At 63.5% G+C, this 133,397-nt stretch overlaps 7 protein-coding genes and 1 long non-coding RNA gene across 19 annotated transcripts; 2 read left to right on the top strand and 6 right to left on the bottom strand.

The window, feature by feature from the left end:
• Positions 1–13,745: 13,745 nt before the first annotated feature.
• CDKN1C (cyclin dependent kinase inhibitor 1C) lies at positions 13,746–16,030 on the bottom strand. The gene is made up of 4 exons (XM_036295872.1): positions 15,812–16,030; positions 15,002–15,681; positions 14,525–14,659; positions 13,746–14,437 (listed from the first exon to the last, which is right to left on the bottom strand). The coding sequence occupies exons 2-3, from the start codon at positions 15,669–15,671 to the stop codon at positions 14,526–14,528; spliced, it is 804 nt and encodes a 267-aa protein (XP_036151765.1). The 5' UTR covers positions 15,672–15,681; positions 15,812–16,030; the 3' UTR covers positions 13,746–14,437; position 14,525.
• A 5,010-nt stretch (positions 16,031–21,040) lies between these two features.
• Positions 21,041–25,557, bottom strand: LOC118648952 (collagen alpha-1(I) chain-like). Its single transcript, XM_036295555.1, has 3 exons — positions 25,543–25,557; positions 24,053–25,156; positions 21,041–23,275 (listed from the first exon to the last, which is right to left on the bottom strand). The coding sequence occupies exons 1-3, from the start codon at positions 25,555–25,557 to the stop codon at positions 23,072–23,074; spliced, it is 1,323 nt and encodes a 440-aa protein (XP_036151448.1). The 3' UTR covers positions 21,041–23,071.
• Positions 24,333–40,065, top strand: SLC22A18 (solute carrier family 22 member 18). 2 transcript variants are annotated; one of them, XM_036295931.1, is made up of 11 exons: positions 24,333–24,471; positions 26,308–26,557; positions 28,217–28,314; positions 28,901–29,061; positions 29,207–29,339; positions 34,321–34,439; positions 35,362–35,469; positions 35,970–36,070; positions 37,882–37,983; positions 38,151–38,271; positions 39,833–40,065. In XM_036295931.1, the coding sequence occupies exons 2-11, from the start codon at positions 26,414–26,416 to the stop codon at positions 40,018–40,020; spliced, it is 1,275 nt and encodes a 424-aa protein (XP_036151824.1). In that variant the 5' UTR covers positions 24,333–24,471; positions 26,308–26,413; the 3' UTR covers positions 40,021–40,065. The 2 variants fall into 2 exon arrangements, with proteins under 2 accessions (XP_036151824.1, XP_036151825.1); XM_036295932.1 differs by lacking the exon at positions 24,333–24,471 and adding an exon at positions 24,657–24,784.
• Positions 40,066–41,436: 1,371 nt separating this feature from the next.
• PHLDA2 (pleckstrin homology like domain family A member 2) lies at positions 41,437–42,456 on the bottom strand. Its single transcript, XM_036295933.1, has 2 exons — positions 41,962–42,456; positions 41,437–41,730 (listed from the first exon to the last, which is right to left on the bottom strand). The coding sequence occupies exon 1, from the start codon at positions 42,373–42,375 to the stop codon at positions 41,971–41,973; it is 405 nt and encodes a 134-aa protein (XP_036151826.1). The 5' UTR covers positions 42,376–42,456; the 3' UTR covers positions 41,437–41,730; positions 41,962–41,970.
• Positions 42,457–48,836: 6,380 nt separating this feature from the next.
• NAP1L4 (nucleosome assembly protein 1 like 4) lies at positions 48,837–83,781 on the bottom strand. Of its 4 annotated transcripts, none has more exons than XM_036295928.1 (15): positions 83,680–83,781; positions 75,989–76,019; positions 75,434–75,492; positions 73,163–73,262; positions 71,259–71,400; positions 70,946–71,032; positions 69,546–69,677; positions 65,916–65,987; positions 61,084–61,223; positions 59,721–59,866; positions 56,721–56,743; positions 56,274–56,393; positions 54,778–54,807; positions 54,330–54,386; positions 48,837–49,880 (listed from the first exon to the last, which is right to left on the bottom strand). In XM_036295928.1, the coding sequence occupies exons 2-15, from the start codon at positions 76,000–76,002 to the stop codon at positions 49,842–49,844; spliced, it is 1,161 nt and encodes a 386-aa protein (XP_036151821.1). In that variant the 5' UTR covers positions 76,003–76,019; positions 83,680–83,781; the 3' UTR covers positions 48,837–49,841. The 4 variants fall into 4 exon arrangements, with proteins under 4 accessions (XP_036151821.1, XP_036151822.1, XP_036151823.1 ...); XM_036295929.1 differs by having other exon boundaries at positions 83,656–83,700; XM_036295930.1 differs by lacking the exon at positions 83,680–83,781 and adding an exon at positions 75,109–75,317.
• Positions 83,782–86,565: 2,784 nt separating this feature from the next.
• Positions 86,566–112,295, bottom strand: CARS1 (cysteinyl-tRNA synthetase 1). 3 transcript variants are annotated; one of them, XM_036295626.1, is made up of 23 exons: positions 112,175–112,295; positions 106,490–106,581; positions 105,276–105,364; positions 104,672–104,768; positions 103,639–103,737; positions 101,589–101,738; positions 100,801–100,884; positions 99,761–99,901; positions 99,573–99,661; positions 98,532–98,653; positions 94,618–94,730; positions 94,041–94,169; positions 93,595–93,724; positions 92,979–93,082; positions 92,634–92,731; positions 92,340–92,529; positions 91,869–91,937; positions 89,709–89,790; positions 89,062–89,142; positions 88,524–88,591; positions 87,548–87,607; positions 87,219–87,302; positions 86,566–86,907 (listed from the first exon to the last, which is right to left on the bottom strand). In XM_036295626.1, exons 1-23 carry the CDS (start codon positions 112,197–112,199, stop codon positions 86,773–86,775), a joined length of 2,331 nt encoding a protein of 776 aa, XP_036151519.1. In that variant the 5' UTR covers positions 112,200–112,295; the 3' UTR covers positions 86,566–86,772. The 3 variants fall into 3 exon arrangements, with proteins under 3 accessions (XP_036151519.1, XP_036151520.1, XP_036151521.1); XM_036295627.1 differs by lacking the exon at positions 100,801–100,884; XM_036295628.1 differs by lacking the exons at positions 86,566–86,907; positions 87,219–87,302; positions 87,548–87,607; ... (1 more) ...; positions 89,062–89,142; positions 89,709–89,790 and adding an exon at positions 91,332–91,774.
• Positions 102,237–125,668, bottom strand: LOC118648977 (tumor necrosis factor receptor superfamily member 1A-like). 6 transcript variants are annotated; one of them, XM_036295630.1, is made up of 11 exons: positions 125,165–125,662; positions 122,480–122,614; positions 121,828–121,956; positions 120,289–120,403; positions 118,969–119,045; positions 117,486–117,602; positions 116,926–116,964; positions 116,468–116,493; positions 114,812–115,184; positions 114,091–114,134; positions 102,237–102,264 (listed from the first exon to the last, which is right to left on the bottom strand). In XM_036295630.1, the coding sequence occupies exons 1-10, from the start codon at positions 125,241–125,243 to the stop codon at positions 114,127–114,129; spliced, it is 1,098 nt and encodes a 365-aa protein (XP_036151523.1). In that variant the 5' UTR covers positions 125,244–125,662; the 3' UTR covers positions 102,237–102,264; positions 114,091–114,126. The 6 variants fall into 6 exon arrangements, with proteins under 6 accessions (XP_036151523.1, XP_036151525.1, XP_036151524.1 ...); XM_036295632.1 differs by lacking the exon at positions 102,237–102,264 and adding an exon at positions 113,145–113,475; XM_036295631.1 differs by lacking the exon at positions 102,237–102,264 and adding an exon at positions 113,676–113,692.
• LOC118648980 lies at positions 112,453–116,469 on the top strand. The gene is made up of 4 exons (XR_004965528.1): positions 112,453–112,825; positions 112,953–113,091; positions 115,891–116,068; positions 116,316–116,469. It is a non-coding gene; the product is annotated as an uncharacterized LOC118648980 (long non-coding RNA).
• Positions 125,669–133,397: the final 7,729 nt, after the last annotated feature.

Here is a 133,397-nt window from a genome sequence, read left to right as displayed (position 1 = left end):
GGGGGGGGAGGGCCAGGGGAGGGGCGCCGGCACCCCCAGCGCCGAGGGCACGAGCGGGCACCCAGCGGCCGGCTCCGAAGCGCTTTTCTCTTTTCATTTCTCCAAAGGGACCTTAAGTGATTCTGAATGACAGCAAATTGGCCGCTTTCTTTTGCAAACAGAGTGCTCAGTGCGCGGGGCGCGGGCGGGGGAGGGGCGGCCGAGGCCCCTGCCCAGGCCAGGACCCGCCCCCGCGGCTCTGAGGGCGGCCTGGCAAGTCCTGGCGGGCAGGGGCCTCCTTTCCCGGAGCCCCAGGGCATCCAGAATGCAGGCGGCCTGCCCTCCCCCAGTTCCAAGCCGGAAACAGAAGCCCCGGGCAGACTGGGCGCGGAGACTGGGCACAGAGCGGCCATGGTGTTCAGCCAGGCCTCCGGCACCATCACCTAAACCCAGCCTCTGGCTCCGGTGGGGGGAGGGGGGTGCTCTCCGCATGCCTGGATCCCCACACCTGCAGCTCTGCCAAAGGGGGCGCAGGGGTAGGCAGGGTGAGCTGCAGAACTGAACTGGGGAGAATGTTTGGACAGAATGAATAAAAGAACGAATAATGAATGAGAGAATGAATAGGAGAAAGAAAGAAAGAAAGAAAGAAAGAAAGAAAGAAAGAAAGAAAGAAAGAAAGAAAGAAAGAAAGAAAGAAAGAAAGAAAGAAAGGAAGAAAGAAAGAGAGAGAATGAATAGGAGAATGGATGGATGAATGAGAGGAAGAATGAAGGAGAGAATGAATGAATGAATGAATGAATGAATGAGAGAATGAATAGGAGAAAGAATGAATGAATGAATGAGAGCATGAATAGGAGAAAGGATGAAGGAGAGAATGAATGAATGAGTGAGTGAGAGAATGAATAGGAGAAAGAATGAATGAATGAATAGGAGAAAGAATGAATGAATGAATAGGAGAAAGAATGAATGAATGAATAGGAGAAAGATGAATGAATGAATGAGAGAATGAATAGGAGAAAGGATGAAGGAGAGACTGAATGAATGAATGAGAGAATGAATGAATGAGAGAATGAATAGGAGAATGAATGAATGGATGGATGGATGGATGAGAGGAAGAATGAAGGAGAGAATGAATGAATGAATGGATGAGAGAATGAATAGGAGAAAGAATGACTGAATGAATGAATGAGAGAATGAATAGGAGAAAGGATGGAGAGAATGAATGAATGAGAGAATGAATGAGAGAATGAATAGGAGAAAGAATGAATGAATGAATGGATGAATGAGAGGAAGAATGAAGGAGAGAATGGGGAAGGTTCCCCTGTGACCTCTAGTATTTTAACTGCAAACTTACAAGCCCTGTGCTTGTTGGCTCTCGCTCTCTCTTCCACTCTCTCTAAAAATCAATGGGAAAATATCCCGGGAGAGGCTGGCTCCCCACCAGCTGTGATTCCTGGGCCAGCACATCCTCTGGCCGAGTGACCGCGTCACCAGTCGTGTGGTGTCTGTGTGATCTGCTCAGACAGAGGGAGGACGGCCACCTAGGGTGACCTTTGGGCCGGGTCTGAGGTCCGTCTGCCCAGTGAGCCGGTCCCGCTGCCAACAGCCCAGCCCTGGTGCCCGGCGTGGCCCTCCACCCTGAGACCTCCCCCGCCACCTCCTGTGGCCCCTCCTAGCTGCCCGGCTGCTCGGGGCTCCGCCGACCCTCACACTCCCCTGGCTCCTCAGGCTGGCCCACACCCCAGCCAGGGCTCCGTGTCTGCCCGGGGGTCACAGGGCCGACACTCCAGCTGACGCCCAGGCCAGGATCAGAAGGCCCAGCCGACCCCCGATGCCCGTCCTGCTGGGCTTGGGCCTGGGCCAGCGAGGGACCAGCTGTGGGCAGGGGGCCGCACAGCCCAGTGCGCTGGAAGTTTCCATGGTCATGGGGTGGACATCGTTTCCTATCGCTGTGGAAAGAGCAGGTGACCTTGGGGCCGCCCCTTTCACTTCTTTCCAGGAAGCAGTTCAGTGGGATTTGTACACCATGTGACACAGACGCGGGCTGGCCATCACCCTGCCCTCCATCATTTGAGCCAGAGACGTCCACCTCCCCCAGCGAGCTGTCCTGGCCCCAAAGCCCAGCTCTGCCTCGCCCGGCTGCCACTCTGGGCTCCTCGGCCATCTTTGTTGTTGTCCATCCTCACCCGAGGGTTTTTTCCATTGATTTTTAGAGAGAGTGGAAGAGAGAGGGAAAGACAGAGAGAAACATCGACGTGAGAGAAACACATCGATGGCTTCCTGCATGACCCGGACCAGGGCCTGGGCCGGGGAGGAGCCTGCAACTGAGGTACGTGCCCTTGACCGGAATCAAACCCGGGACCCTGCGGTTCGCAGGCCGACACTCTATCCACTGAGCCACACCAGCCAGGGCCTGGGCGATTTCTTCCAGACCCTGTGTCTCCCTCTTCTTCTCGCTGCCACTTTTTTTAAATATTTGTATTGATTTCAGAGAGGAAGGGAGAGGGAGAGAGAGGGAGAGACACATCAATGATGAGAGAGAATCATGGACCGGCTGCCTCCTGCACGCCCCACGCGGGGGATCGAGCCCGCCACCCGGGCATGGGCCCTGACCGGGAATCGAACCGTGACCTGGTTCATAGGTCGACCCTCAACCACTGAGCCGCGCCAGCCGGGCTCGCTGCCAGTGGCCCCTGAGCCCGAGCCCGGAGCGGCCGGCCTTTCCTCGCAATCCCTGAGCCGCAGGACGGCTCTGCAAAGCCCTCCGCGCGGTTAAACATTTTGAAATTCAAGCGGCACATCCGTGCCTGTGTGTGTCCATATATTTACTCTAATGCTCTGAGCTACGCACTAAGTATGTGCTTTAGACCGAAAATGTAAACGTGGGCCCCCAGACTGCGTAGAACCCCGAGCTGCCACCCATGGCTACCTCCGGGCGGAGAAGGCAGCTGGGGCGCGTTACGTCCCTCGTCCTCCCTCGTCCTCCCTCGTCCTCCGCGGCTGCCTTGTCTGAACGCTTTCCACGGCGAGTACATGCTGGCTCTGAGTCACGAGGAAACAGAAGGCTCTTTTCTTTGGGGAATTAAAAACCGTAAGAAGCCCATAGATCCTCGGCCATGGGCCCGAGGGCGTGGCTCTGCTGCAGCCCCAGGGACAGAGGCGGCGGGCCCACTCGGTGCCGCATCCCCCTGGGGCCTATCTCCATCCCGCAAGGTTCCAAAGTGTATGTTGTTCTTGCTGTTATTTGCAGTGACCTGCGTTTCTCAGTGCCCGGCGTGTTCTTCCCGCCATTTGTGTTAGCGCCTTCTCACTCTCCCGGGTCCGCTGGGCATTGTCCCCCCCGAGAGGCTGCCACCGAGGCTCTGAGAGGCCCCGACACCCCTCGGAGCCACACAGCGCCTGGCCTGGCGGCCTCCTTGCTGCAGCCTCCGCTGCCTTCACTGGCCTCTAGGAATTCGTTGGGGGAAGAGAAGAAAAGTCAGGAATGTGCCAAGAAAGGGAAGGAGAGGGGAGGGGGAGGGGAGGGGGAGGGGAGGGGAGGGGAGGGGAGGAGAGGGGAGAGGAGAGAGGAGGGGAGGGGAGGGGAGGGGAGGGGAGGAGAGAGGAGGGGAGGGGAGGGGAGGGGAGGAGAGAGGAGGGGAGGGGAGGGGGCTCAGGCACCAGAGAGGGATGAGGGGAAGCGATTCTGAGGGGCCCTGGGGCCTGGGGCCGGGCAGAGGGACTGCTCAGACCGGCAGGGGCCTGGCCCTCAGGTGGCCTGCAGTCCTTCCTCCCTGCAGCCCGGGGCCAGGGCCGGTTCCCAAAGAGCCTCGGGCTCCAATTCTCAGGGTGTGGGGGCGCAGGGGGCTGGGGTGAGCGCCTCCTTCCGGACCCCCATTCTCCCCAGAGACTGTCTCCCTGGAGGGGAGGGGAGGGGGGGCCGCAGGGCCGCTGGAGGCCCCTCTGAACCTCGCCCACCAAGCCCACCAAGCCCACACGGCCCACACGGCCCAGGCCTGGGGGGCTGCACAGAGCACTGACCACGGGGCACCCGGCTCGCACAGCAGGAGCCCCCCTCCCCCCGGAGCCCAGTGTGATGGTTGAACTGTGTCCCCCTAGAACCCTCGTGTTGGAGCCGCGACGCCCAGCCCGGCACAAGGCCCGTCCTCGGAGCGAGGTCTTCACAGATGATTCCGCGGAAGTGGAGCCCCTTGGTGGGATGTCCCCTAAGAAGAGGGATCGGGACGCGCGTGCACAGGGACCCCGTGGGGACCCGGGGAGGAGGCGCGCCCACAGCCCAGGAGAGAGGCCTCGGGCTCCAGCCTCCAGGACGGGCAGGGAATTGTTTAGGCTCCGTCTGCGGACTCGGTTAGAGCAGCTCCGCAAACTAACACCCCAGCGTCCTCCCCACCACCCCGGGGAGCACGCCCGCCCGCCCAGACCCGGCCGCGGGGTGGACAGAGCCCAGGCCCAGACCCGAAGCCCAGCACAAGCCCTGCCCACGCGTGTGGACACCCCCTCGCGCCTGGAGCCGCCTCCCAGCTGCCCCATCCCAACACCCAGGAAACGGGAGCCCCCCAACTGCCAGTGCCCAGGCCGAGCGAGCCGTGTGCCCAGCAGATGGCTGTGGGCCCTGCTCGGGGGACAGAGGCACTGGGGGTGCTGGGGGTGCTGGGAGGATGGGTGTCCTGGAGGGCGGCCCGTGGGGCTCAGGGACCCTGAGCCTGGGGGACCCTGGGCCTCGCCCGGGGCAGTGGGAGTCAGCTGACTAGCCCCTCCGAGGGGCCCCGGGAGCCCCTGTATCTGTTCCTCCCACACACGAGCAGGTACATGTGGCTTCTGTGCTGGACGGGCCTGTGATGCGAGCAATGCGGGCGCTTTTCCGTCTTTCTTTCCATCCTCAGGACCGCAGTCGGTCACCACGTCTCAGAAAACACCTCCGGGTGTGGAGCGGGTTCGAGGCCAGAACACACGGCCCAGAACAAAAGCAGGAGACCCGAAGGGAGGGGCGGAGCCTTCGTCCAGGACCCTGCCTCCCCCGGGAGATCACTCACCCCGGGAAACGGGAAAGGCCCCTTTGTGCAGCGCAGGCCGAGCTCCCAGCGCGTGGGGCAGAAATGCAAATCCCCCCTCGCCCTTTGATTCAAATATTTAAATTTCCAAATACATATGCCGCCCTCGGCGGGCAGCTGACCTCACTTATGTTCGCAGAGGAGATGCGGAAGCCACGGCGGGGTCATCAGAGGCGTGCCCCCCCTCCCCCAGGGGCCGGGGGTCAGGAATAGCCCTTTCATTCAGACATTTGGAGAAAAGGCTGGGACATGATCGCACGGAGAACAGGGAGCCCGGCTCTGATGAGCTCTCCTCCCTCACAGAATGCAGGCCGCCTCCAGCCTGGCTCTGCCCCTTCCCCTCCTCTCCCTGCCCCACCCAGGCACCTGCCCCGGGTTGGCTGCACCAGCCCTTCCTTCCTCCCTCCCTCCCTTCCTTCCTTCCTTCATTCATTCATTCCTCCCTTCATTCCTCCCTTCATTCATTCATTCAGTAAACGGCCCTGGGAGACCCACTGCAGCCCAGCCCAGCCCAGCTCTGGCTGGGCCCGGGTCACGAGACACCCCCAGATGCAGCAACATCCTTCAGGGACGCCCCCCAAAGCCATTCCCTGGCCCTCGGAGCCACCAGAAAGCGCAGTGAGCCCTCCATGTGTGGGGGGCCCCCCTGCACCTCCCTCCAGGCCCCGGGGGACTGCGCAGGAGGGGAGGGAGGAGGCGGCCGGGCTGGCAGGGAGCGTCTGCGCCATGGCTGTCGCTAAGGCCGCTCGGCTCCCAGGGCCCGGCCCGGCCTCCGCGGGGCAGCCTTTAACATTTAACGAGCTCTCCGGCCGCTCCGCGAACTCCGACACCGTGTCCTGTGATGCGTGGCTGTCGGGACATCTGTCTTCCGCGCCTAATAAAGTCCCGGGTCGGGAATGAACTCCGGGCGGCGCGCGCATATGGCGGGTAATTAGCCGCCTGTCTCCGCAGCCGGGGGACTGCGCCCGCCGCTCGCATCCGTAATGGCCGCGAACAGAGTCGCGATTGTTCCCTGTTGCGGGACATTCTGCGCCTGAATGAGCGGGCCGCTCGGTCGACGCGGATTGGCCATATGGTTGCGCGGAGCCGGGGAGAATGGCCCCTGTGTGCGCCCGGGACGCAGCGGCGCGGAGCCGGGTGCCCGACGGCGCGGGAGGAGCCGGCGCCACGGCCGAGGGCGCACCGTCAGGGCGCGGGGAGCCGTTGGCCCGGCGCGCAGGTCGTGCGCAGGGACCCACGCGGGGCCCCGAGACCGACGGACGCGCGCAGGACGCGGGACCGGCGCCCCGAACGGGCGCGCGCGCGGTGGACGGATGGGGAGCCCCGGGCCGGGCGGCTGCAGCCCCTTTGTGAGGCGGTGAGACAATGGGCGGCCCGAGGAGGCACCTGCTCGCCTGAAAGGCCCACAAATCGCGCCGCGTCCAGCTGCCTTCCCGCCCCTCCCTGCGACCCGGAGCCCAGCGCGGCGGCGCCCGGAGGGGGACGCTCAGGCCCGGGGCCTCCGATGTCCTCAGCGCTCCATGTCCTCAGCGCTCCTTCCGCCCCGGCCCCGCCGCTGTCCCCTCGCCCGCATCCTGGGTGCTCTCACCGGCTCCCTGGGCCGAAGGCTTTCTCTTCCGCTGCGACTGGTGCTGCGTTTAGAATGTTGGGAGCCAGGAAGGCGACCTCCTGGGGCTACCGGGCTCCGCTGCCCCCCGGGGCCTGGGGTAAACACCGCCTCTGCGCCCCGCTCCCCGGACTGCCTGCGCCGCCCCCATTTGCTGACTTGGAGGCCTGGCCCCCGTGGGGCTGGCTCTCCCTGGAAGGTATGGCCAAGCCCTCGCCCTGTCCTGGTGCCAGGCCCAGGGGTCTGCCGGCTGCCCGCTGCCCCTCAGAGCGGGCGAGGCCTCCAGCTGGGACTCTGCGCCTCCCAGGCCCGGTGTTGACGGCTTTGGCCTGGACATCTCCCTCCTTGGAGATGAGGCCACAGCGAGGCCAGCAGGACCCGGTCAGGCGCTCCCTCCGGCCGGGATGCCACTGGACCGGCCCAGACGCAGGAAAGACGGGCCTGGGGCACAGCCCTCGGCGTCGGGGAGCAGCCCTGCTTCAGGCGGGCGCTGGAGAGGGGCCGCCCTCTGAGGAGAGGCCGGCGTGGGCCCTGGCGTGGACGGGGCTGCCGAGGCGGCCCTTCCCGGGGGCGGGGGCGTCCCCTCCACTGGCCTGATGCCTGGCACCCGCCCTCTGCGTGGAGGGAGCAGGACTCTGCTGCCCTAGGATTCAGCTGGGGGTTCCTGGGCGTCGGGCGCCCAGGGCTTGGCAAGGCCGGGCCTGCGCTGGCGGCCCACACGGTGCTCGGGCGTCGCCGATCCTGGGCTAGAGGTGCTGGCTGGGTCGCCGGGCCTGAGAGGTATTCCGGCAGGTGCACATCTGGAGGCTCCATGCCCACCCCACCCCACCCCCCATCTCCTGCCCCCACCCGGGTCTCCTGCCCCCCACCCCGGTCTCCTGCCCCCACTTGGCTCTCCTGCCCCCACCCCAGTCTCCTGCCCCCACCAGGGTCTCCGTCCCTCGATTGTAAGTGCCCGTAAGTATCTGGTGCCATCTCTCCTCACCCGCCCTCCCCTCACAGCGGCCAGCATTTCCGCCGCCTCGCCCTGACGCTCTGGAAGAATGTCCTGCTTCCTTTGATGCCTCGCAAGTTCATCTCATTTCCTGCCCGGGCACCTGTGCCCTCCACAACTTCCAGAGCCGGCCGCTCGCTGCCCTCCCCGCACCGGCCTCCTGTGCAGCGGCCCAGCAACGCCATTTCCTCCCCCACCTGCCAGGCCTCGGCCCGCAGGCCCAGTTCCCCGGAGGGTCCCAGCCCGGGCTGGGTGTCCACTCCTCCTCGGGCAGTGGCTGCTGTGCCCATGCCACCTCCTGGACGGGCGAGCTGGGCGGGAGGCGGGAGGGCAGCGTGGGGAGCGGGGCTCCAGCCGTGGGAGCCTCTCCGAGGGGGGCCGGGAGCCCCACAGTGGCAGGTGTCAACTGAGAGGAAACGGGGGCCCTGGGAGATACTGCAATACTATCAGCAACAAAAAATATAGTTACATTATCATAAATAAAGAATTAACCGAAAAAGAGAGAAAACCCCTGAAATGAGCCACCGAAAAGAAAAGAAAACAAGACTTTTGACAAAACCCAAATGCCCTGTCTTCTCTCTCCCTCTCTCTCCAGGCCTGAGGCCAGGAGGCCGGGCAGTGGGCCTGAGCGCGGGGCTGTGGGCAGAGCTTAAGGCCTGACAGCCCTCGGCGAGCCCCCCGTGCTCCGTGCTCAGAGGGGAAACCAAGGCTCAGAGAGCAGCGGGGCTCATGCTTGCTTCCCTCACCACACCTGGACCCTCTGGGAAGGGGGTGCCTGGCCCCAGAGAGGAGGGAGGACACCCCCTCTGTCCCCGCTGCCACCGCCCCCCAAGAGGCGGGGCTGGTACAGACTCCCTGTGCGTGGGCCACGTCAGCCACGAGCCCACCACCGGCTCAAGGCCCTGCCCACGGGCCCCCAGTAGCCCAGGACGGCCTCACATCCACCCAGGAGCCCTGAGACCCCAGGCCTTCCCTGGCAGCAGCTGCAGGCAGGAGGCAGGTGCCAGGAAAGGGGTGATGTGTGTTCACCCACAGACCACAGCGGTGGTGCCCGCGCTCCTGGCCGGTCGGTCCCGGCCACATGCCCCCTGCTCTCTGCCCAGGACGGGCTGCACGTGCAACGTGACCATTTTTATGACTTTTGCCGTCGCCAAAGGGGGCCGACGGCTCAAAAGCCGTTCAGAAGAGCATTGACCAGCCGAGGGCGCAGAGCTGCAGGGAGGGAGGGAGGCCCCCGGGGGGTGGGGCGGTGAGGCGAACAGGACCCCACTGGGCTGGCCCCGGGCAGGGTCCCAGTGGAACATGGCGTGGCAGTAGCCGGGGGCGGCAAACAAAGCCCAGGGCCTGGCCTGGAAGCGGCAGCTTCTAGAAGCAGGGAGCGCGCGGCTGTCCGACCGAGCTGGCCGCCGCCCTGAGGTGGGTCCCCCTGGCCCCTTCCACGCCGGTGCTGCTCGAGTTGCAGGAGTGGGTCTGCCCTGCGAGGACGAGGACGGGCCTGGGGTTGCTTTAAAAACTGATAAAGCCCTTGGGGGAGAGAAACGGACGAGCAGCGAGGGCCGCCTGTTTGCTCCTTCCCAGCGGAATGTTTCCAAGGAGATGCAAGCGATACTGTTGCTATTGCTGAGAAAACACGAAAACAGCTACAAAGGCAGGAAGACCGAAGTCACGTCTATGTGTATACACCTGTGTGTTGTGCATTGCGTGGCAATGTTGCAGGTGACAACACACACCGGCGACAGACGAGGCCGGGCGGCCGCGGGCGGCGCCGGGTCAGGGGTGGCCGTGGCGCTGTCCCCGTGGCCTGGGGAGGAGGCCCGAGCCGTCCGCACACAGGCCCGGGCCCTGCCCGTCGCCCGGACCCAGCTCTGCCGGCGGAGCACCGGCCACTCCGGGCGCCGGTCAGACACGAGGCGGACTGAGTGCCCTGTCTCTGCGTCTCGCGGGACATCCGGCCGCAGGAAACGATTTTGTTTTGCATTTCGGAGCCTTGGTTTCGTGGGCCCTGCCAGGGAGGGTGCGTGCCCAGGCGGACGGGCGGCCGCGGGCTCTCCGGAGAAGCAGGGCAGGGTCCCCTCCCTGGGATGCCGGCGGCCGCGGCCTCGATGAGGCACCTGCTCAGGTGGCGGAGGCAGAGCTGCTCCCCCGCCCCCGGCACTTAGAGACCTGCCCGCCGCCATGCTGGGAGGAGGCCCGAGCAGGCCCAGCTGGTGTGGGCGGCCCTGAGGCAAGGCCCCCCCCCCCCGAGGGCTGTCGGGCACCAGCAAAGGCCGGGCCACTTCTTCCTGACGCCACGAGGGCCACCAGAGGCCATTTCTATCCCCGTTTCAAGGAGCACATCTCAGGGACGCCATCCGTGTGTGGACGGCCCCTGGAGCCCCCACTCCAGGGCCCTCGTAGCAGCTTTAAAACGCCCGGAGCAGCGGTTGGGGCTGAAGCACGCCCCATCATGGACGGTGACACCCCCACACCCTAATGATGTTCCTCCCTCGTCAAAGGAAAACACGAGTCGAAGTACTGGACACGTGTGTGCGCGTGTGTGTGCGTAGGCGTGTTTGTGGTTCTGTGCCCGTGTGTGTGCATGAGTGTCTGCATGTCTGTGTAGCTATGTCTGCGTGTGCATGTCTCTGTGTGTGTCCATGCGTGTCTGTGTGTCCGTGTGTTGCGTGCATGTGTGGGATGTGGCCGGGGCCACACTTGGGGACCCCCGTGGACTGGAGGAGCAGGTGGGGGAGGGGGAGCTGAGCTGTGGTGCAGAGGAGGCCAAGGTCTCAGCCCGTCCCTGGGGGCCCCGGGACGGGGGTGGCCCCTCAGAGTCCTGTGCTCAAGGCCTGGGCTTTGTCCCTGAACCGCTGTCCCTGGAGGTGGGTCATCTATGGGGCCTTGTGGGTTCCACAGCCTCACCCTGGCCCGCCCGCCGCACGAGGTGGCAGATGAAGCAGAGGGGAGCCACTGCGGGCCCCTCCCCCTCCAGCCCCTGCCCACTGCGGGCCCCTCCCCCCTCTGGCCCCTGCCCACTGCATGCCCCCTCACCTCTTTGGCCCCTGCCCACTGAGGGCCCCTCCCCCCTCCGGCCCCTGCCCACTGTTCCATGAACCCTGCAGGCCTCAGGGCCTTGGCACTGGCTGTTCCCTCTGCTCGAAACTCTCTCCTCTCCTGTAACCCTCACATCTCCCACCTCACCTCAGCCACGCCCAGATGGCGCCTGCTGGGAGCTGGAGGGGCTTCCGGCCTGGCCTGGCCTGGGCCTCAGCTCTGCCCCCTCCCAGCTCACCCCTGCTCACTTGGCGGGTTTGGTCACGTCAGCTCCCACCGTGGAGCAGGGGGCTCGTCCCTCTCCTTCGATGCCGGGTCTCTGGGCCGGAGCGGCTGGCCGGCTGGAGGCAGCCGAGTGTCTGCCCTGTGTTTCCTGCCTGAATGGCCACGCACCCCTCACTGGCCCCGTGTCCCGGCCTCCCAGCAGCCCCCGGGGCTTTGTAAGGTGCCTCAGCTCCGTCACCCCGGCCTCCGTGCCTCCAGGGCTCCCCGCTGCCTGCAGATAAAACCCAACCTTCCACCGGCCGTCGGACCGGAAAGGTCCAGGGGACCAGTGGGAGGGACAGGAGCGGGAGGCCTGACAGGCACACCCCAAAAGGGCCTCGTTCATTGATAGCGTTTAAACCACATGCAGGCCCAACACCCACCCCGACCAGGCCAGATGGGTGCCCAGAGGACCTGGCGCCCACCTGGGGAGAGACCCCAGGCAGCCCGCCCACCCCAAAGCCTGGTCGGTCTCAGACCCCCTCCCCCCACTGCCTCCCCCTGGCCTTTGCCCTCCCTCAGCTCCAGGGCCCAGCCCACCTTTGCACAGGCTGTCGCCTCACCTGTGGCTGCCATGCCCGCCCACGGTTGCCGGCGGCCCTCCCCGGCCTCTGGCTGCGCCCGCTTTGTGGGTTTATAGGTCAAAGGCGCAGGCATCTGCTTTCCCGGCCCGGCCAGAGGAAGCCACCTTCACGTCGGAGCCCAGCACCGGCCTGGCACCCGGCGCAGGCTCAGTGGGAAGCGCAGCATCCTGGGGCCCGCTGTCCTGGGGGCCTGGCTCCCCTCCCCGCCCGGGCCCACCCTCCCAGGGGCAGGACAGTGCGGTCCGTTCGGCTGCGGAGCCGGCAGCCCCGGAACAGGGTCCCTCGGCCGTGCCCAGGTCAGCGGCTAGTCCTGGGGCAGGAAACGCCCGGCCTCACTTTCCCCCTCAGACAACGGAGGAGCATGCTGGGGTCGCGTGGACGTGCCCGGCACAGAGTGGGACACAGGGCCGAGGCCATGAGGGCCTGTTGTCACCATCACCATCATCATCAGGGGCCCAGTGGTGCGGGGTTGCCTGTGACAGGGAGACCCCCGTGTGGGCGCCGGCCGCCGGGTCCTCTGGGCTTGGGCCACCCTGACCACCGGGCTCGCCCAGGAGAGCAGAGAGCTTTGCAAGCAGTGCCTCCAGGTGACCCTCACCCAGGGCACCGAGGGGGAAACTGAGGCCCGCAAGGGGAAGAAGGGCTCCCCTGAGTCGCCTGTGTGACCCCAAACCCTGTGCTTTCTCCTTCCGGAGGGCGGGCTCCCGGCAGCCCCACCAGCCCTGCCCTGGCAGGAGTGAGTGTCACCTGTCCCCCGCCTGGAGCAGGAGGCAGGCGGCCGGGCGGGGGCTGGGAGAGCAGGGGCTGGGAGAGCCGTGCCGTGGGATCCAGTGGGACCCCCACACACACACACAGGGGGAGGCCCTGCGGCCGTGGTGCTTGGGGACCGGAGGTGCCCACCCCCCGGATTCCATCCTCAGTGGCAGGCCTTAGTTCAGGGGTGTCCCCAGGGCCCCGCTTCCCTCCAGCCTTCCTGCCCCTGCAGCCGCTGTGCTGAGCCTGTCACACAGGGTGCGGGCCTCCCCCCAGAGCTGGAGGCCTCAGGCCAGCCTTTGCAGGGCCGACTCCCTGCTTGTGACCAGGTGGATGCAGAGCTGAAGGGGGCAGGGGCCCCACTCATGGGGGTGGGGTGCAGCTCTGCTCAAGGGGGAAGGGATCCCATTCATGGGGTGGGGTGCAGCTCTGCTCAAGGGGGAAGGGATCCCATTCATGGGGTAGGGAGCAGCTCTGCTGAAGGGGGAAGGGGTCCCACTCATAGGGTGGGGTATGGCTTTGCTGAAGGGGGGAGGGGTCCCACTCATAGGGTGGGGTATGGCTTTGCTGAGGGGGAAGGGGTCCCACTCATAGGGTGGGGTATGGCTTTGCTGAGGGGGAAGGGGTCCCACTCATGGGGTGGGGTATGGCTCTGCTGAAGGGGGGAGGGGTCCCACTCATAGGGTGGGGTATGGCTTTGCTGAAGGGGGGAGGGGTCCCACTCATTGGGTGGGGTATGGCTCTGCTGAAGGGGGGAGGGGTCCCACTCATAGGGTGGGGTATGGCTCTGCTGAAGGGGGGAGGGGTCCCACTCATAGGGTGGGGTATGGCTTTGCTGAAGGGGGGAGGGGTCCCACTCATTGGGTGGGGTATGGCTCTGCTGGGCCTTGGGGCCAGGCCGCTGTAGGAATTGGGCGGGTTAACTATGAGCCCATGTTCATCTCCAGGATCCAGGGTGGACCCAGCCTTTGTCTCTGAGCTGGGGGAGGGGGTCATCGCCCCCAAACTGGAAACTGGTGACAGCGCACGAATCCTCGCCCCCCCCCACCCTCCCCCACCTCCCACTGTTCACCGTCGCTCTCGGGGTTTATGTGAGACTGGCAGGGAGCGCTTGGAAGCCAGGCTGGTGGGTGCCGCAGGGTGGCCCTGGCCTCAGGTCCCCCCACAGAGTCCAGGGAGCCCGCTGCTGGCCTGTCCTCCCCCGCCCGCCCTGAGGCTCCGGGCCCCTCCCAGGGAGCTAGCTGCAAACCTGCAGCCACGGGGGGCTCCACTTTGAGTGTGGGGGAAAGGGGGGGCCCCAGGCTGCTACCACAGCCAGGACCAGTCCCCTCAGAGGTGGTGGCTTCCTGGGGCACAGTCTGACCTGGGGTGTGGGGGGACAAGGGAAGCCTGGGGCAGGTGGCACTCGCCAGCTCTGCCAAGAGGAAGTGCCCCGTGGGCTGCCCAGGGAGGTGAGCGGACACACACACGCACACAACGAGTTGCAGCAATTTTTTTGGCCTCTTTATTTGGAACCCAGCGGACGGGCCGGGCAGCGGTGCGGCCGGCTCAGGACCTTCTCAACGGAGATGTCAGGTTTAGAGGAAGCGACTAGAGAGAGAGAGACAGAGAGAGAGAGACAGCGACAGCGCGGAGAGAGAGAGAGACTGCAAGCGAGGCGGGCTGGCGCGCAGGTGGCGGGCGCGCAGGTGGCTGGCACGCGGGCGGGCGCTAGGCTGGTGGGCGCCCCGGGGTCCGCTATGGAATCGATTGGCAGGGGACCCCCAGGTGCAGTGCGTGCCTTGCTTGGCAAAGCCAAGGGCCAAGCTGCCGCGGGCATAAATAGAAATATAAGTTAGTATAACTTTTTTTTTTAACTTTTTGTACAAATATACATGTTCCTTTTATCCTTTTTTTTTCTTTTTTTCATTTTTTTTTGCACTGAGTTTCAGCAGAGATTAAACATTTTATATAAATGACTCTTAAAGCTTTACACCTTGGGACCAGTGTACTCTTCGGTGCAGAATACATTTAGATATAAAAGAGTTATTAATACATTGCACAGTTTTCAAACTTTAAACACAAAACCGATCGCTGCTCGCCAGCAGCTGCTACATGGACGGTCCCAGCCGGGGCCCAGGCTTGTCTCCTGTCCGCTGCTCAGTGGGTTCCCTCGGGCTCTTTGGGCGAGAGGCTGCGGAGAGAGGCGCCGTGAGCACGGGGGCCACGCGACAAAGGGACCCGCGCCCGCCCCGCCCCCCCGCGCCCCGCCACCACGCACCTCATCTCATCCGCTTGCGCGGGGTCTGCTCGGCGGGGCCCACGCCTGGACCGCCGCCAGGCGCGGAGCAGCCGCCGGGCACCTCGTTGGCCGCCTTGGGCTCGGGCGCAGATCTCTTGCGCTTGGCGAAGAAGTCTGCGGGGACGCGGGCGGGTCAGGGCGGGGCCGGGGCGGGCGCGGCGAGGTCCGCGGCGGGTCAGCTTTGTTTACGTCGCCCCGCGAGGTGCTGTGTCAGCGTTTCCCTTGTCCCGCAGCCAAGCCCCCCGGGCGCCACGCACTTAACCCGCGCGCGGCCGGGACGCGCCGCAGGGCGGGGCCGGGGCGGGGAGCCGCGCCCTGGGCGCTGCGGGCCCTTTAACGGCGCGGGAGGAGGAGGCGGGGACCGGGGAGGCCCCCGGGGCCGGGGAGCCCGGCCAGCTGGACAAAGCCGAGCCGGGCCGGGCGGGCCGGGGCGGGGCGGGGCCGCGCGGGACTCACCGGAGATCAGAGGCCCGGCCAGCTTCTTCATCGCGGCGCCTCCCGCGGCCGCGGCGTTGGTGGCAGCGCCGGCGGCGACGGCGACGGCGGCGGCAGCGGCGGGGGCTGCGGCCGCAGCGGCAGCGGCGGCGGGGGCTGCGGCCGCAGCACCCGGCGCGGGGCGCCCCGCGAGGAGCGGCTCCGCCAGAGGCTCCTGATTGCGCGGCGGCGGGCCGGCCTCCGGCTCAGCGATCTCCTGCGGAGCCACGGCCGGGGCCGGGGCGGGGGACACCTCCGGGCCGCTGCTCGGCGGCGGCGACGCCGGGGCGTCCCCCAGCTCGTCGAGGGGCTCCTCGGCCGGCGGCGCGGGGGGCGGGTTAGCGCCCGCGCCTTCCGGGCGGGGCCGGGGCGCCAGCAGCAGGCGGCAGCGCCCCACCTGCACGGTCTCGCGGTAGAAGACGGGCACCGACTCGCTGTCCACCTCGGTCCACTGCAGACGCCCGGGGCCGCGCAGAGGCACGTCCTGCTGGAAGTTGTAGTCCCAGCGGCGCTGGTCCTCGGCGCTCAGCTCGGCCAGGCGCATCTGCAGCTCGCGGCTCAGCTCCTCGTGGTCCACGGGCCCGAAGAGGCTGCGGCAGGCGCTGGTGCGCGCCATCGGCGGGTAGGCGCGGCGGGAGACCAGGCGCTCCATGGCCAAGTCGCTGCGGGGACACACGACGGACAGGGCTCGGGGCGGCGCGGGAGAGGCGGGGAGCGGGGGGGGAGAGGGCGGCGGCCGCGCAAGGGAGACCCCGCGCTCGGAGTCTGCGCTTGCGGGGCAGCGGGCGCTACCTGACAGTCGGGCCGTGCACGGCTCCTGAGTCGCTGGCGGTGTGGTCGGCTGGCGGCCGCGCCCCCTCGATGCCCGTCCTCGCTCGCAGGGCTGGTCAGGCCTGGCTGGCACCCCCAGAGCGCAGAGCACTCGCCTGTGGAGCGCCCAGCCCGCGCGCGCCCCTTTATACGCGAGGGTCCCCCCGGCCCCCCCGGCGCGCGGGCCCCGCGATTAGCATAAAGTAGTATTTTCAGTTTCAACAACACGCCCGCGATTGGCCGCGCCGCTCCCCCCGCGCGCGCCGGCCCCGCCCCGCGCGCCGCCCATTGGCCGCGGGCGCCCCTCCTCCCCCCCCCCGCGGCGGGCGGGGCGGGCGGGCGGGCGGGCGGATTGGCGGGGCGCGAGCGAGGGGCGCGGGGCGGGGGCGGGGCCGGAGTTAAAGGGCGCTGCGGGCGGTAACGTGACACCCGCGCCCCGCCCCCTCGCCCCATGCCCCCCCACCCCCGCGCCCGCCCCCCGGGGCTCCTTTGTCTGCAGGCGGGGGCCGCTCCGCGGTGGCGGCTGCCCCCCCCAGCCGGCGCGCCCTCCCTGGCACCGCGAGCCCCGCGTCCGGCCTGGACCGAGTCGCCCCCCGAGGGCGCCCAGCCTCGGGGCTCCCCGCGCCCGCTGAGGGGGTTGTGCCCGCCGCCGTGCGCTGGTCCCGGGCAGGGGCGAGGCGGGGTCTGCAGCTGCCCCCCCCCCCCCCACGGCCCGCTGCGCCCGGGGCTGGGGTCCCTGGTAGGGCTCCGCGCACCTGGAGCCGGAACACACCTGCTGGCCCTCAGGCCCGCGAGCGGCAAGGGGGAGGCCGGAGGGAGGACGGTCTTTCACCGGAGCCGCGCTGCCGCCGCCCTGAGTTCTGGCCCTCTGAGCCCGGGGCTGAAGCCTCGAGGTCGTGGGGCCCCCCAGCCCTGCCCAGCGGGTGGGAAACAGGTTCTGGATCGTGTCCCTGATGGGGTCGGGTCGGCACCTCTTGGGCCTGGACCGGGCCACGCCAGGCTGCATTCAGCCCGGCGGGCATGGGTCTGGCTGGGGCCGCTGCTGGGTGGCTGTTGGACAGGGCACTGGGGGCTTCTCCGTTGGGGTTGGCCGGGCACCGCCCAGCTCAGGGCCTGGACGGCTTTGCTGCTCCTCTGTGCCAGCCTGGTCTCTTGTCACATGGGGAGCCCCCCCCCCCCCCGCCGGCCCTGCCACCTGCCCTGGCTGCATTGGAGCCGCACCTCTCCTCCATTGGACGGCGCGCACCCCTGGGTGCCCGATAAAGACTCTAAGAATGACAGTCGCGCCAGCCAACGGGCCTGCCACCGTGCGGGGCTGCGGAGCGGCCAGGAGGGAAGGACCGGGCAGGACTCGTGCCCTGGTGCCCACATTGGAAGAGGGCGGGGGGGGGGTGCAGGTTTGACGTGAGGGGCAGGTGTGTGGACGGACTGGGGCGCCCGCCCGTGCGTGAGTGCGGGTAGTTCAGTGACAGTGGCCGCCCGCAGCATGTGACACGGAGTCCTGCCCGGGGGCTGGGAGGAGCACGTCCTGCCCGCCTCACCTGTTCTGCAGGGAAGGGAACTGCAAGGCCACGCCACCGGGAAGGAGCCGGTGGGGGCCGACCCCCTCCAGCTGCCTGGCCTCCCAGCTCGTTTCTCTGGGGGCCGTGGGACCCCTCCTCTCTCAGCAGAGAGGTGACCCCATCTTTGGCGTGACCCTGAATTGAATCAGGAATGGTTTACGGGCTTCCGGAGCCTGGGCCCTCCCCGGGCAGCAGGGGCAGAGCCGGGGGCGGGAGGGCAGCCCCGGGGCTGGAGCTGGAGGCCGAGGCCCAGGCCACCCCAGGCGCCCGGTTCGGAAGTAAACGTCTCTCTGGATACAACCACCAAGTTCTGCTTTTGTAATTCAGAGTACACGGAAGGAAGCAAAGGGAGGCATGTGTGTTCCTGGTGCTGGAAACAGCACTGCAGTCCCACGGCCTGGGGTCCGGGAGCCCTGGTGGGGGGGTGGGGGCCCCGGCGCCCTGCTGGCACCTGGCACGTGCCCCTCATCACGCTGGCCACGCCCCCGGAGTGGATGGGTGCCGGTCCCCAAGCCGCCCTTCTCCTCCAAAGGCACGGACGCCACCAGCCTTTGTCCCAACCCTGCGCAGAGGGGCCCAGCATCACAGCCCTGCGCCTCCCGCCAGCAGGCCTCTCCCTCCTCTCCCCGCGGCCCAGGGAAGCGGGGACGGTGGGGTTCGGGGCGGGGGACCCGAAGCCGCAGAAACCCCGAGTGACCGCTGAGCAGAGCCACGGCCCAGGGGCGCCCGCTGCACACCCGCCTGCGCCGGGGGGAGAAGTACACTGTTATTGCGTCTGAACCGTAGAAGTGGGGTGTCGGTTGCAGACGCACTTACTCTCATGTGACACGGGCTCTTTCCGAATGGGCCCGGAGGATCGGGAAGGCTGTGGGGTGCCCTTCTCCCCGCGCCCCAGGCGGCGAGAAATCCCGGCTCCTTCCACAGCCTAAGACTCCGACCAACCCTCGCCCAAGTGCTGGCGGCGCGTGCCTGGCCGCATGCTGCCCCCTGGTGGCCGCTCCGCAGCAGCGCCTCTCGCCGCCCGAACCTCCCTTCTCCCGGGGAGCCCTGCCAGGCTGCTCTAGAAACCCACTGGGGCCGCGGCCGACCCCCTCCTGTGCCCCGGGGCCCTGCGGGGGTGTCTGTGTGTGCGCCCCAACCAGCAGCCTCTGACGCTGTCCAGGGCGCTGCCCTTCTGCAGAGGCCTCACCGATCACACAAACCAGGGCAGCCCGGCCCCGGCCTCCGGGATCCTCCCAAGAACCCACAGAGGGAGGCATTTGGATGCCCGTTTTGCAAGGGAGGAACCCGCGGCTCCCAGCGGCTCAGCGGCCTGTGCGCCCCGCAGCCGGCGGGAGCAGGCCTGAGCCGTTCCCCACCCCAGCCCCGACGACGCCCAACTTCGAGGCCTGGAGGGCAGGAAAGCAGGAAGAACGTCCAGGCCTCAGGTTAACCTCCCCTGACAACCCCCAAGCCCCAGACCCCGGGCTGGGCATCAGGGGGACACAGCCCTGCCCAGGATGGCTGGCCCCTGGCACCTCCCACCCCGACGGAGGTGACCAGGCTGCCGCAGGGCCAGCGGCCTTTCCCTGCAGACCTGGACTGGTCCCCCTCCCTCCACCCACCAGGGCCGAGCCCTCCCTGCCTCATCCACTCCCCCCGCAGTTGAGGGGCACCCACACGGCCCCCCAAGAGCCACCCCTTGACCTCAAGCCGCACCCCCAAAGGGGTCCTTCCATAAGGCCCTGGACAGCAGACCCTGAGAGCCCCCCTGAGAAGGCCCCGGCCCCTGAGCCCCCCTTCTCCTCCCCAAAATGGGGCCGGAGGCCCCGCGGGTGTGGGGAGTTACAGATTAACCAGCCGGCCCAGCGCCAGGCGGGGCCAGCTCTGCGCCCGCCCGCGGGGGAGGCTTTGCTTGGCGGGGGCCCAGCGCCGGGGCCAGAGCCTTCCTCCCGACCGAGTTCCCGCGCTAGGCTCGCCCCGCCCCAGCCCCCGGGACGGGCTGTTCTCCCCGCGGCTGCCAGGCACGTCCTCCCCAGGTGCCGGCCGCCCCGTGGTGATGGTCGGTCCTCGGGCTCTGGTTACAGGGAGTCCGGGGTCCCCGCCGGGTCCTCGCCCCGGACTCGATGGGCCGGGGGAGGGGCGGCGGACCCGGGAGCACCCTCCCCCACTCCCACCCTCCCAGGGCCTCTGGGCCTGAGGTCTCCAGCAGGGACCCCTCCCAACTGGTTGGGAACTTTCTGCTTTTAACACCGACCAACCCGGGAGGCCCCGGGGCAGGCGCGGGCAGGGAGGGGTCTCAGACACCGCGTGGCCAGCTCAGAACCACCAGCGCCCCCACCCCCGGGCCCCTCCTCAGGACCCGACAGGGTGGGCTGGCGGGGCTGGGGGGGCCTCACTTTGCCAGGGAAATGGCAAGACAAACAGATCTGGGAGGAGCCGGTGCCCCCTTCCTGGATCTCACCCCCCGCCGTGCCCCGACTCTCTCTCTGCTTTCCGTGGACTGTGGGGACCCCTCTGAGTCGGCCTCTTCAGCCCACGGGACACGCCACGTGGAGCTCAGAGAAGCCAGAAGTGCCATGTGAGGGTCCCCGTCAGCACCCCATCCCTCCCCACAGCAGGCAGACCCCCCCCCCCCCGTGTCCGGGACCCCAGAGCATCCTGAGCCTCGGTAGAGCCCACGGTGGGCGCGAGGTGGGCACCCGCCACTGGCCGCCCGGGGACAGTCTCCGGCGGGAGAGCAGGCTCAGGCCCACGTCCACGGTCGGGGTCGGGGGTCGGGGAGCCCTCCCCACGCCTTCGCCCCGCGTTCATCCTTCCTCCCGCGAGCCTGGAGGTGAGCAGCAGTTCACCAGGACAAGGCCAGGAGGTCCTCCCGGGGGCACAGAAATGGGGGCTCAGCAGAAGGGGCGCCGGCCCTCCCTCCCCCCAGAGCCTGGGCCGCCTGCCAGACCAGGCCCGCCACCTCCCGGCCAGCCAGCAGCCCAGGCCTGAGGCCCAAAGCTGGGCACCTCCTGCCCCCTGGTGGCCACGGACGGCACCGCAGCCAGCAGCCTGGGGGCCCCGCACCCGGGCCTGAAAGAGGACCCCCAACCCACTGGCCCCTCTACCTTCACTGGTTCCTCACCGGGTGGGCAAGGGCCCAGCTCTCTGTGACCCCAACTCTCCTCAAGTCTAAGGTGGGGGCGCCTGCCCAGTGTGCCCGGTCAGGACTGTGTAGGGGGAAGATTTATTTAATTAAATGAATACATAAATGAATGAATAAAATGAATGAATACATAAATGCATGACACCCCTGGGTGCGGGGGGGCTGTCCCTCACACCTTAGTGGGAATTGCACGCAGGGCGGGCAGGGGCGAGGGGGCCAAGGAGCAGGCGGGGAGGAGGGAGAGACGGAGGTTAGAGCCGCAAGGTGAAGGCCAGCCCCCTCCCCCCTTCTCCCCGCCCCCCTCCCCTCCCCTCCAGCTTTCCCCTCTCGCCGGCAGCCCTCCGCCCCTTCCTCTCTCCCCCCTCCTCCCCCAGCTCCTCCTCTTCCTTTTCCTGCCGGTCCCCCCACGGCCCTGCCTCCCAGCGCCCTCTGCCTTCCCTTTGCGTCAGTGCAGCCAGGCAGACCCTGGGCTGCAGAGCGAGGCTGCCTGCACCTGCCCCCTGCCCCCCTGCCCCCTGCCCCCTGCCCCCCCGCCTGCCCAGCCTGGGCCTGGGCCTGGGGGACCGCGAGGGGCACACACTCAGAACCTGGGCTCAGCGCCTCCCATGCCAACGTGGAAACCCTGGCTCCCACTCTGGGCAGGGAGCTGGGCCCCACACAGCCATTCCCGGCAGGAGCTTGGCCTGGGGAGCAGCACCCCTAGGTGCTGGGGGGGGCTGTCACCTAGGCAAGCAGGCCTGAGGGACATGTGTGCCCCACTCTCCCCATCGGCCGCTACCCTCCCCCAAATGAGCCTACAGCCGAAGGGAGCCCTGGGGTCCACCTCCCGCCGCCCACAGCAGGTGCAGACACGGGACCTGCACAGCTGTGGGCTGGTCGTGCCATGACGGTGGGCAGTGGGGTGCAGCTGGAACCCGGGCAGGGGCACCCCAGGTTTGGGGTGAGGAGGAGCCTGGGAAGGAGGGAGCCCAGGAGGGAGGGGCCTTGCACAGGCCCTGAGCCCCTCACACTGGGGCTGAGGGCTGGGTCCCGGCTCCGGCCCCGGGGGGAGGGGGGGGGGCGCAGGGGGGCGGCTGCACCTGGAAAGCCCCGATGCCCCGATGCCCGGAGGGTCCAGCTCAGGGCCCGGATCCTGTGCCCGAGGAGGGGATGCAGGTGCCACCACCCGCGGCTGGGAGGGGGGTGGTGAGGGCTGGTGGGCAGGCCCGGGCCGGGCAGGGGCCCAAGAGGGGGAGTCAGAGGCTCCCAGGCCCTGGGATGTGAGGGGGAGGTGGACGGGGAGGGGGAGTCTGGGAGGATGGGGCCAGGAGGGGCCTCCGTGGTGCTGGAGGGCAGCCAGAGGCCAGAGGCAGCAGCCCTTGCTGGGCTCCAGGGAGCGCGCCCAGGGTGCCGGTGGCCGGATCCCTTCTGCTGGCAGCGGCTTTCCCACCCCGGCCACTCCCTGCCAACGGCACCCACAGCTAGAGGGATGGGCGGGGCGGCAGCGGTGCCGGCCGAGGGCAGGCCTGTGGGCTTTGGAGCCAGGCTGCGCCCCGGCCTCTTCCTGGCCATGTATCCTCGGGCCACTGGCTTTCCCTCTCTGTGCCTTGGCCTTCTCTTCGGTGAGGCTTCTGATGAGGTTCAAAGGCCATGTCCACAGTGGCCGGCACAGGCCCGCTCCCCGGAGGCAGCCTCACCCACACCAGCCGCCGTCTCTCCCTCCAGCCCAGAGGGGTGGGCAGGGCCCGGCCCAGCACGCAGACCCGTCCAGCTGCCTGTGATGGAAACGGCGCATCCGTGGGGCCCAGGGATGCCGGGAGAGCTCGCCACCAGCCAGGCGCTGCCCAGCGACGCGCGGCCCCGGGGACCGTGGGAGCGGATGGAGCAGGGTTTGCATAATAAGCAGCTGGGACAATGCGGGTTCAGAGGAGCCTGGCACAGAGTCTGACGCTCAGCCCGCCCCCGGCCCGCTGCACATGGGCCCGGCTCCGGCCCAGGCGGGCGCTGGTTAGAACCAGCTGTGCCAGGCAGCCTTCTCTGTGCCCGGCAGCCCGTGCCGGGCCCCTGTGTGAATTCTCAGTCCATCCTCACAAGTATCCGATGAGCAAGCGTCCTATTTCACAGATGGGGACACTGAGGCTGACGAGGACAAGGCCCTTGTCAAGGGGAGTCATGGAGCGGCCGGCCCAGCGGGGCTGGCTGCACAGCTGGCCGAGTGCCCGCAGCCCCCTCGGCTGTCAAACTGGGGCCTGGACTGGGGGTGTCTGGCCTGTGTCCTCACCCGTGCCCACCCGTCCAGCCAGCCTATCTCCCGGGACCTCGGGAGCCCTCCCCTCAGGGGCTTCCGGCCAGTGGGTGGGGGCAGAAATAGGCGAGTAAGCCGGGGGGCAGGGTGCCTGGCAGGACTCAGGGGTGCAGGCGGCTCAGGGCCACGACTTGGGCAGAGCCCGAGGACGGTCCCTCATGCTGCTGCGGTTTGCAAACTGTGAGCGCGGCCCCGACGCCCTAGGGTAGGAGGTCCCCCGGCCCCCCAGGCCCCAGTGCCCCGAGCAGAGGTGGTGCCGCCGCTGAAACTCAGGGGATGTCGGGCGGCTGGCCCCGCGGAAACCATGGGGCCGGGCTCCTGAAGCCGCCGTCCAGCGAGGGAGGCGCCGGGCAGGCGAGGCGGAGCTCGGTGCAGAGGGTGCGCGGGTTCGAGGCCTCTCCCGGCTGCGACGTCCGTCCTGCTCCTTCCTGGACTCCCAGCTGCGGCCCAGCGGCCGGAGGTTCTAGAAAAGGCTGAGGGCGGGACGGAAGGTCAGAACCTGACCTCCAACTCGGACCACAGCCGACCACAGCCCCTGCAGGACCCGCTGGACCCTGAGCTCAGAGGACCCGCCTCGCCCAGCCCCCCGCCCCGCCCTTCTCAGCCGGTGGCGCCATTGTTCAGGCGCCTGCCCCCTGCCACCGCCCCCCCCCCGCCCCCGGCAGGACACCCGCAGCCCTTCCTTCCCGGGGGTGCAGGCCCCCCTCGCACCCTCTGCCACCACCACCCCCCCACCACGTCCACGTCCCCCGTTGCCGGCAGCAGCGGCCTGCACTGCCCCCTCCCTGTGAGCACGGCCAGAGGTGCCCCCGGAGCAGGAGGGAGCTCAGGGCCCGCCCACTCCAGTGCACAGAGCTTTGCGTGCGTGTGCGATCAGCGATCACCCAGGAGCCAGCCACACGCCTCGGGGACCGTCTGCCTCCCCCCACGCGCACACGAAAACACAGGCGTGCACACGCGCAGACATCTCGCGCAGCGTGACACGGATGCTCAGTAAGGCCTGTCCGCGTGGCCAGGCTGCCTGGTGTCCCCCCCTCGGCCCTCCGGCTCTGAGCCACCCACAGGGGTCTCCGCCCTCCCCGGGCACATCTCCCCCGTCCCTCTCCCTCCCCAGGGCCTCACCGCCTCTCCTCCCCCCACTGCACACCGGTCCCTGCCCCGTCGGGCAGGGGTTCTCGGTTTCTCAACCCCCCACTCTTGGCTCTTTCCCTGCTGTCCCCTCCACCCGGCACGTCCTTCCCGCACCTGACCTCTGTGCATCCATCCGGAAGGCTCCGGGGAGGCGGTGCCTCCTCCAGGGAGCCCTCCTCCCCAGCGCCCCCCAGAGCCCTCACGTCCTCCCGGATCAGCCTGGCCCCGCCAGGAGCTTCTCTGAGGGGCAGAGGCTGTGGATGCCGGGGGCTGGGTGTGGGGCCCGGGGGACTCAGGGGGCTGGTGCGGCTCAGTGGGCAGGTTGGCCACTCGGCCACAGCTGCGTGCCCTGGAGGAGGCGGGGCCGGGGCTGGTGCTGCTCTCCCCCAGCCGCCCGCAGTTGCCCGCGCTCCCAGGATCAGGAAGCTCCCGCCCTCCCCGGGCCGGTTCTGGGCAGGTCCCAGCCAGATCTGACTGCTCTGCCCCAGCTGCACCCGCCACGGGGCTGCGTGACGCAGGAGGCAGGAGGAGGGGAGAGGTGAGCAGCCAGCCCCTGCCGCCCACCCACCAGCTCCAGGGCCCTGGCCTCCCCGCCTGGCGCTGGGGTCTCCCACCCGCCAGCCCGGGCGCCCACCTCCAGGAGGCCCGGGGGAGGCAGCCAGGCCGGGAGCCGCGGCCCAGAGCTCAGGAGCCTCCAGGAGCCGGGAACCTGGGCTCCCACCCTCCCGGGAGTCCGTCCGGACACCTGATGCGGCCGCCACGCCCCTCCCATCGCCGGCCGGTGGGCAGGCCGGGCCGGGCCAGCTCACGCGCAGTCCCTGGAGGTTGGCAGGAACCGGCTCTGTCCTCCGGTACAGACGCAGGTCCCGTGGGCACCGTTCGGGCGGGAACCTCCCCTCGCTCAGGCCCAGGCCTGCTGCCCCCTGAGAGGAGCAGCATGGCGCCCAGGCTCCGGCTCGGCCCTCACCCCCCCGGGGCCTGGGCCTCGGCCTGCCCTCCGCCTCCTGGCACCGCAGGCCTGGCTCCCAGGCGTCGGCCTCCAGCCCCGCTCCGTCCCTCTTGGTTCTCTGCTCTGCTGAGCTGCAGGTCACAGGGCAGAGGGGACTTGGGTCCTGACACCTGGGCCTGCGGCCTGGCTCTGGGCTGCCGGCAGGGGTGGCAGCAGAAAGGGAAACTGTGCCTGCAGGAAGCTGGGCCTGTGCGCTCCCCCGGGCTCCCTGTGGCTGTAAGGCCCCCCAGCGTCTGCCAGCCCCCAGGCCCCCAGCCCCCCATTCCCCAGGCCCCCAGCCCCCAGCCCTGCCAGCCCCCAGACCCCCAGCCCTGCCAGCCCCCAGGCCCCCAGCCCCACAGCCCCACAGCCCCCAGCCCTGCCAGCGCCCAGGCCCCTAGCCCCCAGCCCTGCCACGCAGAGGGACCTCTTGAAGCAAAATGGCCCCAACTCTGGGGGCGTCACCACAGTGTGACTTGGGGAAACGCCATCCTGCTACTCCCAGCAGCCTCCTGGTGGGTGGGGGAGGTCCCCAGCAATGCTCCAGCCTCCCTGGCCCTCCTCTGTGTCCCGCTCCCCTCCATCCCTCTCTCATCCTTCCCAGCCTGCCCCTCTCCCTACCCCTCCGCACCCCATGTCCGGACTGGACGCCCAGTGCTGCTCAGAGGCCAGAGGCCTGCCTCCCACGGCCACAGGGAGAAATGGGTGTGCAGGCGAGTCCGGGCAAAGTCAGGCGGGGAGGGAGGAGGCTGGCAGAATGCCCGCTGTGGGGCAGGCCCTCAGGGGGGGTGGGGGTGTGTGTCAGGCTCGGCCAATGAGAGCCAGGAGGCCGGGACACTGGGGTGTCCCCGAGAGGGTGGGTGCCCTGGTCCCTCTGGGTGGGCTGGAGTCCCAGGTCACCCCGGGAGGGTGGGACCCGAACCCAGCCCCAGATGGGCCAGGTTCAAATTCGCCAGGAGGGCTCCCCCTGCACCCTCGCCCGGGACGGTGCCCAGGCTGAGCGCTGCCAAAGCAGGTGCCCCGGGTCACGGGGGCCAGGGCAGCCCCTGACCGGAGCCAGGAAAGTGGTCCTTCCCCCTCGAAGCGGCTTCATAGTGGGGGGTGCGCTGTGGGCCTAAGGAGCCCCCGGACCCCCGCACAGGGACCCCAACCCACCCCAGGCAGGAGGCACCTGCAGTGCAGCAGTCAGCAATCACGCCAGCTGCCTGCCCCGAAGGCGTGTGGGCGCTGAGCCCGGGGTAGGGCCCTTCTCCCGTCCCCCGGGGGCCGTGTCCGTGGTGGAGGGACAGGGCCGCCCGCCACGCTCCCCAAGGGCAAGGCTGGCCCCGGGTCGCACAGCGGGTGCCGGACCCAGGTGGGACCCACGGCGCCGGACGCTCCCCGCAGGCCCGGCGCCAGCCCTTCCGCCGCCCGGTGACTCAGCGCCCCCGCCCGGCACAGCAGGACTTTGGCCCCTGCCAGCCTCCCTCCCGGATCCCTGCAAGGTCCCAGGATGCAGGGTGCCGGGGCCCCCAGGGGCCGGGGCCAGGCCCCCTCGGGGGTGGGCGCCCTGGGCCGGCCCGGGGTCCTCCTGCTCATCTACGTGCTGACCACCCTGGACCTCACCTGCCTCTTCATGCAGTTCTCCGTCCTGCCGGTGAGCACCCTGCCTCCCGCCGGCTGGCCCCTCCTCGTCCCCCTGTGCACCCGCAGGGCGGGGGCCTGACGCCCCGGGACCCTCTCGCTGGGGGTTCTTGCCGCCCGGGAGCTGGGGGAGGGGCCCCGGGACGTGCCTCCTGGACCCCATCAGCACGTCCTGGGCTCTGGCGGCACAGCCTGCACAGCCCTCTGACCACAGCTCCTGGGGCGTCTGCCCTGCCGATCCCGCCCCTCCCTCCCCGCACTCACACCCACTCAGCTCGCTCACATCCTAGCCCCGTGGTCGGCAAACCGCGGCTCGCGAGCCACATGCGGCTCTTTGGCCCCTTGAGTGTGGCTCTTCCTAAGCCAGTGACGGCGAACCTTTTGAGCTCGGCGTGTCAGCATTTCGAAAAACCCTAACTTCACTCTGGTGCCGTGTCACATATAGAAATTTTTTGATCTTTGCAACCATAGTAAAACAAAGACTTATATTTTTGATATTTATTTTATATATTTAAATGCCATTTAACAAAGAAAAATCAACCAAAAAATGAGTTCGCGTGTCACCTCTGACACGCGTGTCATAGGCTCGCCATCGCTGCCCTAAGCCTTAGGAGTTCCCTAATTAAGTTAATAACAATGTGCCCACCTGTATAGTTTAAGTTTAAAAAATTTGGCTCAAAAGAAATTTCAGTCGTTGTCCTGTTGATATTTGGCTCTGTTGCCTAAAGAGTTTGCCGACCACCGGCCTAGCCTCCAGCCGCACTCGGCCTCTGCCCAGGCCCACCTGGGGGCCTGGCTCCTGCAGCCGCTTCCCCCATCCTGCTCCCAGGGGTCCGTCTCAGGCGGCTGTCCCACAGCCCAGGTCTGGGCCACGGTGTCGGACGACCTCTGTGTCCCCAGGACACCCGGAGGCGGGGGCAGATGGCCCATCCACCCCTCCCCTGCCGCCTCCCCTGGTCTGGAGCTGCCCGCCTGCCCACCCGAGTGGGCGGTGGGTTAACTGGCCACTGTGGCTTCCTGGTTACTGCCCACCCGGCCGCCCGTCACCCCCCTGTACCCCCGGGGAGCCCCCAACAGGCTCTCACCCCCACCCAGTGACAGCACCAGGGGCTTTGGGGGTGCCAGAGCCCCTGTCTGGTCTGTCCACAGCCCCTGCCTGGACCTAGGGTGGGAATGGGCATCGCCTTTGCCACATCCTGGCACTGGCAGGGGCTCCAGGGCAACGTGAGCCCAACACCCGCCCCTCAAGGCCCAGCTCCCTCCGACCACGGCCTGGTCAGAGCCACAGCACGGAGTGCCCTGGGCAGGCCCCAATGTCCCCACCGTACAATGGGTCCCAGCACCCCTGCCTCGGAGGCTGGTGGGGGGCGATGGGCGCAGTTAGAACCCCTAGGAGAGCTGGTGCCCAGCAGAGCAGCTCTGAGTGGCTGTGGGTGCCTCCCTCACCGCGGGAGGTGTGTGTGCCCCACGGGGGCAGGGAGGCCAGCTGCTGCCTCTACGCAGCCCTCCCTGGACCCAGAGGCCCCCACAGGCTCCCCCTTCCACAAGGAGCACCTGCGTCCCCTCCACACCCGGCCCCCTCCCCCAGCCTGCCCCTCCCACCGCCGGCCCACTGGGGACCCCGGATTCCAGACCCCGGCCTCCCGCCCTGACGGGCCCTCCTGTGTCTCAGTACCTGTCCCGCACGCTGGGCCTGGACTCCGTGGCCTTCGGCTGCCTGCAGACGGCCTTCGGGGCGCTCCAGCTGCTGGGCGGGCCCCTGTTCGGCAGGTACCGTGGGCCGCCCCTCCGCCGTCACGGCCGCCCCTGCCGGGTTCCCCACCTCACGCTGGGCCCCCCGGGGCGACGCCAGCTCCATCTCACAGAGGGACACACGGAGGCACCGAACAGCTTTGGTCCCTTTGGGGCTGGGGCGCCCCGACTCCCAGGGCGTCCCCCCACAACCTCCACCAGTTCTGGCTGCGAGAGAGGATTTCCCTGTGAGACGCTCGGGGCTGTCAGGCCCGGCTCCACTGGGAACTCGGACCTGGGACCCCCGGCCTCGCCCTCGGCACACTCCTCGGGGCCAGACCCACGTGGCTGGAGTCAGGTCTCGAGCGACTGCAGGGAAGGGAGTCCCCGAGGCAGTGACCCCGGAGACGGGGCGCAGAGCAGGGAGGAGACGGGGTCTGCAAAATGCACACACCCTGGGTCCCCTCGGACCCACACCTTCTTCTCGGAGGGGGGGGGGGGGTGCCGGGCAGGCCCCAGGGGTAGGTCAGACCCCAGGTCACCGCAGCGGCCCGTGGAAGGTGGGGACTGAGGCCCAGGGTGGGCGTGGGGCGGGGCGAGGAGGGACCGCGACCTCTGCCCGCAGGTTCGCAGACCAGCGCGGGGCGCGGGCCGCCTTCACCGTCTCCTTCCTGGCGGCCTCGGCGCTCTACCTGCTCCTGGCGGCCGCCTGCAGCCCGGCCCTGCCCGGCGTGGCCCTGCTCTTCGCCTCGCGCCTGCCCGCCCCGCTCATGCACACGCTGCCAGGTAGGCCGGCTGGGCCCGAACCCCTCGGCGCAGAGGTCGCCCCCAAGATGTTAGTCTGGACCCGAGAGCAACACAGGACGCGGGGTGGTGTGGGGGCAGGTGGGGTGCCGGGGTGGACGCCGCTCAGCCCCCGCTTCGCCCCCAGCCGCCCAGATGGTCATCGCTGACCTGTCGGCGCCTGAGGAGCGCCCCACGGCCCTGGGCCGCCTCGGCCTCTGCTTCGGCGTCGGCACCATCCTCGGCTCCCTGCTCGGGGGGACCCTGAGCTCCGCGTGCGGGTGAGTGGACGGGTGGGCGGGGCCGTGGAGGGTCCGGACGGCGGGGCTGGGTCGGCTCCGTCCCGCCAGCATGCTCGGCCCGGCCTCAGTTTCCCCTCCTGCACGCGGCCGGGTGGGGTCTGGGGGGTGCAGGCTGGGAGGCCCGCCCCGCCAGGCGGGTGTTAGGAACCCAATTTCCTACAGGAAACCGGGTTGTGGGCCCTGGGGCCCTGCGATGGGGGTGCTGGGCTGCAAGCCCCTGGACGGGGGAGGGCAGCTTGTGGGCGGTTTAATCACTGGGCGTGAAACACAGGCCTCTGTCCCCTCCGCGCGCACACATGCACACACACGCTCGCACACACATGTGCACACACATGCACACTCACACGTGCGCGCACATGCACACGCATGCACATGCACACATGCGCACACACATGCACACTCACACGCGCGCGCACATGCACACGCACACATGCACACGCACATGCACGCACATGCACACACGCTCGCGCACACACGCACGCACACGCACACATGCGCACACACATGCACACTCACACGCGCGCGCACATGCACACGCACACATGCACACGCACATGCACGCACATGCACACACGCTCGCACACACACGCACGCACATGCACACATGCGCACACACATGCACACTCACACGCGCGCGCACATGCACACGCACACATGCACGCACGCACACGCTCGCACACGCACACATGCACACGCTCGCACCCACCGGCTTTGCACCCAGAGAGCCCAGCCAGCAGCTCCCACACACGGGTCACAGGCACCATCCCAGGCCCACCCCACCCCACCCCACTCCTGTGGGGGGCTGCACGGCTGCCTGTCCCTGTGGCCTGGCCCGCCTCCCGGGAGAAGAGCTTCACCTTGGGCCCCGGATGCCTGGCCCTGGAGAGGCCGCCTGGCGAGGGGGCTGCCCCGAGACCAGTGCGCATGCGGCCCCCCCACCCCTCCCCAGAAGCCCCAACACCCACTCAAAACCAGCCTTCTTCTTAGGAGTGAGCCTGGCACTGCCCGCACCGCCATTCGGGCCCAGGCGTTCGGCTTTGTTCTGGGTGGTGGCTGCGGGCTGTGGGCTCCTTGGCCAGCGGCCCTGTGCCCTCTGGTTCCCCCCGCCCACCCCCCTCTGCACAGGCCCCAATGGGCTGCCCTGGGACTGCGTTCAGCGGGGAGATGTCCTGGTGTCGGAACTACACACGCTCACAAGCACACACACACACACACACATCCACTGTACACACTCACACACATGCACACATTCCCCCTACACACTCGTGCACACAGGACAGTGGCTTGCTGCTCGGCTCCTGGCCGCCGTGGCTCCGTGGTTGAGCGGCGACCTGTGGACCCGGAGGCCATGGTCCAATGCCCTGTCAGGGCGCCTGCCCGGGTGTGAGCTCCATCCCTTATCATGCGGGAGGCGGCCGATCAATGATTCTCTCTCATCGTGGGTGTTTCTCTCTCTCTCTCTCTCTCTCCCTTTCTCTCTGAAATCAATAAAAATATTTTTTTAAAAAAGAAGAAGAAGGTGAGGGCAGAGGCAGGAGGACCCGTGTGACTGGAGGGGAGGGGAGGGGGGACAGGGGGGCTCAGGCCGTGGAGCCGGGGCAGGCGTGAGCAGGCAGGTGTAGCCAAGCTGCTGTGCTGAGAACTGGGGGGGGCGGGGGGGCAGCAAGGAGACCAGCGAGGGGCTGCTGTGCCACCCCGCCCCAGGCAGGACAGGTTGGCACCGGCCCAGGAGCGGCTGCAGGGGTGGGTGGGGCGGGCAGAGGGCCGGTTCTGGCCTGGTTTTGCCTACGGGGGCGGGGGGGGATGCATGTGTGAACTCAAGGCTGTGCCCCCCGACTCGGGCTGGAGGGACGGTGGCCGGGGAGGGAGTCCAGGTGGGAAGAGCCGGCCCTGGGCGGTCCAAGCCCTGGGAGCTGGTTCGGGCCACAGGTGGGGAGGGGCAGGTGTCAAAGTGGAGGCCCAGGAGGACCGCAGGGCAGGTCCGTCCCGGGAGCCGCGAGGCGCGGGGTCACGGAGGGGGGACCCTCCATGCCCACGAGGCCGGAGTGACCACAGATTCCGCCTGCACAGGCTCCACCTCCTTCGTGCAGGCAGGCGGGAGCCTGACTCCGATGCCGGGTCCGGGTCCAGGGAAGGGGGGCCCCCGTCTGCCAGGGAGAGGAAAACGGGGGGCAGGGGCAGGGGCTGAGAGGCAGGGAGGACCCCACGCTGCCCCACCCTCCGGCCCTCTCAGCCTCTCAGCCCAGCACCTGCTCCCATTGGCTCCTTTCCTCGCCTCGCCGGGTGGTCTCCCCTGGGCAGCGCGCCCCCTCGCCAGCCCTGCCCCCACTCCCTCCCGTGGCCACCTGCCTTCCTGTCCAGCTGCTGACCCAGGGGAGGCCACTGGTCTCTCCCTGCCAGCAGTTTCCAGAACATTCCATTCGCTTCCCTCTTTCATACCAAGATCTAAGGCGCTTTATGTCCTTGGAGTTCCCTTTGATGGGCAGGGAGACTGAGGCTCCCCAAGGGCCAGGGGAATCGGCTCCAATGCCCGATGCCCCATGGCAAGGGCTGGCACCCCCTCTCCCTGCCCCCTCCCTGCTCACCTCCCCGTCCAGAAAGGCCCAGCCACCCCCACCTCCTCCCCGGGAGCAGGAGCGGAGAGGAAGTGGCCTGGCCGGGCTGGGCTGTGACGGGCGCTGGCACAGCTGGTTTGGGCTCAGCCTGGAGCTCGGGCCCCGAGGCCTGGCTCCCTCGGGGCAGGGGCAGCTCTGTGCCCCCCGGGCTCTGCCCCCAGAAGTGGCTCCGGCAGAGGCCCGCCAGGCGCCAGGCCCCGGGTCTAGGCCAGGAGGGTGTGGGCGCGGGGCGGGCGGCGGCAGCCATCGGCCACGGCGAGGGGAGCTGGGCCTCCGTGCCCGCTGCCGGCCCTCCCTCCCGGGCGCCCGCTGGCTGTGATGGCCCAGCGCTGACCCAGCTGCGCCCGTGGGCCTCGGGGACTCGCCGGCTTTATCAGGAGGTGGAGCCGGCCTCCCCGGAAGGCCGATCCCGCCCGCGGTCCGGGCGAAGGCGTGGGAAACCTTTATCTCCCTGACGGAAGGTTTCCGCCCGGCAACACCCCGGCTTCCCCTGCCGGCTGCCAAGCAGGCATCCGCTGTCCTGACTATCTCGGGGCAGGAGTGACTCACCGTCAGCCAGGCCGCCTCCCCGCCTGGTGCTGGGGTGGCTCACCGCGACCGTGCCAGCCCCGCCTCCAGCCCAGGTGCCAGGCCCGGGGTGTGCACACGAGGGCACGGAGGCCGAGGTGATGGGCTGGGAGTCAGGCGTCCCCGTGGGAGGGCCCAGGCCCCCCGCTCCGGGCCAAGGGGAAGCGTAGAAGCCCCACGGGAGGCCTGTGGGGTCCAGTGAGGGCCAGGGGCTGGGCGGCCGGGGCTGCGGGCTGTTTGCCCACCTGGAGCTGGAGGGAGGCTGTCAGGAGCCCCCTCCAGGGGCCGGTTCCTCCACGGTCCTAGCCCCGAGTTCCAGGGTGTGACTTCTCCACCCCCCTCATGTCCCAGCTGGCCCCAGCCTGCCCTCCCGCTGGGACAGGTGCGGGGCACACAGCCTGGGGGGCCCCAAGCCCCACCTGCAGCCAGGCCAGGGGAGCCGGCCACCTGCCAGCCCCTCAGAGCCTCGGCCCAGGGGGGACGCAGGCCAGCTTCATAGCGGATCGTGACCTGGGGCCGGCCGGGGCGGCGGGAGGACACAGCAGGGGCCACACGGGGGCAGGTGGCCAGGCCCCGCCCTCCAGACACGCCTTGCGGGCCACAGGAGCCTCGGACAGCAGGCAGCCCCCCGGCGACCAGTGCGGCCTTAGGGGTCCCGGGAGGGTGGCCCTCCTCTGTGTCTGAGGAAGCAGGTCCGCCCGTCACGGGAGCCACAGCGACGGACAGACGGAAGGACTCGATGCCCCTTCATGGCGTCCGTGAGGCTGTCTGTCCAGCCTCTTGTCTGGTTTTTGACACAAAATAAAAGGGCGGTGGGCAAAGCCGCACGGAAGGCGCTGCCCTCGTGGTCGGCACCATCGGTGAAAAGGGCCCGTGAGCCCGAGACCCCACCCAGCGGCCCTGCCCCCCAAGGTCCCCGCGGGATCAGACGGGAGGCCCCAGCCACACCGGCCCAGGGCGCACCAGTGGAGGCCCTCGCACCCAGGCCTGGCCGAAGCTGCCCCCGTCCCGCGTCCCTCCCTCCCGCCCCCGTGGCCTTCTGTTCTGGGGGAGCCGCGACCTCTGCGGTGGGGGCAGCCCTCCTCCCTCCCGGGCCCTCGGTCCCGGGCCCCTGTGTCGCCGCCTCCACGCAAGGCACCATCAGGGTCCCAGAAGCGGCCTGGCTCCCGCCGCCCCTCGCTTGTCCCCGGCCCCCGAAATAGCCGTCCGAGGGGCCGCTCTGCCCCCGCATTTCCGGGGCATCCGGCAGAGAAAGCAGGTCTGTCCCCCGGCCCCAGCGGTGACGTCTGCTCTCAGATCCTGAAGAAAGAGCCCTTCTCTCCGGGGCCAGCGCCCTCCCCGCTCGCGTCACAGGCCAGCTCCTGCGGCCGGGGGCGCGGGCTGTGGCCACGCTGGGGTCCGGCCCGGACCTGCAGCCTGCAGCCGTCCCGGCCACGGAAAGGCCGCTTGTGGGGGCCTCACGCGCCCCGGCCTGGGGTTGGGGGCCTTTCCTGAGAGCCCTCGGGCCCCCCATCCTGGCACCAGCCACCTCCGGCCCCTCCAGTCCCTCCAGTCCCGGAGGCCAAGGGGCCTCCCGCTGTGAACGCTGAGGGCCTCAGCCACGGCATGAAGGCCGTGAGGTCACGAAGGTCATGAAGGTCGTAGCGCCTGCGGGTCCCCGTCCCGCGCTCCGGGCACAGGCTGAGCGTGAGCTGCTCCAGCCGCCGGGGCCTCTGTGTGGTTGAAGGGGGGGGATGCTCAGGCGGCCTCGGCCCAGCGTGACCACCACTGTCCCCCAGGATTCAGTGTCCAGCCCTCGTGGCCCTGGTGGCCAACCTCCTGGGAGCCACCCTCAGCGCCACCTGCATCCCCACCAGCACCAAGGGGGCCGGCGCCCACGCCCAGGCCGCCCCGCCAGGTGAGTCCCCCAGCCACACGACCCTGAGGCTCCTGTCCCGCCGGCCAGCGCCCCGGCCCTGGGCTAGGCCCCTCCACGCCCCGCCCTGCAGCAGGAGCCGCTGAGCCCAGGGCCTCCGCCTGGGGGCACCTGGGGCTTGGGAGGGACTCGGCGCCCCTCAACTCCTCCCTTCCTGGAGCCTCTCAGGCGCTGACGCCATTGGAGCCACACGGGGGGGAGGGGGGTCACAGGGGGGTCCTGGTCTGAAGAGACCATGGATGGAGCCCGAGGCGGCGGGGGAAGGAGGTGCCAGGGGGCCGAGGTCATCCTCCTCCCTCTGGTGGGGCCGGAGGGGTCCCCTGGGGTGCGGAGTGGGAGCTGGGGCAGAGCCGGGGTGGGCACAGGATGGGGGGTGACCAGGACCCCGAGGCCTGCAGCCGCAGGCGGGTGCTGTGGGTGCAGCGGGTGCTGTGGGTACAGCGGGTGCAATGGGTGCTGTGGGTGCTGCGGGTGCAGCGGGTGCTGCGGGTGCTGTGGGTGCTATGGGTGCTGTGGGTGCTGTGGGTGCAGCGGGTGCAGCGGGTGCTGTGGGTGCTGTGGGTGCAGCGGGTGCAGCGGGTACTGTGGGTGCTGTGGGTGCTGTGGGTGCAGCGGGTGCAGCTTGCGGGTACTGTGGGTGCTGTGGGTGCTGTGGGTGCAGCGGGTGCAGCGGGTGCTGTGGGTGCTGTGGGTGCTGTGGGTGCAGCGGGTGCAGCGGGTGCTGTGGGTGCTGTGGGTGCTGCGGGTGCTGTGGGTGCTGTGGGTGCTGTGGGTGCTGTGGGTGCTGGCTTCAGGAGCACCTCGCGGGTGGGGGCCCGGGGTCAGACAGAGGCCCCCACATCCGGGCCGAGGTGGGGGAGGGCCTGGGTGCTGGCCTGACAGCTTCTCCTCTCCGGTGACCCAGGCGTCCCCAAGGCCAGCGTGTTTGACCTGAAGGCCATCACCCGCCTGCTGCTGCGGCCGGGCGTCCTGCCCGTGTTCCTGGTCAAGGTGGTCTCCGGCTTCCCCTCCGGTGAGTCCGGCTGCCCCCAGGCCAGCAGAGCGGACACAGCCAAGCCTGGGGGCCCTCGTTCTGACCCAGGCCACCCAGGCCCCAGCTCCCCCCCAGGCCCCGGCTCCCCCCCAGGCCGCCTCCCACCCAGGCCCCGGCTCCCACCCAGGCCGGCTCCCCCCCAGGCCCGCTCTTGGGGCACAGGGGCGGGACCATGCCATGGATTTCAGTGAAAGGGGCCTTCGAGGGCCCCTGATGGGTCTGGGGTCGGATCCTCCCACATCGTCAGCCCTGGGACCCCGTCTCCCATCCGCCCGCTTTGGGGTGCCCACCTGTCCGAGGGACAGCACCCAGCCTTTCCTGCTCACCCGCACGGCCCTGAGGGGGGTGTCCCGTGCTGGGACCTGACCCAACTGAGGGCAAGCGCCCGGTCCCGCCGGTATCACCGGCTCCCGACACAGTCACCGTGGTCGACCCGCTTGGCCCTCCCTGACCCCCCGCCCCGCCCCGCCCCCGCCCAGGGCTCTTCATGGTCATGTTCTCCATCATCTGCATGGACTTCTTCCGGCTGGAGGCCGCCCAGGCCGGCTACCTCATGTCCGCCTTCGGGGTCCTCCTGATGGTGAGTGAGGCCGGGCGCCAGGCGGGCGGGGGCTGGGGCAGGCCTCCTCACCTGCTGCTCCGAGCCCTCCCCCCACGGGCTCACCTCCCCCCTCGGCCCCCGCGCTGGCTGTACCCAGGCCCTGTCCACCAGAGTCCCTCTGAGTGCCCCGAGGCAGGCGGGACAGGGGGGCCGGCCCAGTGCTGGGCGTGGGGAGGAGCGGCCGGGCTCCATATAAGGCCCCGGAGGGGGTGGGTCTGCAGGGCCCAGTGGGGCCACAGGGAGGGGCCACCGGGAGGCGGACAGGTCTTACCGCCCCCCCCACCAGCCCCCCCGGGCCCGAGGAGCTGTGCGTGCGTTTAAGCCCAAGGTCAGGCTCCTGCAGTGCAGGCACCCGGGCCTGGCCTGTCTGTAAGGAGCGCGAGGCCGCTGCGCAGAGGGGGCGCGGGCGCGGGTTGGTTCAGAGGACGTTGACGATGTGAAAGAGGTTTTTTAAAAATATTTTTTTATTGACTTCAGAGAGGAAGGGAGAGAGGAAGGGAGAGGGAGAGAAACATCCATGAGGAGAGAGCATCACTGATCGGCTGCCTCCTGCAGGCCCCCCCCTGGGGATCGAACCCACAACCCAGGCCTGTGCCCTGACCAGGAATCGAACCGTGACCTCCCGGTTCCTAGGTGGACGCGCAGCCTCTGAGCCGCGCGAGTTGGGCTGAAACGGTTTTGTTGTGTCAAGCAGGCAGGGAGGAGGAGGTCGGTGCCATTCTGCAGGGCTGGGCTGCCCCTGACCCCAGCCCAGGCTGCCCCTGACCCCCAGCCCAGGCCGCCCCTGACCCCCAGCCCGCCCATCCCCCAGCCGACTGAGCTCCCAGCCCGAGGTGCCCAGGCACTTCCTGCCCGCCCGGGGCGAGGAGGGAGAGGACCAGATAGGGAGCCTCACCCGGCCTGGGAGTGGCCTGGGGGCTGGGCCTGCCTCTGAGTCAGGGCCCTGTGTCCCCGGTGTCCCCGCTGTGGACCTTCCCCCCTCCCAGAGCAGAGCCGAGGGCAGGAGGGGAGCAGCTCCTAGGACCCAGCTGGGCGTGGGGCACTGAGGGACCGTGTGGGACGGCAGTGGCCTCGGGGAGCCCCTCCCTGCCTCAGGGACCTCGCCGGCCCAGGGCCAGCCATGTCAGCCCTCAGGGCCTCGGTTTACCCAGTTGTACCTGGGGAGGTGGCTCCTGGCCCAGTCCCGGCACAGGGTGGCTCCCGTAGACAGGCCAGGCCGGGCGGAGGGCGCACACGGCACCGGGCCACTGGCTCAGGTCCCAGTGCAGCCACCTCCCCTCTGAGCCCGGTCTCCCCTATGAAATGGGGGGCCCTCCCTCCCAGCAAGGGGACAGAGAGGGGCTGAGGAAGCAGAGCTGGGGGCCAGGGGACACCGGAGGGGCCTTCACAGGACCACGGGGTCCCCACACTTGGACCCAGGGCCACACGGGGCCTTTTCAAATGATAAAAGACGTGTTTTAACGTCACGTAACCCATCGCCCCCCCCCGGCCCCCCCAATGAAACGGCGCCTTTTGGATTAGGACGCTCATCGCCCCTGACATTAAAGAGACGGGATTCGCAGTAAATGTGAACATGGACTTCTGAGTGGCTGGCCGCACACGTGTGTATGTGTGCGTGCATGTGTGCGTGCGCGCATATGTGAGGCCCCCACCCCCCTCCTCTGTCTCCCCAGGGTCCTTGGGGCCCACCCTTCTGCTCTAGAACTGGTCACTGCTCCGGGCTGGGCTGCCAAGGGTGTGGAGGTGCCCCTGGCCGCAGCCCCGACCCTCCCCCTGTGCCCCCCCCCCAGGTCATCCAGGGCCTGGTCATCGGCCGGCTGAGCAGCCGCTTCTCGGAGGCCGCGCTGCTCCGGGCCAGCGTGCTGGTCTTCAGCGTGGTGGGCCTGGCCATGGTGAGCACCCGGGCTGCACCCACAGAGGGCGGGGCACTGCGCCTGAGCTCCTGGGCCCCACCCCACCCCAACCCCTCCCAGGGCCCCTCTATGGGGCCTCAGGGATGGGCCTCCTGCCCTATCCCCTGGGCGCCCCAATCACCGTGGCCCTGCCCGCCCCGTGCCAGGCGCTGATGTCCAACGTGTTCCATTTCTGCCTCCTGATGCCCGGCCTGGTCTTCGGCCTGTGCACACTCAACGTGGTGACGGACAGCATGCTGACCAAGGCCGTCTCGGCCTCGGACACCGGTGAGCGCGGGCTGCCGGCGAGGAGGCCTGGGCCGGGCCGCCCTCGGGAGTGGGCTCGGGCTCGGGTGGAACAGCTGTCCTGCTTCGGGGCAGGTGGGGAGAGGCTGGCCACCACTCGGCCCAGCCGGGCCCAGCCGGCCCTGCACCTGACCCGTCCAGGGCCAGACCTGGGGTGGGAGGAGTGCTCCCTGGAGGTGGCATCGGCTTGGCTCTAATGTACGGGTAGGACTTCACTGGAAAGGAGGGGGAGACGGCCTCCAGGCTGGGCCCAGCTGAGCCAAGGTGTGGAGGTGGGGGCAGGGGAGGCTCCTGCGAGGCCAGTTAGGGAGCCAGCCCGGTGGGCGGGGAGTGGGCAGGCCGCAGCCGAGGCGGGCCTGTCCCCGCTCCCCTCCCCAGCTTGGGCGCAGGTGTTGGGGTGAATGGCACAGCTGGTTAAACCCAGGCAGCCTCGGGCCTCCCAGCGGGACACTGGCACGGTGTAGGCCGAGTTCAGGGCTCCGGTGTCTGTCTGCGGTGAGGGGGTCCCCAGCTGCAGGGGCGGAAACCTCGGGGGGCCTGGCTGACGCTCGGTCCCTGCGTCTGTCTGTCCGGGAGGCGCTGACTGAGGTCTGGTGGCCCGATGCCTCCAAAACCTCTGAGGCCCGTAGTCCTGGGGTCCCGGGAGGCCAGGTGGGGCCTGGAGGGCTTCCCGGAGGGGGTGGCCAGCTCGCTGGAGAGGCCAGGAGGAGCAGCCGGGGACAGGCCTGGAGAGGTGAGGGCAGGCCCTGGCCTCACTGCGCCTGAGGCCCCACCCTCGACTCGGAAGGAGCCAGGAGCTGGTTCCCAGCACCAGCCTGGGAACCCTAGGCCACAGAGGGGGCGGTAAATTGCTCCCCGGTGTCTGCCGGGTGGGGTGCGTGGGCGACGGGAGAGGCTGCATTGCAGTTTCCCTCCGGCCCTGAGCCCAGCGCGGCCTCGCCAGGCGGGTCCGCGGACCCAGCCAGGCTGCCAGCCCAGCGGGGGCTCTGACCTCCCGGGGCTCTGGCCGCCCGGGGCTGGGACAGTAGCCACAACATGCTTGCCCACGGCCAGGGGAACCTGGGAGGTGGGGTCAGAGGCGGTGGGGTGCCCTTCCTAAGCCCCCAAAGCCCTCTGAGCCCTGTGGGGCGCATTCCCTGCAGGTCCTCTGGGGGGCGCTGTGTGGGGACCCTGGGCTGTCGCGGCCACCTTGTTCCCCAGGCCCGGCCCTCACCTGGTGGCTCACCTTTTACCGCCAGGCCCCCCCCCACCCCGTTCCTGTTGGCTGCACACCATCGCCAGCTCCCTGGTGGCCGGGGCAGGGGGGCCCCCCACCCCCGTGACTGGACCCAGTCCGGGCCCCCCCTGTTCGTGGGAACTCTCCGGCCCAGGGCGGCCGGGGCCAGCGGGGCCCCTTCACGGCTGAGTGGTCCCCAGGGACCAGGCCCGCAGGCCCTGGGGGAGGGGCTGGGGCACAGCGGAGGGCGGGGGAGACAGGAAGTGAGCGGTGGGGTGGTGACCGGAGGGACCCCCCCAGGCCTGACCCACACCCCCCGCCCCACAGGGACCATGCTGGGCCTCTGTGCCTCCGTGCAGCCGCTGACCCGCACACTGGGGCCCACCCTGGGGGGCCTCCTGTACCGCGGCTTCGGAGTCCCCGTCTTCGGCCACGTGCAGTTCGCCGTCAACCTCCTGGTCTTCCTGGCCCTCTGGAGGCAGCCCACACCCCAGAAGACGGACAAAGTCCGGTGACCTTGGCCCCTGGGCACAGACTGGCAATAAATTCCCTGGGCACCACTTCCGGCCTGGTCTCTGCGGGCTCCCACGCAGGCCTGCGTCTGGTTGGGCAGGAGGCCTGGCGAGGAGAGATGGAGCTGGGAAAGCTGGAGGGCTTCTTGGAGGAGGGGGCTGCGGCCTCGGGCTCTGGGGGGCAGAATCACCCAAAGCTTGTCCCGGTTGAGAGGGGCCCTGCCCCCTGAAGTCCATCACCACCTCCCGTGAGAAGTGCCCCACTGTCCCTGTGCCCAGAGAGGGGAGCCCGCTGCCCCCACTTCCTTCCTCAGGCTCCAGCACGGACCTGACCCTGGGAGCACGCGGCGAGCACGCGGCCCGCACGCCCCCGCACCCCCCCGCACGACCCATGAATTCTCAAAGTTGTTCCTGTTCCTGTTCCTGAGAGAAAACATTTTTGTTTTTAAAGACCAGGAATTCCAGGCTTGGGAAGGGCGTGAGCATAGGGCCTCACTCTGTGTGGGGGGCCCAGGCAGCCAGGCCTGAGACCTGGGCGCACCATCACCCCCTGCACCCCCACCCCGGCTCCCGGAGAGGGGCGCCGGGCAGGAGAGACCAGGGGCTGCTGTGACCGATGGGGTGGAGACAACCTTCACAGGGTGCATGGCCCGAGACCAACCGTGAAGGCCACCCCTCCCCAGGCTGCCCTTCAGAGCCATTAAACCCTCCGATTCCAGCCCCATACCTCCTCCAGGACCCCTTTGGGGACCGGAATCTCGTTCCTGGCTGCTCATTGGTCCCCATGAGTGGGAGGGCTCCCTCCTGGGGCCTGTCCTACCCTCTGAGCCCCCCCCATTTGCCCGGGGACTTCATCCCTCGTGTTCCAGAGAACATGCCTGGCAGGAAATGGCTTCCTCTCTGGGCCCAGCACCCCGGGGCGGGGGAGGGGAGTGGGGGGGCGGACACAGCCAGTTTGTCAGATTCCTCAGGCCGCCCCGCCCCCATGTCACTGGTCCCGGCCCCTCCGAGGCCTCAGCTCCGGCCACATCATCCCAGCGCTGCCCACTCCTCTGGCCTCCATGGCAGACCACCCGGAGCGCGCGGCCAGACGGGGTGGGGTCAGCGGCCCGCGGGCCGCGGAGGGCCGGGCGGATGGCGTGTGGGCGTGAAGGGCAGCTGGCCTGGCCGGGGAGGCGCCTGACCTGGCGGCCGTGTGTAAATGACCTCCCTCCCCCGCCCCGCCCTGCCGGTCACACCGGAGCGGAAGTCGGCCCGGGCTGACCTCCGAGGCACTTCCTGCCTCTGGAGAGGCTGCGGGAAAGGAGGTGCCGCCCGCTCATTCATTCAAGCCCTGCCCTGCCCTGCCCTGCTGACCGCCGCACCCGGTGACCGGCCCGCCCGCCCCCGCTTCCCAGGAACTCACGCCGCACCCGCGGGTAGAAAATGGAACGGATCAGTGGTTTATTGGGAACGCCACTGGTGCAAAAACAGAATATTAAGACATAAGACGCGGTACCGACAAACAGCCATCAAAATAAATACATAGATAGTCCAATAATTTAACGCGCCCGCGGCGGGCGGGGCGGGGCGGGGCGACTCCGCGGGGAAGGTCCCCTTCGGTGGGGCAGGGACGCAGCCGGCCCCCGCCTTCAGTCCTCGTCCTGGTCAGAGGGTGGGCTTCAGCCATGTCCTGCCGGCGCGGCCCGGGCCGACTCGTCCAGTGTGTGGCTCCTGCGGGGAGAGGAGGTCAGGGGCTGGGCCGGAACCGGGCGGGCCGGCCGGGCCCCCCCTGGGCGTCCCCGGAGGTCCCGATGCCACAGGTGCGAGCGGCGCCCCCGACGCGCGCCCCGGAGACGCCGAGGGCGGTCCCCTCGCCAAAGCGAACCCTCGACGGGGCAGGGCCTCCCCCCAACCGTCGGCCGTCCGGGGCCGGTGGGGGCGCGGGCGGGCGGGCGCACTCACCGCGCGGGGTCAGGACGCGCGGGCCGAGCGGGGCTCGGGGGCCGCGGGGGCCGCGGGGGCCGCGGCGCGCTCCTGGCGGAGGCGGACGTCCTGCAGGGCGCGGCGGTTCTGGAAGTCGATGAGCGCCAGCGTGATGGCCGCGTTCCAGCAGCTCTCGCCGGCGCAGCGGAAGTCGATCTCCTTGCGGTCGGTGGTGACGATGGTGAAGTAGACGTACTTGCCGGTGCGCTCCACGCAGTCCACCTTGAGGATGGAGTGGAAGCGCAGCTCCTTGGGGCGCGCGCCCGGGCCGGCGGGGAACAGGCGCAGGCGGTCGGGGGTGAGCACGCCGCGCTTCTTCTTCCAGAGCTGGAACAGGCTGTCGCTGCGCTTCTCCAGCTCGCCCTCGCGCAGCACCTCGCCGGGGGTCTTCATGTCCGCGGGGCCGGGGGCGGGCGTCGTGCTCACGGGGTGGTGGCGAGAGCAGTGTGGTCGGGCCGCCCGGGCGCGCGGCCTTTATAGCGGCCCCGCCCCTCCCGGCCCCGCCCCCGGAGACACGCCCCCGCCCCGCTCAGTGTCCCGCCCACCTGCGCCCAACCGTCCCAGCCCCCACGCCCGGCCACCGGGACGCCCGCGCCTTCCCGGCCCGCGGTCACCCTTTCCTTTATGTCTGCAAACGCACCAGGCGCCCCTCCGACCCCCCAGACCCACGGGGTGACACGCGGTCCCCACCGCGCCCCGGGCGCCGGCCGCTCGAAGGAATGTCCGGCCCTGCCCGCGATGACTCAACACCGGGGGCCCCAGGGAGCACCCGCAGCCCGGGCCGACCCAGGGCGGGGGACGGGGGTGCCCCGACCCCCCTCTCTGCCGCGCTAGCGCCCTTGGGGCAAAGCAGGTCTCGGCCCCGGTTCCTGCCTCGCCACAGGGGCCCTTCCCGGGGAGCCCCTCGCCCACCCGGCACCGCGGGCCGGGCCCACCTGGCGAGCAGGTGCTCTGAGCGCCGTCTTCTCGTCTGCGAGAAGCGACAGTAACTCCTTTCAGTAACAAGTGAGAAGTGTTACAACAGCTCCGCGGGGCGCTCCGCCGATGTGGGGGTGAAGGCCGCGCAGCCTCCGTCCGGGGTGGGGCTGTCCTCCTCCCTGCACCCCGAGCTGGAGAACCGCCATGGGGGGGTGGGGGGGAACGGCTGCGCTGGGACCGCACGTGCGGCCGGGAGCAGAGGGGAGCGCCGTGCAGGAGGCCTGTCCGCCCCGGGCGAGGGCAGCGGGGGCGGCTGAGTCATCGCCGGCGCCCTGCGTTCTATTTACCGTCTTCCTTTCAAGGGTTGAACGGGAGCAGGAACTGGTGGCCGACTCCTCCCGGTTCCCAGGGGTGGGGGTGGAGCCCGCCAAGGGGATTTCTGGGGTGCGCAGCCGCCCGGGGCCCCCACCTTCCACACCCACGGAAGCTGTGACCCAGCAGGAGTGGCAGAGTGGGGCGGTGAGAACCAGCAGCCTCCGCCTGCGGGATGGGTCCACCTGAAACGCGGGTGTCCTGGTGCCACAGAATTCAACACTTCCGCCCCTGACAGCCCGGGGCAACCCAGTGCTGGGAGCAGGCGGCGGAGCTGGAGCCCACCCTGGACCAGCCTCTCCCCCAACCCCCTACACACACACACCCCTGGCCCTGGCTGTGTGCCTCAGCCAAGCCCCGACCTCTGAGGGTGGTCCAGACCCTGGAGGGACATCGCTGGCTCAGTCTGTGCAAATGGCAGCCAGGCGGTGCCCATCTGTGTGGCTAGAGGACTGGGTGGGGGTGGGGGTGAAGGTGGGGGTGCGGACACCCCAGCCCTCCAGCCCTGGCCAGCGCAGCCTGTGCTGAGCTGAGCTGAGCGGGTCTCTGGCCGCTGGGCAGACCTGGTCCTTGGGACGGTGGGACACCAGGCACAGACCAGGGGTGCAGCCATCACTGTCCCTAGGGAGCCTCCGTCCAGCCACCCCCGGGTGCCCACCGTTCTGCAGGGACCCTCTGAGGTCCACCAGCTGCGCCCTCCCCCCACCAGGGGCCAGTTGGTGGAACCTGAACTCTGGGCAGACAGGACCAGCACTGCTTAAGGTTCTACTGTGTGCTGCAGGCCTTGCTTGTGCTGGTCCTCGCAGGAGAGGAGCCGGGGCTCGTGGTGTGTGGGGTGGGGCGGGGCGGTGAGGCCTGGAGAGCTGGGAGGACTCCCGGGGAGGCCCAGTCCCCAGGAGACGGGAGCAGGGGCCGTGAAGGTCAATGGGGTCGGTGTGCAGGCACATGCCCAGCCTCTGTGCACCGACCCAGAGACCGCCCCATGGGGGGCATGTTCCCCCTACTTTGCAGGTGTGGAAAGAGAAGCCCCAGGGAGGGGGGAGAGGCGGGGCTTGGGGTGGAGGAAGGGAGGATGTGGGAGAGCAGGAGCAGGCCAGGCTGGGAGAGTGGGGTGAGGTGCCCTGCCCGACTCGCCCACCTGGTGCTCACTCTACCCGTGGGCCAGGCCGCTCTGGGAGGGGTTGGTGGTGACCTGGGGGTTGTGCTAAGTGGGCGTCAGCGGGAGCTGGGAGGACAGGTCATCGGGGGACCCCAGGCAGAGGACCCAGAGTGACTGGTGGGAATCGGCCAGGCCCACCCAGGCAGCCTCACTCCCAACAGCCCCGCCCAGGCCTGGGACCTGCGGGGGTGGGGGCAGAGGAAGCAGCTTTGACCACCCGTGTCCAAAGCTGCTCCATCCCTGTGCAGCTCGGGCCAAACCAGGCCAAACCAGCCTGAGCCTGGAGCAAGGGGAGGGCCTGTCTCCGCCCCAGCAGGTCCCTCTGGAAATCGGACTGCGGTGCCTACTTCCCAGAAGACAGAGGCGAAGTGCTGGTCGGACATCTTTTTTTTTGGGGGGGGGGGGGCAGGGGAGCTCCCTAGACCACTTGACAGCCAGGAGCCTAGAGGACCCACCAGGAGAGCTGCCCACCAGGGACCGCCCCCCGGGGAGCAGCAGCCCAGGGATGTAGGCCCAGACTGGGAGGGAGATGAGGGTCTGAGATGACTCATGCGGGGTCACATGGCTGGCCAGCACGAGGTCCAGTCCATCCCACCGAACCCCAAGGCCTGGGCAGGCACAGCCCCCACAGGGAGCTTCTGGGTTGGGGACATGTGGTCACTACTTCTGAGAACAAAGAGGGGCTGCGCTGGGCTTTGCCTGCTCAGTGGGTATGGCCCCTGGGATACTCAGGGTCCGCAGGGACCTTCCCCAGGCAGCGAAACTGGTCCTCGAACCCCTGGCCAGGGACAATGAAGGCGCCTCTTCGAAACTCCCCGTGTGAGGTCATTTCCACAGCAGTGACGAAGCCAAGCCCTGAGGCTGCTGCCCAGCCAGCCTGTGAGGAAGGAGTGCGTCAGCGGCTGGTGCCTGGGGTTGGGCACCACTGCCTTCCTGTGTGTGTGTGTGTGGGGGGGGGTTGGGGGGAGTCCAGTCAGTCACAGGGGTCCCCTGCCTGGAAGACCCTCTCCTCTGGCCGCCTCCATGGAGCCCTCCTAGATTGCCAGGGCAAACTCTAAGGCCTGCTCCCAACTGCCACAGGAGAGGAGGGGAGGCAGGGAGCAGGGAGAACAGGGGAGAAAGGCCCACATGGCCTGGGGCTGCAGCACCTGAGAAGCGGCTGGACACCACCTGACCTGAGCCCTACACGGTCCACTGGGCACAGCCTGTGGTCCAGGCCTGCCCCCTGCTGGGAGCTGCAGCCTGGGAAAAGGGAGGCCCAAGGGCAGAAGGGGGAGGCCTGCTCCCACCTGGGTTTCGGGCTCCGGCTCAGCCTGGCCTTGGCTCATTAAAGCTGTGCCCCTTGTTGCTGTCGCTGCCTGAGCCCCTCCGCTGGAGTCTGCCAGGCGGGCCCCACCTCACAAGGCCCTGGGGGTCCAATGAGAAAGTGACGCTACCCCGACCTCTCACCCTGGATCCCTGGGGAGCCCCTCGTCCCTCAGTGCCCTGCTTAGAAGGCTGTCAGCTCCCGGCACGCAGAGACAATGTCATTCTTTGGGGCCCCCAGGTGCTCAGAAAACATTTTTGGGGAAAAGGGGGAACTAGAAAGTGTCGACCTCACTGTCTAAAGACCTCACCCTGGTCAGAGCCAGGGAAGCTGGAGACTGCTTGTTGGTAAAACCAGAGGATGGGGGGGGGGGGGGGAGGCGCGGATGGAGTGGGGGCCAGGCCGCTGGAAGCCTGATGAGCAAGTGCATGAAGGAATGAGGCCGGAAGGGCAGGCAGTCAGCCCTCGGGCCGCTGCTGGAAGTGGGGGCAGCCTGCGGTCGGGGAAAGACCCCAGACCTCCTGTCCCCCAGCTTCCCTCCTGCTGTCCGAGAGGGTGCTCTGTGTGCGGAGGCAGAGGCCGGCGGCTAATCAGCAGGCACTGGGTCTGAGCACGAGAGGCCTCCTCTGCAGGCTCCCCAGCCACTGGGGGACGGGACGGCTCCACAGGCAGGCACCCAGATCCCGGAGGAGCTCTGGGAGTCGCGAGGGTGCCTGCCGGCTCCACCTGCCTCTCCGGGGCCTGGCACAGTCGGCTCAGGGCCAGGCCTGTTAGGTTGTCATGGAAAGTAACATCCGGCCGCCGCCCAAGCACAGTCAGCATGGCCAGGCGGGGCCAGTGACTGGCACAGTGGTGACACCTGGGGTGGGTGGAGCAGTGTCTGGGGCACCAAGGTGACTTGGCCTGGGGGGGAGGGGTGCCGGGGAGCTGCCATGGGACCTGCCACAGGCTGGAGGGGTCCCAGGCAAACAAGGTGCCTGGAGACCCTCACCAGCTTCTGGGGGGGGGGGGGGGTAACCCTGCTGGTCGGGACCACTGTCTGCGTCTCTTGGTGAGGGGCCGAATGCTGGCTCTGAGGCTCTGCCGCCTCCCCTGCCCCCCAGACATGCCCGAGGTTGAGCGGAGGGGGTGAGCCTGCCTCCCGAGGAAGGAGGTCGGGAAGTCATTCTGACCGGAAGGGACCAAAGTCCGGGTGCAGCCACACTGGGTGGCGGGCGGCCAGCTGGCGGGGAGCCGAGGGCAGCCCACACGGGGCGACAACGGCAGGACTCCACGCCCACAGCCCTTCTCCAACCAGGGGCTCTGAAGCAGGAGGGCCGGTGAGGGAGAACAGCCCCCCTGGAGCTCCCCGCCACGGGCACTGGGGGACAGGGCACACGCTCTGAGCAGAGAGAGGGGCCTCCTCAGGGCAGGACGGAGGTCAGCAACACCGAGACCAGCCTGGCTGAAGCCGAGGCCCCAGCCCCCCACCCTCCACCCCCTCACGGCTGGGGCAAGGCCTGGAGGAGCCTCCTAGCAAACCCCTCTGAGAACAGGAGCCCTGGGCTGAGGGGATGGCTGGGCCCCAGCGTGGCCCCTGCACCACGAGACAGGAGCCAACAGGAGCCATGAGCCGGCACCTGCTGAGCTGCGTGGCCACCGCAGGGATGGACAGAGGCTGCTGCCAGGCAGTGGGTGACCACAACTCCTGACCCCTCAAGAGGAAAACAAGCGTTTTAAGTGGAACCCCCCATTGTGGGGGCTTTTGAAAAAGGAGCTCCAATGAGGTGTAAATCACACCCGTAAACGACGCGTACCCACCTGAGGCCAGTCCAGCTGACAAATGAACACACCTGTGTGACCACTTCCTTCTCCGGACAGGGCCCCGCCGACCCCAGGGGATGCCGAGCAGGTCCGAGGTCAGACCCGGTCCCCACCGGCCCCCCCCCCCCCTCAGGTCATGCTTTCGAGATCCCTGTGTTGTGGGGGTCCTGATGCTGGGGACACTCTGTTGTGGGATACAGAGCATTGCCAGCACCCCACCTTTACTGCTGGCACCTGGCGGAAGCACTGAGCTGCCTGGGGAAGGGGAACCCCTCTCAGGCGAGGTGCCAGGAGAGCTCAGAGAAGGCAGCGGGACCCAGGGCAGTCTTGTGTGACAGGCGACACCCAGGTCGAGGGAGGCCACACAGCCTCGGACAGAACAAGGGCGGCCTGGGGAGTCGCCCTAAGGACCGAGGGTGGGAGAGGGCAGCAGGGGCCGCAGGGACGGAAGGTGGACTTGGACACCCTCCAGGTCACCAGAAAGCATTGTGACGTCTGGGCCCAGAGTGGCTGGGCTGGTGGCTGGGCGTATGGCAGTCCAGGGACCGTGGGGACAGAAGCAGCAGCCAGACGGGCAGTATGGGTCCTGGGTGGCTGCAGCTCCCAGGCGAGTGGGCCCTAGGCGAAGGGTATGGGGCCCAGAGCGGAGTGTATGGGAGCGGAGTGTATGGGAGCGGAGTGTATGGGAGTGGAGCGGAGTGTATGCCGCCCAGAGCACACTGCCCCACCCAGGGGCTCAGTCCCAGGGACACGCCCACTTTCCTGAAAGCCTGTGCTACGGGAGAGCTGGAACAGAGGGCAGCCTCCCGCTCTCAGCCTCTCGTTTTCGCTCCCTTGGGTGCAGCGCTCCGAAAGGGAATGGGAGCTGCCACTGTGATTGGGGCAGCGGGAGAGGGCTTTCCCTGGAAGACTGTTCCCCAAGAGGCCAGCGCTTCCCTGCCAATGACCCGGGACACACTCTGTGCAGCATCTCTGACCCTGCAATTAACCTGTGAACATGTGCTCACAACCGAGGCCCAGGGCGGCCAGCGCCAGGCTCGCCTCTGCAGCCCGCCCTCGGGGGCGGGGGGACAAGGCCCGAGCAGCATCCTCAGGCCGGGTTCCGGGAGGAGCCCGCCCTCTCGTGCAGAGTGAGGAGCCAGCAAAGGGCTCCCCGGGGCCTGGAGACCAACAGGCAACTACACGCGGCCGGAGGAACAAAAGGAAGACCAGACACGGGCCCGGCCTCTGCCCCACCTCAGAGCTGCGGGGAGTGCGACCACCCCCTCCCCACCCCACAGAGACACACAGGCGGGCTCAGGTTTCACCACTTTAATAGATACTCTAACTAGTCTGTACAAATCGAAAACAGCATCTTCAGTTACAAATGTGTCTAAGTAATAAGGCTGAGCACTCCCCAGGCCTGGTCCGTGCGCCCGCCGTGGGCCCGTCGCCAGCTGCCAGGGACCAGGGACCAGGGAACGCGGTCACACACTCGGAGCCCCACACGCCAGCCAAGAACAGGTCGCTCTGAACCCAGGGCTTTAAGACACGATGGACCTGGGGCTGAGAAATGGGAGCTAAGGAGACGCGACACTTACACACGAGCACACCTGTGCCCCGCCCAGCCCTCCCCACAGAAGATGGGCACAGGGCCCTGCCTGGCTAAGAGGGGTCCCCACAGCAAGGAGTCGATGGTGGCGCCACCAGCCGCAGTGGCAGGAGGGAGCGCATCCTCCCACACAGGCCTCGCTCCCAGAGGAGCCGCCACCACCTCCCCCATCCCCTCCCCAGGTCTCTAGTCACAAACATGGTTTCAGAAACCTGAGGACCAGCGCCAGCACGCACCCGAGGCTCACAGCGCAGAGGAACAAATAAATACGGGAACGCACCACCCACGCTGACCCTCAGCACGGTGGGCGCCACGACCCACCCCCACCCCGAGGAAAAGAAACCAAAGTAAGAGCCCCCGGCAGCACGGACGCTCCCTGGCTCCGCCCAGACAGACAGAGGGCCAGGGGGCTGGGCACGAAGCGGGTGTGTCTCCAAATGAGAGATGGGAGCAGATGCTCCCGACTTGTGTCCTGGGCTCGGGGACCTTCCCACCCCGCGTGGTCTACGGGCCCCCAAAGGTGGGCCTGGGGAAGTCTACTGAGCTGCACCCAAGGCCGCGGCGGGTGCGGGTTAGATCAAACCTCCTACTCCTGAAACGCATGTAAGTGGCCGCTGTACAGGTTAAGCAAAATAATAAGGAAAGAGGAAGTGAAGTGAAAACCATGCACTTGAACAAGGTCGGTGTGGGCGCTGCCGACAGGTCGCTGCTCACTGCTGCTTGCACTCCGAGGGCTGGCTGGGCTCCTTCTGCCAACAAGAGAGAGAGGCTTGTGAATCGCCCACGTCCCTCCACCATGTCCCACCACCAGGAAACCAACACTCAACTGTGCACTAACAGGCCTGTAAAACAGTAACAAGCCCAGCTGGTGTGGCTCAGTGGTTGAGCGTTGACCTATGAACCAGGAGGTCACCAGACTGAATCCAGGTCAGGGCCCAGGCCCGGGTTGCAGGCTCGATCCCCAGAGTGGGGCGTGCAGGAGGCAGCCGATCCATGATTCTCTCTCATCATTGATGTTTCTCTCTCTTCCTCTCCCTTCCTCTCTGAAGTCAGAACATATATATTTTAAAAAGTAATAAAAATATAAGCCAACCTCCCGGAGAAATGCCACAGCAGAGCTGCCTGTTTTGTTTAAAAGGCCCGTGAGACCCTCTCATTCTGGGCAAGGCAGCGGGAGGCCCGGGCAGAGCGGCCCACTTGTCAGCAAGTGACAGGAGACCCGCTCCCAGGCTGGAAGGCAGCCGGGGGCTCTGGGTGCCCAGGCACTGCCCGGTGAGTCAGCACAACACCCCCTCCCCCGACAGGGTCCACACTTGGATCTGGACGGGCTCCTGTCCCAGCCCCACGCCCGGGGGGGCTGCCTCTTCCTCGGGGCCCCTCTCCTTGATAATGAGGAATGCCCGGAAAGCCACGACTCCAAGATCCACAGACAAGCCGCCACCCTCCCAGGAGCCCCCAAGTGGGAAACCTATCCTTCCAGATAAGGTAGAGGGGAGTCCCCCCAGCCCTGAACCACTTCAGTGTGAGCTGTCGTGTGTAATCTGACCACTGGAACTACACCTGCGCCTCACAAATGCTGTGGGCAGCAGAGCGGGTGCACCCATCCGTCCGAGCTAAGATTACCAACCTCTCAGGAACCCATCCGGCATGCCTATGATGGCCTCAGCACCCAGGGCCGAGAAGAAACACCTGGGACGCTGCCGCCGACACCCTCAGGTGTGAGCTGGGCTCCAGCTGGTCTTTGGGAATCACGTTTAAGGGATGACGTGCACGTAAAGGAGGCATACAGACAAGCAGCAGCCTCGGACCCGGGTCCAAGCTCCCGATTAGCACACGAAATGGAAGGAGCACAGGACAAGCCGGGACCCACAGGCTGGCCCTGTGTCTGCCCAGCCCTGCCCAGGGCTGGTGGCAGGCCTCTCGGGGCTGGGGGCCCTGCCCTGTCACTGAAACACCAACACAACACACCGACCTGCAATCCGAGCCGACAGAGCTCAGCACCAAGCAGCGTCCTCTCGGGGGAAGAGCCGCGTGCTGGCCCCGAGCTGCGGCCGGAGCAGAGTGCTCAGGAGCCTGCAGAGGTGACAGGGGGCTTTCCCCGCCGCCTCGACATAAACGACACACCATGTCACGTGACGCAGGGACGCTGTCAGCTACACTGTGGCTTACGCAGGGGGCACGAGCTGCCTGCTGGTCTAAACGCCACCCCCGCGTGGCTGTGAAGACGCTAGAGGAAGAGTCCTCGCCCACACCAAGGCCAGGAGGGGCTGTGGACACAGGACAAAACAGAATGCAGGCCGAGCCTCCTGTTTCATGCCAGTGTGATGGCAGCGTGGTCACTCCATGCCGATGATCAAGGCAGAGGAGTTGGTGTTTCAAAGGCACAAACTTATAGCCCAAACCTTGCCAATCCGGGGACCACAGAAGGGTGGCTTGAGCGGCTAACAAGCGCCGCTGGGCATGGCGCTCCGGTCACCCAGGTCCTCCGCTCCAAGCCCAGGCTGCACAGCTCGTGACGCTCAGAGGAGCCGGCAGGTGGGGAGTGAGCTTCAGGTGCAACCTGGCAGCCAAGCTCCTCAGACACGTGGGCGCAGCAATGCCAACACGCAGGCAGGTGAGTGGCCCTGACCTAGCGCCCAGATCCTCTCTTCACTGTGGATGCACCTTCAGCCCGCTCTGCGCCCCCACGAATGTGACAGGACAGTGCGACAGACCCTCAAAGGCCCCACCTGAACTCGCACCAGCACCAGGCGCCTCTGACAGGAAGTCCCGGCTCTCACAGGCACAGCCCAGGAACCACTGCCTCTGGCCGTAGAACCCGACTTCCCGCTGCTTGCGTGTCTGCCTCCGGTTCCCCGCTTCCTCCCGCTGCTGCGCCCCAGCCTGGCAGTGCTGAGTGTCCACAGGTGAGCCCAGGATGACGCACGCCCCTGCAAGTGGCCTGGGCTTGCTGCTGCTGCTGCTGCTGCTAAGACCAACAGCTGGATCTGCCGCTGAGTTAGAACCGCAGAAACCTCAACACACGTGCTAATGCCCACACCACACGGCAGTCGCTTTTCAGGTAAGAAACTGGCACAAGCTTGGCCCCCCACTACCAACTGGCTGCACAAGGAACAGAGGCACGTCCAGAAACATCGCGGGGTCGACTCCGACTGCCTGTGAGCAGGCGTGGCACAGGCACAGGGACTGAGGGAGCAGCAGGGGCGGGGAAGCCGAGACTGCCTCCAGGAGGCCCCGGCAGACTGCCCACCTCCCAGAGCCTCCCCTCTGTCCTCTTCCTGGAAGGCAGTCCTGTCGTCGAGAAAAACACCACACCAGTGACCCCTTGGCTACGTGGGCAGCAAGAAACACTGGGCTTGGCAAGCAGGACCCAGAGTGGTGGCGGCTGGCCAGTTCCACGGGTGCACACGGCCCCACACACGAGGGCTGGTCAGGAGGCCCGTGGCCGCCTGGCCCGTGCACCCGCACAGCAGCCTGCTCTGCCCGTCACAACAGCATTGTCATAAGCACAGATCAACAATTTGGAAGTTAGGAATGAATGGAATTCCACCTTACCTAGAAACGCATGATTAACAGACAAAAATTACACCTAAACGGGGAAAGAAACGGAAAGGCAGGGTCAGTCAGCATGAGGAAAGGAAGCGCACACGCTCTCAGGAGGGAGCAGCCCCATCTCAAGTACGGAAGGAAGGGCTGCAGCTGCGGCTGAGCACAGCCTCCACGCACAGCTTGGCCTTCCCCGACTCTGCTACTCTCCACTGCCGCCCAGACTAACAAATGCCTCTGCACAGGTGCCATCTGACAGAGGGACGGGGGGACGGGGGACGGGGGACAAGGGGACAGAGGGAACAGGGAGACGGGTGGGACAGAGGACAGGGGGATGGGAGGACAAGGGGACAGAGGGAACAGGGAGACGGGTGGGACAGAGGACGGGGGGACAGGAGGACGGGGGTACGGGAGGACGAGGGAACGGGGACAGGGGGACGGGGGACAGGGGCTCACAAGGACAAGCCTGCGTCTGCCCACACGGCTGACAGTTCTAGCATTCACAGCACCACCCACTCCCAACAAACACCTCGAGACGTCATGGGGTGAGTGCCAACAATCCTCTCCCTTCTGCCAGGTCACGTGCCATGTGGTGACAGTGCCCAGAACACAGGACGTGAGGGGACAGGACGGACACCAGGAGGAACAACAGGAGCTGAGCGCCCGCTGACGTTGAGCCGCGCCCCAGGGCAAAGAACACACCTGGGGCTTGGCACGGCAGTGTCAGGGGTCACCACCACCCAGTTCTGTTAACTCACAGACACCCCCCAACTCCTGTCCCCCAAGCGTGAAGCACTCAAGGCCAGGCCCCCGGTCTGCGCCTCTCCAGCTGGCACTCAGGTGCGCACAGGTGTGTTGAATAGTTACCGTGACGGACAGGCCACTGTGAAACGATGAACGCTTCGGTGAGCGCATTTACAGTCTGCCCCCGCCCCTCGTTCCCCAGCAGGAACTCCCGCGGTGAGCATGCGTGCACAGGGACACGTGGTGGTACAGACGGTGACAAGACCAGGCTTTGCACGCACAGCGTCGGGCACAATGCACTTGGGGAAAGACGGGGACACGCACACACGGTGAGCGAGAGGCGCGCTACGAAGGCCGGTGACGTGAGGAGCGAGTCCTTGGGAGGCCGTGCTGCAGTTAGTGCGCATCAAGTGGCAAAGCACCTGGTTTCAGCCAATCAAGAGCAGGAGTACAACTCCGGACTCACAAGTACAATTAATGGGGCTGTTCACTCATTTTTGTCATTTTTTATAAAAAGCTTCCTAGTTTATTTTAAATTATGAGAAATCTAGACTTAATTTCTAAGCATTCTCAGCCCAAGTACAATTGTAAATTATACTTACATTTTCATGCCTCTATTTAAAAAATAAGGACGCCCCCCCCCCCCCAAAGTGCCATCTTTGCATCCTTTCCAAAAACAAGTACACCAGTGCACTGTGTGCCAGTGACATCATCACCAGCACGAGACCAGGCGAGGGACACAGCCCGAGCAGAGCTGGGGAAGGAGGCACTGGCCACTCGCACACCCGCCGTTCCAGGCACTGAGCAGTCCCGCTCGTGTTCCTGACACCCCGCCACCGTTCTAATTGGAGGAACGCGCCAGGTGCCTCGCCCGGTGCCTGGGAGTGGGCAGTTCCAGAGCAACTCACCTTGAGGCTCGCGTCGGCATCGTCCTCTTCCTCCCCCTCCTCGTCGCCTTCCAGCTCCTGTGTGGAGAGGAGTGAACAGGACTTCACACTAGAGTCATGCTTCAGTTCAGAAGGAAAGCAATCGCTACCCACAACTGACTACGTCCTTTGGACTCATAATTTTTCTGAGTATCTTTTGGTTCTTAGGCCTGAAATCAACATATCGCTGATTCTGTGGATTGAACCATTATTTCCTAAGAAGCTTTTTCATCAGCCAAATGCAGGGTCCAACGGGACCTGCCACGGCACCTGCCACCTATCTGCAGTTCTCAGCAGGGCCCACGCCTGCCGTGTCACACAAAGGGATGTAACAAGGCCCCGGGGCTCACACGCTGTCCCCTCCGCAGAGCAAGCCGAACCCCTCCCCGCCCACCGGGGCACTGAGCTGCCACATACAAGCTGGCCTTACCTCCTCTTCTCCTTCCTCACCTTCTTCAAACTGAAAAAGAAGGGAACACAGTTTAGGTTTTGAAAGTGTGGAGGCAATCCAACCGACACTGCCCTGTCCAGGGCCCACTGGTCAGGCCTAGGAAAGGCCGGCAATCCTGCTCGGACTGAGCAGAGGGCAGCGTGACTCCAGGCCAAGTGCTGCAAGCCATCTGCTGCTGGGCATGCCTGGGCACCATGCCACGGCTGGCCAGGGCCAGCACTGCAGGAATGCTTGCTCACAAGCCCTGCCCCTTTAATAGGATGCCAGTCAAAAGGACTAATAATGGGGGTGAAGAAAGGAGACTGCCAGCTTGGGTGTGCTGGGCCAACCAGGAAACTGGCTGATGCTGAGCTCAGCACACAGCAGCACAGGAATCTACGGATCATTTTATGTCTCCAACAGGCTCAGGAATGGGTTTGCGGAGCTTCTACGGGCACCCTTTCATGGGGGCCTCCTTTAGAGAGATCTCAGAGGCCTGTCTCCACCCATCTCACACTTGGTAGAGCTGGTTATATGTGGGGGCGCACAGCCCCTGGGACGAGCAAGACGACCCAGAAGATGGAAGACACACCAGAACTCCCGCCTTCACTTTGTCGTGTGACCAGCATTTCCTAAACCCTAAGTCTTCGCAAGCACGTGACGTGGCCGAGCACGGGCCGAGCTGTGTGGACACGTACCCGAGCCCACAACGCCCTCCCGCCCGAACCACACAGCCCAGCAGGGCCTTCAGCACAGAAGACTGAAGGGAGCAGGCCTGCATGGCGACAGGTGCAAGGGAGCAGACCTCACAAGCAAGGAAACCTGGAGGCACCAGGAGCCGCCAGAGCTCTAAAAGCAAGGCATGAACATCACCTGAAGCGCCCCTCCAGCAACAAGCTACACAGCAGAACTTGGGGCCCGGCCAGCGTGGCTCAGTGGGTTGAGTGTCAACCTATGAACCAGGGGGTCAGGGTTCGATTCCTGGTCAGGGCACAGGCCCAGTTGCAGCTCGATCCCAGTGTGGGTGTGCAGGAGGCAGCCCGTTACTGGTTCTCATCACTGGTATTTCTCTCTCCCCCTCTCCCTTCCTCTCTGAAGTCAGTAATATATACACACACATACTGAACACAACAGAACTTTGTGACCAGTAATCAGGAGGTGATGGACACAGGACTGGTAGGTCCTGGGAGGTGTGCTCGGGGCCACCCCCACTCTGGCTGGGGACGGCTCGTCTCCGCGCAGCGATCTTTCTGCAGAGCGCGGCCCGCACCCCTTTGAGGTCACGGAGCCACAGGCCAGCACGAACTGGCTCTGCTGCTGATGACCGCGTGGTGCGGTCAGACCTCTGTGAATGAGGGTCCCTCCTGTTTGGCAGTGACCCAAAGCTGACAGGGACCACCTGCCTCCCCCACTGCGGTGACCTCTCCGTTCCCTCCACGTCCCCCTGAACACCAACAGCAGCCATGTGTCCTGGGCCGGGCTCCGCAGACACATACATTGTCGTCGTCCTCTATGGCCTCCCCCGTGAAGTACAGCACGGCCCTCGGGACGATCCGCTCACGGAAGAAGTGTCCGATCTCAAAGTCGGAGGCCAGCGTGAACTCGGAATCTTCATCCTGCGAGGGAAGCCGACGTGGTCACTCCTTTCAGCGGGACTGACACTGTTCTCACATTCCCGCCCCGGTAACGGGATTACAGCCCCAGGGCCAGCCCTGCCCGGTGACAGGCCACGAGGTTCAGCTGCTTTAAAGGCACAGCAGTGCAATGGCAGGGAGGCAGCAAAGTGCAGCCCAACGGGGAACAGAGGGCAGTGAACACAAACCCGCCCCCCCCCCCCCCCCCCGGGTTCCGGGAAGAGGAACAGGTTACAGAGAAGGTAGGTAACTACTGAGGAAATGCACTCTACAGCCAGTAAGAGGCTTTCAGTAACGACACAATCTTACCAGCGATTCTCCATCCCCGGACGCTGGAAAAAACAAAACACACCCGGTTACAGTGAGAAGCAAACGCCGGCCCCACAGGAAGCACAGCTGCAGAGAAAGCGAGCACCTCCCAGCTCAGCCTTCCCCGCACCTGCTGGTGGGCGCCCACAGCACCTGTGCCCGCTCCCCGCATGCCTGGGCCCTGGGCGGGCCCCCAGATGCAGGATGCCAACCTTCTGAGGCCCTGACAGCAGTTCAGGATTAACGGGTGGAAAGGTGGCTACGTGGCGGCTGTGGCCACGAGTGCGCCTGCGCTGTGAGTAGAGCTTCAACTCGTGTCCTGCAAAGCCTCACGTGACCGTGCAGTAGACAAGGGGACTGGCCCTGAGCTCCCCACCCCAGAGAGGTCAGCACTGCACTCCTGTCTGTGTGGAGGAGGAAGGAGCGAACACGCCGACACCTTCCTGCACGTGAGGAACTGCCCTGTGGGCCGGGAGTCACTGTCACTGCCCACCCCAGAGAGGACGCTGAGATTAGGTTCCACACACGACAGACTGGGCTCAACTGAGTATGACAGGCAAACCAGTCATTAAATCCGCCCTTAGTGAAGCCCAGTGACATTCAAATGATCAAGGGATTCGAATCCCTAATCTTAGCGGTGCTGGTCCGAGGCCCTCACTGAACTGCAGGCCTCAGCCCTGCCTGTCCATCCTCTGGAGTCTCCGCCTCTCCCCTGGCTGTCAGCGAGGCCGTGCAGCGAGGCCATCACAGCGAGGCCGTCACAGCGAGGCCGTCACAGCGAGGCCGCTGCAGAGATTGTGCAGTGCCAGCCACTGTGGAGACGGCGGAGGCCCAAGTGCCAGGGTCGAAACACCACCCACGAGGCAGCGGTCCCCAAGCCTTGGCACACGAGCACCCCACGGCTGTTTAAGGTTCAGATTTGAGGGCCCGGCCTGAGGGTTAGGGATCAGCACAAGGACCTCCACCAACGTGACCTCTGGACCCGTTTTGTGGGTTTAAGGACACAGAGGCCACTGGACTGGCCATTTTATGTTTCCTTCATTTCAAAAATCATGTCATCAATGTTGATGTTTTTCTTGGCTACCCCATCCCTGCCTCCCACTCTCACCTTGTTTTCACAGAGCTCATCCCGTGTAGTGATGTGCATGTGATTGCTTTGAAAATAGCAACTGAAGCTATCATGTACGTCCATAAAGGTCTCCCCCATTAGGTGTGCAGTTGAATGTTGCCTGGTACACTTGGTGTTGTGCAGCCACCACCACAATTCCAGAAACCACCCCCACAAAGGATCAATCCCCAAGCCCGCGAGTCTACTTCTTTCCATTTTGATTTTATCAAGTATTTTAAATCCAGTTTTAAGGAAACTCCCCCAAAGCGCCTCTGTGTCATGACTCCAGCAGGCTCCCGAGGGATCTCCCAAACAGGGACACTAAGGGAGCACAGTCATGGCTGTTCTTACCCCCAAACCAACACACACCGACACCTTCTGGGCTCAAAGACAAATCGCAGAAAACAGCCACAACGATGAGACAGGGCTGCGAGCTGAGCGGGAGCTGGACGAAGGGGCACGAGCTCAGAGACAAGGTCAAAGCCAACGGCTCAGGCCTGAGGAGCTGCGTGAGGCGCCGGAATGACAGCCCGGAGGCGCCCGGTCCGCGGCAGGGCCGCAGCTCGTCATCTCAGCCTGGCTTTAAGCGTGGAAGGTAAAGAGCCAATGGGTCTTCTCGTTTCCTCGTACCCGTGCCGACACAGCCAACTGCCCCGCCTCACGTTCTCTCGGGGTTAGAAAGTTACACTGAGGTGTCCCAATAGTTTACTCTCACAGCCAGCAGCTCGCCTTTCCAGCTCGAGGCCCATCTTTACGTTATCGCTCGGGGGAAACAACACTCGAAACAGAAGCTTCCAAGCTCTGCTTCGGCCTCAAGTGCCCCTCAATGGAGATGCACACACGGAGCGCCACGACAGGAACATTTCCAAGCGCCCCGGCCCCACCAAGTCCTGGCTGGGGCAGAGCTGCAGCGCAGGGGCTGCGAGCAGCCTGGAGACGGAGGGAGGCGTGGGAGGCCCTGCAGGCACTCTGAGCTTCCTACCATGGAGCCTGGGGTGCCGCCTTGTCCTCCCGTCCTGCTGCCAGGGCCCCATGCTGCCCCCCTGCACCCGTGAGCACAGGTGCCTCTGACACAGTGCCATCCCCTTACCAGCCCAGCTCGCAGGGGCAGGACAGACCCTGGGGCTACGAGCTCTTTCACAGAAGCACAGGCCCCGCTACCCAAAGGCAGAGGGTTCCTACAAAACTGTTCTTAAGCGGAAAGGCAGAAAGCCAAGAAGCAACTATCATTCATTTAGACGGAAATGTTTTTGTGTTCTCAGAACCAAAAAATAACCTACAAATCATACCAAATGGCACACAGGGCCTAAAATAACGCCGACATACGGTACAAGCAGGACGATGTGATAAATACACACTCTGCATACCTGCCAATCTCGAGTGGCACTTTACCCACCAGTCACCACTTCGCTGCTGGCAGCACCAGCCCTGGCTGCTTTCAAGGTGCCCTGTGCCTACACATGGTACGGATGGCGGGTGCAGGCAAGATCAGCACACACACTGCGTCTTTATTTTGCTCATAAAGATGGACGTTCCGTCCAACCTTACGCTGAGCGTCACCCTGCGGAGCTCCTAGGCTCTGCTCACACCTTAGTGTGTGTCCTGCTAACAAAGGCACAGGATCACGGGCAAAGCCCAGGACCCGCCGCCGGAGCCGGGGCTGGAGGCGAAGGTGCTGAGCGTGGTCCTGGGAACGGGCTCGAGGTGCCGCCGTCCCAGCAACGGCTCATGTAAAAGAAACGCTGAATGCTGTCACCTCTCACCTTCTCTCGTAAACACCAAAAACCCTCTCTGATTTCTCTGGGTCAGTAGGACAGATGCCCGCCAGCAGGTCTTTGGTAAAAGCTGAGCGGCAGGACAGGGCCTTCCGGGAAGCAGGGGACACCCCTCACCTTTCAGCGGACTGAAGAAGTTGAAAAAGGAATCATTGGGGACTTGCTTGGTGATGGTTCTGACGGTGCCTCGACCCTTGTGTTTCTGCTTTTTCTTGATCGTTTTGACGGTAACGTTTTTTCCTTTCTTCCAGTCAATAGTGCACCTGCAGGGGCACGACAGCCATCAACACACACTTCATGAGAAAAGCCGACCACAGTGCAGAGAACAAGCAAACCACGACTCTACGCTTAACCTGGACAGTTTCATAAACCCACCTGCAAGCAAGCATGACCGCGCATGAAGCTCACCTGCAGGCAGTGACAGAAACGGGCTGCCTGCCACCACCCTGACAAAGCAGTGCCTCAAGCTCGGGCTTCTGCAGGGCAAGGGCACCAGTACCCCAGGCCTCCTCGGCTGGAGGCTTGTGTGCGTCAGCCCAGACGCTGCAGCGTGTTTTCTGTGAACAACCCCGATCAAGGCTGGGCACAGGCACCTCCAGAGCCTGTCACCTGCTGCCCTTGGACAGCCCCCCCACCCTCCCCGAGTGCACCTGAAGTCACCACTCAAATCCCAATTCTCAAGGCAACTGAACTGAGTGGGACAAGCTGGAGAAAGGAAGGTGACCCCCGCCAATACCGAGGACCCGGACACAACACAGCAGTTCCCCGTGTGCTGCGTGGTGGGTGGGGCACAGCTGCTTTCTAGCCCTTGAACCACCTTGGACCACAGGTAACACCTGACAGCACCTGGACGGTGCTGGCCCTAGAAGCACCGGAAAGCCAGGCCTCCTGTCACCAGGGCGGCCCGGACAGTGGCCCTTTCTAACCCTCGCCACTGAGTCACGAGGACTTTGAGGTCTGAATTACTCAGACGGAGGGTCATGAGGACAAGCACGAGGTCCCAGCGGGTAAAATAACGTTTCAGTTTCGGAGAAACCAGTCCCAAGCATCTCCAACTGCCCAAGAGGAACAACTCAAACTACACTCCCTCCCTGGGGACCTACAGACTGGAGTCGCCAAGGTGCTCAACCCGAGTCCAAGGACAAGCACGCTGACCCCATCTGCAAAGCCAGCCCCTGGCGCACTGCTCTGCGCCGACTCATGCGGGCTGCCGGCCACAGCCGGACGGACGGGGCCGGGGAACCCGATCCCCTCAGGAAAATGAGGAGCCGGGCCACTGCCCCAAAGCCTCCCATGTGTCCACGTGACACACTTCCCAGCGCTGCCATCACATCCCCCACAGAAAACGACTTCCTCTTCGCCCACTGGGCTTCAGGGCAAGTGAAAGGCTTCCTGCTTCGCCCTCATTTCTCTCTGACGCAGTTCTCAAGTCACCTCCCAGTTTCGCTGCCGAGAAAAAAGGTGAAACGTCATTCCTTACCCATCACAGTCAACTATTTCAGGGCCTTCGAAGGAGAAGGGGTCGGCCTTATCCGGCTCGGACTTCATCTTGTACGTTTTGGTCAGGACTGAATTGGTGAAGTAGTCGTTGGGCTCAAAGTGGAACTCTAACACAAAAGACTGAAGACAGAAACGCAGGGTGAGTGCCCGAAACTCTACAGCAGGGGTCCTCAAACTACGGCCGTGGGCCACACGCAAATACAAATATTGTATTTGTTCCCGTTTTGTTTTTTTACCTCAAAATAAGATATGTGCAGTGTGCATAGGAATTGTTCATACTTCTTTTTTAAACTATAGTCCGGCCCTCCAACGGTCTGAGGGACAGTGAACTGGCCCCGTTTAAAAAGTTTGAGGACCCCTGGTCTACAGATACCCAGCGACAGACTTGATGAGCCACACCGTGCTTCCGGGGAACCAGCTCCCCCCCAGCAGGACCCACAGGCAGAAGCCCACAGTGTGGCTACGTGACGAGAGAAACGTCTTTACTGCAAAAAGCAGCGGCACAAAGGGAAGGCAGTGACGGGGCGTGTGCGTCTCCTCCCGGGGAGGCCGGGCTCTTGGTGCGGTGGAGGGTCTGGAGGGAGAAACTGGGCAGACAGCCCCGCCCTCCTCTCCTTCGTCCCTGGGAGGCAGGCAGAGCGGCTGTCCTTGCTCCGCAGTGAAAGTGGCCAGACCCGTGGGGGAGAAAAGGAAACACAAGCCACAGCCGGGACACGTCCCTGCGGCCACGGCCACGGAGCAGTCCACACCCTGGAGACAGCCTCACGGGGAATGGGCCCAGGTGTGCACGCAGCAGCCACAGCCAACAGAGGACACTCACACTCGGGCACCGAAGCGAAGGAGAAGTAAGAAGACACAGCGACTAGCCAGTGTTCTGGGGAACCAGCAGCACTCACACAAGGCAAATGGCTTTACAAATTTCCAGTATATTTTTTCTTTAGATAGATTCCAGAGAGGAAGGGAGAGGGAGAGAGAGACAGAAGCATCAATGATGAGAGAGAATTACGGAGCGGCTGCCTCTCGCATGCCCCCTACTGGGGCTCAAGCCCGCATCCCAGGCATGTGCCCTTGACTAGGATCGAACCCGGGACGCCTCAGTCCACAGGCTGACACTCTATCCACTGAGCCAAACCAGCCAGGGCTATAAATTTTTTAAAAATCTATTTTTATTGATTTCAAAGAAGATGATAGAGGGAGAGACAGAAACATCCATGAGAGAGAATCATGATCAGCTGCCTCCTGCACGCCCCCTACTGGGGATCGAGCCTGCACTCCGGCACGTGCCCTGACCAGGAATTGAACCCGTGACCTCTTGTTTCCTCGATCAACACTCGATCACTGAACCACACTGGTCGGACTGTAAATAGCGTTTTGAAGGACAACTTGGCAAAATCAAAATAATTAATGAACTAAAAAAGCCACCTGTGACCTCATACCACTATCTTGAGGAACGCATTCTACTTGAGATGCTGAAGGGAGGCAGGAATCTGTGCTCACGCGTTCCCCTCCGCCCGTTCGTAACGGACAAAGAAGCCGGTCCTGGTGCGTGAGGTAAGGAGCGTCTGTGAAGGCCAAGTCTGGGTTCAGGCCGCCTGGGGCAACCCCACTGCTCGGAGCGCTGAGTGGTTTCGGGAGTGGAAGTGACACCTCTCCCCCCGAGTTGAAGATTGACCCATGGAAGCAGCACTTAGGACACAAAAGGGGAGTGAAACAGGGCTCTCCAAAGAGGGGGTGAAGGGGGAAAAAGGCCACGACAGCACAAGGGCAGACACAGGGGGTCAGAGCCTGGGGAACACCCACGTCCAGTGTCTAGAAGGGATGGCGCAGGCTCTGGCCAGGGGATGTCCACTGACCTTTGCCAGAGCCGTGTAGGCTGGAGAGGAAGGATGGTCAACAGATTCAAGTCCCTGGTCTGGCAGGTCCAAGTTGAGCAGGACAGGCAGGCAGCCTCGGGGAACCGGGTCCCTGTCCCTCCCTCCCAGCATGAAGATGGAGGTGGGAGGGGCCACTGTGGCCATGACCACAATGCGGGCGGGCTGGGCCAACGAGCCTTCTGCTGGAGTCGGCCCCTCCGCACCTGTCCTGTCCGGGGAGAGTTCTTCCCCTTCCCCTCCCGCCCCACGTCCTCCCCACCCAGTGTCATTTCTTTTCTTCCTATTTTCTGACTTTTCTTCCCCATGGCCTCTGTTTATCTAGAATAACCCAAACGCCCTGGGGTGAATTAAGGTGTTTAATGGACCAACAAAAAGGGCCCAGGGGGGAGGGCACCGCCTTCGTGCCCCCATCCCACACGTCAGTTAATGGTGCTCTCTGCCCAGCAGCAGAGGCGGGACTACTGTCTTCACCAGTCACACCGAGAGTAGGAGCAGTCCTGCCTCAGACAGCCCCGTGGAATTCTCTGTGCTGCTTGAAATTATTTCAAAATAGAAACCAGTACAGGTTATTAATACAAAAAGGAAGTGTAAGACACAGTGCCAGGAGGAGCGGAACTGACCGCCTCTGGGCCTCACTGATGCTCACTCCCCTCCAGCGGCCCAGCCATTACACTAAAAGGACTGTCAGAAGCTTAAAGACCCGGGTTCCAGGATGCTGACCACGAGGCAACCATTCAGAACGGGGGAGGGGGGGGCCTACAGGGAATGCTACGTAACCATCTACACCAAGAGGGGCAGTTAAGTACGCTGTCCCGCCCAGCAGAGCGCGTGTGGCGTGGGAAGAGCAGCACGACAGTGTCTGCACGCGCTCGCTCTCACGCCCCTTGCTGCCACGTCAGAGCAGTGGCGCGGAGAGGGAAAAGCAGGTGCGGCTGGCCCCTTCGTTCTGAAGCGAGGTGGGTCTCCTTTGCAGCTTTAATGTCTCAGATGGCTCATAATGACCTGACAGGGTAAGACTAAGGGGAGCAGGCGGTGGCGTATCTCTAGCCGCTGGAGGCTGCCGCGTGTTCTCTAAGTTCGTAGAGTGAGCACACAGGACTCACGAGGAAGACTGGCTCGTGGCCACGCCGCTCGGGCTCCAGTCCTCGGGGAGCCACATCCGACACGTGGGCGAGAAAGAAGAAAGGGAACCAAGGGAAGGATGAATGGCAGGTGAGAAAGCAGTGGAAGGAAAAACTCACAGCATCTTACAAGTGTGCTCGCACTGCAAAGAGCATTCACATCGTATCAGCCCGCCATGGCGGCAGGTGGTCCCCAGAGGGCGCTACAAGCCTCTCACAGTGAGGAGCCCAGACTAGGGGAGAGGCTGAGAGGAGGGCCCCAGGCCACCCCAGAGGCTGCAGTAGGAGAAAAGGGGTCACCTCTGCCACCAGAGTGGCCCTCAGCCTGGAGCAGGCATCTCTGGCTCATGCCCACACCTCCCCTGCAGAGGGAGAGCGGATGTCCCCTCGGGAGTTCGGCAGACAGGGAAGGGAAGGGACATAGATGGGCATGTCTCCCGGTCCCACCTGCAGCACGAGGGAGAGAAATCCACTCACCCGGGCCCTCGTGCCCTCCCTGGGGCCGGGCTGTGACAGGGAGGGCGGGGAGGGGAGACCCGGGCCAGCTCCTGGCCAAGGTCCCCAGCCCACAGCCCGGTGCTCGTCTCCAAGACCTGAGAAGAGCCACCAGCGAGCCAGTCAGTCCCGCCACTGACCTGCGGCGGCTCTGGAGGGAGCCCGCCAGCCACCGCCAGACGGACAGGCCACGCGCAGGGCTCCTGGGAGCCCAGCCCAGCTGGACGGATGCGCCTTCCAACTGCTCCCAGGGGAGAGGGAGGGCTGGCTGGGCCTAATGGCAGGCAGACCACCCCCCACACTAACACGCTGTCTGTCTCAGGGGTTCTGGGAAGGGGTTTGTGACACATCAGAGCAGGCGAGCATGTTTTCAGTCTTATCTGCAGGTTGTTCTTTTTAAAAATCCTCATCCAAAGATATGTTTTTATTGTTTTTTTGGATAAAGAGAAAGGGAGGGAGGGAGGGAGGGAAGAAGAGAGAGGGGAGCATTGATGTGAGATAGAAACATCCATCAGTTGCCTCCCGTACACACCCTGACTAGGGATCAAACCTTAGCCTAGGTGTGTGCCCTAACTGGGGATCAAAACCACTACCTTTTTAAATAAAAAAAAAAAAAAAATATATATATATATATATATATATATATATATATATTGATCTTTTACAAAGAGGAAGGGAGAGGGATAGAGAGTTAGAAACATCCATGAGAGAAAAACATGGATCAGCTGCCTCCTGCACACCCCCTTCTGGGGAAGTGCCCGCAACCCAGGTACATGCCCTTGACCGGAATCAAACCTGGGACCTTTCAGTCCGCAGGCCGACGTTCTATCCACTGAGCCAAACCGGTTAGGGCCGAAACCACTACCTTCTGATGTATGAGATGAGGGCCCCAGCCAGGGTAGCCTGCAGGTGCTTTTTGGAACAGACACCTAGTAGGTTTTCTGTTAAAGTGCCCCTCTTATTCAAGAGAGTATATACTCACCACCCTTTCAAACCCATTTCAAAGACACATGAGATCCTCGAAAAACCCAGGAGCCACTCAGGGAAAGGATGGTAGAGGAACAAACTAGTGAGAAGCCACAGCCCCTCAGCGGACACCACGTGGGACAGGGGAGTCCAGCCCGGCCTGACCCCTGCACCTGCCACCACCCAGCAGACGGCCTGGGCGACCTGCCATGCTGCCCTAATCCCCACCAGCATCTCGCTCAGGTCCCCTGGCAGGTGAGTGACGGGTCTGATTTCTCGCCTTGGACCCAAGCCCTTTCTTCGCCTTCAGTGGCCTGACGCCCCCGGCACCAACCAGGAGCTCAATCAGTACTCACCATAGGCTGTCCAGGGTCTGAAAACTTCACTTTGATATCCTGCAGGTGTTTCAAGATCGGCTCATCATATTCCTAAACACAAAGAGGAACACAAAACCTGAGCTTTCTGAGAACAGCACGCGTCCTTGCAGAGTGGCTGCTGCGTCCCTCCTGGTGGTGGGCGAGGGGCCCTGGTGGGTCCTCTCCTGGCCAAGTCCTGACTCCAGGGAGCCACCCAAGCTGCTGCCCGACAGCTGGTCTGAGAGCAGCACCTTCAGTGCTGGGACCAGGGCCCCGGCTGCTCTCACAGGGCCCTGTGCCTGGGACCGAGGTGCCGCCCCCCAGCAGGCCGGTCCGGAGCATCTCTGAAGAGACAGAACCACAGGAACCACCTGGATCAGCTACGGCCACGGCAGCCACCCCCATCACACGGCCATTGGCATGTGGCAATACATCTCCCGAACCCACAGCAGTCACTCAGCGTCAACAACACACACGAGGCATGTCTGAGATCCACAGCTCAGGCATCACATGAGGACTTCCAACATGGCTGCACGCTTTCACTCTGCGTCAGTCACACGCAGTCACCAATGTCTGCATCTGAGAAAGTCCGAGAGAGACCAACCACAAGAGGATGACGAGACTCGAAACCCAGCAACCACATCCTACCGAGAGGCGCTCACCTGTGAAAGTGACTTCTTGTTATTATGAGAGAGAGGAAGGGAGGAAAGAGGGAGAGAGAGAAACACTGACAGGGTGACTCCTGTGTGCACCCTGACCAGGGATCAAACCCGCCACCTTTGTTGGTGCCCAGGCTGATGCTCCAACTCACTGAGCCACACTGGCCTGTTCTTTCTTTGCCCCTGAAGTCTGGGGACTGAACTAAAAGATTTCTTGAGGTTCCACTGAGTTCTAAGAATTGAGCCTGATAAACATCAAGTTCCTAATTTTGAATTCTTTTAACACAGAACAACTACAAAAAACCAGCAACACAGGCACATACCAAGTCTAGACAAAAAGGGACCGCAGTCCGAGATGTCAGATCCCGCCTCCAGAGAACACCTGGCCCAGACTGCACGTCCTGGTGTGCCCTGCCTCGTGCTGAATGCCAAGGGGAACGTCACCACAGTATGCTGCCCAGCGAGATGCCCTCATGTGGGACCGTCCCACTCCTCCCTCAATCCGCAGTGCCCTCTGCTACGTCCCAAGTCCCTGAAATAACACCATGCTCCTCCCAGGCCTCGAGGACAGGAACTCCGTGGTCCCAGCGGAGCCCAACGTCCTGATGACAGGCTCAGAACTAGGGGCCCATAAGCTAGGCCCTGGGCACCACGGGGGGGCTGAGTGGAAGCTGCTGTCCGGACCCTCTAAACCAGCAGTTCTCAACCTATGGGTTGCGACCCCTTTGGCGGTGAACGACCCTTTCACAGGGGTCGCCTAAGACCATCCTGCATATCAGATATTTACATGACGATTCATCACAGGAGCAACATTACAGTTATGAAGTAGCAACAAAAATAATTTTATGGCTGGGTCACAACATGAGGAACTGTATGTATTTAAAGGGTCAGAAGGTTGAGAACCACTGCGTCTAAACCAGTGATGGCGAACCTTTTGAGCTCGGCGTGTCAGCATTCTGAAAAACCCTAACTTAATTCTGGTGCCGTGTCACATATAGAAATTTTTTGATATTTGCAACCATAGTAAAACAAAGACTTATATTTTTGATATTTATTTCATATATTTAAATGCCATTTAACAAAGAAAAATCAACCCAAAAAATGAATTCGCGTGTCACCTCTGACATGCGTGTCATAGGTTCGCCATCACTGGTCTAAACTCTCCTGCAGCATCCGCTCTGCCACCCCACGCAGAGCACCAAGCACTCAGTCGAGTCCATCTTCAGGAATTAACATCTGACCCGAATGGCCCCTCCGGCCAGACACTGTCAGGTCAGTGCCAACGACCTTTCACTACTCCCTCCGATAGGAAACACTCTGGAGATGCCAGCCTGTCTTCCCACAGCTTTAAGACGCTCTGCGGCCTACACACCGAAGTAGGCCGTGATACAGAGGTGCTGGGAGAATGAAGGAGACACCTCACTGACGTAGGCCTCAGCTACTGCCCTCAACACCAGGAAATGCGTGCAAGTAGCAGCCACACCATCCCTGGACGGCTACCCAGCACCAACAGCCAGGTCACCAAGCAAGTCACCTACTGGCACCAAAAGCCCCATCATGACAAGCCTGCCACACGCACAGCGTGCCCCACCCAGCAGCACATCAGAAAAGCAGCCCCAGGCCCACCCAGACCTGAGAAATCGGGCCCTGCGTGCCCCGGGATGGGCACAGCTACCGAGGTCTGAGAGAGCTAACTGGCTCTGCTCTGTGGCGACTTCCCACCCTGGGCACCCCAGAATCCGGGAACTTCTACCCACACCTGGGACTGTCAGGGACGTGGAGAAGCAGAGGCACTGAGGCTGCTATTGAGTTGTTTTTGTTTTGTTTTTCTTTGCTACTGAGCTTTAAAAGTTGCCCAGGTGCCTGGCTGGCGTAGCTCATTGGTTGAGTGTCAACCTATGAACCAGGGGGTTGCGGTTCAATTCCCGGTCAGGGCACAATTCCCGGGTTGTGGGCTCCATCCCCAGTGGGGGGCGTGCAGGAGGCAGCCGGTCCATGATTCTCTCTCATCATGGATGTTTCTCTCTCTCTCCCCCGCCCCTTCCCTTCCTCTCCAAAATCAAAAATATATTGGGGAAAAAACAAGAAGTTGCCCAGGTGATTCTAAAAAGCAGTCTGGGTGAGGTCTGCCATAGAGTCTTCAATTTTCCCAATGAATTTCTGACGTGTGGCACGGTCTGGTTTTCTGAAACCCCGACCTGAACTTGTGCATGAAAAGGAGGGTCAGACAGGAAAACATGCTGTCGCAAGCCGCCTGTCTCAGACGCGCCCTGTCAGTTGAAGGGGAGCAGGAAATGCACTCCTCACATCCTTTCCTGAGTCTCGGCCCACGGAGACTGCACGACAGGCCTGTTTCATAGTTCAAATACCCACCAACGGAGAAGTGTAATAAGTATGTGTCAGTGCAACTGTGTGTACACATGCACACACACGCACACATTTTCACCCCTCACTTCCCGCCTGTCCACATCAGTGACATGGAGAAGGGTTGCCCTAGCTGGGTGATTAGGGTCGATACGCCAAGGTTGCAGGTTCGATCTCCAATCGGGGCACACACACAGGGCAATCAATAAGTGCGTAAGTAAGTGGAACAAACTGATGTTTCTACTTCTCTCTCTCTCTTTCTCCCTCCCTCCCTCCCTCCCTCCCTCCCTTCTTCCTCTCTGAAATCAATAAATTAAAAAACAAAACAAAGACCAAAAAAAAAATGGAAAGGCGTCTGGAACCTGCGGACAGGCTTTCTGGGTGAGGCAGCAGCCCTTTCCCAGGAGGTGAACTGACCCAGGGCTCTGGCTCAGGCTGCAGGCTTCCCACTCCAGCTGCAGTAGGTGTGACTGGGGTCCCCACCAGGAATAACCCTCCTGTGAGGCCACGACTTCTCCAGACTGGGGGTCCCAGGAGTGCCTTTCCCCTACAGTGAACCCCCGAGGAGCTCACACGCAGTCGTAAGACCAGGACGGAGCGTGCTAACCTGGACCAGCTCGCTCAGCATGTCCACGTTTCTGAAGATGGTGAACCAGAACTCGGGGATCCCTCGGGGGGCGGGCTCCTCTGCTGCCTCGGCTTCTTTTTCTGCGATGACGACTTTGCTTTTCATGTCTCCCTACAAAGTAACAATGCAGAACAGGACAGTTACCACCAAGCAACAAGCCAACAAATCCTCCACGCTCGACGCAGACCATCATTCCAGAATCCCGCACCAACTGCCGTCACAAACCCTGGTCCTCTGACCCTACATTCCAAGACCGCTGAGCAGGTCACCATGGAAAGGTTTCCGGGACAAAGCGTTCAAGGCACTCCGTCCAGACATAATTCCACCAAACCATTTAAATTGGCGGAAAAGCTCCAGAGGGGTCAAAGGCCACATACCGGGCAAGGCTGTGCAGTGCTGGCTCCACGAGGCCCCCACCTGGGGGTGATCACCCACTACCACACGCAACTCCCGTGGCTTCCGCCACCAGAACTGCCAACCACTTTGTCCATCCAAGGCCAGGGAGACGCTCTAACTGCCGCCTCAGCCAGAGGCACTGTGCCCACACGAGGGCGGGGACCAGAAAGGCTAGGTGCCCGTGTAGGTCAGGGCCGCGGGAAGGTGGGAGTGCGGTGCTACTGGGACCTTACGAGGAAACGAGCGGAGACAGGTTTTTCTTGAGCAAAAAGGATCTGATTCACAAGGATACTGACCCGCAGCCACAGCAACGACCAGGCCAGGTTCTGCATGTTTTTAGATCAAAACACGTGGCTACCAAAACTAGCATATTCTTCACAAATGCCCATAAAAGTGAATTTTACAGATTGAAGCTACTTGTCTCCCAAACACAAGATCCGGCTGGCAGAGTGAACCTATGGCACTGGAATGGGCCGTCAGGTAAGAGGCTGCGAGCAGGTGACGGACAGGGCCCGTCACTGAAAGGACCCGTAGCCCACTGATCTCGTGGTCACGTGGCGAGGCGCTCTGGCCACCTCCTCCTACCGCTGGTCCTGGTGTTTCCAGTACACCCTCCTCACCACCCCGTCTGCTGGTGACCACAGCGCGCCTGGCTGCGTCCGTCACTGAGGCTAACGACCTCTGCTCATCGGATCTGCTCTCTCCCTGCAGACAGTGCAGAGCTGCTCTGGGTCACTGAGCGACGCGGGGGACGGTGCCTGCTACACTGCATGAGCTGATGGCACCGTCAGATGCCAGGCCCACGGCTGCTCAGTATTCAGCCATAAGAAACCAACACCTGACCTCAGGGTGGAACAGCACCTCCTGCCAGGAGCGCTTTTCTTTGTAAAGTCATGTTGAGCGTTAAGACCATTAAGAGACGTTTCTTGTGTGTAACAGTGCGAAAGAGAACGCAAGTCGCGCTCATTAAAAGAACAACTTACAGCCAGTTTGTCCTCCTCTTCATTCTCGCTGTGCCACTCGGATTCCGCATCTGTCGGCTCAACGTCACCAGTGACGAACTCCCTTCTCTAAGTGAGAGCGAGACCTTCTTAGAGTTATGTCATTCGGAAAGACAGGAGTTAAGGCCGTGAGTTTCCAAACAATGCCTATGAGAAGACTGAAACCTGGATGCTCCTATTACTTATTCTAAGCTTCGGTCTAGGACTTAAAGAACAGCTCGGGGTGATTTACTGGGCAATGTGGGTGCTCGGCCTCAACGGTCTGAGACGCGCAAATCAGAGGAGATGCTCCCACCTTGTCAAAGAGAGGCTGGTACAGCGCCGCGTACTTCCTCTCCAGGTCATGGACCTCTTCGTAGAACTTGGCTTCTATGTGAGCGCACTTCACCTGGAGTTGTTTCAATGCGTTGATTCTTCTTTTCACGGCTTTAGGTAAACTAAAGAGAAAGCAGAGAAGAAAACTGTCACATGCTTGCAACATCTCAGTGGCATGCTTTTGTTTTATTAAAATAAATTTAGGTTAAAACAGAATTAACATCCTTACTATGAAAAAGAGATAAAATCATTAAGAAAAGGCCCGACCGGCGTGGCTCAGTGGTTGAGCGTCGACCTATGAACCAGGAGATCACGGTTCAATCCCGGTCAGGGCACAGGCCCGGGTTGCGGGCTCCATCCCCAGTGTGGGGCCTGCAGGAGGCAGCCGATCCATGATTCTCTCTCATCACTGATGTCTCTCCCTCCCTTCCTCTCTGAAATCAATAAAAATATATTTAAAAAAGAAAAGGACACACATCCCAACAGGGGGAAAACAGTGTGAAGGAAGCTGAGGAAATAATTCACAAAATAAAAATAATCGAACACAGAAGAAACCTCCAATCTCATTACTTTTAAAACATTTTCATTGATTTTTAGACAGAGAGGAAAGGAGAGGAAGAGAAGAGCAACATTGGTGTGAGAGCAGAACACCCATCAGCTGCCTCCTCCATGTCCACCACCAGGGATTAAGCTCACAACCCGGGCCTGTGCCCTGACCGGGTATCGAAGAAGCAACCTCTGGGTGCATGGGACAACACCCAACCAACTGAGCCACACCAGCTAGGGCCGTCCAGTCTCATTAAATGTCCAAAAGAATGTAAATTAAAAAGAACTCCTGCCATGGCGGCTGTGGCTCACCAAAGTCCCCTGTGCTGGGTAATCCAGACCCAGGCCACCTCAGTGTGAAGGGTCTTTCCAGACCCCCGTCACCCTCCTAGAACGAGTGGGGGAGGTGGACACAGGCAACAGAAAAAGTTTCACAAGAGGTGACATCTGTACTGCTTCCCTGCACAAGGTACACATTTTGAAATCATTGTCTAACTTCTGAAGTCTTCCTCATGCAGTAAGAATAACAAAAGGTTCTAAGCAAACTGGTCTCTGCTGTCCCCCGGCCATCCTGAGTCAGTGACATAACGACCATCTCCCCACAACAGGCACCTGACGTGCAGCGTGTCTGTCCCCCGCTCTAAGCCCGAGAACTGGAAAGCACTGCCACGACTCTCCCACTGCTGCCCGCTGCACTGCAGCCACGGACAGCCTGCAGGTGCCTCCCAGCAGCTCCCAAGAGCCTGCTGTCTGGGCAAAGCAGACCCAAGGGCCCCTCCCCTCCCTCACAGCCTGGAACACGCTGAGCCCTGCACTGGGAACCGTGGGGGGGGGGGGGGGGGAGCCCGTCTGAGACCAAGCCCCGGCCTGACTGCCAGGCGGGAGCCCAGCAGCGGCCCTCCCTCCAACAGGAAGACAGCCCGGCCGGAAGGGAGAGCTGCCCAAGGAGCCCTCACTGGGCGGCACCAGGACACAGCCTCTCCCAAAAGAGCCGTTGGTGGTGTTGCAGGCACTGGAGGTGAGTCAGGGAGGAATGGCTCACAGCTGACAGCCACCAGGAAGAGACAGCGTCCCGCCCTCACCTGCACCCGTTCCCTGCCAACTCCTTCCCTGTGCTGCTCGACTCAGTCTCCCATGGCCACAGAATGGCCTGTGGGCCAGCGACCAGAGCGCCCACCTGCTGCGTTCTCTCCAGGTCTGAGTCCCTCTGCAGACCCTGTGCCCGAGCCAGCACTCCCCGCGATGGAAGCACCACTCCTATTCTAAGGAGCAGGGAAGTGGTTTTCCTTCTCCCTGGCTCCTGGAAGCTGGGCCGCGCCTCGCCCACAGCATACTTACGTCTCGATGTAGCTGGAAGGAGTGTGGGAGACACTGTCGAGCCGCTCCTGCAAGGCTGCCAGAACCTGAGGGTTCTGCATCACCTGATCGGTGAGCTTCTCTACAAGTTGAAAACAGGGCCAAACAATTCACCATCTGCCCACCACAGAGCAGCCAAGTCAGCCACCAACACAAACCCACTCAGTCTGCTCGTCCACTTTAATTTCTAAGTGTGGCCAGTGGCAGCTAAAACATGCTGTGAGAACATTTAGGTGCACGCTCAAGGCAGTGGGTATTTATGCGAATCACCTAAGTGGGCGGTTAAGGCCCGCAGAAGGCTACCTAGAGATTTCCGGGTCTCATCTTGGCTGTTTAAGCTCCAAACCTCCCAAGTGAGGACGTCACTTCCAGTCACCTTGCCTTCACTCCCCAAGTCCCACGTGGGGCCCAGAAGCCGAGGACAGAGGTAAGCAGACAGCTCTTCAGAGTGAATCAGTGCCCAGGTGTGCCCAGCACACAGCCCGGGAAGCCCGGCCTCACCAGTCAGTTCCCTGTGGCCAGACTTCCCAGGTGTCCTCTGGTCCTTCACCGGCACCATCCTCCTGCGCACACCCACCCCCTGCACCGCTGTGTCCTCACCAGCTCCTCACAGGTCACACGGCCCTCACAGCGCACACTCCAGACAGGAGGAGGGGTGTCACCATGCTGCACTGTAACCATGGCATGGGCCACTTAGGCCACGGCACAGGTTCAAGTTTGCTGAGCCAATCCCCTCTTCCTGCCACTGTGCAGACAGCCAGACTCAAAGGTCGTCGCACCTGGGAGTTCTCCAGCCTTTGTAAGAACGTGCGTGGGCAAGCAGAACGCACCAAGCAGGCCCTCGGTTTAACTACAAGCAACCACTGCCAGGAAGCGCTGTGTTGAACGCATGCAACGGTGCCTACACGCAACCCTATGCTATGTGCGCGCACACCTTCTCTGGCTCTGGCTGCTGCGAGGCCTAGACACAATGACACTAGTACCTACACCTGGGCGTTTCACTCTCCCCGCTAATAAAAACAGAGCCCCTTGGGTAACGGACAGAGCCAAGTCGGGGGCAAGGGAAGTTCAAAGGAAAATGGAACAGGATTTATGCCCCAAAGCTCCTCAAGAAAAGCCCTGGAAGTGATGGGGACACAGCCAGCCTGAAGGGACTCCGCTCATCAAGTGGAACAAATCCTACACCAAGAGTAATGATGGCAAATGGTAAGGGACCGACCAGCAGGTAACCCACGTCTCTATGGTAACACGGGGGGTGGGGGTGGGGGGGTCACAGCTGTGGTCTGTGGCAGGATGGTCAGAATTAGGAAACACCTTTGCAGCCCCAGGGTCGTTACTGGTGCAGCCAGGATCACCGTGGTGCTGACACCAGGTGAGCGTCTCCTGGAGAACAGGGGACCCACAGGGGCCAGCACAGTGGTTAACGAAAGGGCCCTCAGGATGGAGGTCTGGCAGACGCTGCCTTAACCAAGTCACCAACGCCAGCACCCGCCATGGGCCCAACTGCACTTCCCACTGCACAAGGTCACCCACGTGGCAGCCTTGCCACAATGTTGCCCCTGAATCTCAGGAGGGAAGGGCAGAGCATTCAGAGCGCGGGCACCCACAAGACACTGGGCACCGTGCCGCTGCGGCAAAGGGCGAGGGGTGGGGCTCCCCAGCAAAGGAGACAGAACACGCAGCACACTCGCTTCCCACAGGCGAGTCCTGGGGGGCACGGCCGTGAAGAACTGTGGAAAGGGGAGCTACACACACGACTGCACACAGCATCGTATTAATGTTATACTTCTTGGGGGTGGTTATGAGGGTTCCTCCCAGTTTCTAGGGAATTTACACTCAATTGTCTTAGCGACTCTTTCAGCCAGTATGTCCACAACTTGTTTTCAAGACGTTCAGGGGGCCTTTCTGAAGTAGAAGGGGAAACACACCCATGAATTTATGGGGAAATGGGTATCTGGGATCTGCTTCAGAACAATCGGAAGAGAAGGCGCGGATGAGAAGAGGCTGGTCGTTTGTTAATCAACGCTGACGCCCAGCGACTGTAGGTACTTTACTGCTGCCGAGTCTGAGTTTCCTGTAAAACGTTTCTTAGACGATGTGCTGATTTTCATCTTATCGTGCTACGTTTCCCTGAAGCCTGAGGAAGAACCCTTTGTGGTCAGAGCAGCCGCTCTTCCTGCCGCTGTGCAGACCCAGCGTGGACCGCTCTGCACGCCAGCTCTCCAGGTGAGCTCCTCCCCGCAGTGCACTGACCTGCAGCACTCGCATCTTTAGCAGCTTCCAAGGAGTCTGAAGGAGCCCCGTCTGAAAAGCTGGAGCAACATGTTGAAAATAAGAAGGCGTTACTGTAAAGAAAGCTCCTAAGGTAAGTAGCACAGGGCGTCTTCATATGTAACCGTTAAGGTGTCAACAGTGACTTCAAATTTGATGGAAGAGAACCACAGACACACGTGGTGCATACGAGAGACTTAGTTATTAAAACACCCTCCCACTTAATATAATAACCCCACCATCATCCTGGGCCCCCCACATGCCACCCCCAACAGTTCTAATTTCCAACCCTCATCAAAGCTTCGGAATTCTCAGCTCTACAATTTCACATAATCCCGCTGCTCTGAGACCAAACCCACCACCCAACCAACAAGGACCCGTGGCCTGGATGGCTGCTGAGCAAGAAAAGCCACCTCCCCCAGCCGGGAGGACACAGCGCCCACAGTGCTCTGTACGTAGCCACACAAACGCGAAGGCTTGCCTGTTGCTCATCACCTAAAATGTGAACGCCAATCAACAAAGTTCATCTTGGCTTACCTGTTATCTGCCATCTGAATGTTTTTATCTCCTACAAATTAAAGAAGAGTTGTAACAATTAACATTACTAAACAACTACAAACAAAAAATGTGTCAAACGCACCCCTTTACTAGTATTGTCTATACGGATGCGAGCTACTTACTGGGGCGGGAGGGTGGGGGGACCCAGGAGGGAACTTTCTGGGGTGATGAAAATGCCCAAAACCTCGAATGGGATACTGTCACCCAGGTGCACACACTTCCTACAGCCCATCAAATCCTACACTTAGGATCTGTACGTTTCAGTGTGTGCACACTTTACTCACAAAACATTTCTCTTGTTGGTACTAAAATGACCAGACTTCAGCCGAAACCGGTTTGGCTCAGTGGATGGAGCGTCGGCCTGCGGACTGAAAGGTCCCAGGTTCGATTCCGGTCAAGGGCATGTACCTGGGTTGCGGGCACATCCCCAGTAGGAGATGTGCAGGAGGCAGCTGATCGATGTTTCTCTCTCATCGATGTTTCTAACTCTCTATCTCTCTCCCTTCCTCTCTGTAAAAAATCAATAAAATATATTTTAAAAAAATAATAATAAAAAAATAAAATAAAATGACCAGACTTGAGAATAAAAACAATTCTAATTTGCCTTGTCTCTGTAAGTTTTAGCAACAGGAATATATATTTGTGATAGGCCAACTACTTTAGAGCAATTCAAAGCATTTACTGGCATGAACACTGTCTTTAAAATAATATACGTATATTATATATATATATTATATATTTATACACACACATTTTTTTAATTTCAGAGAGGGAGGGAGAGGGAGAGATAGAAACATCAATGATGAATAACAATCACTGGCTGGCTACCTCCTGAACAGCTCACACTGGGGATAGAGCCTGCAACCCTGGCATGTGCCCTGACCAGGAATCAAACCCTGACCTTCCGGTTCATAGATCGATGCTTGTACATTTATCTTTCAAACTCTAACTTAAGAATGATTTTTTTAAATATATTTTTATTGATTTCAGAGAGGGAGCGGGAGGGAGGGAGATAGAAACATCATCGATGAGAGAGAATCATGGATCGGCCACCTCCTGCACGCCCCTTAGTGGGGATTGAGCCTGTGACCCAGGCATGTGACCTTGACCGGAATCGAACCCAGGACCCTTCGGTCCGCAGGCCAACGCTTTCTCTATCCACTGAGCCAAATCGGCCAGGGCTTAAGGATGATTTTTAAAGTTGCTACTGCCTGGCCAGTGCAGCTCAGTGGTTGAGCATCCACCTATGAACCAGGAGATCATGGTTCGATTCCCCACCAGGGCAAAAGGTAGGATTGCAGGCTTGATCTCCAGCAGGAGGACACAGGCAATCAATGATTCTCTCTCATCACTGACGTTTCTATCTCTCCCTTCCTCTCTCTGAATTCAATAAAAAACATTTAAAAAATTAATATGGTGCCCAGGTGAGTGGTTAGAGCCCACGCACTTAAGGGTCGCGGACTCGCTCAATGTGTCTCTCTCACAATGATGTTTCTTTCTCCCACTCCCCTTCCTTCCGTTCTCTCTGAAAAGCAATGGAAATATCCTCAGGAGAGGATTAACAACAAAAATTTAGTATGCCAAGTTGAACGTCAATTTATGAAACAGTCCCAAGCCTCATCAGATTTTCCTACTTCTAAAGGGCAACTCAGTTAAAAGATGAAAGGGATACAGGCAAAAGAATCTAAAGTTTCAGAAGAATGCAGGCATGCATGCGGGCTCCCTACGAGCTCACATTCTAAATGTGGACTCGCACGCACGCTTCATGGTGGCACCAGTAAGCCCTTTGCTTCTAGTTCTCAACTCTCAATCCCACTTTTACCTCAAACAAGAACACACTTTTCAAGGGGAATTTTTTTTAATTTTTATGGCAGATTATCCAGCATTATGTTGAATCCTTAATTTTAAACTGAAAACATCCAGTGCACAGCTAGAGTAATAATATTGTTTCAAATAGGGCCACTCTGTGAGAGAAAGAAGGCCTGAGCTGGGGAATATACCAAAATTTTTACAGCTTTATTATGTCTTAATCACGTCAAAGATCCTCAATGTCTTTTCATGAGGTAAATGAACGATTAACCCACTGCATGCCATAAGTGTCTGTAGATGCAAGCGGCGGATCGAACCCACACGCCACGCGAGTCTATTAAAAAAAAAATGTTTTCCCTAAGTGGCAGCCCTGACCAACTTTAAAATCACTTTTCGTGAGAATTTTCAGCTGAAAATATTCAAGAACACCTGAATTGTGAGTAATATAGTGGTAAATGTTCTTGTTAAACATAACCTTCACTTAGCCATTTTTAAAAAAGAGCCCTAGCCAGGCTCAGTGGATAGAGCGTCAGCCCGAGGACTGAAGGGTCCCAAGTTCCATTCCGGTCAAGGGCATGATCTGTTACGGGTTGGATCTCAGGTCAAGGCGTGTGCAGTAGGCAACCAATTGATGTCTCTCTCTCACATCGATGTTTCTCTCCGTCTCTCCTTCCCTTCCACTCTCTTTAAAAATCAAAGGAAAAATATCCTCAGGTGAGGATTAACAACAACAAAAAAGAGGTGTCTAGGACCTAAACATATTCAGACTGAAATTATAATCTAACTGATTTCAATCCTAAGTAACGATGATAATCTAATTCAATATATACACACTTCCTTCCTTCCTCGGGCATTTATCAGATTTCACCTCGAAAAGCACATATAGCCCAGCCGTGGGGATCAGTTGGTTGAGCGTAATCCCATGCACCTAGAGGGTCAATTCCGTGGTCAGGGCACATGCCGGGGTCTTGGGTTCCATCCCCAGTAGGGGGCATGCAAGAGGCAGCCAATCGACATTTCTCTCTCATCAATAGAAGTTTCTATCTCTCTCTCTCTGCCTAAAATCAATAAAAACATACTTATCTCTATCTATATTTATAGATATCTACCTTCAATCCTCATCTGAGACCAAGAATCAAACCCAAGACCCTTCGGTGCATGGGCTGATGCTCTAACCAGCCAGGGCATTAAAACAACTTTTAAAAATAATAAAAAAGCACATATATTTTTAAAGATGAATAAGACTGGCAACTAATTAACGCAGCTGTATATTAGGTATAGGAGAGATCACTACTTTTGTGTATGTTTGAAACTACTTCTTAGGATGTTTTAGGAAAAGAACGGGTAATCGATGGTGTTTGTCTTCCCACTGACAAACACGCTCCATGAGGGCAGGGGCCTGTCTCCTCGCTCAGTGCAGCCACCCCTGTGCCCAGCACGGGCCTGGGCAGGACACAGGACAAGCGTTCACTGCTCCTGAGTGACAGTGCCCTGCGTCACCTGGATGCAGCAAGGCTCAGGGACCACGAACACCTGGCTTCTCCAGGGCAGTTCCTGGGACACGCAGGAAGCCATGTCCGCTTGTCCGATGGAGCTGCCCCCCCGGCAAGAGTGGACTGTCTTTTTCAGAAACTTGCTAGAGACCAAGCCCTGTTTTCAGGAAGAAAATAAAAACCTACTTCCTTTCTGTAACCAAAACACTATTTCACTCAAGGCAGTGGCCTTCCTTGCTTAGCTCCAGTTTCCTCCTCTGCCCCGTTCTCTGCACGTCTTTAGCATATAGCTGAGCAAGGCAAACACTGGAAGGTCTTTCTTCAGCCAGAACTGCAAGAGCCGTCACCGTCAGTAAGGCCTGCCCTCTCCACCCTCACAGCCCCAATCCCTAGTCCTTCTCTCTACTTTCAAAAGCCCCCAGACCAGGGGCCCCTTTAAACAGGGGCCAGTTCACTGTCCCTCAGACATTCCACACGTGCGCACTGCGGGCCCGGGACGCGTCGGCTGCTAAGCAGGACAGGTGGCGGCGGCAGAAACACCCGGCGGCCCAGTAAATGTTTTCGGCGGGCCGTAGTTTGAGGACCCCTGCCCTAGACAGTCCAACTCGTCTGTGGAAATGCAGGAGGGGAAGGTCCCCTTCACTGACTGGTGGAGGGATGCGAAGCACTGAGCTGTTTGGTGATAACTGGGCAAACAAATGTTTCAAATCAGAACACAACTGCACGCTTATGACCTTTCTACATAAATACTCAAAGTGTAAAGGTGATCTTTCTGCCACAAAACTATCAAACATAAATCTCATCTTAAAAACAACAACCTTATTTTATTTTTTAAACATTTTTATTGATTTTAGAGAGAGAAACATTAACAATGAGAGAGAATCATTGATCGGCTGCCTCCTGCACGCCCCCCACTGGGAATCAAGCCTGTAACCCAGGCCTGTGTCCTGACTGGGAATCGAACCTGGGACCTTGTGGTGCATGGGAGGACGCTCAACCACTGCACCATGCAGGCTGGGCTCACCTTGTTTTTAAAGAGGCTTTTTTGAGGATATTAATACAATGAACAGTATATTATTTAAAAAAATAAAAAGTCCAGCCCTGGCTGGTGTGGCTCGGTTGGTTGGCGAGGAGGGGGCCGGACCTAAAGGTTGGGGTTGGATTCCCCATCAAGACACATGCTCAAGCCACAACCGGTTTGGCTCAGTGGATGGAGCGTCAGCCTGCGGACTGAAGGGTCCCGGGTTCGATTCCGGTCGAGGGCGTGTACCTGGGTTGCGGGCACATCCCCAGAAGGGGGTGTGCAGGAGGCAGCTGATCGATGTTTCTCTCTCATCGATGTTTCTAACTCTCCCTCTCCCCTCCTCTCCGTAAAGAATCAATAAAAAAAATAAAACACACATGCTCAGGCTGTGAGGCTCCATCCCCAGCAGGGGGGAGCAGGAGGCAGCCTAATGACATTTCGCTCTCACATAGATATTTCTCCCTCTAAAATTCAAGAAAAAAAATCTTTAAAAAAAAAAAACAGTCCCAAAGACCCAAACTGAAGCCGCTTAGCTACAACAGCGGATAGAGCAGCCTTACTCGCAAGAGGAAATTCAAGGCTGCACGTGCTTACGGCCAAAAGGTAAAGATCACTAAGCGATCTTCTAGAGTTTTCCTCCTACGCACATGCACTGCCTCTCCAGTTACTGAAGGCTCCTGAAATTTAGAATTCAATGGCAAACAAGGGAAAGCAGCCCTGCTCTCTGAAGAGGACGGGGGGGAACCAAGGGCATCAAATGGGAAAAAGAATCGCCATCACAAGCTCTTTCTTTTTAATCCTCACGAGGAGATACTTTTACCGACTGGAGAGGGAGAGAAACATCCGTCGGTTGCCTCCTGCACGGGCCTCACCTGGGGACGGAACCCACCGCCTGGTAGGTGCCTGGCACCGGACAGCACGCCCACTCCGCCACACCGGTCGGGCACAAACTACTTCTTAGAATATTCTGTAGCAGTAAAAGCACCGTTTTCACGGCCCATCAGTAAGGGTCTCCCAGGACCACGTGCTCATGGACAGATCTCCGGTGGCAGCTCGGACAGGCCTGCTCCACGAGGAGAGACCACGCCGTGGGCTCCGACGGGCACCGTTTCCCACTGTGATCCCACATCAGTGCCTCCTGCGTCCACCATCACCCCGCTGGCAGGACAGCAGGTTGCCTAGTGTCAGTCTTCTACTCCGATGCACATGCATTTCCCTTTACACACAAGAGAAGCCCTGCTGGTGGCTCAGCAGGTAGAGCGCTGGCCCGCGGAGTGAAGGGTCCCGGGTTGGTTCCTGTCAGGGGCACACACCTCCGTCGCGGGCTCAATCCCAGCCTGACCAATCGCTGCGTCTCTCTCATCCATGTTTCTTCCTGTTTCTCCCCCCCTTCCACTCGCTCTAAACATCCTCGGGGAGGATGACAAGCCAAACAAACAAGAAACCACAGGCACAGCCAAGCAGGCCCTTCACCGGCAACCTCCACCTGCCTCCAGCTCCTCACCTGCCCACAGCCTACTCTCCCCAAACAAACCAGATCAGTTAGGCCCTCGCCCCACATGAGCTACCAAAACAGCTTTAAAACACTGGAAAGCTTCCCACAAACCACGGAAAGGGAAAAACTAAGAAACAAGCACTTCCGAGCTCCACGATGCCTTCTGTGCACGAGGCCGCCCTCCTGCTGCTGGAAAGGGCAATGGAAGAGGCGAGCTGACAGCTCCTGGTGGGAGAGGCCCCCAAACCCTCCCAGGCCAGGGGGGACCCCCCCCACTCCAGGCCCTTCAACCACAAACCACCCACCGCGCACACAGAGCCTCCTCCCACCCCCGGGAGTCCATCACCCCAAAGGCCCATCACCAGCCACGCCTGTGCCCTCAGAACCCCTTTCAGAGCCCAGTTTACTGAGGCCATCGAACCACATACGACAAAGTCGGCTCCTGCAAACCACTGACTTTCTCCGGCCACATCCTGCGTGTTGTGTGAAATAACGGCTCACAAAGGGGCTGCGATGCGGGCACCGGCCGGACCAGGGAAGGCCTGCGGTGCCCAGTCACGCAGACTCGCACGCCTCAGGGGAAGCGCTCTCCTCGCCCCGGGAGGTCCAGTCCAGTTCCCCCTCCCGGCCGGCGCTCCAGGGGGCTGGGCTTTGCACCTCTGTTCGCACCGGCCGGAAAGGAAGAAACAATGCTCCTCGTCCCCGGCCAGCAGAGCCGCTCCCTGCCTGGGGCTCCTCTCCCGGGTCGGCCGGGGCGCGGGAGCCGCCGGGAGGTCGCTCTCGCCCCGGGAACGCGCCCCCCGCCTGCCTTCCGGGGCCCAGGGCACCCGCCGCCCGCCAGCTCAGTCCGCGGCGGGGCCAGGAGCCGCGCCGGGTTATCAGCGGCGCCACGGCCGACCCACCGGGGCCAGCGGGGCTCGGCGCGCGGATCCGACGCGAAAACTTCCCTCCCGCCGCGGAGGCCGGACGGCGGGGCCGAGCTTAGGTGCCGCTCCCGGGCCCCGACGGGAGACTCGGCGGCGACGGCGCCCCGGTGCCCGTCCCGGAGGGGCCGCTGGGCGCCGGGAGGCAGGCACTCGGGGCACAGGCTCCGCACGTCCAGGTCCCGCCTCACGCGAGGCTCCTGCACAGGGAAAGGGCCCCCCGTGTGTGGGGTGCGCGCTGGCGGCGGGAGCGGGGAGGCGGCAGGGGACCCCGCGGCTGCCGCGCGGGCTCGGACAGGCCCTCCGGCCGCGCACCCGGCACGCGGACACGGAGCGAGGCCGCCGGGTGGGAAGGGCGCGAGGGCAGGGACTTCCCCGCCCGGGAAGTGCGCGGTGGCGGGAAGCGGCCCCGCAGCCGGCACCCCGAGTCCTTCGTGGGCGGGGGCCCCACACGGCGCCAGCCACGCGGTCGTGTCTCCTCGTAAACACACCCACCCCGCCCCGCGGGCATCGGGAGCCGAGCCGCCGGGGTCCGGGCCCGCTCGGCGCCGGCAGCGCCAGTCCCGGAAACAAAGGCCCGTCGGCGGCTCCGCGCCCCGGGAGCCGAGCCCAGCCCGCCCGGCCCCGGCTCACTCGGGCGGCACGGGCGGGGCCCGGCCCGCGACGTGAACCTTCCCGGGGCCGCCGCGCGGGAACAAAGCGCCTCCTGACCTTCAGGGCCGCGCCGGGGCGGGCTGAGCGGAGAGGAACGTCCGCCGCCCGCCGCCGCCGCCCGGCCTCCCGGCGGGCCCGCGAGCCGCCGCCGCCCCGGCCCCGCCCAAGCCGCCGCGGCCTCCCGAGGGCGGCCAGCCTGCTCCCCGGCCCCGGCCCCCGGCCCCATGGCCACCCCAGCGCGCCGTTACCCGGCCGAGAACGCGCGTCCGCACCTCACGCCTCCTGAGGCAGTGGCGGCGGCCGTGGCTTCGCTTGCTCCTCTGATAGCGCCGCCGTGGCCGCCAACAACGCCTCCGCCTATTGGCCGAGCCCACTGGCCCCGCCCCCCACGAGGAAGGCGGGCTGCGATTGGACCGTTTCGGCGCAAGTCAATACGCCTCGGCGCCGTCGAAGACGACCAATCAGAGGCTGCGTCGCGCAAGACCCGGGAGCCCTATGCAAATCCAGGGTGCGAGGCCGGCCGCGTTCCCTCCGCCTCCGGGGCGCCTCCTCCCGGGTCTCCTGCCCCCGGGATGGCGCCCGCCAGCTCGGCTCCACCCCGCCGACCTCCCACGACCCTGTGGCCGCGTGACCGGCCTCCCTCCTGGAACCCGGGCCTCCTCCTGCCCCCGGGGCCTCGCACGTGGTCAGCCCCCGCTCACCCCCTGCATCCCACGCACACGGGGACCCCGCGGCCAGGAGGCAGGACGCGGGAGGTGCGGGTGCGGCCCCGGGGCTGGGCACCTCCCGGGGTGCAGAACATAATGGAACTGAACCAACGGAGATGACAACTGGGTTGGAAAACCTGGTCCCCAGGCGGGGGCTGCGCGGGGCCTCGTGTCCATGCTGCACCTGAGCTGGGTTTTCGGTCGTTTCTTTAGAAACTTTAGTTTCTTGCGTGGGGTTGCGGGGGAGAGTGTCTAACGTATCTTGAGCAAGGTGTGTCTGTCCTATGGTGCTGGGGGGGGGGGGGGGGGCATGACACCATCCAGAGGCCCCCGACTGCGGGGCCCTGCAGGGCATAAGGTCAAGGTGGCCGGGGCACCAGGCGTGACCCCACATCCGAGCCTCTGGCTGGGCACTGGGCGGGGAGGCGGGTTCCTACAGCCTTGGACTTTCTGTGATGACCTGGCTTTGCGATCAGCGCGGCTGGGGCGCAGCTGGGGGAGGAGACAGACTCTACGACAGAAAAGACAGGAGCGTTTTCAGGTTCGGAGGCCTTTCCTCCCGTTTAATGAAGGCGCACGATCCCCAGCGGTGGTGGAGCCCCCGTGGGAGCCGCCCCCTCCCCCCTGGTTGGGAGGCAGGAAGCTGGTCCTGGTCTTGGGGATCTAAGGAGGGGGGACTCCCCTGGGGTCACCTCAGCGAGCTGGTGGGAGGTGAGCTCACAGCCGCTCCAGTTGTCCAGGTGCTGGGAGCTGCGTTAATTCCCTCGGCAAGTGCCAGGAAGGGGGCTCTCCTTCCAAGGCTAGGATAGGAATCCTGCTCTCCCGGCTGCCGGGCTCCAGGCACTCCTGGGCTGTGGCCTCCACACACACACACACACACACACACACACACCGTGCCCTCCGTCTCCCCGTGCCTCACCAGGCCTCTCCAGGCAATGCACTCGCACACAGACCCTCCTCCCAGTGCCCCGCGCTCTGTGCCCACCTGCGTGTGCGTCCGGGAGCACTGCCCAAGCCCCAGCCCTGTGGGGTGTAGGTAGGCGGGGGATCAGTACATCCCGTGTAGACGCACGGGGCAGAGGGGACTGGCATCCTCACCCCTCAGAGAGGAGCCCAGAGTCGTCCCCAGCCGGTGCCAGGCTCTACGGGACACTGGCTGTAGCCTGGGGCTTTCCTGGCTCTTGTCTGGAAAATGGCTCCCTGCACACGAACTCTCCACGGGGGAGTTAGCGTCACACGAGTGAGGAAAACCCACCCGACCCTGTCCCAGAGGCTCAGCCCTGCCTGCCGTGGTGCTGGCCCGCCCAGCCCGACACCCTGGCCACCTAAGGGGTTCTGTCCCCAGTGGGCATCGCTCACACCTGAGCCCTGGTTGGCTTCCCCAACCTGGCTTCCCATGTGATGACTTTACCGTTGTCCTGAGAGCTGTTAGGGGCAAAAACAGAATATTGGGGACCAGCGACAATGAGAAGAAACATGAATCCTGCTATTATGGGCGATCGCTCTGTTCTGATTACAGACAGCACCTGGCTGGGAGCTGCCTGCCCTGGGACAGGGGCGCCCACATCGGAATGCAGTCCATCCTCCTGTCCCAAGACCTGCCTACCGTCATGGAAAGATTTACAGCCTCGTGGCCGAAACCACATCAGCCCAGAGGCACCTGCTCTTTCAGCCCTGGCCCCTCTACCTGCAATCTGGTCCTGGGTGCCTGCCCCGCGTGACCCCCCACCCAGCCCGCATGCCTGTGCCTGTAACGATGATCCCGTGCCCACTTCCCCATGCCTGTAATTCCTGCTTTCCCATGGAATCCTTGTCCTTCTGCCCAAGATAAGCAGCTGGCTTGGAAGGGGGAGGGGGCGGGGGAGCGGAGCAGATGTCTGTGGATGACCTGCTGCTCTCCCGGGCAGCCGGCAGGATCGGCATAAACGCTCCTAGGATTCAACCCTGTCTCTGCTGAACCGGCTGAAGGGGTGACAGGCAGCTGGACCCCTTGACTGTCCGGTTACAGAGCTGCCCATGGCCAAGCTGTCCTGGCCAGCACGCTCTGCCGTCAGGGCCAGCTTAGTGCGTTCGGGTTCCGGGGTGATCTGGAGCCCTGGTGAGCAAGGACGCGGGAGCAGGGAGGCGAGGGGCTGGTGACCTGGGGCTGCCCTGCTGCGTGGAGACCTCCGAGCCATGAAGGGCGCCCTGGGCAGCAGCCAGGGTCCTGTGAGCCAGCCGTGGGAGTGGTGGTGGTGGTGGCTGAGGGGGGCGGCTGCGACAGGCTGCAGCGTTTACTCATCAGAAGCAGAGGGGGCCGCCAGCAGCCTTTCCTGCTCACCGCCTCCCGGGCGCCCACACCCAGAGGTCAGCAGCACCTCTGCCTGCAGGACAGTCCTGGGCTGGCCGGGCGGCTCAGCTGAGTGGGCACCGGGGTGGCCTGAGCACGTGGCGCGGGCAGAGAGCGCAGGCCTCGCTGTGGGAAGACTTTATTTCCGCCGCCTGAGCCGCGCAGCAGGCCCAGAGCCGCAGGACGCGGTGAACACGCACAGAGCACGCGGGGCACAGCCGGGCACAGCGCCTGGGGCTGGGCCTCCATCCCCACAGTCACGGAGCAGAGCAGGGACAGGCACCGCGGGCAGAGGGCCAGCGGCCGTGGCCGGACTGCCCCCACCCCGCTCACGGGGCGCCTCCGCACGGGGCCGTCTGCAGGTACTCGGCGTGCAGCTTCTGCTGGGCTTCGAAGAGCTTGCGCAGCTTCTTGGCCTGGCCCTTGCTCAGCTCCTTGCCCTCCGTGTCGTGTGTGGGCAGGCCCTGGGGCAGCACAGCGAGGTCACCGAGGGCCCCAGGCCTGCGGCCGGCTCACCCGCCCGCCCCCCGGGCCCGTGCTGACAGCAACAGCCAGGCGCGGAGCCAAGACGTAAGGGCAGCGCTCGCCCCACCCGCTCGGGCCCCCACTGATTCCCAAGCGGTCATCTGCGGCTCAGCCCCGGGCACCCTGGGCCACAGGCGCCAGAGGACCCCGCCCCCCTCCCAGCTGCGGCCCAAACAAGATCTGCTCCCCAGGTGACAGCTCCTGCACCACCGGGCCGGTGACCCCGGTCTGAAGGGAAGGTGGTTCTTACGTTTTCATCGAACCTGGAGTACTTGTCGCCTTCGGACAAGAACATCTCGCTGGGCGGGATCTTCATCTTGGCCAACTTGGCCGCCTGGGACACAGAACGGGCCACTGTGCAGAGCCCACACGGCCCACGCCGGGACGCCCCCCCCAGCCCCGCCCCCAGTGCAATGCTGCCGACCCGACCGGCGGGGGACGAGGCAGGGCCTTTCTGGGGGCAGTGGCTCGTCTACGCGCGCGCCGTCGCAGGGCAGCTCCCAGCCGCGGGGTGTGAGGGAGCCGGGAGGGGCGGCGGGGGACGAGGCACAGGGCTGAAGCCCCGCACGCGGGCAGTACCTCCTGTTCTTGCCTTTTCCGGGCGGCCTCCTCTTTCTTCCTCCTCTTCTCCTCCTCCGCCTACGGCACATACACGCCCCGTGACCCGGTCTGCCCAGGCCCCCTGGATGGGAGGTGGGACCCAAGGGCCCTGCTGGCCCCTGGGGTGTGGACGGCCCACCCGCATGGAGATGAGCCATCGAGTGAAATGGGCTCCAGGAGCGCCCCGGGCCGAGCTGGGCCGGTGGGCCTCGGGGTGCCCGGCCTGCTCTGCACCAACACCACGCCGGCCGGAGGGTCTGAGGGCAGCCCCAGGCGAGCTGGCCGGGTCCCGCGTGGTGACCAGGGGCAGCCCGTGCGGCCTGTGTCCCCGTGGGCACCCTGAGCTGTGCCAGCAGTTCTGGCACCAGCTGTGTCCCTGCCGCTCCCTCGAGGGGCCCCGGCCTGGCTCCACCCCTGGCCATGGGGGGCTCAGTGCTGCCCACGGCACGTGGGGGGATGGGTTCTTAGGGGGCGGTTGCAACTGTGACACATTCTAACCCGGTGACAAGGGAGACCCCTTCAGGCAGGAGCACGGTGTGACTGAGCAGGGCGGCTCCACCACTACCCAAACGGACCCGTCTCCCCGTCTGGAGGGGCCTCTCGCGAGAAGGGAGGGTCGCCTTCGTTTGTTATCGAGTTGCCAGCTACCTATCTCATTAGTGTTTCCTTCTTTCACGTATAAATCCTGGCGTTTTAATAAAAGCGAAGCCCGGCCAGTGTGGCTCAGTGGTTGGGCGTTGACCTAAGAACCAGGAGGTCAGAGTTCGATTCCCGGTCAGGGCCCAGGCCCGGGCTGTGGGCTCGGTCCCCAGTGGGGGGCGTGCAGGAGGCGGCCAGCCCATGATTCTCTCTCATCGTGGATGTTTCTCTCTCCTCTCCCTCCCTCTCTGACATCAGTAAAAATATATACATTTTTAAAGTGTGAAACAGGTAAACGCCCCGTGGCTCCACTCACCCTCTTCTTCTCTTCTCGCTCTCTCAGGAGCGTCTCTCTGTCCACCAGCTTGACCACGGTCGGCAGGCCTGCAACCCAAGCGGCCCAGAGAGAACTGAGGCCTGGTGCCCGTCTGTCCTGCCTCCCCGCCACGCCCACAGCCGCCGCCCCCAAGGGTCCCTGGGGAAAAGCAAGGTGGGCCCCTTCCTCGCTGTTCGGGAGAGAAAACCAGTCACGGGTCACATGTCACCTGAACCTGTGAGCCCTACGGCCGTCTGAACCTCGCAGACAGCACGTGACACAGGCCGCCCCCCAAGGACAAGCACAGGGGGTGGCCGGGCCCTCGGCCGCAGGAGTGGACGGTGGTGCCTCTCTGACACGCCCTCAGCATCCTCCCACCCCCCCCACGTCCTCTCCCCTCCACGTCCTCCCCCCAGCGTCCTCCCACCCCCCCTACGTCCTCTCCCCTCCACGTCCTCCCCCCAGCGTCCTCCCACCACCCTCAGTCCTGGCGAAAGCTCCTCGCAGTGCGTCCCCAGAGACAGCGGGCATCACCCACCTTCGTGATCCTCGAGCCGCACCCCAAGTTCCGGCAGGATGTCGTCCCGCAGGGCATCGCTGAGCTGCAGGACCTCGGGGACTGGGAGCAGAGGACCAAGTCAGGGAAGGCCCGGGACCCACAGGACGGGCGCCTCCGAGCCTCCGGAGGGTGCAGAACTGCTCGACCCGACCGGACGGGACCGGACCCGCCATGGGAGGCAGAAGCGTCCAGAGCAGCCACCAGGCTGGGTCCGCACCTCCAGGGCCCAGGGGCCCTCAGGACCTGCCCAGCGGAGGGTGCTGTCTGAGGCTGAGGGACCGGCCCAGGGGTGCCACGCGGGGAACAGATGGGGGGGGCCGGTAGGTCCACGGAACTAGATGCTGCCAGGTGGCAGCGAGGCTCCACGTGTACCCGCGGCCCCAGAGCTCCGGTCCAGGCCCCGAGCCCCACTAGCTCTGGGCTGTGCCCGGAGGCCGCCAGTCGGGCACACGAGGCGCCTGGACACACTGGTGGGTGTCACAACTCGGGGGAGTGGTGCTGCCAGGTCCCGTGAGTAGGGCCAGGCATGTCACTGCCCATGACGTCCCCACGAGAGAGAAGGGCGCCCGAATGCCCGCAGTGTGACCGCGTGAGCCCCCGCCGGGCCGACAGGGCGGCAGCCTCACCGTGCCTCTCCCGGGCGATCGTGCGCACGCCCGCCCGGAACTCCGCCAGCGCCTGCAGGTACGGCATGACGGCGCCCTCGAGCTGCGGGGAGAAGGTGGGTCCTGAGGTGCTGGCCCCCCGCGGGCGGCCGGCCGGGGAGCCCAGACCCTGCAAGGCCCACACAGGCCCCTGGGGGGCGGGGGGGGGGGCCTGGAGGCGTCCCAGGCCGGATCGGGGTGAGGACGGCCTGCTGCTCACTCACTCAGGGAGGGCCTGTCCCTGACAGGCCACACACGCTCGCCCTGCTGTCCCTCGAACCCGCGGCAGACGGGGCAGACAGGGACGGCCATGGAGGCAAAGCCACTGGACAAGCATCGCGGGCGGCGGGCGGGTCAGAACTGGACAAGCGAGGGCTTTGGGAAATCTGTGTTCCAGCTGCCGTCACCGCGCCAGCTCCTCCACCCAGAAGCTCACAATCCAACACCAAGGCTGGTGAGGGGCTGCCCTCCATGCCACCTACACCTCTGGCCCCTGGCACCGGGCCCAGGGCCGTGCCCCGGCGGGGGAGCCAGGCTCCAGGGTCTCAGGTACTTCTCTGCACCCCCCAGGCCAGCAGTCGGGGAGACCCCGGCAGGGAGGGCGGCGGCTTTCACGGCTGGGCCTGGGCCAGGGCAGCGACCACCCGGCGCCGGGCACTGCTCGGTGCTGAGCTGCCTACCCGGCTCCTGAGACTGTTCGGGTTTGGAAGTGAGCCCTGAACTTCAAATGGCGTGGACTGCACGGCATCCTTGGGCCCGGCAGGCTCACCCAGCCACGTCCTGTGGCCACGGGGGTCCTGGGAACCCGCCCCCCCACCCCCCACCCCCCACCCCTGAAGGCCCCACCACCTCGGGCATTCAACGTGCAAGGCGCTCTTTGTAAAGGTCAGAGGTGGGCCGTCTGCAGGGTTTTCTGTGGGAGGAAAGGAATGTCTAGGGTCACATGCACGAGCACTGGGCGGCTGTGGCTTTTCTAAGAACTGACGAAGGTTCCAGGCGGTGACGTCAGCAGCCAGCTCTGGGGCCGCGGCGGACGGGCGTGGGTCTCACAGGGCTTCTAAGGCGCCCGCTGCCCCTCTCTGGGGCTGCTTGGGGGAGCTCTGGGGCTGTTTAGGGGAGCTCTGGGGCTGCTTGGGGGAGCTCTGGGGCTGCTTAGGAGCGCTCTGGGGGTGCTTGGGGGAGCTCTGGGGCTGCTTGGGAGCGCTCTGGGGGTGCTTGGGGGAGCTCTGGGGCTGCTTAGGGGAGCTCTGGGGCTGCTTGGGGGAGCTCTGGGGCTGCTTGGGGGCGCTCTGGGGGTGCTTGGGGGAGCTCTGGGGCTGCTTAGGGGAGCTCTGGGGCTGCTTGGGGGAGCTCTGGGGCTGCTTGGGGGCGCTCTGGGGCTGCTTGGGGGCGCTCTGGGGCTGCTTAGGGGAGCTCTGGGGCTGCTTAGGGGAGCTCTGGGGCTGCTAGGGGGCGTCCAAGCTCCACCTGCCGCTCCCTGCCCTTCCCGCTGCTCCCTGACCTTCCCGCCGATTCCCCGCCTGTTCCTTGAGGTCACCGTCGTTAGCGCTAAGCATCTCCACCTGTTCTAACATGTAATCACAGCGCCTTCCTGGGGGGGGCGGTCCCTGAGATGAGCCTGACCTGGTGCCGGTCACGTGACGCTTGTCACGCCGCGGGAACCGCGTGTCTGCTGGGGAGTTTTCTCACACGCACAGGCCGCTGGACAATGTTCACGTGAGCAGAGTGTCTGACTACGGCCACACGGCAAGGGGCGCAAGTGAGAATCCACTCCCAGGTGCCTGCGCCCTAAGGCCTGGGCACCGTCCCTCTGGTCTCGTCTCCCGGGAGCGAGCTCAGATGACAGCATGGTGGCCAGGGAGGAGGGCTGGGCTGCCCGGCTGACCGTCGCCACCGGGAGGGCGGCCAACCACTCAGCCCCCAGCCAGGTCGGCCGTGACCGAGGCTTGCGATGCTTGTCCAGTGGCTTTGCGCTCCATGGCCATCCCCAGGACTGAGGAAGGTCAGGTGGGGCCGGATGCCGGTTCCCCAGTGCCCACAGGCTGACCCTGCGGGAGCAGGGAGACAGGAGGGGATGGCCGTGCACACAGGAGGGGCCTGGCAGTGGGCACCATTTCCCAGGGGCAGGGGGGCTGTACTCACGTTTAGGCTGCTTCCGGGCCCCCCGACAGGGAACCCCAGGGAGCTCTCCTCCTCGATGGCCCCGAAGATCTAGGGAAGAAAGGTGTGTGGGGGGCAGAGGCCCTGAGACGCAGTGCTGACGGGCCCGCCAGACCCCGGCTGCTCGAGGGAGGGTGCCCGCAGGGGCTGCTGCGGCACAGACCCCAGGACCCTGAGCACGAGGTGGGCGCAGGGCAAGGCCTCTGGTTCTCCTTCCCACACAAGATGGAGGGGAAACTGAGGTGCTATCGCTCAGAGCCAGGGCCCAGAGCTCACCTCCAGCAGGTGGGTGAGGTAGGGGGCGGGCTCACCTGGAGCAGGTGGGTGAGGTAGGGGGCGGAGCTCACCTGGAGCAGGTGGGTGAGGTAGGGGCGGGGCTCACCTGGAGCAGGTGGGTGAGGTAGGGGCGGGGCTCACCTGGAGCAGGTGGGTGAGGTAGGGGGCGGGGCTCACCTGGAGCAGGTGGGTGAGGTACCGTGCGATGCTCTCCAGCAGAACTCGGTTGGGCCTCCTCCTGGCGGCCTTCCGGGCGGCCATGTACAGGTTGCACTGGCTGACCAGAGCCCGCATCTCCTCCAGGACGGTGCGTGTGTCCACGTTGTCGCAGAGGGCTTCGTGCACCGCCGTCTTCTTATCGTAAAAGCTGAGCAGGCGGAGGAGGGAACGGGACAGGAGCCCACAGCCTCAGCGCCTGCTGGCCGGGGGCACAGGTCCCGGTGCGCCTGCAGCCCTAGGAGAGCCCCTCACCTCTCGTTCAGCGCTGCCTCCTCCTCCTCCCACTTCTCGAACTGCCCGGTGACGTCGACAGGCGCGCGGAGAAGGTCCTTCACGTTGAGGAAAAACTCCTGGGGGCAGAGAAGCCGGTCAGCAGCAGGCGGACAGCCTTCCCCTCCGAGAACTCGCGACCAAGAGCGGCCGCACGGAGCCCTCACGCGGGCCGGCCCGGGCACCACACGCACGGCCCCAGGGGCACGCGGCTCCTTGCTCCCGGGCGCTCAGGCGTGCAGCTCAAGGCCGGCGGGTCCGCTCACCCACACGCTCGCCCGCACACTCACCCACACCCCCCGCCCCCGCCCCGAGCCAGGAACGCACGTTCATGAACTTCTCGTACTGCAGGGCCGACTCCATGGTGTTGCTTGAATAGTCCAGCGTGTCCTTCCAGGCGTGCATGAGGAAGGCCAGGCGCAGCTGCCTCGCTGCAGGGACACGGCACCGCTGCCCGCTCAGCCTGAGGGTCCCGGCCCGTCCTCATCCCCATCCTCATCCTGTCCTGTACCCGCCTGGTCGCCGGGCCCCATCCCCATCCCTGTCCTGTCCCGTCCCCACGCCCATCCCTGTCCCCATCCCCGTGCCCCATCCCCGTCCTGTCCCGTGCCCCATCCCCGTCCTGTCCTGTCCCCATGCCCATCCCCGTGCCCATCCCGTCCTGTCCCCGTGCCCCATCCCGGTCCTGTCCCCACGCCCATCCCTGTCCCCATCCCCGTGCCCCATCCCCATCCCCGTCCTGTCCCCACGCCCATCCCTGTCCCCATCCCCGTGCCCAATCCCCGTCCTGTCCCGTGCCCCATCCCCATCCCCGTCCTGTCCCGTCCCCACGCCCATCCCTGTCCCATCCCGTCTCCGTGCCCATCCCTTCCTGTCCCACGCCCCGTCCCCACCCAGTCCCCGGGCCTGAGAGGGGCAGCGGCCTCGGGAGTGTTGTGCTCACCCGAGTGCCTCCTCAGGGCGTCCTTGATGGTGATGAAGTTCTTGAGCGACTTGGACATCTTGCAGCCGGCGATCGTCAGGTGGCCCGTGTGCAGGAAGTACCGCACCCAGCAGTCGTTCTCGAAGTGGGCCTGCGCAGACATGGGGCGGGCGCTGAGCACACAGGCGGTTGCTGGCGGGAGGTGCCACGCGGGTAGCCCTGCGTGCACACCTCGTGGGGGTGCTGCCTTTTCCAGGTGGCCCGGGCGCAGAGGGCCGCCTGGTGGAGAGCGGAGGGAGCCGGGGGCTCCAGTCCAGGCCTTTCTCGGCCCAAGGCCAGGTGCTCTTGTGGGAAACTAGCCTGAACAGTTAGGGTCCAGCCCCCAAGGGCTTTACTCCCTGCCCCCCCCCCCGTGGGGGGCCCTCCTCCCCCAGCCCCTGCGGGGCGGGCCCCTGGAACCCACCTACCTCCGACTGCGCCAGCTCGTTGTCGTGGTGGGGGAACCGGAGGTCGAAGCCACCTCCGTGGATGTCCATCGAGGCGCCCAGGAGGGTGCCTGCCATGGCCGAGCATTCGATGTGCCATCCCGGGCGCCCCTAGGGACCCAACGACCCAGTGACCAGGTGACCGGCCAGCCCACCCTCGGGCTGCCCTCCCCCCCGACGTCCCGACCCTCGGAGCCTGAGCCTTCCGGGAGCAGGTGTTGAGTCGCACTCGGAAAGCGAGGGACCCGCCGGCAGGCCCCCACGTCCTGCTGAGGCTGCGCCCTCCCGGGCTCCCCGCGGCTCTGGGCGGAGGGGGCGTCACAGGGAGCTCAGAGGTGGCCTCGGCCGGGATACTCAGGATCAGAGCCATCGGGTGCAGCCTCCTGGGTGGTCCTGCAGCCCACAGGCCCACACGCAGGGCCAAGGCCCAGGAAGGGGGTGACCGGCCCACAGGCCGCGAGGCTCAGTGCGCCCGGGCCCAGGAGGGGCCTGTACGCTGCCCCAGCGAAGGGCCTGCCTGTGACCGTGCCACGCCCTGCCCGCGCCCCGCAGTGCTCACCTTCCCCCACGGGCACGGCCAGGACGGCTCCCCCGGCTTCGAGGCCTTCCACAGCGCGAAGTCGTTGGGGGACCGCTTCTCGCTCAGGCGCTCAGCCGAGACGCTCAGGTCGCCTGTGCGGACAGAGGGGCCGGTCAGCGCGGCCGGGACCACCTCCCTGCGCGTCCCTGGCTGCGCCTGTGCCCAGGCCCTGGGGTGGCTCCGCGTCCGGGTTTACAAACTCCTGGTTATGAGCTTGGACGTCCGGCTGCTCTGGTCTAAGTGAGGCGACGTGGGCGCAGCTCACAGGTGTCCTGGGGGACCCGGCCTGCGAGGTGGGGCCGTGTTAGCCCCTCAGCTGTGGTCCTGGACACAGTGAGGCCCAGCCAGGCCCGGGGGCGGCTTCTCGCCGAGGGCGGCCTATCGGGACACTGGCCCACCTCCTGTGGTCACAGCCAGAGGTGACGGGAGGGGCTGCGCCTGGCCTGGCGGGAGCGAGGGGGGGAACCTTTCCCCGGGGAGGGGCACGTGGGCACCGGCCTCCAGACCACACGGCGCCCGCGGGACACACGGGGCGGTGACAGTGAGACCCGCCGGGCGGCCTCGCAGAATCCCCATGGTGACGGGAGGAGCTGGGAGAGTGGGCCTGTCCTGGGAGCGGCTGCCCCCTGGTGGAAGGCTCCGGAACAGGCAGCCGACCTCACAGACGCCAGGTGCCAGCTCAGAGAACAGGTCGGCTGCCCAGAGACCAGCGCTGGGGGGGGAGGGGGGGAGGGGCACGCGGGAGGCGCTTGGGAACAGGCGGGAATCAGGGCCAGGCCTAGCTCCTCTTCGCCCCGACGACTGACCTGCAGGTCTGAGGGTTTTAAATCTATGCGAGCACAACAGCACCCACACGCTCACCCAGCTGGGTCCTGTCTGCTTCCCAGAGCCTCAAGGCCGCGGGGCGCCTGGCACCCTCCCGCCCCGCCCCCCGCTGACAGGCGACTGCGCTTAGGTCCGTGGCTTCACCCGCGGTGTTCCTGACCTTTAAGAGCTTATTCTGAACGAACCCTGCAGCGGAGGGAGGGGTCTCGCTCTCCACCCCCCTCCCCCCCAATGCGGCCACTGGGGAGGCGAGGCTTTGCCGGAGGTTTCTCAGTGAGAGAAGCACACGGCCCGTGTCGGGGGCCTGTCGCTGTCGCCCACGCCCGTTGTTCGCGGAGATGGGGAGCCCATCGCGGAGCGGGGGACGGCGCTTCCGGCGGCCCTGCAGCCGGGGCCACGCGGCCGAATGCGACGCGAGGGGGGTGGGCCTGTCCCTCGGGAGGCCTGTCCGTCCTCGCCCGTCTGCTGTGGACGCCTCTCCCGTCTCTGGAACGTGGACTCTGAGGTCGGCCGGGGGAGGACAGGCCCAGGACGAGGCTGCCTAACAGGACGGCCAGCGGCCCAGAGGCCGGGACCCCAGCTCCGGGGCGCTGCTCCGCGTGACCTGGGGGTCCGGCTCCCGCCCTGCGGCCCCTCAGGCTTTGCCGGCCCCTCCTGCCCCTCCTGCCGCGGACTCTCGAGGCAGCCCGGCCACTGGTGCCTCTTCCTCCAGAGCAGCAGCCGCCCCTCCCGGCTCAGGAGCTGAGCATCCTCCCGACCCGACGGAAGCACAGGCACAGCCCTGGTTCTGGTTCAGTCCAGGGACGGCCAGGGCCATGCTGGCCGGGGTCCCTCTACGGGTCGGTCTGAGGGACGGCGGCCGGTGCCTGGGCTGACAGTCGGGGGGGGGGCTGAGACCTCCGCGCCGCCGTGTCCACCGTGGGCCTGACGGTCCTCGCGCACCGGCATCTCCCCATGAACCGTCCTGCTTGTGCGTCTGTGTAGAGCCCGCTGTCGACCGTTACTTCCGTCTCCTTCTCTGCTTGTCTGTCCTTCCTCTCGCCTGCTTTTCAGGGAACACGGGACCTCGCCCGTTTTTCCTTCTGGTTCTCGCCCAGGTTCTTGGCTGCAGATGCCGGCCCTGTCCACACGGGGGCGCCCCGCCCTCCTGGAGACTCGATGGTTCCACGGGGCTGAGGGTTTGTATTTCCCTTTTCAGTGAACACGCTGTAACCGCCGGCCTCAGCCTGATGACCAGTCACACACGCCCTCTCTGCCTGTCTCTGTTGGCCTCAGTCCGCACGTGAGGCCTGTTCTCCGGGGGCGCCCTTCCCAGGAGCTGGGGCCGCCCGGGAGCCGCGGGTGACGTGCCTTTCCCTGTGGCGGGCGCGGCCTCCTTGGCTCTGGGGGTCGGGGCAGGAGGGGCACCGCCTCCAGGTGTGTGGCCTGTGTCCCTGCGGTGCGGACAGGGACGGGGCGCCTTCATCCTGGTCCGGCCCCACGGGAAGCCACTCCGGGACTTGCAGGGACGCCTTCATGTGGCTGCGGTGCCTGATGCTGCGGCCCCATGTGCAGCCCTGTGTGTATGTGTGTGTGTGTGTGTGTGTGGTCCCCCGTGTGCAGCCCCGTGTGTGTGCAGCCCCGTGTGTGTGTGGTCCCGTGTGCAGCCCCCTGTGCAGCCCCGTGTGTGTGCAGCCCCATGTGTGTGTGGTCCCGTGTGCGGCCCCCCTGTGCAGCCCTGTGTGTGTGCGGCCCCGTGTGTGTGTGTGTGTGTGTGTGTGTGTGTGTGTGTGTGTGTCCCCCTGTGCAGCCCTGTGTGTGTGCAGCCCTGTGTGTGTGCAGCCCTGTGTGTGTGTGTGTGTGTGTGTGTGTGTGTGTGTGGTCCCGTGTGTGGCCCCGTGTGTGTGCGGCCCCGTGTGTGGTCTCTCTAGGAGAGGACATGCCCAGCTTCCTGGGGTGACCTGTGACCCATGAGGCACGGCCGCGCGTGTCCATCCTGTCCCGGCCCCGGGGCCCTGGCCGGTCCATCCTCCTGGAGGAGGAGCCCCCATGGACGGGATGCGTCTACCTGCTGGGTGCCAGGACCAGGAGGTCAGCTGTCTGGCCGGAGTCCACACGGGTCCCCCTGGGGGACAGGGACGGGGGCAGGGGGGACTTTGGCCTCATGAACTCGCCTGAGTGCCATCGGGCTCATGGTCACCCAGTCTCTTCCTGCGAGTTTCCCTGTTGTCTCATTTCGGGTCTGGAGTTTCTGTAGGACAGAGCCCTAGAGGGGAAGTCACTTGAGCCAAACGTACGAACACTGTAAGGCCAGACAGCCTTCCGGCAACACCGACAGGTGATGGGTACGACCAGCCTTGGGGGGCCGTGGGGGGCCCTGGCTGGGGTGCTGCCGTGGCCCCGCCCCATCCCTCAGGGCGCGAAGAGAGACACTGAGAGCCAAGGAGGCCCCGACCGGTCCCGAAAGAGCCTGACGTCTGTTTAAAACCTCAGATCAGGATGGGGGGGGGGGGCTGCTGTGGGCGTGGACGTGGATGTGGACGTGGACGTGGACACGTCCTTAACTCCGCGGCCGGGGTTTTCGCCTCCACAAGTGGGACTCGGACCCAAGGGAGCTCCTGCCCAGCCCTGGGGCGGCGCACCACCTCGTCCCGCCTGCGCCCGGCTCCAGGCTGCCCACATGCAGCCCCACAGCCCACCCGGGAAGCTCCGGCCCCACCTCCGCCCGCCGGCCTGTGCTGCGGCCCAGGGTCGCCAGCTTTTCGAGCAGCACAGCATCTATGACGCAGCAGTCAGGGCGCCAACGCCCCCATGGAAAACCCAGCACGAGGGCTCTGACCCCAACCCCCCAGAGCCCGCCGCCTGCGAGCCTCACCGTCGCGCGGGGCCCACAGGCCGCAAGTTAAGGTTGCGGTTCCCTCCCCCTCCAGCACACGGGCATCAGCCAGTGAGTACACGAGTGAGGCGGCAAACCGATGCCCCCCCCCCCATCAATCAATAAAAATAAATAAGATAAAACTTCCCACAGCCTTCATGTGGAAAACCCCTGAAACCCCTGCTAGGTCGGCACCCCGCGCCGCCCCACTCACCTTCCCCCTCCTGCAGGGCCTGCTGGTCCCCCACGGCCTCGGGCACCAGCTTCCCGTACGAGTGCCCCTCGCTGGACGCGAACTTCGCCGTATCGAAGTAGACGGACCCGTTGGAGACGTAGCTGGAAACGAGCAGAAATCGGGGCAAGTGTGGCAGACCCGATGCCGGCCTGGAGCCGCTGCTGGGCACCCTGAAACCCAGGGGCCGCCGCTGGGCACCCTGAAACCCAGGGGCCGCCGCTGGGCACCCTGAAACCCAGGGGCCGCCGCTGGCCACCCTGAAACCCAGGGGCCGCCGCTGGGCACCCTGAAACCCAGGGGCCGCCGCTGGCCACCCTGAAACCCAGGGGCCGCCGCTGGCCACCCTGAAACCCAGGGGCGGCCGCTGGGCACCCTGAAACCCAGGGGCCGCCGCTGGCCACCCTGAAACCCAGGGGCCGCCGCTGGCCACCCTGAAACCCAGGGGCCGCCGCTGCCAGCTCGGAGATGAGGGGCTCAAATCCATGGCGCTGTGCGGCCTGCGCCGGACACAACAAGGACAGTCACACGCAGAGGCCCAGGCCTCCTCCTGAGAGCACGCAGCTGGCGCGAGGGGGAGCGCGAGGGGAGCGCCAGCGTGAAGGGGGCGGTGGGTACTGCGCCCCCAGATGTGTAGGGGGCAGTCCTGAGCCCAGTACCTGAGTGCCTGGATCAGCTCCCAGAGGCGACTAAGGGGGCGCCGGGCCAGGCGGCCGTCAGCAGGACAGTGTCCTGACCCGAGGAGACGGGGCTCAGGGAGACGGGCGCACGCAGAGCCACGGCACCTGCGGCCTGGAGGACGCCTGGCCCAGACCTTCCCTCGGGCCTGGGGCTGGGCGCTGCCCCGCTGTGCATCCCAGCCACAGCCCGGCCTCTGGGCGCCACCCCGCTGTGCTATCCCAGCCATGGCCCCTGCCAGCGGTAGCTCTGACAGCGCTGGTCCCGCCCCCAGAACCAACTCGGATGGGGAGACGCTCGCCCGGGAAACCCTCCCGGGAGCCCGGGGCTCAGGGCTGAGCTCACCCGTAGCCGTTGTCCACGATCTTCTGGACAAAGCGCACGATCTCGGGCACGTACTCGCTGACCCGGGTCAGGACGTCGGGAGGGAGGACCTGCGGCGACAGCCGGTCAGTCCTGCCCTCAGCCGAGGCCGGGCAGCGGGGCCGGGAGGTGGGGCAGGGGCAGCGGGGCCGGGGCAGCGGGTCACTCACGTTCAGGGCCGCCATGTCCCTGTGGAACTCCGCCTCCCAGAACCTGGGCAGCTCAGAGAAGATGGAGTTGTCGGTCACCCCGCTGCCCAGGGCAGCGTCCAGCCAGTCAGAGAGCACATCCCGGGCCTCCTCCAGCAGCGCCTGGGGGAGCAGGGCACCACGCGTGAGGCCTCGCGGGGTCACATCCGCCCACACGCGTGAGGCCTCACAGGACTGCGCCCACCCACACGCGTGTGCCCCTGGCCGGGAGGTTGCCTCTCCCGTGGCTGATGCTCCGCGAATGGTGAGAACGCGCAGTGACACAGCTGAGTCGCCGCGAAGAGCTCACAGCCTTAACCTGGACGCGCCTCACCCGGGCCAGACCCCGCAGCTGCAGGAGCGGGAGACGGGCCGGTCACAGGCGGAGACCTCACGCCTCCCGCAGGAACGGGCCGCTGGGCTGGGAAACTCAGCCCCGTCAGCCCCTGGCGGTGACGGGCACCACAGCCGGCCTCACCCGGCACACGCCCCCCAGACCCACGCGGAACAGCCAGCAAGACCAGCCACACGCTGGGCCGTAACCAACGGCTGAACAAACGTATGGAACAGAAGTCAGGCCCGGCCGGCGAGGGGGAGCATCGACCTGCGAACCAGGAGGTCACGGTTCGATTCCCGGCCAAGGCGCGTGTGGGTTGCAGACTCGATCCCCGATCACGCGGGAGGCAGCCGACCCATGATTCTCTGTCGTCACTGATGCTCCCTCTCCCTTCCTCTCTGACCTCAATACAAACAGACTTTTGGATGGTGTTCGGGAAGCCCGTGGGGAAACGCCCGGGGGGCGGGAGGAGGCCGAGGGGCGGCGCCCAGGCATCCCCGCAGCACGCCCAGCACGCGGGGCCTCTCGCACACCTGAGGGAAGCCCTCGTCCGAGACCAGGGCCCGACCCTCGGCCTGGAGCTCAGACCCAGCACCCCCGCCACCTGCCGTGTGAGGACACAGCCGGTGACCCCAGAGCCAACCACAGGGCGGGGCAGGCCACGCTGCCCTTCAGGAGGTCTCACAGGTTGAAGAGGGCGGCCAGCAGGGGGCGCAGGTGTGAAGGAAAAGGGCCATCTCGCTCCTCTGCTGGGTTCTGGGGGAGGCATCTGCAGGGCATGGGGGGAGGGAGGGGGGCTCTGCAGGGTGAGGGTGGCAGGTGGCAGCACAGCCCCGTGTGGCAGCTCGGGCAGGGAGTGCCAGGAGGAAGGGGCCAGGGCCCTGGGCAGCGGTGCCCTCACTGGGTCGGCAGGAAGGCCTTTCCAGAGGCAGAAGAGCCGCCAGGAGGGCCCAGGTGGGCAGGTACCCGCCCAGCTCTTTGCAACTTGAATCTCTCGCCCTCTCTCTGCAGGTGCTGCCGTTAAGAAATGCCGGGGAGGCCCTGACCGGTGCGGCTCAGTGGCTAGAGCCTCGGTCTGCAGACTCAAAGGTCCCGGGTTCAATTCCAGACAGGGGCATGTACTTTGGTTGTGGGCACATCCCCAGTAGGGGGTATGCAGGAGGCAGCTGATCCATGTTTCTCTCTCTCTCAATCTCTCTCCCTTCCTCTGTAAAAAAAATCAATAAAATATATTTTTTTAAAAAGAAAAGAAAAGAAAAAGAAATGCTGGGGAGGGTCCACCTGAGATAATTCCGAGGGAAGGCTGCTCCCCACACCTCCCGACCCGGCCTCCTGCTCATCCGAGGGGCGTGGGGGGAAGGGGTGGGGAACAAGGGCAGGAGGGGGGGCAGGAGGCGCACTGCCCGCGAAGTGCCGGGACGCAGGATCCCCCCGTGGGAGCCCCGCAGGGCAGCGGCCCGGCCCGGCTCTCACCTGCGCGCGGCGGTCGACCTCCTCTGCGGCGAGGTCGGAGCGCAGGGCCTCCTCCAGCGGCTCGGCGGCGACCTGCACTGCGCGCTGCATGCGCTCCAGCATCTGCTTCTTGTCGGGATCCGCGGTCTCCCTCAGCTTCACCGCGAGCGGCTGCAACAGGAGGGCGCCCCTGAGCCCTGCCCTGCTCACAGCCCCGCCCCCAGAGGCCACAGCCCCGCCCCCGCCCCGCCCCAGAGGCCACAGCCCCGCCACAGCCCCGCCCCAGCCCCGCCCCCAGATGCCCAAGCCCCGCCCCAGCCCCGCCCCCCAGAGGCCGCAGCCCCGCCCCCAGCCCCGCCCACAGAGGCCGTCTCCCCACGGCCATGGCTATATGGGGCTATGTCCTCCCCAATCCAACCACGGGGGTGGGCGGACACCGGGAACGTTCCAGCAGGGAGCGTCCCACAAAGTGCCTGACCAGCTTTCCTCAAAACTGCCCAGATCATTAAAAACAAAGACAGTCTGCCCAGTGGCTGAGCTTCCACCCATGAACCAGGGGGTCACCGGTTCAAATCCTGGCCAGGGCACAGGCTCGGGTTGTGGGCTTGATCCCCAGTAGGGGGCGTGCAGGAAGCAGCCAACCAATGATGTTTCTCTCTTTTATCGTTAATGTTTCTCTCTCCCTCTCCCTTCCTCTCTCTCTAAAAATCAATAAAAACATATTAAAAATAAACAAAAAAAAAGAAAAAAAAAAAAGAAAGTCTGATCAACTTCCATCAGAGGGGCCTGAGACACAGGACCACTAAGCGTCCTTCGGTGCCCGGGGCAGAAAAGGCCGTGTGGGGAAGACTAAGGAAAGGAATAGACCCTGATGTCGGTCAGCAACCACGTATCCCCGTTAGATGTCGGTCAGCAACCACGTATCCCCGTTAGATGTCGGTCAGCAACCACGTATCCCCGTTAGATGTCGGTCAGCAACCACGTATCCCCGTTAGATGTCGGTCAGCAACCACGTATCCCCGTTAGATGTCGGTCAGCAACCACGTATCCCCGTTAGATGTCGGTCAGCAACCACGTATCCCCATTAGATGTCGGTCAGCAACCATGTATCAGTTAACTCCCTGGCTTTAACAGCGTCAGTCAGTCCCTAGGCAGTAAGGCAAGATGTTAAAGACAAAAGCAGCAGGGTACACAGGAACTCATGGTTCTAGCTCCTCCCATTTTCTGTAAGTGTGTATCTTTTTTGTTCTAAAAAATAAAATCTATTTTTTAAAAATGGAAAGAGTAATATCTATTTTTAAAAAATGCAGTCACCTCATGTGACCTTGAACCACCCTCGCCCCTGTGCCTGTTTCTCTATAAAAAATGGACATGAGCCTGGCTGCCAGGTGCAGGAGTTGAGCATCGACCTCTGAACCAGGAGGCTACGGGTTCGATTCCCGGTCAGGGCACATGCCCGGGTGGCGGGCTCAATCCCCAGTGTAGGGTTTGATGCTGCTCTCTCTTTCCCTCTCCCTTCCTCTCTGAAACCATAAAAATATATTTTAAAAAAAGACAATGGGCGAGAGCTGCCTCCTAAGGCTGTGCCGGGGTTACACGGGTGCCACAGCCACATGGCCCTTCCCTAAAGGACAGCTAAGCTGTCGTTTTATTCCAGGTTTTTATCCACAGATACAATGCACCAGCGATTATTCCTCTAATTATCACAGACAGTGATGGTTAAAGGGCATAAGGTGTAAGCCACGCTCACTGGGTAGCGCAGTGGTTTCTAACGCTGTTTCTTCAAAACGAAAACACGAAGTTGGGAAGAACCCATTTCTTCAGCTAACCCTGCAGGTCCTGGGATTGAGTCTAGAGCTGGTGCAGCTCTGCCCCTGGGCCAGGGGCGCTGGGGGTCAGCGGGCCGGCCGGGCAGGGCCCACGGCAGGGACGGGCACACCAGTGGGGGCAGGTGAGGGCGCTGAGGCTCTGGTTTCCCACAGGAGCCACACCCGCCCACCGATGGGCTGGCCTCAGCACCGAGCCCGAGGAGCCCCTACTCCAGGGTCGGGGAGCACAGCCAGGGACCCACCTCCAGCGCGGTGCGCACGTCCTGCAGGAGCTGGGCAGGGCGGGGCCGCTGCTCCCGGTACTGCTCAAACAGGTGGTTCTGCCGGGCTCTCCGGATGATCTGCCAGGAACAGGCCAGGCAGGCGCAGCTCAGAGCCCACGTCCGCCCCGCGGCAGGTGCTCCGGGGTGAGGGCCCCCCATGACCACAAACACCCCCTCCAGCACCCGAACGGCGGCCCGAGCCAGTTCCAATGTGGCCCCAGCGGCCCCCCAAGGCCCCTTCCGTGATCATGTGACCTGCCCGGTCCTGAGCAACCTGCCTCTACAGGGCTGGTCACTGGGCACTGCCATCTGCATGGACTGTGACCCTCACTCATCAGGGGGTCCTTCACGCCCAGCAGGTCGGGACCCAAACCGGCTCAGGCCGACCTCGTCGTTTCTTTAACATGTTATCTTGTCCTGGCCGGAGTGCTCAGGGGTTAGAGCACTGACCTGTGCACCCAAGGGCCTTGGGTTCGATTCCCAATCAAGGGCAGGTACCTGGGTTGCAGGTTAAATCCCCGGCCCGGTCAGAGCGAGTACGGAGGCGACCAATTGGTGTGTCCCTCTCACATCAATGTTTCTCTCTCCCCACCTCCCTCCCTCCCTTCCTCTCTCTCTAGAAGTCAATGGGGAGGAGGGGAGGGAAATATCCTCAGACAAGGATTCACAAAAAATAGAAACTAAAAACAAAATCTATATACATAAAAGCCTAAGCAACCATTCGGCCGGAACCTATGATGCACACTGACCACCAGAGGGCAGACACTCCGACCGGTAGGTTAGCTTGCTGCTGGGGTCCGGCAGATCAGGACGGTGAGACAGGCCAGACACACCCTGGAGCCCTCCCGCAGTCCCTTCCTGGGGTCCCTTGGCCTGGCCTGTGCCCTCTCTCAATCCAGAACCCCTCAGGGGATGTTGCAGGCCCGGCCGAGGGACCTCACCGGTGCACAAATCCCTGCACCAGGCATCTAGTAAATAAATAAAATGAAATGTGCTCTCGGCACCCCATTACCTTGTCATCGATGTCTGTGATGTTCATGCAATAAAACACGTCGAACTGGAAGTAGTCCCTCAGCACCCGCCTCAGGATGTCGAAAGAGATGTAGGACCTGGAGAGAGAGGCCGTTCCCCACTGCACACCAAGCCCACGCCAGCCACGGCGGCCCCAGCCACGGCGGCCCCAGCCACGGTGGCCACTGCACACCAAGCCCGCCCCAGCCACAGCGGCCCCAGCCACAGCTGCCCCTGCCACAGCGGACACTGTCACTGCCCGCCCCAGCCACGGCGGCCACTGTACATCAAGGCCGCTACTGCCACAGCTGCTACTGCCACAGCCCACCCCTGCCGGGGCCACCCGCCTCAGGTCAGAAGGCAGGAAACCCAGCGCCTGGGCCCTCCTACCTCCTCCCACCCCCTCCCACCAGAGCTGTGGGGCGAGCAAGAGGCAGCCGATCCATGATTCTCTCTCATCATTGATGTGTGTCTCTCTCACCCTCTCCCATCCTCTCTGAAATCAATAAAAATATATCCAAAAAAACAAGAGAAAAAAGTGCTGGGTTGACTTTCCTTTCAAATGTCAGGCTCTGCAGCAGATCACAGGCCTGGGGGCGGCCTACCTGGCGTGTCCCATGTGAGACGCGTCGTAGACGGTGGGCCCGCAGCAGTACCAGGTCACTCGCCGCCCGTTCTGAGGTACGAACACATCCTGCGGCAGAAACGGAGGCGCGGCCGTCACAGGGAGCGCAGCGGCCCCGGCAGGACCAGCCGGACCAGCGGCCACCACGCCCGTGCGCGCTTCCCGCCCAGCTCAACGAGGACCGCTCGGTCTGAGCAGCCACCGCGTCCGGCAGGGCCGCGGGCCAACGAGACGCGAAGGCGACTTTCCTGGGAGCGAGAGGCCGGTGGTCGCCCTCTTCCTCCCGACGCTGCTCCCGGGCGCAGGCGGGAGAGGAAGCGAACACTGTGCTTCCTGTTGAAATGCTGCTTCCCGGCCAACAGCGGCTGCCCCGCCGCCTGGCTCAGGGGTGAGCGTCCGCCTACGCGCCAGGACGTCAGGGTTCGATCCCCGGTCAGCGCACCTGCTCCGGTTGTGGGCTTGGCCCCAGCGGGGGGCGTGCAGGAGGCGGCCGGTCCAGGACTCTCATCATTGAGGTTTCTCTCTCCCTCTCTCTCTCTCTCTCCCTCTCTCTCTCTCTCTCTCTCTCTCTCTCTCTCTCTCTCCCTTCCTCTCTGACATCAATAAAAAACACACAAAACCAGCAGCTGTTATGGGGCCTCTGTGCGCCCGGCCGCACTGAGCACCTGGATGGCCCTGGTCTGGCTCCCAGCAGCTATCGGGAGGCGGGCGCTGCTGTCCTGTCCCAGGGGAGACCTGAGCACCTGCCCGGCCCACACCCGAGGGAGCAGCTTAGAAGCGGGACCCCCTCCCCCACTGGCCCTCACCCCCCGCAGCCTCAGGCCATCCAGGGGCCCGGCATCCCCAGGGGCCCGTCCGCTGTGCGCTCGCTGGTGGGAACCCCACGGCCTGACCGCTGGGCCACGCCATCCCCACGGAGCCAACCCCGCACACACCGGCTTTCCTGTCCCGCAGGCCACACGCACAGGCCTGTCACTGGTGACACGCGGCGGCTCTGAACGACCGGGGCTTCCTCCACACCCACAGGCGGAGGGCGGGCTTCCTGCCAGGCGTGCCCAGCATGCCCGGCCTCAGAGCACAGCGCTGCCCGGCCGCAAGGAGGGCACCCGGTGAGCAGCGAGGTCTCCCACCAGGACTCACGGGCCCAACAGGCTGACGACACGTCCCCACCCCACGCCTGGGCCCCGGGCTGACCTTGTTCCGGGTGAGGCTGTTGTACAGGCGCAGCTTGCAGGGCTCGGTGCCGGCCGGAGGGGTCCATGGGGGCTGCGTGCGCCGGCCTTTACCTGCGGGAGAGAGAGAGCTGGTCTCACCCGCCGGCCCCATCCTCACGGGAGGCACTGCTCCCAGGGGAACAGGACACAGTGAGCATCCGCATCCGCCAGCGCCGCTGCGTCCAGCAACCGCTCCTCCTCGGCTCTGCTCGCCCCCTGCGGGGCCCGGGGTCACCAGCCCTCCCCCCTTCACACGGGCCCCCACCCCGCTCACACAGTGCCCCCCACACACACACGCACACACGTGCCAGCACTGGACACGGCTCGTGGGGCAGGAGGCGCCGCCCAGCACACACGCGGCCACCGGGCCAGACCGCAGCGCAGCCTGTAACTCAGTGCCCCCAACCCGCCCGCCCAGGGAGGACAGCCCCCACTCCCACCTGTGGGGTGGGGTCCTGGATGGGCGACACAGGAACGTTCATCCCCTCCTGTCCCCTCCCCCTCACGTTTTCCTCAATAAACACGTTTTTTATAACAATGAAAACACGCCAACCGCTCTAAGCACCACGCGGCCGCACAGCCTAGTGAAGCCAACACGTAGCCGCCCGCCCGCCCGCCCGCCCGCCCGGCACAGCAGCGCCAGCGCGGCCTTTACGAGCAGCTCCGTCGGCACCGCCCGAGCTGCACCTGTTATTATGGGGCCCGAGGGGTTCCCCCGCGTCACACGCGGTGCTCTGTCTGGGGCAGCTGGTGCCAGAGGGCAGGGCGGCCGCTGGGAGGGCACTGAGGCCGGGAGCCCGTCGGTGGGGCAGACAGTCACAGGGTAATTGCAGCCGCTGCCCTCAGCGCGTCGGGCGGAAGCAAAAGCAGGTCAGCTCCGAGTGGGCAGGGCGTCTGAGCAGGGCACTCCCTCCCCCCGTCAAGTTGGACGCCCACCAGCGGGGCTCTGAAAGGGGCTGGAAGGCAGCCGAGAGCCCACGGCCACCCCTGGGGACCAGGCCTCCTCCCGCAGGCCTCCTGCCCCGGGGCCCTCCCAGCCCACCTCCCTCCCGAGCGCCAGCCCTCACCTGTGCCTGGGGTGCCCCAGGGCCTCATGTCTCACCCCAAACCTGGGCACAGGTCCCAGGGAGACCGCGTTCCCCATGGGGCGGAAGCTGGGCACCTCCACTTCTTCCTCCCTCATGGCACCTGCGCCCACCCAGGCCTGCCCACTGCAGCCGGCCCAGGCCACCACTGTCCTGGTCCCTCCTGGCCTCCCTGCCTTGGGCGCCTCTCCTCCCTCGCCCTCCCCGAGGAGGGGACAGAGAAACTTCCAAAGCCAAAGGCAAGACCGAAATCCGGGGACTGTGCCCAAGGCCCAGCAGACCCGGCCCAGGGGCCGACCCGACCTTGAACGCGCCCCCCTCCCCCCCCAGCCTCGGGAACTTGCCGGAAGCCACGCAGCCCTTACTGAGGGCCCAGTGCCAGAGCTCCCCGCCCGACCCCACTCCTCTCTGCCCCGGTCAGCCCGCCCCGCCCCGCCCCTGCCTGCCGCCCACCCTCCCAGCAGATGCTGGGGCTGCGAGGAGAAGCTGGTGACCAACTCTGAGTCAACTTAGGGAGGGGCCCGGAACGGGACGAGGGCCTCCTTAAAGGGCTGGGAAGATGCTCGCTTCTTTTTATAAAATTTTCCACTGATTTTTAGAGAGAGTGGGAGGGGGGAGACAGAGAGAGAAACACTGATGTGAGACACATCGCTGGGTTGCCTCCTGCACGTGCCCCAACCAGGGCCCAGGCCAGGGAGGAGCCTGCAAATGAGGTGCAAGCCCTCGATGGGAATCGAACCTGGGACCCTTCCGTCCACAGGCCGACAGTCTATCCACTGAGCCACATCGGCCACGGCGGAAGATGGTCACTTTGGAGGACTCCAAGCTGGGGAACCATCAGCCTCAGGAACCGAGACTGCCCAGCCCCCGCTGGTTCTGGGGAGCCTCTGGCATCTCACAGAAGTCCCCCCCGAGGAGGGGACGCTGGGGACGGGCTGTGTGGGTGGCGGCAATGCAAGTGCTGGAGGCTCAGTCCCAGGGCGAACCCTGGCTGGAGATGCCCTGAGGTCAAGGACCAGGAAAACCTGTCGGCATCGGGCATCCTGGGCAGTTAATCCCGGCCCAGCACCAGCCTCCACACCAGGCCGCACTCACCAAGGCTCCCAACCCCAGGGTCGGAGGCAACAGAAAGGAACGAAGAGCGGGTGAGAGACGGGCCCTGCGCTGCTGCCTGGCCTGCCGGTGGCCCCGCGGGCTTTGGAACGTGGATCTCCCTCTTCTCGGGCCTGGACCTGGGAGACTTCAGCGGCTCCAAAGCCGCTGAAGGAGGGTTAGAGGCGCGACGGCACCCGTGGGGGCAACACGCAGAAGCTGCCTGGCTCGGTGGGCAACATCGAACCATCCAGAGGGGCCTCAGGGAAGGGCAGGCTCTGGGGGTTAAAGCAGAAAGCCGCTCTGGGGGGCACGCTTCCCAGCAATGACTCCACGGCGGCCCCTGCCGGGTGGTGCTGGGAACACCTTCCACAAGTGCAGACCTCCAGCCACAGTCTGGGTTCTCTCCCCTTCTCTGGGAATCCACCGGGAAGGTGACTTGGTGGTAAAGGAAACAGAGAGGCAGGCTACACATGTGCCTCCAGAACGAAGAGGATGGAGGAGCGCAGTTGGGAGAATATGACGAGGACGGACTTGCACAGCCGTGGAGACAGCCTCGCCGTGGACACAGCCTCGCCGTGGACAGCCTCCCCGTGGACACAGCCTCCCCGTGGACACAGCCTCGCCGTGGACACAGCCTCGCCGTGGACACAGCCTCGCCATGGACAGCCTCGCCGTGGACACAGCCTCCCCGTGGGGACAGCCTCGCCGTGGACACAGCCTCCCCGTGGACACAGCCTCGCCGTGGACACAGCCTCCCCGTGGGGACAGCCTCGCCGTGGACAGCCTCGCCGTGGACACAGCCTCCCCGTGGACACAGCCTCGCCGTGGACACAGCCTCGCCGTGGACACAGCCTCGCCGTGGACACAGCCTCCCCGTGGGGACAGCCTCGCCGTGGACAGCCTCGCCGTGGACACAGCCTCCCCGTGGACACAGCCTCGCCGTGGACACAGCCTCCCCGTGGGGACAGCCTCGCCGTGGACACAGCCTCCCCGTGGACACAGCCTCGCCATAGCAACGAAGGCTTGTGATGACAGGACCGTGAAGACGCAGGCAGGGGCTGGACAGCCATCCAAGCCAGAGGCCCGAGGGAAGGAGAGAGTGTGGGAACCTCATTCTCCCCCAGCGGCGGGCTAGAGAGCAGTCGGCCTGTAACTCCCGTGAAGACCGGGGTCACTGTGGTTCTTGCAGGGCATTTAGCGCAACCGGTGCCCAGAAGGACAGCTGTTCCGGGGAACCAGCCAGCGCTTCCCGGAGTGAGCGGAGCGTGTGCGCTGCTCCCAGGCTCCGGCCCAAGGACCACGGCCTTCCAGGAGGTTCCGTCCTATCCCCATCACGCACAGGTCGGACCCTGCAGATTCAGGCCCGTGGTCTCTGCTGCCAACGATGTGGAGCTCCGTGGGCACCCTCAGCAGGAGGTGCCCTCTGCAGGCAGCGGCTCTGCGGGGCCCCCCTCTGTTGCTACAGATGCAGCCACCTTGGCTCCAGTTCCGTGAGGACGGCGTCTGTTGGGGCCGGCGCTGCAGGGGCGCAGGTCCAGGTCAGGGCGTCCTGGTGGCGGCTACGGCTTTGAAAGAGAAGAGCTGAGGGACAGTAAACCCAGATTGTCCAGAGCGGCCAGGGTGACGCCTGGGCAAGGACGGCTACAGAACGACGGCCAGAGACCGGAGCCACACTGTGGAGTCGCCCCACGGCCAGCTATCCTCCTGGTGAGATGCCGGTGATAAAGGAAGACGATGGAGCACAGGGCACCCAAGGGGGAACTTTCTCTGAACACTGACCGCGTTGGACTGAAAGGCAGACAACCTGGAGTCCTGAAGGTCCAAATTGTGATTTTGAATTCTGTGATGTTTTACCCTGGTCTAATGTTACCACTTCTCTTATAAACGAGTATGTGTAAATTTTACCGCTTAAAATAAAACTTAATTCTTATTATCCTATATAATAAAAGGCTAGTATGCACATCGACCCAACGGTGGAACGACTGTCGCTATGACGCGCGCTGGCCACCAGGGGGCCGACCACTCAGCCAGAAGCCGGGCTCATGGCTGGTGAGCACTAAGCCTGTCCGACTGACTGCTCCTGGACTGCAAGAGGGCGCAGGCCAGGCTGAGGGGACCCCCCCCCCCGCCCCGAGTGCACGAATTTCATCCACTGGGCCTCTAGTTAAAAAAAATAAAAAGAAAGAAATGGAAAGCAAAAACAATGTCACTTACGTTCAAAAACGAACAAGCCCTGTCCGGTGGTTCAGTGGTTAGAGCGTCGGCCCAAGTACCAAGGGTTGAGGGTTCGAATCCCAGTCAAGGGCACGTACCCGGGTTGCAGATTTGATCCCCAGTCCCAGTTGGAGCGTGTGCAGGAGTCAACCGATCGATGTCTCTCTCTCACATCGATGTCTCTCTCTCTCTCTCTCTCTCTCTCTCTCTCTCTCTCTCTCTCTCTCTCTCTCTAAAAATCAATGGGAAAGATAGCCTCGGGTGAGAATTAACAAGGACAACGAATGAGCCAAGAACACACTTTTCCTCTAAAAGACAAGGAGAACCAGGCTGCACTTTTCCGCCTGGACAGCTCCTACCGCCTGGGGGGCGGGGCCTCCATCCACGGCGCTCACACCCGCAGGGAGGCGGGGGCTCACCTAAGGCTGGTCCTCAGGAGGGGGCAGAGCTGCGCCCAGCCCGCCCGCCAGGGCGACCCCGGGGAGTGTGTGGGTGGATCTGAGGCTGCCCGGCTCCCGCGGGTGGAGACGGGCTGGAATCCGGGCGCACCTGTCGGGGGGAGCTGCTGTGGCGCCGCAGCCCTGGCATCGGTGCCGCCCACTCAGCGAGCTCCGGGCCTGGGAGCCCAGCCCGGGAGGACCCGGCACCGCTCGCCAGCCCAGGGCACAGGACGGGGCTGCCCGCGGTCAGGAGCCGCCCACACGGCGCTCTCCGCACCGACAGCGCGGCTCCCGGAGGTCCCGGCGGACGCCCCGGCCCGCCCCGGGGACACCAGGCACCGAGGGGCCGCGCGCAGCTGCTCGCGGAGCCTCCCGGGCGGTAAAGCGAGTCGGGACGCCCCGGCCGGGCGCACCCCAGGCCGCCGTGTGCCCGCCGGGGGGAAAGCCTTCGGAACCCCGGCCTGTCCGGTGCGGCGCGCGCCCCCGCGTCCAGCCCGGCTCCCCGAGCGCCAGCCCCGCGCGCCCCCGGACGCCGGGGAGCTCGGCCCGCCCCGGGCAGCGGGGGCAGCGGGGACCCGGCTCAACCCAAGGCGGGACGGGTCGGCGGGGCGCGGCGGGGATCGTCCCGCACCCGGTGACCAGGGGCAGCCCCCGCCCCGGGTCCGCGTCACCCCGCCAGGCCGGGGTCTCCCCTCGGCCCCGCAGACCACGGCGTCCCGGCGCCTCGGCCCCCGCCCCGCCCAGCCCAGAACCCGCCGCTGTCGCCGGGACCAGCCCCCGGCCCGTGTCCCCCGCCAGGCCCGGAGGGAGACCCACGCCGCGCTCACTCACTCTGCTCCGCGGAGGAACCTGCCATCCTAGGGATCCCGACCCGGTCCCCGGCACAGCTTCCCAGAATCTGATGCAACTGCCGGAAGTCCCGCCCCGCGCCCGGTCACTAGGCAGCCGCCCGGGGCATTCTGGGAGTTGTAGTTCTGACTTGCCTGGCCGGAGTTTGCGTCCCCTGGACACGCTGGGTGCTGGACAGAGCGCCAGGCTGCAGGGAGGCGAGGCCGCTCCGAGGGCGGGAGACGCGGGCAGAGCCGGTCCAGGGGACAGGGAACAAGGCAGACAGGGAACCCGCGGTTCGCAGCTGGAAAGACTAGATGCCCAGCGGCTTCAGCCACCTACTCAGCCCCAGCGTCCCTCAGCCAGGGCACTTAAGAGCGAATGGTCGGCCCTTCTCCTCCGCAACCAGAGGGCAGAGCGCAAACCGCCCCCCTCAGGGCCCAGCAGACCCAGTTACAGCGGACCCAGTTACAGCGGACCCAGTTACAGCGGACCCAGTTACAGCGGAACCGCATGCTGCACCGTCTCCCATCTGAACAATTCGCTTCTCCACCGGAAAACCCTTCATGCAGGAACCTGTATGATGAGTCAAAGTCACTCAGGCGAACGGGCCGCGGAGTCAGCTTCCCTGTTACCGCCGCAGGGGATTGTCCGGTGAACATTTTGGGTGTTTTTTGCCTTTCTTGCTGCTTATCATTATTGCTCAATTTTCATTCTTTACTGTATGTTTCCCTTCCTTTTTGTTAAATTGTCGCATTCTATGCCCTTTTTGTTTTTAAAGCGTTTATTACAGATTAAACAGTAAAGCGACGCGGGCTGTATATAAGGAAGGTCGGAGCAGGGCGTCCCCTGGGGGCTGCAGGGCGAATTCAATGCACGACCTTCTGCTGGGAAAGCATGATTCCCGGTACAGGCCTTAGGTTGGTCTCTTCCCCCCCCCCCCCCCCCCCCCCCGACCACCCCCTTCCTCTGAGAGGCCAGGTCTGGTCCCTGCTCCCATGGCTCGGGATCTACTTGTTCATCAGTGTATTTTGTTCGTTAGAGTCCCCGTGGGTGAGATCACGTGATGCTTGTCCTTCTCTGACCGGCTCCGTGCGCTCAGCAGAATCCGCTCCAGGTCCCTCCGTCTGTCGCGAAGGGTCAGAGACCCTCCTTCCGAACGGCTGCATGTTCTCCAGGCGGAACGTGCCCCGGCTTTTCCCACGCGACGGCTGGGGGCACGTGCTCTGAACATAGGGCTGCGCACATTCTCTCTCACTGGAGTTTCAGGTATCGAAGGGTGTATTAGGTCACACAGCCTTTGGCTAGAAGAACATTTAGGAGGCACTTAAAAAAGGTCCCTGATCCTGGCCGGTTTGGCTCAGTGGATAGAGCGTCAGCCTGTGGCCTGAAGGGTCCCGGGTTCGATTCTGTCAAAGGGCACGTGCCCGGGTTGTGGGCTCCATCCCCAGTAGGGGGAGTGCAGGAGGGAGCCGATCAGTGATTCTCTCCCATCATTGGTGTTTCCCTCTCCCTTCCTCTCTGAAACCAATACAAATATATGTTTATTTTTTTAATATATTTTTTATTGATTAAGATATTACATATGTGTCCTTATCCCCACGTAACCCCCTACACCCCCCCCAAAAAAAATATATGTTTAAGAAGAAGTCCTTACTCTTAGACCAGTCATAGCAGCCCACAGCCAGGAGGGCCCTGCCGGCCGAGGGGACAGAGCATCCCTACCAGCCACGCGTGTTTCCTCAGAAAGGCGCGAGCCGCTCACACCAAGCACCGCGACCTTCCTTTAGGACCAAAACTTATCCTTGAAGAAGCCCATTTCCCCAAGGTCATCAGAGAAGGTGAGCGAGTGCTGAGGCCACAGAACGTCCCGCCTTCAGCCCGGACGTCACCGCGGAGCAAGAAGCCGGAGGACTCACCGTCAGGGCGGGGCGTGTCCGTCACAAAATCCTCATTTATGATCCTGAGGAGGGAAGAGAGCGTGGTCCCAGGACAGCCTGGCGGCCTCGTGGGGGCGCGGTGGTGGGGGCAGCGGAGGCGTCAGCCCTGGCAACGGGGCCCCGCCTGCCGTGGCTCCCAGGGCGGCACCCAGCGGGCACACTCGCTGAGTCTGTGCCCCTCGGGGTCACTGTCCCCGTGGACAACAGGCTGGGGGGGACTGCAATGGGTTGAGTCCTGTCCCCAAAGACATTAGGTCTGGACCCCGAGCGGTGGACGCGGCCGGATGTGGAGAGGAGGCCGCAGGTGGAGGAGTGAATGGGAGGCCCGGGTCCAGCAGGACGGGTCCCGCTGATGGACAGACACGCTGGCAGGGAGGGCGCAGCGTGAACTGCAGGGCGGAGCGGGGACTTCCACACGCCCAGGAAGCCCACAGATCGCCCGACACCACGGGCAGCAGGAGGCCAAGGCCCCTCACAGCCCCGGGGGGACCGGCCCACGGACGGACGCCGTGACCTCAGCCATGGCCTCCAGGGCCGGGAGACAGTCTGTGGTTCCAGCGGCTGGTCCGTGGCCTGGGGGGGGCGGCCCGGGAGGCGCAGACAAGCACTGACAAGAGCCCTAACGGAGCGCACTCAGCAGGTGCTCAGCAAGCGAGCCTCACTGCCCCCCATTGGCCCCCACCCCGGCCCCGGCCCTCACCTGCTCGATGACGGAGGCCGGCGTCCGCCTCAGCCTGGGCCTGGGCCCCCGGGGCAGCGGCAGCAGGAGTCGGGGGCGTGGGCTCTGGGGCTACCCGGCCGCCTCCCGTCACCTCCACCTGCAGCTCCACTCCTGCCCCGGGGTCGGTATCAGGGTCGGGGTTGGGGTCAGAGGCGGGGTCAGTGTCAGGGTCGGGGTCGGTATCAGGGTCGGTATCAGGGTCGGTGTCAGGGCCGGGGTCGGGGTCAGCTAAGGGTCGCGGGCGGGTCAGGGCACTGGGCGTCTGGGCATCGGCCTCCTCCTGCAGCAGCGGCGTTATCTCCGCGCCGGGGGCCAGGGGCCCCCTCTCAGGGTCCGTGGGTCGCAGTATCGCCTAAAGGACAAAGCCATTCCTGTGGTGACAGGAGCCGCAGCACAGCCCCCCAATACCCGCAAGCCTCTCTGGCGTAGGGGTGAATGGGGAAAGGCCGCAGTGCCTGAGGGTCAGCCTGGGCTGTGCGTTGAGAGAAAAACACTTCATGGGCTCAGGTTCCAGCTCTGGCCCAAGACAAGGGTGGCGCCCGGCCAGTGTGGCTCAGTGGTTGAGCGTCAACTTATGAACAAGGAGGTCAGGTTGGATTCCAGGTCAGGGCACAGGCCCGGGTTTCGGGGTCCATCCCCAGTGGGGGACGGGCAGGAGGCAGCCGGTCCATGATTCTCTGTCATCACCGATGCTTCCACCTTTTTTTGTTTTAATTTTTAAGCCTCACCCGAGGATATGTTTCCACTGATTTTCAGAGAGAGTGGAAGAGAGAGGGAGAGACAGAGAGACACTGATGTGAGAGAAGCACATGGATTAGTTGCCTCCTGCACCAGCCCTGATCAGGGCCCGGCCGGTGGGAGCCTGCAGCCCAGGTACCTGCCCTTGACCAGCATCGAACCCGGGACCCTTCAGACTGCAGGCCGATGCTCTATCCCCTGAGCAGCACCGGCCAGGGCATCATCGATGCTTCTCTCTCTCTCTCTCTCTCTCTCTCTCTCGTTCTCTCTCTCCTCCTCCTCCTCTCTCTGAAATCAGTAAGAACATTATTTCTTAAAAGACAGGGCTGAATGGTGACCCAGAAAGACGTGTCCCCAGCCTACCCGCCCTGTGAAGGGGCCTCATTTGGAAATGGGGTCTTTGCGGCAGAGGCCCCACCGGGTGAGAGCGCGCCCCAAACCAGTGACGGCCGAGTGTCCCTGTGAGGACTGCTCAGAGTGACGCCTGGAGGCGGCCAGGTGAGTGCGGAGGGCGAGGAGCGCCCCAGAAGGCGGCACCCCCAGGGGAGGCGGGCAGGGGCGGAGGACCCCCTCCCCCTAGGGCCTCCCAGGGAGCCCCCCGGCCCCTGCGTTGTGGGCTTCTGGGCCCCGGGTCGGGGGCAGTAAGTTGCGGTTTTTAAGCCCCGGGAAACCCGTACAAAGCCCTTGGCCCCTGCGCCTCCGATCCCACACGGGCCCTACCAGGGGAGTGTGGGTCTCTTTCCAGCAGACATTTGGGGCTCGAGTAAAGGGGTGCAGACGCCGCCCGGAAGCTGAGCTGTGCATGCAGATGGGGCCCGGCGGCCTCCCCCACCCTGCTGTCGCCCCGGCCCTCCAGGCCCGAGGCCCCCACCGGGAACAGCCCAGGGAGACACTTACATGGCTGCCTGGCTCCCCCGACGTCGCTGAAAATCAGACAGAAGAAAAGCAAGTGAAGACACAGTCAGCGCGCTTGATGCCGTCGGTCACTGAGGGGCCACCTGTCCGGCCCTGACCCCACCAGAGGGCAGTGCAGCTGGACTCCCATCACCAGTGACACGATCGCATCCTGGGCCACCACGCGGCACAGGCCTGCTCCTGGCGATGCCGGTGCGAGCAAACCGACCACACAGCCAGCAGGGCAGACATGTGGCAGATAAAGGCACGCACCCCCGGATACTGGGGAACAGTGAACCACCACGGTGAAGGCCTGGGGGGGGGGGGGGCCGGGAGGAGGGCGCGGGGAGAATGGGAGAGATCCGAAATACGACCCACAGGGCACGGGGCTGCCCCTGACGTGAACCGCACGCGGACTTCGGAGGCCAAGGCCTGGGATTCACAGCAGGGAAAGCACTTACCTGTCCTGAAACGGCACAGCCACTGAGGAAGCAGCGCCCCTGAGGGCACACGGAGGGACTCGAGTGTCCTCGGTGCACTCCCCTGCCCCCCGACCCAGGCGGAGCAGCCCCAGGCTCTCCCTGCTTCTCCACCATGCCCCCCCCCCCCCATGTGCGCTGTCTGCAGCCGCCCCAGAGCCGTGGTCTGCAGCCCCGCACCTGGTCAGCGGCACACAGCACACGGCACAGGGGCCCCGAGTGAGAAAGTGAGCCCAGCCCGGCCCCGTGGCTCAGTGGCTGAGCATCCATCTGTGAACCAGGAGGTCACGGTTGGATTCCAGGTCAGGGCACTGGCCCCGGTTTCGGGCTCGATCCCCCGTTGGGGGCGTGCAGGAGGCAGCCGATCCATGATTCTCCCTCATCATGGATGTCTCCCTCTCCCTCTCCCTTCCTCTCTGACATCAATAAAAATATATTAAAAATGAATAAGGAAGTGAGCGCAGCTGTATTTTAAATGGAAAACGCCGGTCAAGAGCCTGTTGGGTGCTGCTCTCCCGTCCGGAGCACTCTCCTCCGCTTACCTCGTCTTCTCCACCAGGCGATGGCGATGCCGATGGCGAAGGCGATGAAAATGGCGATGACAATGCAAACCACAGGCACAGCCAAGGCGCTGTCAGCCAGGGAACCAGCTGGGGGTCCTGGGGGCACAGAGCGAGGTAGCGGGTAAGCAGGTCTCTCGCGGAAGGACTCGCTGCCCGCAGGGTCCGCCCTCCCAGAAGAGGGCGAAGGTCCGCTGCCCCAGGGTGGGGCTCTGGGGTGAGCGTCATGGACTCCCGGCCCGGAAGGCAGCCCCCCCCCGAAGGTGGGGACGAGGGAGAGGACCCCATGGTGACTGCGGGAAGGCCCGGCCAGGTGGCCCGAGGGACGGGGCAGGGCCACCCAGGAGCCAGCTGCTGAGGCCGCTCGGGGGCTGGTCTCCCTGGTGACAGTACAGCACCCGGTGGAACCTCCACAGGGACCCGGGCGAGGGCAGGCCCATCAGAGCTGTGGCCCCGGCGCCGGGCCAGCCCAGGAGGCGGAGGGACGGCAGTGACCCTGCCACGGGGCTGCTCCCCCGACAGCTTCCTGAAGTGCGTTTATTTCTCCTGAATCCTCGCCCGACGACATTTTCCCATTGATTTTTGTAGAGAGGGAGGGGAGGGAGGAGAGGGAGAGACAGAGAGGAGCGTGGATGTGACAGTGTGAGGGACACATCCATGGGCTGCCGCACCCCCCGACCGGGTTGGGGATGGAGCCTGCAACCCAGGGACGTGCCCTTGACTGGGAATCGAACCCACCAGCCTTTGGTCCACGGGCTGAGGCTCTAGGCCAGGGGTGGGCAAACTTTTTGACTCGAGGGCCACAATGGGTTCTTAAACTGGACCGGAGGCCGGAACAAAAGCATGGATGGAGTGTTTGTGTGAACTAATACATGTTAACATTGCTGCTGGTGAAGGAGCGGAGGGGAGAGAAGAGAACCCTCCGCTCTTCCGGCTCCGCGGGCCGGATAGAACAGCCGAACGGACCGGATCCGGATCCAGCTCACGGGCGGTAGTTTGCCCACGACTACTCTAACCACTGACCCAACCCGGCCAGTGCTCTGACCACTTGTGTTTAATCACAGATTAGGTCTGAACTATGTTCTTTTTTGGGGGGATGGGCATTGTACTTTAAGCCCCAACGGCCTGGCTCAGGTGTTGAGCTTTAACCTATGAACCTGGGCATCACCGTTCCATTCCCAGTCAGAGCATAGGCCCGGGGTGTGGGCTCCATCCCCAGTGGGGGGCGTGCAGGAGGCAGCCAGTCCATGATTCTCTCTCATCATGGATGTTTCTCTCTCTCCCTCTCCCTTCCTCTCTGACATCAATAGAAACATATTAGAAATAAAATAAAGCCACACACACCCACCCCTTCCTGCCTGCAGCCTCTTTTCTACGGGGCAGAGCTGAGCACTGACCCCGGCCCAGAGCCGACGGCGCCCTCTGTGCACAGGCTGGCTGCCGTGGAAGAGGCGGGGCCGCTTACCTGGCTCTGGCTGGGCTGCTGGGGCGCACACGGTGTCCCTCGTGGCGTTGCAGGTCAGGAGGGTGGCGCCGGGACAGCTGAGAGGAAGGAGTGAAGGACCCCGAGCATCACTTCCCGGCCAGGCCGGCCCCCGCCCCAGAGGGCCCCGGGCTCCGGCAGCCTGTGCCGGGCTTTCCCAGACCATCGGCCCACCCGGCTCAGGGGCTGCTGAGAGCCCAGCGAGGGAGTTCGGGGCCCCTGGGGTGCGGCTCTGAGGACGGCACCTGCGGGAGCCACAGCCGCACCGAGAGGAAGCCCATGGAGACGGGCGGGCAAAGGAACCGAGAGAAGCAGAGCCCTGATCGAACCGGACCTGCAGGCGGCCCCTACTTCGGACTTGTCAGGTCCCAGGGCCACAGTTCACATGGTCTGAGTTGCACTGAAGGGCCCACAAGCGCCTCACAAAGTGCGCTGCTCTGTCCGCCGGGGGGCTCAGGGGAGGAGCGTCAGCCTAGGAACCAGGAGGTCACGGTGCGAGTCCCGGTCAGGGCACAGGCCCGGGTTGCGGCTCCATCCCCGGTGGGGGGCGTGCAGGAGGCACCCGGTCCATGATTCTCTCATCATTGCCGTTTCTCTCCCTCCCTCTCCCCTCCTCTCTGACATCAATAAAAATCTATTTCCTTTCAAAAGGGAGCTATTTTGCCAGGGGTTTCACCGCTGTCATGTCTCCCCAGAAGGTCCCCCCTTTAAGGCCCACCCGGGACCTCAGGATGAACCTTCTTAGGAAATCTGTGCGTGTGACGGCGCTAAAGGGAGGCCATCGCGGGGGAGCCGGGCCTCCCGTGACCACGTCCTCCTAAGGGGAGCCTGTTCGCAGGGAGCGGCCCAGAGACGCAGACAGGAGGCGGCGCGATGGGCGGCAGGTCTAGGAGGAGCGCCAGGGGCGCCGCCACCCAGAGCCCAGGAGGCAGGAGGGTCCTCCCAGAGCCCGCGGGGCCGGCCCTGCCCACACCTGGTTCCTGGCTCCCGGGCTATGGCTCCCACCTTCCTCCCTCCTCGGGCCTCTGTGTCTCCCACAGCCCCCGCCCTCCAGCCCTCGGGGCCCCGGGCAGGTTCTGTGCTTTGGCTTCTGTGGGGCTTTGGTGGGTGCTTTGGTGGGATGAGCAGGTCGTGGCTCTGGGTAGACGGAGCCCTGGCCCCAGGGCGGCCCCGGTGGGAACAGCCAGGCCACCGGTTGGATTTCATCTGCAGGCGCCTCCACGTGGCAGGTGCTACCAGGTCACAGATGGAGAACCGAGGGGCCGCGGCAGAACCCGAGGCAGACACGCCCAGAGGCCCTACCTGGTGCAGGGGTGGCAGCCCTCCAGGCAGGGCTCAGAGTCGCAGTAGAACTCCCCAGTCTTGCACTGGCACTTCCTGTCCCCTGTCGGCGTGCAGTCACTCACCTCCTCCTGGTCTGCAGGGGGAGGGGAGGCGGGGTCAGACACCAGGGCTGGGACTCTGTGCCACCCATACCGGCCCCTCTGGCTGCCGGTCACAGGCACCGAATCCACAATCTCCCTCCCTCACACTTACAGACGACGAGGTGACGACTAGACTCTTATTTCCAGCAATTGGGGCACCTGTGGACGGGCCAGAGGGGGCCCTGAAACCTGGGCTGTCTGTGGAGGGGCCAGAGGGGGGCCCTGAAACCTGGGCTGTCTGTGGAGGGGTAGCAGGTGCCCTTGTGATGTGGGCTGGGAGGACAAAGCCAGCTCTGTCCCCAGAGATACCCCCAAATTATCCCTTTCATCGTGTTCGTCCCCTAAAGGGCAGGTCAACACCCTCAGTGTGGGGGTGCAGGGAGCACCTGTGAGTGACACAGCAGACAGCGAATGGGGGCCGCAGAGAGCCCCTGGCCCCACCTGCTGGCAGTCAGCTCGGCGGTCACCCCCACAACCCGCCCGATGGCCACCAAGGCCGGGCCCTGGAGCCTCTCGGGGTGCACGGCTCCATCGAGGGGGCGGGCCCTCCAACCCCCTCTGCCCAGCGTCTGAACTGCAGGTGAGATGGGAATAAGGTGGGGCCACAGCCCAGCCCGAGACCAAGCCCGTCACCCACTCGCCTGCGGCCCCGACCCCACATGTCGCTTTGCCCGCCTTCTCTGCCAGTGGACATGGGTGGCTTCTGGTGGTGCCACTGCACACCAGCCGGGCTCTGACACAGGGGGGAGCGGGCCCCGGTATACACAGAGGCAGGCGGTGGGGAGTGGGGTACGCCCGTGGGAACGTCACCCACTACACCCAGTGTTTCCTCTGCGGCTGGCATTGATCCCACGTCTCCCGTCGGGCCAGGATCCCCACAGCCCTGCCCCCACGTGTGGCACCGGCTCTGGCGGACGTAGGACAGTCCGCCTCTTCACTCTCAGAGACCCTTTCCTTTTCTTTAATTATATTTTTATTGATTTTATTTATTTATTCATTTATCTACTTATTTATCTGTTTCTTTATTTAGTTAATCATCACTCCAGGATATTTTTCCCATTGATTTTTCTGTTTTGAATTATCTTCTAGTTTAGACCTTTGGAAAATGCTTTTTTTTTTAATTTTTAAAAAAATATGTATTCTTGCCCTGGCTGGTTTGGCTGGGTGGATAGAGCATTGGCCTGCAGACTGAAGGGTCCCGGGTTCGATTCCGATCAAGGGCACATGCCCGGGGTTGTGGGCTCCATCCCCAGTAGGTAGCGTGCAGGAGGCAGCTGATCCATGATTCTCTCTCATCATTGATGTTTCCCTCTCACTCTCCCTTCCTCTCTGAAATCAATAAAAATATATTTTAAAAAAATAAAAATAAAAAAAGGACTTCGAGGTCAAGGTGAAGACTCAAGGGGCCGGGACTCACCCTTGCGGCAGGTGGTGCACAGCAGGCAGGACCGCAGGCCGTTGGCGTGTCCCGTGTAGGTCCCTGTGTCACACGCCTTGCACTCGCTCCGGCTGTGGGGGCTGCTGCACGGCTTGCGGACATACTGGCCTGTGCAAGAGGTCGGGGTGCGGTCAGACCCACCAGGCACGCCCGGCGCCCCGCTGTGCGGCCTCCACGCCAGGCCCTGGGCTGCCCTCTCCGGGGAGAAAATGCAAATCCCTGTCCCTGGGCGTCAGCATTGGAGTAATCTCTGCCTGTCACCAGGTCGTGGAAATGACGAAGCAATTGCTCCCCGACAGCTGTGTGGTGGGGCACCCGGGACCCCGACCCCCACCCAGGACACACCTCTGAGGCCCCCAGGACGCGCCTCTGGTCCAGGGTCAGTCAAGGCGGCAGGACCCCAGCCCAGAGCTCCGCCCCCCGGCCCAGGGCTCGCCACCAACTGCTGGGGCGCATCCCAGCGTCCCGGTCGCCTTGGGGGTCCCAGGGCCCAGCCCGGAAGGCCCCGAGGTGGACACGTGCTCCGCTGGCCAGCACGGTGCCCGGCCGCTTCCTCCCTGCCACCCCGTCAGAGCCATGGCTCGACGTGCATTTGGGTCGGGCCCAGCGGACAGAACCCGCCCCCACTCACCTGCGGGGCAGCGCTGGCAGCAGCGCCTCCCAGACCAGTACTCGTACTCGTACTCGCCGGGCCCGCACCTGCTGCCCGGGCTCAGGCTCGCCGCGCACGGCTCCATATCAGGTTGCTGGAGGTGCTGAGGGTCAGCTGCAAAGACGGGAACCATGTTTCACCGCGTTCTCGCCCCCCATCCCTCCCACTGTCACCCCGGCAGGTCCACAGCCCGCCCCGTCCACGCGGAGCACCGCCTGGGCCGCCGCCCTGGAACGGGAGGGTCACGGTCACTGCTCTGCACGTAGCAGCCTCAGGAACAAGGCAGCCAGGGGCCCAGGAACCGGGGTCATGTGCGCATTGGCTCCACAGGCGGGGCCCACGGCCTCCTCATCCCATCTCTGGGGGGCGCTGTTACCAGCACAGGTTTCACACGGGAGAAGAATTTAGTCACAACATCAACATCAGCACAGACAGAACCTGGGGTGGCCCAGCCTAACGCTGGACAGTGGCCGCCCACCCGGCCAGCAGCTCTAAGGAGCAGGCAGGGCGCCTGGAGGAGGTGGGGTGCGCCTGACCCGGCAGAAGCGGAGGCAGGCTGAGCCCCTCAGCGGGTCGGGGCCCTGGCGACCCCCCTGCAGAGAGAGCAGGCTGGGTTGGGGGCGGCTGACAGATTGGGGGGCAGGGCGGCGACGGTGATGTGACCAAATTGTTGAGGGCATGTGACTCTGATTTCAGGAGAGAAAGTGGGGGGAGGGGGGTGCCCAGCAGCACCTGGAACCCCAGACAGCAACGCCGCAGAAGGAAGTGCTGCCGGGGTTCTTGTTCCACCATCGAGAAGGGTTCCGCAATCTGGAGAAGGCTGTGCGTACATTAAATAGGAGTCCAGAGACAAAGCATAATTTTGAAAGGCATTTGGGGGTCAGAGGAGCCTAGTTTAAAGGGAACTAAGATCTCAGATCTCCTGTCTCAGGACCCCATGCTTTTTATGAACACAATCTGTCCTGAGGCGAGGCAGAGGTATACACTTCAAAGGGTCAGGTTTCCTACAGAGTCCATTGTCAGATTGGGGAGAATTAGCCTAAGGCTGTTCAGGTATTTGGCCAGGAGGAGGCAATAACATGTAGATTAAGATGCCCTGAGCTGTCTGACAGCCACAATCAGTTCCTATTCAGGTTTGGAGAAATGCCATCAGCCATTCATAAAAGGTGTGACTACATAGATATGTGACTCAGCCCTGCTGTACCTACATCTGTGACTCAGCCCTGCTGTGTCCCCCAGTTCCATCAATCTTTTGATGAATCGCTTGCCATTATGACATGCTGGAACTGGCTTCTGGCAGCAAGTCCCTCCTCCAGTAACTGCTTGCAAATGCATCCAACTCTCCCATCGGACAGAGATGGCCCTGAGCCACAGAGGTGAGAGGTGAGGCGATGGGCCCCTGCTGGTTTGGACAGAGCACCGGCCTGTGGACTGAAGGGTCCCGGGTTCGATTCCAACTCAATCCCCGGCCCTGGTCTGGGCGCGTGCAGGAGGCAACCAATGGATGCATGTCTCTCTCCATCTTCCCTCCCCCTCTCACTGAAAGTCAGCGGGAAACGGGTGAGGATGAACAGGCACCTCGAAGTCAAGGCCGCAGCCCATTCTCGTTCGAGCGCTTTAAAAAACGTCTGTTTCAGCGCGGTCATCTCACTGTAAGTCGTGCGAGGCCAGATGTGTATGTGCAAATGGAATGTTAAATTCGCCTCCCTCCAAAGCAGACGCGACGAAAGGCAACGATGTCCTAAACCCCAGGACTGAGCTCCTCACCCAGGCACAGGCCCCGAGGCCACTGTCAGCCAAGGTGCAGGTTTCATGCAACTGTTCCCGGCTGGAGGGCTTAGCGCCCGACACAGACAAACAGGAAGAAGCTTGTGGTTCCTATCGATTTTAAAAGACTTTGGTCCAGATTAATCAAAGGACTTGTATGGATGCATATAAGCATAAGCAAGGACACAGACAATAAGGGGGTGAGGGCATGTGCTGGGGGCGGAGGGGGGGGGGGAGTGGGAGCGGCCCAGAGAGATCCATGGTGAGAAAAGAAGACTTACGTGATACTTTAAACAATAAAGAATTAAAGAAATACATTTTTTTAAAAAAGACTCTGGACCCTGCTCTCACGCTTTGGTGAGGAACCTCTGGGAGCCAGCTCCCTGGGGGCCGGCTGGCACTTTTGGGGGTGAGGGCTGCGCCCACTCTTCTGCGGGGATGGTTTCCCGCACCGTGAACATGTCAAAACAGCAAGCTGCACACGTTAAGCCTGGGCGCTGGTTGTGTGCCAACTACATGCGCCTCCATACGCCGTACACCCCCGCCTCCAGCTAAAAAGGAACTACAGTGGCCTCTCGCCCCACCGCCCCGGGGAAGTGAACTGCGCGCCCCGGTGAGAGGAAGGGGGGTCTGGCCGTGCCCTCCCCGCCCCTGGGGTCCCATCAGTCACCGGGGAGCCTGGGGCAGGGGAGGCCGGACCGCGCACAGCTCCGCGCACTCACGCTGGCGGAGGGCTGCCCGGTGCGCCCGGCCTGCGCGGGGGCGGGGGGCTGACCTCCCTGGAGCTGAGCGGGGCCTGGGGAGCGCCCTAGGGTGCACGACTCCCAAAGTCAGACTCGATCCCGCCCCGCTTCCGGCCCCTGCCGGCTGGGAGCCTTCGCTCTCCCGAGCACCCACCTGAGTCCCGATGAGCAGCAGCGGCCGCAGCAGCAAAGGAATCCCGAGAGAAGACCATCCTGTGGCGATGCTCATTCATGGCCGGCCAGCGCGCTCCGCCTTTTATGGCAACTGAAGGCCCCGCCCCCCGCTCTACTATCGGGGAGGGCGGGCAGGGACACGGCGCGGCCCACGGGGGGCCTGCTGGGGGTCAGAGGGCGACAGGCAGGGGGCAGAGAGGAGGCCCGGCGGGGGGAGCAGCCTGACTGCCCCCCTCGCTGCTGAGGGCGCCCCAGCAGGGCCCTGGGTGCTGGCCTGGCGCCTGGGCCCTGGCTGCCCCCCGACGGGCCCGGGGGGGGGGGGGGGGGCCTCTCCCGCTGCGGGGTGCGCGCGCCACTTCCTGCTCACACTGGGCCAAGTCCTTCTGAGGATGGGAGTCTCCGCCGACCCGCCCGCCGACCCGCCCGCGTCGGGAGAGACGAGGCTTCTGGTGCTGACCTGCTGCCCCGGGGTTGCATAAGCTGTGGTGGCTCATCCTGCTGCTGCCCCTCTGCGGGCCTGGGTGAGGCACCCCAGATGGCACCGGGACGGGGTGCGCCGCAGCAGGACACCCCAGGGTGGGGGCGGGAGGGAGCCCCGGGGTGTAGCGGGGGCGGGAGCGTCAACTCTTCCCGGGCGGCGCGGCACCTGGGCGGCTGGCGGGGGTGGGGTCCGGGTGGGGAGGGGGATGTGCGGGGAGGGGGTGCGGTGGGGGGGAGGGGGGAGAGGAGGGGTCCGGGTTGGGAGGGGTGCAGGCGCCCCGGTGGAGCGCGGACGCGGGACGGGCCGGGTGGTCTCCGTGAGTGTCTTTAAAGATCGCCTTTTTTTTTTTTTTTTTTAATATATTTTTTACAGAGAGGAAGGGAGAGGGGTAGAGAGTCAGAAACATCGATGGGAGAGAAACACCGATCAGCCGCCTCCTGCACATCTCCCACTGGGGATGTGCCCGCAACCCAGGCACATGCCCTTGGCCGGAATCGAACCCGGGACCCTTCAGTCCGCAGGCCGACGCTCTATCCACTGAGCCAAACCGGCCAGGGCTTCTTTCTTTCTTTTCTTTCATTTCTTTCTTTCATTCCTCTCCTCTCTGTGTTCTGCCCTTCCTCCTTTCCTCCCTCCCTCCCTCCCTTCGTTCCTTCCTTCCTTTATTTCTAAATTTCTTTTGTTGGTTAATCACCCCAGGACTTTTTTTTTAGAAGTTGGGCAACTTCTGCAGAGATTTTTCGTGGCCAACCTGCCCTGCCCTGGAACTTGTTAGTCACCTGGCTGTGACTAAAATAAAATATATTTTAAAAAATGAACAAAAATAGGTACAGAGGCAGAGCTGCCTCAAACAGACTGTCAAACTGCAGCAGGAAGGCCGGGGAGGGTTGGGGGGCGGGAAGGGGGGGGTAAGAGATCAACCGAAGGACTTGTATGCATGCATCTGAGCATAACCAATGGACACAAGACACTGGGGGGTAGGGGAGGCCAGGGGATTGTCAAGGGCGGGTAAAGAAATGAGACATATGTAATACCCTTTGTAATAGTTTAAGCAATAAAACAATTAAAAAATAAATAAATAAATAAATAAATAACAAAAGGAATTGTTCTTGCCCTTCAGGCCAGAGGCCGGCGCCCTGCCCACTGAGCCGCACCAGCCAGGGCTGTGTTTCCGGTCTGCCTTTCCCCGGGGAGCAGCAGTGGGGGGCGGGCGGGGTCCCCCCTCTCGGCTGTTATCCTGGGGCCGGAGCCCAGTCACTCCATTCATTCTCACAGGAGTACCAGGGGGTCCCCTGGGGTGGCCGCAGTCAGGACCCTCCACCCGCCCTGAGCCGTGGTCAGGGGCAGGAACGGACACGCGGCAGGAGCTGCCCCTCCGGCGCAGAGACTCCCCCAGGACCCGGGATGTCCGTCTGCTCTGAATCTCAGCTTCTGCCCTGGCCGGTGCCTCAGTGGTTAGAGCGCCGGCCTGCACACCGAAGGGTCTCGGGTTCGATTTCAGGTCCAGGGCATGTGCTGGGGTGCAGGTTCGATCCCCAGCCCAGGTCAGGGTGTGGGGAGGCAACCAATCGATATCGCTCCCTCCCTCCCTCCCTGAAAATTAATGGAAAATAAAAATCCTCAGGTGAGGATTGAAAGCAGGAAGGACACCCCCAGCGCCCACACTGGTTTGGGGAGACCCCCAAGTCCTGCCCCGGGAGCGGGTCCAGATGTGTTGGAAGCTGAGCTTGCAGCGCCTGTGAACCCGGAGCCCAGGCCGGACGCCCGGACGCCCGGACGCCCGGACCCCAGGCCCTGGCGGGGCGCCCAGGGAGCTTCGGCCCTGGTCCTAGTGGTGCGAGTGCGGGTGGTGAGCAAAAGGAACAGCAGGAGCAGAAGGCAACAATGTGGGGAAAGTTCCAAACGTCAAGACTGAGCCCCTCACACCCCCGTCCTGCCCACACCCCGCCTCCCCACACCGCCTTCCCGCCCACACTGCCAAGGCACTCAATTACCACCCCCCCCCCAAATGGCCCAGTCTCTTCCTCTTTGCTCTTGTACTTTTCTGTTTGTTTGCTGTGGTACTTTTGTATTTTTTTCTTTTAAATTTTTATTATTTAAATACACCGTACTGGAGCAAATGTCTGCAAATATCACAAATAAAGGATTTCTTCATTCAGCAAATTAGAAGTAGGGGAAATTTTTACCAAGTAGCTGCTATGAGCCTGTTTTTTCCCCCCCAAAAAACCTTTTTCCATTTTGTTCTTTGTCTTCACCATGGGAGCAGCACCATCAGGATGAAAACACAGGCACACATACACCGTATTTTCCAGACACAATGGAAGTGTTTGTGATGGAATATCGCAAAAGCCACTTCGCTTTCCTTTATCTCGTTCGGTTTTGATTGAGACACATTTCCTTACACAACATAAAATATATAAAGAGCAACTAGAGCCCTGACCGGTTTGGCTCAGTGGATAGAGCGTCGGCCTGCGGACTGAAGGGTCCTGGGTTCGATTCCGGTCAAGGGCATGTGCCTGGGTTGCGGGCACATCCCAGAAGGGGGTGTGCAGGAGGCAGCTGATCGATGTTTCTCTCCCATCGTGTTTCTAACTCTATCCCTCTCCCTTCCTCTCTGTAAAAAAAATCAATATTTTTTTTTTTTTTAAGAAAAGTGCAAACAGAATGTTGTCAAGGTAAAACACAGGTACCAACTCTGGCCGGTGCTTCTTTCAATCAACTTCATTCTTCATTCCCTCCCACCCCTCCCACCCGACTCCCCACGTCCCCCAAGATCCCTCTGGTGGAACTTTTTTCATTTTCTCTACAGTCTCCCATTAGCCCAGGTTCATGGAGTCCTGGATGTTCAGATTCAGTCATTTTTTTTCATCACTTAGTTCTTTCATTTTTATTTTTATTGTTTTTATTGATTTCAGAGGAAGAGAGAGAGAGAGAGAGAGAGAGAGAGAGGAAGAGACATCTTATCAATGATAAGAATCATTGATCGGGGGCCAGCAAGCTCCAGCCTCCGCCCGCTGCACTCAGATGTGTTAAAATGCTGCCACAGGGCCCCAATCATGGAAATGTTCTGACTCGGGTGCCTTCTAAATTCTCAGAGCTGTCTTTACACGCTGAGCTGAACGTTAAATTGATTTTACAGACTTGGACATTCCTTTGCTGCATTGTTTAGAATTATAGAGAAGAATGGAGACTTGCTGTGACATTGCAGGGACTCTGTGTCCCACATTCTGGCCAAGAAACAAAATTATGCTCCAAAGATAAAGATTTCAGTATTGGTCTACTGGTTAGTGTTACTAAGATCCATTCCAGAACAGCTGCAGCTGACGAAAGCGACAGGTGGGGAGAAACCAAGATGGTGGCATAGGTAAACACCGAAATTGCTGCCTCCCACAACAACTTCAAAAATACAATTAAAAGACGGAACGGACATCATCCAGAACCACAGGAAGGCTGGCTGAGTGGAAATTCTACAACTAGAAGGAAAGAGAAAAGCACACGGAGACTCAGAGGAGCTGCAGAAGTGCAGAGGTACGGAGGTGCACGCGGAAAGGGCTGGCAACTGAGGACCCAGCTGTCTTTTTGAATCGGGAGAGAGACACAAGCTCCCGACTGCTCTGAACTCCAGTTCCGGGAAGTCTCCGGGGACCCAGGACTCATACGGGGAGAAACTGGACTGTCTGGCAGCGGGAGGAACTCGGAACTCCAGGGCGGCTTTCCCTCAGAGGAGCTTGCAGCAATTAAATTACCGGGACACCTAGACGCACGGGCCCTTAGGGCAGGGCTGAGGATCTGCCATAGCTGCTTGCTCCGCCCTGTTGATTCCTTGAGACCCAGCCCCACCCAGGCTGCGGCAGAGGCTTTTGCATATGAATGCCCTGGCCCTTTGCAACCTGAAAATTACCTAACAGACAGACCCAGAACTTCCAAGAGAAGGCCCAAGGCCCCACAGCAGCTTGCATTGCTTCACAGCTAGGTCTCATCTGGGCACCTCCAAACTCCAAAAAAGGAAGGGGAATCTGCAGATCTTTTCGTAGCTCCTGCTGGGTAACCTCAGGCAGAGACTAAATTAGCACCTCCTTAGATACAAGAGCCAGTGTGCCCAGTGGTCAGAGTGGGACCATCCAGATTACAACTCCTCAGATCCATAAGGGACACACTCAGGAGGCAGACTCAGTGAGCACCAAAGCCCCACTGAAGCAAGTCTTGCCCCAGAAGGGTGTCTTCAGCACAGAAGTTTTCCCACTGCAGACACAGCTGATTCTCACTGCCAATTGGCCTGGAGGTCAATTCCTCCCACTGATACCTACAACAATCAAGGCATAACTACAACAAGACTGTGCACAAAGCCCACAAGGGGGTGCACCAAGAGTGTCCACCTCAGGTAATTGGGGAGGCTGAGCCACCGGGCCCTACAGGACACCAAGCACAGAAAGCCATTCTACCAACACAGGGAAGCATAAAAAATGTGGAGACAAAGAAACAGGTCACAAATGACAGAAATGGAGGAAAGCAAACGACTGGATATAGAGTTCAAGACCACACTTTTAAGGTTTTTCAAGAATTTTATGGAAACTGCCGATAAATTTAGTGAGACCCTGGAGGATATGAAAAAAGACCAACTAGAAATTAAGTTGCTTACTGAGTGCACTGACTGAAATAAAGAATAATATACAGAGATCCAACAGCAGACAAGAGGATCCCAAGAATCAAGTCAAAGATTTGAAATACGAAGAAACAAAAAATACCCAACCAGAAATGCAAAAAGCAAAAAGAATCCAAAAATACAAAGATAGTGTAAGGAGCCTCTGGGACAACTTCAAGCAAACCAACATCTGAATTATAGGGGTGCCAGAAGATGAGAGAGGGCAAGATATTGAAAACTATTTGAAGAAATAATGACAGAAAACTTCCCCCACCTGGTGAAAGAAATAGACTTACAGGTCCAGGAAGCGCAGAGAACCCCAAACAAAAGGAATCCAAAGAGGACCACACCAAGACATCATCATTAAAATGCCAAGAGCAAAAGACAAAGAGAGAATCTTAAAAGCAGCAAGAGAAAGAAACTCAGTTACCTACAAGGGAATACCCATACGACTGTCAGCTGATTTTTCAACAGAAACCATGCAGGCCAGAAGGGAATGGCAAGAAATATTCAAAGTGATGAATACCAAGAACCTACAACCAAGATTACTTTACCCAGCAAAGCTATCATTCAGAATAGAAGGTCAGATAAAGAGCTTCACAGATAAGGAAAAGCTAAAGGAGTTCATCACCACCAAACCAGGATTATATGAAATGCTGAAAGGTATCCTTTAAGAAGAGAAAGAAAAAGAAAAAGGAACTCTTACCATTTTCCACAGCATGGATGGAACTGGAGACCATTATGCTAAGTGAAATAAGCCAGTCAGAGAAGGATAAATACCACATGATCTCACTCACTTGTGGAATATAATGAACAACATAAACTGATGAACAAGGACTGATCCAGAGATGGAGAGGCATTGATGGGACTGTCGGGCCTTGGACGGAAGGTAGGGGAGGGTGGGGGTAAGGGGGAAAGATCAACCAAAGGACTTATATGCAAGCATATAGGCCTAACCAATGGACATGGACAATGGGGGAGGGGGGGTGAGGGCATGAGTGCGGGCTGGGGGGTGGGGTAGGGGGTAACGTGAGGATAAGGACACATATGTATCTTAATCAATAAAAAATATATTTAAAAAAATCACTGATTGGCTGTCTCCTGCATGGCCCCTGCTGGGGATCAAGCCTGCAACCCTGGCCTGTGCCCTTGACCCTATTTGAACCCGGGACCCTTCAGTCCGCAGGCTGGCGCTCTATCCCCTGAGCCACCCCGGCCAGGGCAGTCGTTTTCATGCACTAATACCTGCAGGAAGGGCCATGAAGACCAAAGGTGCAGTGGCCTGGAGCTGGCAGGTGCTGGCTGCCATGGTGGCTCGTCGGCTGAGGGCCTGGGATCGCCTGTGAGATGCAGGCCCGCGGCAGCCTCGCGCCCACCTTTGGCGCCTGCTGGCCTGGCGGCAGGGGCTGCTCCGGAGGGAGTCCCGCGGCCACTGGTGAGCGCTGTGGGTCTGCCCTGTTCGCAGAACAGACCGCCATCGATGCAGCGAACCCACCTCCGGGGACCGGGACCCGGCGGCGGGCAGAGCGCGGGGCACTGAAGACGCTCCCCTCGCCGGGCGCTGGGGCCCGCACTGCCCTTCGCCCTTCCCGGCTGTTCCCCGCCCCGGCCTCTCCGCCCGGCCCTGCGGCTCCGGCTCCGGTGCAGCAGCACGTGCCGACCTCCCCCCGCTGCGCCCGGCAGGGGGCGCACTGGAGGCACCGGCTGAGTCCCTGGCACAGAGCGGAGCGCCCGCAACCTCGCCCCGCAGCGTGCGCACCGCTTCCGGGAGAGGGGGCGGCGGCATGGGGGGGGGGGCGGCGGCATGGGGGGGGGGGCGGGGAGCTGGGGCCGCGACTCACCCAGATCTGCTTCTCCCCGATGTGGCCAGCCTGACAGAGGCAGCGGCTGCCACATCCAGCGACATGCCAGCGACATGCCAGCGACACCGCTGGCTCCCAAGGAAGGGGCGCCCTGGCCGAGGGAGGGGGAGCGCTTGCAGAACCAGGAAGGGGCGGAGGGGGCTACGGTTTCCCCCCACTTTTCCCCCATTTTTTCTTCTTTTTCTTAAACCATGGGAGGAGCGACTTAGAATGCAAACACTTACCCGCATACAGAGACACAGACTGTATTTCCCAGAGACACAGTAAAGGTGTTTGTGATAGAAAACCGCCAAAGCACATCTCCCGCCTTCGCCCGAGGCCAGGCCGGCGGTGAGCAGGGCGGGGAGGGCGCAGCCAGGGGGCGGAGACCAGGCAGAGTGGGCCCCCCAGTCCCGCGGCGCCTGCAGTGTCCCGTGGGCGGTGCCACCTTGTCCTCCGCCGGCTCATCACACAGCTGGTGGGACCCCCCTCCTGGCTCTCGCTTCACAGAGTGGGCCTGCTGATCAGGGCTCCCCGCAAACGGCACCCCACCCTGCCCTGGGCCCCCCTCCATCCTCAGGGCCTCGGGATCTCTCAACAAGACGCCACGCAATGTGTGTGCGCCTTTATTTCAAGGAAAGGAGCACAGACGTGTCCCCGAATGGGGTGGGGGGACAACAAGAACATGGATACAAAGTCTGGAAAATGAGGCCATCAGCTCCGAGGGCACGGCCACCCAAGTTTAAGGCTGGGTGTGTAGCCACCTGTGCAGCTGCTCACACACACACGCACACACACATGCACACACGCACACACACATGCACACACGCACACACGCACACACACATGCACACACACACACGCGCACACGCACACACGGGCATATGCACACACATGGCATTGGACGCAGGAACTGAGGCCAGGTGCTGCCCAAAATATTGCAACTGCATTTATTTAAAAAGTGTAGAGCCCAGCCCTGGCCAGTGTGACTCAGTGGATAGAGCGTTGGCCTGTGGACTGAAGGTCCCGGGTTCGATTCTGGTCAAGGGCACAGGCCCGGGCTGTGGGCTCGATCCCCAGTAGGAGGTGTGCAGGAGGCAGCCGCTCAGTGCTTCTCTCTCATCATGGATGTTTCTATCTGTCTCTCCCTCTCCCCTCCTCTCTGAAATCAATAAAAAAATAAAATGAAACCACGTCTCTGAGCCCTGGCCCGTGTGGCTCTGTGGGTAGAGCACCAGCCTGCACCCCA

This window comes from Myotis myotis, unplaced genomic scaffold (genome assembly GCF_014108235.1).
Source record: "Myotis myotis isolate mMyoMyo1 unplaced genomic scaffold, mMyoMyo1.p scaffold_m19_p_27, whole genome shotgun sequence".
NCBI classification, from domain to species: Eukaryota; Metazoa; Chordata; class Mammalia; order Chiroptera; family Vespertilionidae; genus Myotis; species Myotis myotis.
Note: the sequence above shows the minus strand (reverse complement) of the source record. Positions and strands in the feature narration are given on the sequence as shown.

Excerpts from the sequence above, each read along its gene's own strand:
- CDKN1C (XM_036295872.1), bottom strand. The coding sequence starts at position 15,671 with ATGGAGCGCCTGGTCTCCCGCCGCGCCTACCCGCCGATGGCGCGCACC. Across the intron at positions 14,660-15,001 it reads GGCCGGGCCTCTGATCTCCG|ACTTCTTCGCCAAGCGCAAG; the intron begins GTGAGTCCCGCG and ends GCGTCCCCGCAG.
- LOC118648952 (XM_036295555.1), bottom strand. Across the intron at positions 23,276-24,052 it reads TTCCGGATGGATGCACAGAG|CCTTTTCTAGAACCTCCGGC; the intron begins GTCAGGTGCGGG and ends TCCCGCCCTCAG.
- SLC22A18 (XM_036295931.1), top strand. The coding sequence starts at position 26,414 with ATGCAGGGTGCCGGGGCCCCCAGGGGCCGGGGCCAGGCCCCCTCGGGG. Across the intron at positions 28,315-28,900 it reads GGCGGGCCCCTGTTCGGCAG|GTTCGCAGACCAGCGCGGGG; the intron begins GTACCGTGGGCC and ends CTCTGCCCGCAG. Across the intron at positions 29,340-34,320 it reads ACCCTGAGCTCCGCGTGCGG|GATTCAGTGTCCAGCCCTCG; the intron begins GTGAGTGGACGG and ends ACTGTCCCCCAG.
- PHLDA2 (XM_036295933.1), bottom strand. The coding sequence starts at position 42,375 with ATGAAGACCCCCGGCGAGGTGCTGCGCGAGGGCGAGCTGGAGAAGCGC.
- NAP1L4 (XM_036295928.1), bottom strand. Across the intron at positions 59,867-61,083 it reads GAAATAGTTGACTGTGATGG|GTGCACTATTGACTGGAAGA; the intron begins GTAAGGAATGAC and ends GTGCCCCTGCAG. Across the intron at positions 56,744-59,720 it reads CTTCTTCAGTCCGCTGAAAG|CGTCCGGGGATGGAGAATCG; the intron begins GTGAGGGGTGTC and ends TGTTTTTTCCAG.
- CARS1 (XM_036295626.1), bottom strand. The coding sequence starts at position 112,199 with ATGGCAGGTTCCTCCGCGGAGCAGA. Across the intron at positions 94,731-98,531 it reads GGCCCTGCAGGAGGGGGAAG|GCGACCTGAGCGTCTCGGCT; the intron begins GTGAGTGGGGCG and ends CTGTCCGCACAG. Across the intron at positions 87,303-87,547 it reads GGAAAAGGCAAGAACAGGAG|GCGGCCAAGTTGGCCAAGAT; the intron begins GTACTGCCCGCG and ends TCTGTGTCCCAG.
- LOC118648977 (XM_036295630.1), bottom strand. The coding sequence starts at position 125,243 with ATGAATGAGCATCGCCACAGGATGGTCTTCTCTCGGGATTCCTTTGCT. Across the intron at positions 122,615-125,164 it reads TGCTGCTCATCGGGACTCAG|CTGACCCTCAGCACCTCCAG; the intron begins GTGGGTGCTCGG and ends CCGTCTTTGCAG. Across the intron at positions 119,046-120,288 it reads GGCTGCCACCCCTGCACCAG|CTGTCCCGGCGCCACCCTCC; the intron begins GTAGGGCCTCTG and ends CCTTCCTCTCAG.